Source organism: Ostrinia nubilalis, chromosome 1 (genome assembly GCF_963855985.1).
Source record: "Ostrinia nubilalis chromosome 1, ilOstNubi1.1, whole genome shotgun sequence".
Lineage (NCBI taxonomy): Eukaryota > Metazoa > Arthropoda > Insecta > Lepidoptera > Crambidae > Ostrinia > Ostrinia nubilalis.
The window spans coordinates 12,722,233-12,866,411 of record NC_087088.1 but is presented as its reverse complement, the minus strand read 5'-3'; the positions used below and the strand labels follow the sequence as shown (position 1 = coordinate 12,866,411).

Genomic DNA, 144,179 nt, shown 5'->3' with positions numbered 1-144,179 from the left:
ATGCATCTAATAGCAGTAGTTAGGTTCATCAACCGGCTGAAACTTTTTAGTTGGTAGTTGTTAGAAAGCTCTAACAAACTGTCACTTTAGTAAGTATTGTAGTAACTCGGTTGACTCTTGGCGTAAAAAGATGCGAAATTAGCCAATAAATAGTAAATAATAAAATATTAGCTTGAAAAGTTAGAGAATTTTTACTGCTTTAAAAGTCCATTCTCATCAAACATGCTACGTTTCGACACAAATGCTAAGTTTCAGTGACCTTCTTCATGAGACTTAATAGTTTCAGAGTCAGATCAGCTAATGGAACTTAAGGGACTTACTATTTCGGTGGAAGTTCGAGCTTCGATATCTTCAAAGTGGCTTTGACCTTTGTCGACAGTTTGTTTGCAAAATTTTTAAAAGGTGGCAGTAGTTTCCTTTGGGACACCTTCCTTTAAGTTTCTTTGAGTGACATGATGATGAATGACAAATTGATAGCAGTTCAGTATACACTTTTACGTGTGCTTTTGTAGATCTTAATGTGTTTGAAAGTTTCTTACCACCTTTCGCAGTTAGTTCAGTATACACACTTTCAGTAATTCTTTTGTAGATATTTTCATGTTTTTCATTGTTCCTAAAACCTTTATTTAATTACTCTAAACGCTTTACCTATTTGTAAGACCTATTCAGAACTTCACTTGTTCACGTGTCAAACGCTTTCAACAACAAGAAGCTCTATTATTAAGACACTAGACTATCTTAATATACCCACTTAATATGTACTAGCGTTCTAATTTGTAGTCGTTTTTTCATACTATTTTCTCAGTAAGTAATATTGTGTTCTCTCTTTTGAAACAGTCACAAGTAAGTCAATCGACAGCAAATTCAGGTAAAAATGCCATCTTTTATAAAATTTGTAACAAAATCTACTTTAAATTTACCATAGTACTATCAAAGTAAAAAAACTGAGCCAATCTTCGCTATCGCATATTTAGACATGTCCTCGAAGATGCTGTGATTTCCACTTACGAGGTCGGGGTGGCGGAGGCGTACGAGGCCGCATTTCTTCGCGAACGCAGAGCATTTCCAATCCCCTAACTCAAGTCGAGGTATTCGGACTAGTGTAGGCCTGTCAACTATTTCTGAATTGAATCCAGTGGCTCAAAATTGAATAACTGTGGAGCGATTTACCTAATCCAATTATAAAATAAAACTGACTCCAAAAATAAGTGCACTAAAGAGGAGAAAAATAAATAAGTTTGTAATAATCGACAAGGTCTCGAATGTTTAATCTATGTAAGTATGAATGTTACGACGTAATTTCGTTGAAACGACGAGAAATTGACTTCCCTTGATTTCGTCGTTTTCGATCGTCAGTTTGCTAGTTTGAATTGTATGTAGGTAGTTAGTTACAGAATCCTATAATACGACCGTGATTGGTAGGCTTTCAAGCTTTAGACGCCTTTGACGCTTTGGTAATCAAATAATCCATTACGGTATACAGTGTGAGTCACGTTAAAGTGTACATATGAAAATAGATAAAACTAGACCTGTTTTTATCGACAAAAAAGAGGTCAAAAAATTTTTGAGATTTTTTTTTATTTTTTTATAGAATTTTTTTTCTTCCAATTACTTATTGTAAAGAAAACGTAATAACTTTTAAACTAAGCGGTATATCCTAATAAAATAAAAACAGTAATAATGCTAAATAACAGGCGATACTAAAAAAATACATAAAATACACAAAAAAGGCCAAAAAATAATAAAAAATTAGACTTTTTGAAAAAAATCTGCGTAAAAATTCGTGTTTTTTTTGTTATTTGATAAATTTCTCCGAAAAATGCCCTTATAACCGGTGGTTTTTATTACTTTGTATTATTCTCTATCGTATTATCTTTGTAAAACCAAAAATCGCATGTCTCTATCCCTATCACAACATTTGCTATGATCGTTTGAACAAAGGCCTGCCACAACATTATTTTCCGCTACAGGTAGAGACAATTTTAATTTTCACTAAAACGCTTATTTTACTTCGAAATCTTTTGTTTTTATTTGAAATCTAACTTGTCTTTATCGAAATTACAAATCTAGAGCCATTTTCAGTTTTGTTGTTAACGAAGCGTTGAATGGCGCGCTCGGAGAGGCTTAGTTCAAACGATCATTACAAACGTTGTGATAGGGATAGAGACATGCGATTTTTGGTTTTACGAAGGTAATACGATAGAGAATAATATAAAGTAATAAAAACCACCAGTTATAGGGGCATTTTTTGGAGAAATTTATCAAATAACCAAAAAAAGACGAATTTTTAAGCAGATTTTTCTCAAAAATTATCATTTTTTATTATTTGTTGGCCTTTTTTGTGATTTTATGTATTTTTTTAGTATTGCCTGTTATTTAGAATTATTACTGTTTTTATTTTATCAGGATATACCGCTTAGTTTAAAAGTTATTACGTTTTCTTTACAATAAGTAATTGGAAGAAAAAATATTCTATAAAAAATTAAAAAAAAATCTCAAAAAATTTTTGACCTCTTTTTTGTCGATAAAAATAGGTCTAGTTTCATCTATTTTCATATGTACACTTTAACGTGACTCACACTGTATAATAAAATTATCATGTTTCAGATGACGCATTAATGTTCCAATACTTAGTTAGGAAAGATACAAAAATTTCCATGAAATAATAAGGAAAATAACAACTTGTCTTTTCTACCTGAATTATCACGGATGGTAAACAAAAACACTCATTTATGTACATTGTACATTAGCAGTCCGAAGGAATGTCAGCGAAATGTAAAGCTTTCTTGCACAAAGCTTGCGGCTTGCAATTGTTTCAAGCTCTAGAGATGGGCACTGGGTTATCGATTAGGCCTGTTGAAACTTTAGTCTAATGTTAAGCCCCTTTGGGACTTAATTTGCAATTAGTACTTTGATTAGTATAAAATGAGTCGCTACATACATACCTACTTATAAATTCACGGCTATTATTAAACTTACAAATAGAGTTGGGCCACCCACAAATATTTTGCTACCTACTACAGAATTTACACATGATTTCGTTACTTCAGGAGATAATCAATTGCCAAGACAAACCGTATGGCTTGCAATTTAAATAAATTTATCAGATCACATGTAGACCTAAGCTTCTACCTCTTCACACCCTAACTCTACACCTTAGTTGCATGGGCTTACGGTGAAAAATGTAATTACTGTTTATTAATTTTAGAATAGAATAGAATAGAAAGTATTTATTTGTCTCAAAACAGGTTTCATTTACATTTTTTTACAGATACAAAAATCATAAGAGACAAAAAGTTATACAATAGTTTTTGTTATCACGAAACGGCCAAGACAAATATTTTGACTAAGGTATAAAGTAAGAGTACCAAGAATATGAAAACTCGATATTCCAAATATCAAAACTCACACATCACTACTCCATGTCTGAAGGCCGTTGTACATGGCAATGGCGCAGGCCAAGCTCCACTTGTTCTAGTCTAGGCCTATGTATGTAACTAAAAACGAACATCAAGCCACCTTTAGCAATGCACATGGTTGTTATGTAAGGCGTAAGAAGTAACGTGTAGGTAGATCTCTTAACCAAGACTTATACGTATTGGTTTGTATGTAATGTTATAAGTTTAAAACGTCGTAAAGTTTTCTTATGTTTAAAATATTTAGTCGTAGAATTTCGTAATTTTTGTATCTATTTTGTTGCCAATTTTGAAACATTTACAGAATTTGACCTATACCTATCTTACCAGTCAGCATCACAGACAATAAAGCATCATAATAGGTATTGTAAACTATCTTACCATGACATTGTGTCTCCACCTACACAAGAATACTCAATAATTTATAGTAGTAAGTACCTACTAAAGCTTGCATTATTCCAGTAACTATAAATAAAATGATTAATTTATTCAACGAAAAACTAATCCTAAAATAAATAAAAGCTAACTCTCTCCAAAATTAAAAGCATATCCGTGAAGCAAAGAGGCGAGGATGCTCACTGCATTTCCTTGCTGAATATTGCCTTTGCGCAAGAAAAGAGCCAGCATTTTTATTAAAAAGATAAAATAATTTTGACGAAATGGTCCGAAAGAGTAATTTTACGTACATTCTCGAAGGTCCAAGTCTCGCCACCAAAAGGCACAAATCTGTTATCATTAGCAAGCGACTCTTATTTGCGCCGTTTCGCAATTTCAGCCAAAAACATTTAATTTGAGTTTCACTGTTGTCCGTAGTAAAGCAGTAATAATTCATCCCTCAAATTACGAAACAAAATTTATATTAATTAAGTATAATGAAATACTACATATCTTACCATAATACACATCTTCCTACCTACCTCTTGATTGTAAAAGCCAACAACGTTGATTTGCTTTCAGCTATTTTCAGCCAAGTAGATCCAGTCCCCGATTGCAAATAAATCCCCCAGATTTTCCATAAGAGCTGAATTAGGGCTAAAAGTTTTTTAGAATTACACTTTTGAATAAACGGCTTCAGTAGTTGGAGCCTAAATTGAAATAAGTTCGGCTGTAAAACGTTGATTCATCTTTATTGAATCCGTGCACATTTGCACTGCGTGACGCAAAGGAGTGGTAATGTGTTTATTTATTTACTTATGAAAACTTTCTGGTGTTAAGAGTTGGTAAGAGTATTTTTAAATAACTTGAAAATATCTATTTTCTTATTTATTCCAATAAACGTCTAATATCAAACAGGGAGTGTTGTAAATTAGCTAAATCTGGACAATGGGCGTAGAGCGGGCCGGTGGAGCGGTAATTGTAACATTTATAACTAGAGACGGGTCATGCATTACAAAACAAAGCTATTTGGAACTCGAGTAATTTGTAACATTTGCTTATTTGGGCGTATTCGTTGGAGAGAAATGCCAATTTAAGGATATCTGGTAATAGTAAATCTATACTAATATTATAAAGCTGAAGAGTTTGTTTGTTTGTTTGTTTGTTTGTTTGGTTGAACGCGCTAATCTCAGGAACTACTGGACCGATTTGAAAAATTCTTTTTGTGTTGGATAGCCCGTTAGTTCCTGAAGGCTTTAGGCTATTTATCATCACGCTAAGACCAATAGGAGCGGAGCACCAATCAAGAATATTTCAAATCAGTGAATTTTTTCCTTTTGAGAGCTGACGCTGCGTAAACGGTTAAAGTTTCGCAAAAATCATGTATGACAGGATTGTTCCCCTTTAAAAGTTCTTTAAAAAAGTCCGCGGTAGCATATGTCTATCTTTTAAGGTTGGCTCATAGTAACCATTTTTATGCAAAAAAATCTGTTTTAAAATAATGCATTATTTGCGAAGGTGTTTTTATAAACATGATATTAATCCTTATCCAAATAAATAAATTATTCACCACAAGTATTTAATTTTAAACATTCTTGCCCTTTACACCATTCGATTTCAATAAATATCTTAGGAGATATCGCAGTTTTAAAATCACATCGCAGCAAAATAATGATCAAGTACTACGCGCGCTACTGATGGATCAATGCACAGCCTAAACCGCTGATCGTAAAGACCTGAAACTTGGACGGTGTGTTCTTTGTATGACGTAAGCATCTGATAAGAAAGGATTTTCCAAAATTCTACCCCTAAGGAGGTAAAAAGGAGGGGCAAAGTTTGTATGAAATAACGAGATTCCTTCGTCCAATCTACTTAAAGTTTTGCATAAGCATTCTATAACAGAATTAATGGAAGACGTGTTTCGTATTTTAGTGAAATGCACCCCCTAACTATGTTAAAAAGGGGTAGAAAGTTATTTTAGTGGTGATTTGCTTCAAAGTTGATATTAATTACTCATTAGTGCATTTTTTTACAATCATGACGTCATGTTAACGACTACCATACTCTAGGGGCCTCTACTTAACCTCGGAGTGGGTGCCCGCTGCGTGCGCTCGCCCAACAATGCATAGTAATGCATGAAAGTCATGCCGCGGGCACCTGCTTGCGCTGTATACATAAACTCATTTTCGCGCGAGAGTTTTGGCGGAGGCCCTTGAGGTAGTGGGAGTAGTCTTGAGGAAAAGCTCCTTCTCCCACGGCCAGTGGCATGCTGGAAGCTTGGTGATTCTAGCACCCGTAGGCAAATATAAAAAAAAGTTTACCAATATACTGCGGTAGGTGTAGTTTTCGATTTCGTTGTAAAAAAATAATACCACCGAGTAACTTTCACCGGATCAAAGGCCGAGCTGCATATTCATAAAATATAAGAAAAAAATATTTTCATGTTTATTTAACCTGATTTTTATATTTTAAAAGTATTCAAACATTTAGATAATAACGTTAAAACATTTAAAAATAATCGTATGAGAACGTTTTCGACTTCTCCACGGACGAAGTCGCGGGCAAAAGCTATTTGTAAAATAATTAGACTAAATTATTAAAAGTGCCTACCCAAAGTCATTATTCCACGCGGACGAAGTCGCGGGCACAGCTAGTACAATGATAAATACGTAACCAATTATTACGAGAATTCACGCCTGATATCTTGAATAAAATGGCACTTGAACTGAGAAACATGACTTCATGTTGACACAATTATTAAAATGCTGAGTAAAGTAAGCCTACATGGTGGAAAAAATAAAAATTTCCGGTAGATCAAAACCGTAAAAAGACCTTCGGCCTCTCTACATGCTTCGCTGAAATACCTTACCTATCTAGCGTGTACCTGGTATACTGGAGTTTACCTCGTGAAATCATAGAGGACTGAAACTCCAATGAAGTACAAAATACTATTCTTGAAACAGTTGAAAATCAAAACATTTGGGTGCTTAGTAGCGCGGGTCAAGGCCGCTGAAGTTTTGACACCCTCGTGTCGAGTGATTCTAATTGGGTCGACGGGCTTCAGCCGAATGATTTTATGACATTACAACAGTTTGTAAGCAATTACGAGAATTTCTGTACAACGCCCAACTTATTAATTTATTAACAAATCAACAGAAACGGTCGTAAGACTTCGCGAATTCATTGCAATTATGATTGTACCTACTTACGTTTCAATGGACTGTTCAATTTTATTTCTTATTATACGACTTGAAATACTTACAATTTTTTTCCTCATTAAGGAAATTGAAATTATTCACCAAATAGACTGCTAGTCTCAATTATTAATTTATTTTCTTTATGGAGGAGCAAATTATAAAGATTTGTTTACGTAGAATATAGGTTGGAAATAATTTTGAGTAGCTAAAGAATATAATGTTTACTGCAAGTGCTACAAATAAGTTACGGTTTCGATCAAGATTTCTTGGAGAGTTTTCAAATCAAATAGCGGACATGTATAATACCTACACTTGACCCTGGGTATTGAGCTCCATGACACACGTGAAAAAGTATTGTTGAGCATTTTCACTGTTAAAATATGTATATTATCTATTTATCTACTACCATAATTATTTTGCTAGATCATTGTAATAACATAACCCTCATGTGAAAATTTCGGGTAAGGTTTGCTGCCTTTGCATACTTTATTCATCCATATTCTGCGAAGTCATGTTACATATTCATATCAAAACGTATCTTTTATATTCAATTCGACCCCTAAAGACCGACCATCCAATTTAATTTCGCGGAGCCAAACAAGGGTTGACATGATTTTAAATTGGTGCTACCATGACCCTCAGGAAACTGAAAAAATGTAACTCTCATTTATAAATCTAAAACTTTACTATTTAATATTAAACGACTGATACATCAGCGGGATTAGACGGCGTTCATTATTCATAGTTTGCCGTTTGAAATACGTCTAGTAGATCCTCAACTCGTTTCATTTAGTGATTGCGTTTTGAGAGGTACTTATCTTGTGCCTACCATCAAGGATGCGATGTGTACGCTGTAGTTTAGACGCTGTGTGACGTGACTAAGATAACGATAAGAGAAAAAGTCCCAGAAAATACCTGAGAAAGGGAAATGTAGGGCAAGTGATATCCCGTACTAACAACGTATCCCCTATTCCCTACATACCTGTGAAAGCATTTTTACATCTGATAAATTAATAAACGACTACAGGCCGTGTGTCGGATATGGCTCGCATTAATTGTTAGGTTAGGTTAGGCTAGATGACAAAATTTCAATTTTTTTCCGTCAGACAAATAATTAGAAAATATTACTCATATTTTTTATTTTCTTTCATAATTAAATAACAACAGTGCTACATCGAGTTGAAATGGCGCGACACGTCACGTTTGAGTAGAATTTTTACTCAAAAGTGACGTCACGCGACATTTCAACTCAATATAATACTGTAATTATTTGATTATGGAAAAAAATAAAAAATATGAGTCAAATATTTTCTGATCATCTGTCTGACGGACTAAATAGAATTTCGATTTCATTACCCAGTCATCATCCCTACAAGATTAATGTTATTTGATTCTAGAATTTGAAAATCTGTATCAATCTGTCAGGCGCGGACCATATTTTGTCCACTTTGAGAACAGAAAAGTTTATAAAAACTATACAACCTAGATAATTATTCAAATTAGCATCCCATATTTATAATTGAATGTGTATAATGGAACTTACACACAAATGTGACGTGTAAGCCTTTTTTTCGCTTTTTAAGTATAGTTAAACGACCGTAACTCATCTCGACTACTTTATATGGGCCGTGCGGTTGACATCCACAGCGCTGCGATTAACGGATTGTGGCAAGTTGTGGCAATTCAGGAAACGTTTCATAAGTTATTATACTTACCTACTTGTACTGTAACATTTTCAGTGAACCACAATATTTATGACGAATAGGTAGAGCTTGCCTCTAGCCAATGCAGCATTTGTTATGGATTTCGTTTCCTTATAATACAATATCAACTGTTTTGCAAGGTAGAGTCATCAAACACTTCGAACATTACAAATGTCCATAAGTAACTTGGGAGTCACTCGTAGCAAATAGAAATCGATTTAACTACAAAATTCCACAGCACTCATAATGACGACATTTAGATCTTCATATACGAGTACCTATGTATCTTCACCTTAACAGTATATTATTATGACAAACTTTGAATAAATTAAACATATTTTCACAATCTTCCGAACTTTATTTACTTTTGTACAGTCGATAAATTAATTTATAATTTAGCTTTAAAATTATGAACATTAATAATAATATTTACAATTTCTTTTTCATATTTGGCAACAACCTTGAGCATAATCTAATTACTTGACTAGTAACAACTAACACCGAGCTCTGCTAGATTGTCAATAAGGATAATTTGCGTAAACGTTATCATATTCAGTATACATTCTTTTGGGAAATTAATGAATGAAACATGTACATATACAAATGCTTTAAGTATTTTTCTGTGTTCGTAAACGGATTCGACTCATTGTGTTTATGAGTCTTAATTAGTAAATGTAATTATTATTATATTAACTATTATACAAGTAATTGCGCAAAACATTAAGAATGCAATGATGATAAACAGGTGGTAGAAATTTCAAAGCGAAGCATTAGAAATTTATACCGCCGATAAATATTATTATTAGAACCTATTTTCGGCTATTATAATATCATTAAAACATTGTCATTAAGTCCAGAAACTAAATTAGGTATGTCTGCGGAATGAAATTACAGATTGAGTTAACAAAACAATAATAATACGAATGAAATACACGAAAATGTACCTACTTAAAAATAACAATTAAAAAATACAGAAATATTTAATAATTGACCCTTAATATTGGCATTTGGCACGATTCTATCAAAACGATTGTTAACAATCATATCAAAATCAAACGTAACAAGCTTTTGGCTTTGCTTAAATCTAATTAACTTATTTTACATTTATTAAAACTTTCCCAAATCACCATGGCGACTGCGTATTTACCACTGAACAGAATATAAGTGGGAACGGTTTCCTGGATTTATATTACAAAAGTTACAATGAAAATAACTAATTTAATGCCCATTCCACCGAGATAACTCAAAATTGAGGAACACTTTAGACGTTTTTACGTACCTATACCTCATAAGATTTTTTTAATTCTTAATGAAACGAAAACGAGCAAGACATAAATTAACTTGTAGTTATTAAAGCTTCAAAATAGATAAAGATTTACTAAGATTCAGATGTGATGGGTCTACAATATTTGGCCATCAAAGTAGTACAGTTGTTCCTACTTTTACTTACGTTCATTTTTTTTTCATTTACACATTCAATTTTCTTGGTATTAAATTGCCAACTCGTGCTTACCACCCTGTCTACTCAAAACCCCTTCAATATTTTTGGCACAATATTAATACGTACTTAATTCGTTGGCTGGATATTGTCCCTCGTGGAAGAAAGTTAGACTCTAAGTAGGAGGCTTTAGAGGCGTGTTTCCGACGTGTAGGTTGTTCAGTTGCGGCAATAGTATGGCAGCGGTTGAGATGGTAGTCACAAGGACGAAAACTGCAAGCAAGGCGCGGTCAGCTACGACTGCCACCTGAAATATTTTACTCATTAAAAAACTAACAATAACAAATACAAGACTTACTAAACGACTAACTTACTTACTAAACATAACACATAAAAAAAGACCTTCAGAACTTTTCCTGAGCGACAGCTCTTATAAACGCTTATGACCAACCTTTTTTGTATAATATCGGACATAAAAGATAAATGAAAAAGATAGTTGTAATTTTCAGCTTAACATATTGTCTGCTTCATAAACAACGTTGTATTGCTACGTGACCCGTTCAAGAGCTTAAGGAATTATCATTTGACTTGGATACCAACAGGCAATCTAAAAAAAGAGATCCAAGCAATTTCCAGCAAATCCATTTACGGCAACCGGGATTCTAGACTTAAAAACATGAGGTCTATTACAAAATGGATAAAAGAGAACACAGGCCACGGAATGTCAACCGATTCCACCCATTTGCATTTTCTCATTAATATCTATCGAGCACAAGGATTGGGTCAGTGATAAAATCGAGCCGCAAAAACTTGGCACTGCCTACTTTGCACGAGTTTTGCTTTTTTGAGAGGAAAAATTAATTAGATTGGCACAACGGCTTTTATCAAGAGGAAAAGCCGAAAGTTTAAAAGTAGAGGGGACCAATTTATAGCTTTGAGATTTTTTAATAAATAGTTTTTCATCTCTCTGCCGGCTCTCATTATTTTTTATTAAAACGCCTCATTTAATTAAGACCTTGATTTGCCCTCTGACTTTTGATAGAGACGTAATACTAAAATTAGGAACTTCCCAAGTAACATTCGGGGTTCTATATAGTATGTCTAGTCGTTCACATGTACTCCACAAGCTGTGTATGTCAGCTGTATACGAGCTGTATAGCTTGCTATAATGCTTTTATAGAACCAGTTTGGGCACAAATTAGACAGCCTTAAGTTCACTATGGCTGTACATTAGCAGTATAATAGCATTATAATAGCAGTTTAAGTAGTAACATCGGACTTAAGGCTGACTTACGGCACTATATGGGACGCAGTGTGAACCATACAACGTACGTGAGTGTAATAAAGAGTAACAAGTGGCTAAACGCACAGCTTTCAAAGTTATAAAGTCCGACAAAAGTATTCCAATGCTACCTAAAGTTCACGTGTGTCCTAAATTATTTCCACATTTTAATATTAGTTTGGTATTTGTACGTGAGTGCCAAGAGGGAAACAACTCGGGCGAATAATCATTTATGCAAATAATAACACGGGTTTTAAATACTTAATAATGTTAATGCCATTGGGAATGCAACTTTATCGTGAAATGTATACATATTTACAGCTAAAATATTTACGCGCCTCTGTAAAAACGCGATATTCATTTTAAAATATTTAAAACTGACTGAGAGGAAATCTACAATTTTCAGTTTTTGATATTGTATTGGCATTATAATTATATTACTGTAATTAATTATAACATGAAACCAAAACTCAATCGCTCTATCTGTTAATTTTGTGATAAATCTGCATTAATTTTGGAGATTTATTTGGTAAATATTTTAGGTTATGTAGAACAAAATGGTGGAAATGAAATACGGCTATGTGAACTGTTATAACTCCAATTTAATGCGGTGAGCGTATATTAGGTTCGCATGTGTTCTGTTAGAATGCTGTTATCTATATGAAGTTCCACATTTGTACCACTACAGCGCTAATGTCTATAAATCTATTCTGATGTGAACTTATGTACAGCTTTAAGATGTACCTAGTTCAGGTCAATTGTGTATCTTTAATTCTTTCAAATACTGAAATTTTAGAGATCCGCAATAAAAATTATTAATGTCCGTTAAATCGCCTAGCCCAGGTACTAATAGTCAAGTATGAATACCTAAAGCATCAGACGGTAGTGTTCCCGGTTTAAATTCGTTTATTATGCCTGACAATTTATTCAAAGCGGAATGAGGAATACGATTTTCAATAGCCCATGTTCTTATTTTTTTGCGAAAGGTTAAATAATTGTCCAAATCAAAATGGTATTCACTATCACTAGAAATGCAATCATCACACTCTGATATCTGTATATTTTGAAGGGAAATTTCAGGTTCAGGCATAATATTTTCCTCTGCATCATGTACAGAACCACCATAAACAACTAAAAACAGGCTTGGGGAAATGTGTAATAGAATATCACATTCACATTCATGTTCAGCTTAAAGCAAATAAAGCGGAATGAGGAATACGATTTTCAATAGCCCATGTTCTTATTTTTTTGCGAAAGGTTAAATAATTGTCCAAATCAAAATGGTATTCACTATCACTAGAAATGCAATCATCACACTCTGATATCTGTATATTTTGAAGGGAAATTTCAGGTTCAGGCATAATATTTTCCTCTGCATCATGTACAGAACCACCATAAACAACTAAAAACAGGCTTGGGGAAATGTGTAATAGAATATCACATTCACATTCATGTTCAGCTTAAAGCAAATAAGAGTAGTACTTGTGGACAAATAAACTGCTATTGATGTTAATGGACAACACATAAATAGTCCTTTTAACAGCCTACAGTGCACATGCGAACCATTGAAACACTTTTGTACAGATAGTAAAAAAAGGTTATTTTAATTATCACAAACAAGTCCTACTACAGCTACTAGCTGTATAACAGTCTAAAACAAGTAAACATAACAGCATTTGGCTTTATAAATGACCACGTGTGTTCTATTAAAATGCTAGCTCTATAACATCGTACAAGTAGGCCGTTAAACAGCGGTTGCCGTATCTCTACCCTCCTATAATGCTCTTAGTCAGACGGCTGACTAAAGGATAGTTGTTAGAGTGTGACTGAGTTTGTTCCGGCGTTTCTTCTCAGCACTTGCCATTTATGTTTGTCTCGAAGCGCTGGTAGGGCCCAAAAGATAAGGAGACATGTAAAGTGCCCCATAAGGGCTACCTTTTCTTTTTTTATTATTTTCTATTGACGTTCATAAGTGCCACTTGTGGTCTAAACTGAATAAATATTTTTTGATTTTGATTTGATTTTTTTTGATTTTGATAACACCAACAATCGTATAAAAGTATAACTCTACACTAGTCTACACTCCTATAAGTCCCTTAGACAGGTATAGGTGTAATTAATTGCAATAATACAGCTTATACATCACGAGTGAACTGTACTAATGCTTTAAGTACACATTGGAACTAAATGTGAACTCTTAAATGGAGTAAAATGCTACTTGGGTTGGAAAAGAAACTTTCTGAAACCGTAAAAAGTTGTATTGAATGAATGATGGTGAAAGTCTATCAATGATCCAAACTTTTGTTATGCTTGAAACTCTATCTTCGTACAAAAGTTTACTAATGAGATGAGAAGTACGCACATCATAATTTTCTTATGTAAGTACAATATTGTTAATTACAAAGTTCTTTTCTTATATTAATATTAACTATTTTGCCCCTGGTAGGAAGCCAAGGACGCTTCAGACCTATCAGTTTCTTTCATTTCTCGATTCGAGAGACCTGAAGGGCTACAGCTTCAGCTGTATTTTATTAAGACAGTATAACGCGCTTTGAAAGAATAACCACGTAGCGTTGATAGTCAACCTGTTAAATTGTTATTACACAAATTACTAATAGGCGGAGACCGAACCCGTGTTCCTCGTATCACGAGTCGGCCAGTCCGACCCCTTCACCGTTCGGCTATCGTGGCTTCAAATTGACCGACTACCTGAATAAAATAGTGCCTGGATACGAGATTGAGAACTTACTGGAACTAGAACAATCATGATGTGATAGAGTATATGTCCGTAACCCACCTGTTTCCACTCAAGGTTAGCTCTCTCCAGGCGCTCGTTGGCGGCTACGCGCTGTTCGTGGCGCGCGGCCGCGTCGCGCAGCGTGCAACCGCAGCACGCGCATCGCACGCATGCGCCCGCGCAGCACGCCGCTGGCTCGCCGGCCGGCGCTGCCGCGGCCACTGGACCGCCTCCAGCACCCCCTAGTTACCGAAATATAGGGTAACGATATGGTATATGTTTAACAAAAGACCATTCAGGCAATCGTTAAGGTAAGGTACAGAGCAGCGTGAGTTTCTAGGCAATCGTGAAGCTAAAATAAGGCGTGAAACTGGTTTCCACTGTAGCTGCTTATTAAATAACAACATAAGATGAAATTATTGTCCTTAACACATTGGTACGTACTTAGGTTAAAATTCTAAAATGTGTTTTTGTTTTAACTACGAGCGTACGCTACACGTCGTTACGTAAGATTAGAAATACGCTAGAACAGCAACAAAAATGGTCTGGTTTTCATATAGCTTTCAGCTTTAGTATTTTTTATAATATGTAAAAGCTAGGTGAATTGGTTCCAAGATCAAAATAATTTTACAATTTTATAAAATGCTAGAAACAATGAATAGCGTTATTTTCTTGAACACACCGATACATTTACTACAATGGTATTACCTATTAAGTATACCTTGTATTCAATTACACCGCAAACGTAGAGCTTCTTCGAGTAAAAGTGCTCTAGGTAAAAGCAACATACTCGTAATACAATTCTTTTCTACTTTCATAAGCACTAAAACAATAAGTAATATCACTAGGGAGTATATAACTCAAGTTTTTCTGCGGAAAAATCTGAAGATCCCATTATGAAGTCCATTAAACATTAATTGAAATGTATCGCAAACATAATTATTGCGCCAAGTAAAATATTAATAACAGAGCTGTTTGGCACCAACTTTGAGTTATTTTGGCGCTCGCATAATGAGGGTTTTCGCGAATGAAAGATCCGCTAGATGGCGGGACGTGGATGTGGGGTCTGACTGCTGCGTGATTGGTGGATTTTGACATATCTGTCAATTTCATGTCAAAAATAACATAATCATGCAGTATTTGGACCTCGGGTCTACGTATTGCCATCTGGCGGATTTTTCATTCGCGAAAACCCTCATTAATACGTAATTAATGTCGTAAAATAAAAAAATCATAATTAGATGACTTTGATGGAAACGCTTATGGATGTGATAAGGCAGATTAACTCGGACGTGCGGTGTCGGCTGCGGTTTGATAGCGCTCTGATTTACTCGGACGGGCGGTAAGGTCAGCTTGGATTACTAATTAATCACACTGAAAACTTGAGAAACACCTCGGCTCAACATGTAATATATCAGCAAGATACTATTACATCATTTATTACGAGTATAAGGCAATTTCGTAGATTTAAAAGTTCTTGGGTCCTACACCTGTAGTGCTAGAAGAGTTCGTAGTAAACCGCACCTGGATCAATAAATTAACCTACCTACTAGTACTGTTACTTTTTACCGTTAAATGTAAAAATAAAGAAGAGTTAGATCGTATTGCAAGTACTGAATTATGTAAAATAATAAAATGGCTTGAATGTAATAATTTGAATCTTAATGTTAATAAAACCAAATATATTAAATTTGAAGCAAAATTCAACAATGACATAAAACTACTTGACATATATTGTGACAATCGTAAAATAGAACATATAAATTCGACAAAGTTTTTAGGATTAAAAATAGATCAATTTTGTAATTGGAAAGACCATATTGACTATATAGTTAGCAAAATTGACAGATTTGTTTACGCCCTCCGCAGAGTTAGACAAGTAGCATCTAAAGATGCAGCAGTCATGGCTTATCATGGATATGTGGGATCTGTGCTACGATATGGTCTCATATTATGGGGAAACTCTGTGGATATGCCAAGAGCTTTTAAAGTGCAAAAGAAATGTATTCGATCAATCTGTGGGGTACATTATTTGGATAGTTGTAAACCTCTATTCAAGGCTCTAAACATTTTGCCACTTCCCTGCCTATATACAGGGTGTTAGGTAAATGGGTATATGAGCCGACACTAGCCCATGTTAACATAGGCATATAAATGGTATGGTGAAGTCAGAAATTTGATATCATGATTTTAATTTTTTTAATTTTCATACAAAATAAATTTTACAAAATCCGATTTGTATGAAAATTAAAATAGTTAAAATGAAGATATCAATTTTCTGACTTCACTATACCATTTATATGACCATGTTAACATGGGCTAGTGTCGGCTCATATACCCATTTACCTAACACCCTGTATATTGGAAATTTCGATTTTTGTTAAAAGATACATTCATCTCTTCGATAAAAACAAAGACTTTGATAGGTACAGAGGCAGGAAAACTGAAAATTTGAGAATTCCTCCACAAAGATTGACCCTCTACTCAAGGAATGTGTATTGTATGGCAATAAAAATATTTAATAAATTACCCGAAGATATTAAAACATTGACATTTACTAAATTTAGAAATAATTTATTAGAATTCTTAAAACAAAAGATGTATTACACAGTCAATGAATTCCTGACAGAAAAATCTTTTTGACATTTTGTACTTGACATCTAAAAATTTCTTAAAATATGACATTGTGTATCATTGACATTGTATGAATCTAATGTAATAATATGTTTGTGCTATTTCAATAATTCATAATCATTTTCTGACATTTGCATGACATTCAATTAATAATGATACTACTTTTTAATATTAAAAACATAACCGTATTTTTTGTAATATTTGCACATCGTATGTACGATAGAATATGTTGGAAACTTCTCTTTTTAAAACCATTTGTAACCGTATTCTGGCAAATAAATGATTTATTATTATTATTATTAATAATTTGAAGGATCAGATACTTAGCGATGAATGAGTTTTCCGTTCCTTCTTTTCAGCTGTTTGTTACGAAGCCAGCGCAAAATGATTAAGAGATGTGAAGGCTCCTTAGGCTAGCATATTTTTAATTAGTCCTCTTTTGACTATTTGTCATTATGCACCTGCCTACAATTCAATAGTTAAACAAACATATACCTACATTAACTTTTTGCCACAAGGTAGGTAATAATAATATATCGTTTAACAGCTCAATTTGATACGACAATCCCAAAGTCAGCGGCGCCGTTCTGAAATAATACGGGCATCTATATCATTGAAACAAAGAAGACAGGCGAGAAATACTGTACGAAATCTCTACGCCAGTAACACAAATAAAATTTGGAGCAAACGGCGACATGCATTAGGGGAGGAATTTCATTCAATCTCATAGAGTCACACCCTCCGGTGCCAGGTAAACAAATTACTCGAGATTGTTACTCCCGTTCAGGACTGTCGGGTAACGAAGTTATAGGTCAGTCTACTACTTGGCTGGCTAAGTATCGGTCTGCCCTTAGGGCAGCCACACAATTGTAATGTGGTATTGAGGTATTTGTAGGTATACTTTTTTATTTATAAAGTATTATTAAAAATAATAATAAGTAGGTAATAAAAGCCTTAATGATGTAACAAATGTAATATATAAATGCAATATTTTCAATTCATCCAATAAATAGGCCTTAGTGTAGTAAGTAAGAAGTAACCAAGTTTGCTAGTGACAGCCACCGGGGTCAACCCTAGCAAAACCACTCTATGGTAATCAAATACTAGACAACTTGTTATCCTTGGTTGGTTCCCGCACTAGTACCATGGGAGGTAATGACCAAGTTTCACGTGCCCAGCACTACTGAAATGTTACCAAATAAAAAGAAAGTAGGCCCAACCTTTTCTTATTTAGGTACTTTAATTGGATCTTCTTTAGTTTAGCTACTATCTTCCCTTTTAAATAATTGTTTACAGATGTATAATTAAACCATTCAGATCGTATTACAGAAATAAGATCAGACTTAAATTAAATATTGCTTATCTCAAGAGTACTCAAACAGTATTAAATTATTTTCTTACAACCACATAAAAATATGTTGAAGATGTAAAAATTCATTGATTTATATTTCACATAATATCATGCGATGTAGAAATTCATTCTTTCCATAAAACTACGAATGATATATTAAGTTACTTGATAATTACGGGAACTTAAGATTTCTTGCTTAATAGTTTTATCTCTTCTAGCTTTTCCACCAAATTAAGCCCAGTCGGCGAGTATGGTTATTTACGATGGCGCCCTTAGCCGGGACCTTCTGGGTCCGCGTTTGAGGGTTGATCTTTTCCACATGACTTCCACCAGACCTACAGTAATACACACGCGATTAAATAACAATGCCTTGTAGCATAAAGAGTCGGACGTATCTCTTCAGATCTTTAAAGGAAACGAAGCCTTTTTGTTCCCATAAATAGGGGAATATTTCTTTTTCTTGTAATCCTACTGCTACCTGTGCCAGAGAAACCAGGGGAAAAGTTGGCAAAAAAAAATAAACAGAAAACTGTTTTATCTGTGGTATTATGCAAAAAAAGTATTTAAAATCTAGTTAGAACGTTGTGGTGGACTGCAGTGGACTGTATGCGTTTGTGTGTGTTCGAGAGCGCTGACCGGACGATGATGACTGCCGTTGAGAGCTTGCCCTTACTATGTCAGGCGTAGTAGGTGCTACTTGCAGGAATAAAACCACTATTTCACTTGCTGAGACTTCTCGCGTTTATTATTCGCTTCCTTTTCTCAGTTCTTGCTTCTTCAGATCACTTGTTGCTTACAATTGAACTTTAAATAAACTTGTCTCCCGGAGCGCCTCGCTCCGTATTTATAGGGCCCCGGGCTATATCCATCCCTTTCTCTCCCGATATTCCTGTCTCTGTCTCTCATGTTCTGGACCATAGTTCTGGAATGTTCGAAGCGAGAGGTCCGATGTTGCCGTCCCGTTTCTTTTTCTCTCGAATATTCCAGAAGTGTGTGGAAGAGTAATTGATGTGCAAGCGAGATGACAGATAATGTTAGAAAGAGATGGAATGTTATTTATCTCTAATCGACTCTAATTGATTATTTTACAACATTATCTGACTGTTAACGTTGCTAATCAATTCTAATTAATAAGTTAGCGTATTTCCTTGGTCGACGTCGCTAACAAACGTTGTAAAAAAAGTAATTGAAAAGTAATCAAAAATAGAAAAATGTATTTCAGGGTTACAATGATATCAATCTAAATTAGTTTAGGTTTATGCCAGCCCGTCCCTACATGCTGTACCTCTAGATAGAATAATGCGGAACATTGAAAAGCTTTTTACCCATATTTGCCTCTTTCGGTATAGAATTTGAGTATTCAAAATATAATTTTCAGCATTATTTAAAAATATATCAACATCGTTTAAGAGCCATTTTACATTTTCGTGCGAATTTCTAAGATTTTGGAAGCATGAATTACTATCTTAAGCAACACCCAGAGATTATTTAATAACTGCGAAAGATAGGTCAATCCTTGTTGTTGACCATTAATGAAACGGATTTACTAAAACTCTTTTGCTTAATTCACAGTGCCCCATCTCCCACAACCATTTTACGAAAAAATTGCCGCAGACTCATTTTCAAAGTCCTGTATCTATTATTTATGCTCATATAATAAGCTTAAAAATATATAGTAATCATCGGACATATATTCTTGTAGTCCATTAATGAAATAGATTCTTGAATTTCATTACCATTATTGAGTAAAATCTAAAAATAATTTGGCAAATTTGAAGATTAACGTCACATTTTGATCGTGGTTTTTGGTTTAAAAACACAGCATAAACTGCAATAAAAGTATCCCAAAATAAAGAATATTCATTGTAGAATTAATTTCTACAGTTATTGTTTAAATATTAGTAACCACTTTGTCAAAATATTGATGTGAATATCAGTATAAATTACAATGCGCAAGCCGACATCGATTAGTATGGCGCGAGCGCCCGTCAAGGCAGGACCTGTGTCATTTTTCCCGCCGTGACGTTTACGTGCGTTCGTGTCGTAAAGCGGTGATTTGTACGGCGACCAAATACATTTGATACTATGCCGAGAGGCTGTTTCGAGTCGGCCGGCCGAGCAGAAATTGAAATGATGAATTTTAATTTCTTTGACGGATCTGGGTGTAACTATGTATAATATGTAGGTACCATGTATTTAATTTAATAAATAAATTATAAAAAAGTATATCCATTATGATAGCACCCTTAACACAAGCATATTGGTTGCCTACTTTTGGACTAGATGGCGCTGTGAAATTGTCCAAAGATTTGTTTATTTATTTATCCGCTTTGAGTTTTGTTTCGTGAAGAAGAAAAAGAAGCGTTTTGTTTTGTTGTTAAATCTATACTAATAAAAGAGGAAAGATTTAATTGTTTGTTTGTTTGTTTGGAGGCAATAGGCTCCGAAAAAAATTTCTTTCACGATTTAGAATCCTAATTTTTTTCTATGTAGGCTATAAAATATTTTCAAAAACTTTAGTCCAAAATCTTTGATAAAATTCGACGTTTAATAAATTAGATAACATGTTAATACTTTTTTTTTCAGTACGATTTTAGTAGGTACTTGTTTTTCAGAAATTCTACGATTTAACTAAACTTCTAAAGTGTTTATATTTTATGCATAATTTATTAACTTCTAAAATATACATATTATATCCTATTGATAGATGACGTGCTTCGTATATTTTATTAAAATTATTACCTGACTAGGTTAAAAAGGTGTGGAATGTTATTTTGGAGATAACTTGATTCCATAGAAATATACAGAGATGCTAAGTAATGCGCTGAGTTCGAAACTCAGTGTCGTATTAGAAATTCACACACACAAAGAAATCAAATTATATGCTCATTATCCATTGCGGTATCAGTATTCAACGTTCGAATAATCTTTAGTACTATGCAAGCAATATAAACTGTTTACATAATGACGTCGCTACTGTCATCATTGCTTTCACAAGCAATATGTTCCAATTTGTCCCTTGTCACATTTCCCTTTAGTTTCTGTGATCTGTGCTTGTTTCTAAGTTGATATCAATGAAATATTCCTTAGTACTTTTGATTTAAATTTTTTTTTATTTTGACACTTGTTTGAAAAATCAAGGTCAGATTACAATAAAATAACAAGTGAAAACGTAACATTGCATTGCAACTCGCAATTTCGCAATATTGATGAGGAGATTCCATTGGAAAGTCTGTATTCATTCCTAGGATTCCCCTAACACCATCAAATTCAAGAGAATTCAAGAGAGTGCAGTTTCCCATCTCATGCTTAGGGACCACGGTTTAAAATAGTGTAGTTGCATAGAGCCTGCAACGGGCAACCGCGTGCGCAGCTGCTCATACTAATTATCGATACAAAAGCAAGTGTTGGCGCCCTCACGAGTTTTAGCGGAGTTCCATATGGTAGCGGGAGTAGACTTAATGGAAATCTATGCTTCTCCGACGACCAGTTGTATGTGGAATACTCCAGAGTATGCGCACATAATAGCCTGGTGATTTTAGCACCTGAAGGAAAAACAAAAAAACATTGTTTACAAAACAAATCTGCGGCAGGTGTAGTGTTTTAATTTTGTTTTAGAAAGATCTCATAATTTTGTAAGTATTCAAATATTTAAACATAATGATGTGTAGATTTTATATCAAAAAATATAATCATTTAACAAAATTAATTTTCTTAGAATATTTTAATTCTATTAGAACCATTTTCCACTTCATCGCAGAAGAAGTCGCGGGCAAAAAGCTAGTATGAAATATGTAGTATTGCCCGCGGCTTCACCCGCTTGAAATTTAGTTTGTCACAGATCGTCATAAATTATAGCCTATACATTGTTATTCTGGTCGACGCCAGGGATGGATGAGCGTCGCTGTCGCTGGCGACAGGGTCTTCTGGTTCAGGGTTCATGGCGTAGGTCTCATGCAAAATGAAATCCACTCGTAGAAATTAATAAACTCAGTGTATTAACGAAAATAATTACACACAGCACTAGAGTCGTATCGGAACTGAGTGAACCAAAGGTCTTGCGATAGGAACGTCCGACCCGAGTGATAGTTGAACACAGACTGCCTAGTACTGCTGTACTGTACTGTAAAGTTTCATCAAAATCTGTTCAGTAGTTTTTGCGTGAAAGTGTAACAAACATCCAGACATCCACACAAACTTTCGTATTTATAATATTAGTAAGACTAGGAAAAAGTAAGATAGTAAGATGAATTATTTTAGTTATTTGTTTACTTATAATAATATTTATTTATTTATTTCTTAGCTCTGTCTGATAATGGATCTGGAGGAGATGCAATGGCCACCTCCGTAACAAAACAATAGAACCATATGGAGTTTGGGCTTGTGTGATTCGCCTTGACGAATATTTCGTATCCAGGGTCCGATGATGGAGCTGTAAGGGGGCAGATTTTTTTTTTCACTATGTGACTGTCTTTATTTTGTACTTAATATATTTTACATATTATACCTATTCGTGTTTCATTATTCGTATCCAGGGTCCGATGATGGAGATGTAAGGGGGCAGATTTATTTTTCACTATGTGACTGTCTTTATTTTGTACTTAATATATATTTTACATATTATACCTATTCGTGTTTCATTATGAATCGAAATATAAAAGACTTAATAAACTCTATTAAAAATTTAAATTAATTAATCAAGTTTGAATACCTCATTCTACCTTAAAATTAATAACTTAAATCAAGTCTTAATACGGTCACGGCTCAAGATTTTTTTGTCCATTTCAGCGTTCTTTTTACTCTTTTGACGTTGCGTTGACAGCTTTTACCTAAATTCGCGCGGAATATTTTTGTGAAATGGCTCTTAACTGTTAGGCGCAGATGATAAAAGTGTCAGGAAATTAATCGTTTTTTACCCCAAGAATTTATTTAGACGAAAAATGCTACTGATGTTGCGAAAAAGTGAAAGCAAATATCAAAGGAGCTTTGAGATGATGCAAATTGTATCCTTTTTCTCTCTTTATAACGAAGAGGCTATGTGACAAGCGATCGAGCGTACATGGACCTCATATTGGATCTATCTAAACTGTTGGTTTATTTATACTATGCTCCCAAGTTATTGTTATACCTGGGTGTTCCGAGTTTTACTAAACATTTTATTATTTATCCGCAAAACCGCATTTTTGTTACCGTTTCCAAGAATGTATCATAATATACTAAGCAGCCATAGTGCGCTAGCCTGTTATGCCTTACGTATAGGCACGACATATTAAAGCTTGCACGTGATTGCACGAAGGTAAATTGATAATCGGACTTATTCATTCACAGACTTACATAGCACCAGGCACATTCTTTACAAAGGACATTGAGTAGTAGTTAACAAAGTAGGTTTTATTAAAACATGTGACTCACCCAAATGGTTGTGGTTGTGCCGGGCGAATCGCGGCGAGAGCGGCGGCTCGGCCTTCAGTCGCGAGCCAGTGCGCGGGTTCACCTGCACGCCCACGCTGCCGGCCGCCACACCACCACTCTCACCCTACACAGATAAGTCCAAAAATGCAGTACATACCGAACCTAGCTTCAAATACTTTTAGGAACAAGTTCCCCGAACATCATGCGTAGTGATGCTACAAACTTGTCCAGTTTAGACCATGTATTACGTAATGTACCTATTAGGTAACGTGACACGGAATATCGTGTCTACTTAACTCTACTAAGTAGGTACGAGTAATAGTTTGTAACTTGTACTAAAAAAACCAATTGTCTTCAACTTTAAAACACCAATCGATTCGTTTAATCAGAACTAGGTAAGTACTTAGATTTCACTTGTAAATCTGTTGTGTACTTGTGTAACTAAAAACAAGCTACCATAATATTGCCTGCTCCTACTCTGAATACATACAACTTTAAAAGTAATTTCTGAGCTACTTACTTAAGTTCTAGTAATTTTATTTCGCTTCATTTCCCCACCAGTGTATCCGAAGCTTAAGTGTATATTATTTGTAAGACGAATGGTTGAAGGATAAACTGGGGTAAGTAAGCCCAAAACGAGTCACCAGCCTCGCACGGATAAGTTTTTAAATTGCACGCTACTCCTCGGGATACACTGGGATTTTGAAGGGCTACCCGTTTTGAGCTTATCCCTAATATCTTCGGCTATTTCCACACATAGTTTTCGTTCTACATTTTATAATCTTACACAATGAAAGATTAAGTATACTTTAGAGCACTGCATTGAAGCCTCTAAACTTATAATAGACTTTAGGATTAAAGTTTTCTTTTCGCAAGTTCTATACAACAAAGTTGAAAATAAGTATAATAAATATCACGAACACAACACGCACGTTTCATCCAACCGTACCAAGTCATTAAACACCATAAGCAAATTCAATTATCATACCTACACAAATCCCCAACGTTGTAAATGTTTCAATGAAAACACCTATTTTCGTACATGTAACATGATTACCCTTTAAAGCGCAAACTCTTTGTAAAACACAAAAAATTCTCTGGAGTGCTCAACATAATCAACATTTTATTCACTGAAATGTTTTTTCATGCAAATATTTTAGGCGGCCGCGAATGACTGGCACATGTCGCGGTCACATTCCCCGACTTATTTATGCTAATGGCGTTCCAACGTAAAACGAAGGAAAATACTTAAATCGGAGATATCGAAAGATTCTTCGAGACTTTTCCAATAACCCGCAATTTTCCAACTAATTTCCATTTTCATAATCCTTGGTGCGTGCACAGTTATTTCGTGTTTATCTCGCGCAAATTGGGAAAGTATTGTAATTCAATAAGACAGCGGAGGTGATAATAAAAAAGCTCCTTTAGCTTTTCATTCGCGTGACGCATTTTAATATGCTGTACATTTTATTTCTGCTTACACAAGTTCTGGGCAAGCACATGAATACAAAATCGGATGTAAATGCATTACAAGTGATTCCAACGTATAATGTCACAAGACATGTTACTCGTACAAAAGGATAAGTTCTCACGTAGCTGTAGTACATTCATAACTGTCCAGTCATATTCAAGCAAAATTGTATATTCGCGTAGCCAGTGTACTTTTGTTCCTTATTGTGAAGAGTAAACGGCAGCAAAAAATACCAAACATTTTTCTGTAAATATTTTTTTTTTTTGTTTTAAAAAGAGGTTTTTGTTCGGTTCATAAAATGGTAATTGTCATTTGAGTGACGACCTTCATTCAGTCCGTGAGATTTTCCAGCAATTAATGAAATTGAATGTACCTATTTCAATTAGGTAATAAGTTCTTGTTAGATCTAATTTCCTACTTCTGAGAATTTGTCAAGCTAAGTTATTATTTTTAGGAACTAGGTACTTATTGGAAAGGCTAATTTCTGATTTTTCATAAATAATGAATTATTTAAAATTGAACTAAAACCACGAGATGGTACAGATTATGACAGCACGTCAAGCAGTAACTATCTTGTATCGGAGTGGATTATGAAGTGGATAAATGCGATATTGCAACGAAACTGCATAATCTGATGTGCTATTGACTGTAAATAAGTATTAGGAGTCCCCGCAGACTACAGACTTTTTAACGGCTAATATTTGGTCAGCTTCTAATTACGATGAGGAATCGGCCGCAACAAAACCGGTGCTTTAATGTGCGTACGTTCAGGTCACGTTCATAGTATTTAACAGACCGACCAAAGTATCGGCCGACAGAAAGACTGTAGTCTGCGGGGACTCTAAGTACTTAGGGTAGACTGGGTACGGTTGTAACAGGGTACAGTTGTAACAGGGTACAGTTGTAACAGGGTACGGTTGTAACAGGGTACAGTTGTAACAACTCGAATGTTTTCATCAAACTATGCACGGTAGGTGAGGGATACAAGGGGACAGGCATGCGGGCGACAAGTATACATATACATACAGCCTTAGTTGTTACAACCGTACCCTGTCTCCCCTATGTACACAACAACAGATCCGACTAAGGATTTTGTTGCAATATCGCATCTATCACAACGATACAAGATGCTACTGTTGTTGTACTTTAAGGTTACCTTTATAGCGTCAGTGTCGAAGTTGATGAAGAGCAGGCGCGCCAGCCGCTGCAGCACCAGCTCGCGCAGCATGGCCGGCACCGGCTGCCCTCTCACTCCTCTACGAGCAACACGACTGGTTCACACTACATTACATTAATGGCCGATGATCATGCTGTCATCGTTCGTTTCAGCTAAATGACGTCCACTGCTGGACAAAGGCCTTCCCCCTGGACAAAGATTTCCACAACTACTGGTCCTGTGCTACCCGCATTCCAACTAGTGCTTATAAGCAAGTAATATACCCAGTGTCATGATAATGGCTCGTTTACGTGTTAGGGAAGGATGTCTTGTAAGAAAGAACATTATTTTGCACAGTCGTCGCAGCTATGACGTCTTAAACGTGTGGTTAAACACTTTGATGGAGATTTACTCTTGTTGTTTCATTTAATCTTCTCTGATTGAATTGACAAAAAATTGTCTGTCCCAGGTTTGCAATTTGGGCATGAATGAGCCTTCTGTATCTTGGTAACCGTAACAAATATAAAACTCATACTATGTAACTAATACATATAGCCCTGCCCGCTTCATGAGTATACTTAAATAACAAATTACAGTTTGGAAAGTAATAAAATATAGGCTCTTTTCTTTACATAAAATGAAGATCATTCTTCTTTACCGAAAAATCTATTGGAAGAGACAGTAAACGTGTATCGAATAAATCTTTATAAGAAGCTGAATGTGCCAAAACTTACTTATTTAGTTTATATTTAGACTGTTTTCGTCTCAACAGACAAAACTATTTGTCTCACTAGATTGCGGTCGTGACATATTAGGAAGGCAAGACAAATTGTTTTCGCGCCCCAGTCAACAATTTTTACAGCATTTTATATTCACCATCACTAATTCTTTCCGGGGTATACAAAGTAGGTATATAGGCACGTAACGCTCGAACTGATTGAGCCAACTTTAATTCACTTAATTAGAATATTGCCAGTAATTTATAAATCGCCAAATTGCCCAATCAGAGTAATTGATCGCTGCAAAGCGAACAACAATAATGAAATCATCGAAATAAATTGAAAGTTTAATACAACTCGCCTGTACGATATATTGAGGGTGACCACCGACAGCGATGCGGAAAATGACACTAAGCACGTACTCACTCCATAATACAGACCTGAAAGAGATTTTAATTTGTTAGGTACCCGCGAATTCCCTGAAACCACCTGCAAACAAAGACTTGTCTAGCTTTGTGAAATAATTAATGACTACTGGCAAATATCCAGTATTTTAATATTAAGAAGTCTTCGTCGTACTTCTGGTGACCTAGAATACTGATATTTATGCAAATTATCAGAATGCAGCACAAGAAATAATTTAGTCCGAAAGCCAAAGTTCTGCGGAAAACGTATAACTTCTATTGTTTAGGTAAATTGATTATATTTGCCCAACATGTTCTGCAGCAATTTCATCTGAATTCGAAATAGCCAAAGGAGTACCAATATTTTTGAGTTTGTAAACTTCTTACTAATAAGCGGAGTCTTCTCTGTGGGTGGTAGAGTATCACGGATGGTCATCAGGAAGACAGTCATTGAGAGCAGAGCGCTTATCCCAAGCGTCACCTTCTCTCCGGACTCTGATGGCACGTAGAATACCAAAAGAGCTGTGAACAAACAAATACTATTGGTATGATCTACAAATGTTATAATACGATAACAGTAGCATATTTTACATTTTGCGATTGTCTAGTCGAATCAATATTCGCGTCTCATGCTTATATTTTAATGTACTTATAACAAATCCGTCTAAAAGGATCAGTGTTTTACATTGAACTTGTCTCATATTGGAGAGTTGACGAGAGCAAAATGTTTAACGAACAGCTTGCAAGACTTCATTAATGTAATACTAAAGAGGTTCTCGGCTTACAGCTTTGTCGAAAGCTTGCTTGCGCCACGTTTAATCTCTGAAATCCCGTGTCTTAGACTCAAATATCTTCAGCAACGTAAGACCGTATAACCAGATGCAAATTTTTTCAACGGGTCACATTTTTTTAACTTGTAAGTACAATAGTAGGTTATGTTGTTTAAAAAACCTCGTTTGCCTCTGTCACATAATAAAAATCTTTTATAAAGTATTTTTCTTCACTGATTAAGAAAAGGAACCCGAAACATCTGTTTGCAAATCGCATAAAAAAGTATCGCATTATGACTTGTTTGGCACGCAGAAGAGTTCTTTCGCTTCTGCCGCGTTCGTCAACGCCGTCGGGCGCGGTTAGCCACTTCCGAGAAGCTTTTTGCGCCAGTTTAAAGGACCATTGCTTCGGGAACAAAAACGAATGAGATCTTTTATGTGCAAAAGAGTGGGTTAAACTTTGAATGCTTTTTGCTGGCACCTTTATTATTCATGTAAGACTTGAAACATTTCTTGCAAACTTCTATTATATTACGCGGCATTTGTTTCCAAGTTTTCCAAAAGTTTGAGTTATTTAAATAGCCAGCAAAGCCAAACAATAGAAATAATGGAAATTTTAACTGAAACTTACCGATTCCATTGATGAGTAAACAGGGCAAGATGAGATTGAACACGTAGAACATAGGCCGCCTGCGCAGCTTGATGACGTAGGTGATGTCGGGGTAGGGCTCCACGCAGCAGGAGTAGTACTGATTGTGCCGGATGGCCTCGAAGCTGACGAGGTCGAATTCTCCGTTCGTCTGGTAGTTTGTTGTGTCACCCTCGTCGAACTGCTTCTTGAGGTCCAGCTGCATTAAAAAGTTACCTTTTAATTATTTGTTTAAGTGCGCTCATCATAATAGGTAGTCGAGCAACGGTGGGGTTCGAATCCGTGTTCCTCGAGTGTCGAAAGATACATTATTTTAAAAAGGTAAAAATATATAGGTAAGCGACCTCACCTGACAATTGAAAATTAAGAACTAGACTAATTCGGTGCAAGTTTAAAAAAACATCTCTGTTCTACGTGTTCAGAATAATTTTCTCCAAGACTTCTGAAGCCACTTCGTAACTAACTAGGTATCTCAACTTACTCGTTAGTTTGGTTCGCTACTCCCTGCTACTAACACTATAAATTCCGTAGAAAGCCGAAAGAAGCTGAATAGTGAATGAATGAATTCAGTACTGTTTCAATCTTGGTGAACCCAGCCGATATAGAATAAGACGATTTAAAGGGGCGGACCTCGATTTAAAAGTCTAATAATGTGAAGATCGTCTAGTCTAAAACGTAATTGTGGAAGATTCTTCCACAAGATGCATTATTTGGAAGTAAGTAAGTGTATCTTTTCTTTTCTTAAACTATCATTATTAGTTACTCGTATGTCGTATCTACCTGCAAACCGTATTAGGTAACAGATCTTTAATCGCATACAATAACTTCCAATGTCATATAAAATCAATAAAACAAAGTGGCACTTTTACAAATCAATTCGTTTAATATCAGATGTGAAGAGGCACATTATACTAAACAAATTCACAATATCGGTCGCGTTATCGGAATGTCTGTGTGACACATAGTTGCCAATTTGTGCACATTTTCCTCTTTTTCTGCGAGTGTTCGGAAATTTTCGCGACAAAAATTGATCGGAAATAAAGACCACATTTTCAACACGTGCAAAACTCCCGTATCGAATTTATCGCTGACACCTTTCCGTCTATTATGCCGGGTGCCGTCAGGCTGATATTGGAACGAAAATATGAGAGAGAGAGCCTCTGCTAAAGCTGCTTACTGCTTCGCGTAGTGCGATCGCAGATTTGCTAGAACGGATAGTGTATTCGAAATAAAATGTATTTACCTAGGAATAATCCGGATCGGTGCAGCATTTTAAACGAGAGAAAGAGTTTTGATAAACATTTTGCTATTTATTTAATTTTGCATATTGATGAATAGCTTTCGTACGTTACGTAACGGAAAGCGCAGCGTAGGACGCCCACTAGGCCATTGTGGAAATCATTGGGGGAGGCCTATATTCAGCAGTGGACGTCCTATGGCTGAAATGATGATGATGATGAAATATCTTTTATTGATGCTTATTTCATCAAAATGATACTCAAGCTTTACAACTACCTAAACAACAAAGAGAACGTAAGTCTAGCAAGTTACGTGGTAATATTGAGGCACCTCATCATTGAAATGAAGTATTACTTCTTTCACAAAACGTTTTATTGAAATTTTAATAAAACACCATACAAAGACTAGCCACTTGTTCCATTGATATAAGCTCTTAAGGAAATTCGGAGCGGCCTTACCGCATAATAAAAGCGATTATGCCGTCGTGATCGAGGTGTTTTTAATTTCCCCCACAAATTCACTTACAGCAATTTGCTACGTTATTATGTTTTTCATTTTCGCGTGTTTGGAATTAAAGCTGATATAAATAGGTGTACAAATTACTTTATTTTTATTCAATAGCTTCTCTTTATGACTTGTATGAAATATTTTGTATAATGCCATATACTCGTAGGTACAATGAATACTGAAAATAAGTAAAGTACAAAATCATACCTATACTCGTACTATAATGTTTTTCAATGCAGAACTCCGAACTTTAAAACTACCTTTACTAAAAATAAACAAAATACTACAGGTCATAACTTTATTTTCAGAAAGCTCAAACAACTTGCCTGTAGCTCTAACGAGACCGACGCGAATCGATAATCGTGTTGTTTTTATTTCAATAAAAAATAGATTCCACATTTCTGCAGCAATAGAGCTCGTAACCACAATAGAAGCTTTAATTAGAAAGTGAAAAACAGCACGTTTTTGCTGAAGAACAGTAGCTAATGAAAAATATCACAATAGGTACGGTGAAAGGCAGACAGCCGTAGCTGTTCAAAGACTTGCGTTGTCAATTAAGCAAAGTTACTTGAGTAACAAATTTTGAGTTGATTAAAAATATAATAATTAGGTAATTGTAAATAAAACTTTAGGATTAATAAACTGCCTCTATAGGCATTGAACAATCCTAAAAGGACAAACTATCATCACTCCCAGGAATAATTAGCAAGTGCTTAATACTGATGGCCAATGGCGTAGAAAACTTTCAGAATCTAAACTTGATAAAGATTACAGGATCTTATTGGATACTGATACGAGCATCAGATTTGACAGCCCGATAAACGCCCGTTTAGGAGACGTTTCACTTTAGAGGATATTCAAGCTTAGCTGAAGCTCGCTGAGAGCTGAAGATTTCGCCTTAGTTAAATATCTATGTAGACTCAGGTGGGCGTCAAGTAACGTATTATAGCAAAAGTATACCATATGGCATTGCACTTTAGATCTATTATCAAGTTGTGGCTGAAGTCACGATTCAGCTACAAAGTACAGTTTATTTAAGCGGTACCTAAATAGAACTAACAAGCAAACAACTGTACCTAACATTGTCTGTTTTACCTACATCAGTAATATACTGCATTTATAGGTCTACGGACTCAAAGTATTGACTCCGTAGACATTCTGCTTATTTGATTCTACTATGACATTACGCTTTGACGATGCCTAAACGTGCACATGATCGTGCAACTTCTATCTGACTTGTGCGTCCCTAATTATTATTTATTCACAATTTCTCATACCTAATTAATGCTGCATTTGGAACGAGGGAAAATGCTTTACGTAATTAGTTTTACTTTTGTGAAATGATGAAACATCCATCTACACAAACTACTGACTTACGTAGGTATCGTAATTATCACTAAGTAATTACCGCATGATAATATTGCCGCATGATAAACCTGGGTTTCAACACTCCAAAGATTTCTCGCACACGAATACAAATATCCGTTTTGCAGCAATTAATCAGTTGGAGATACGTTGGTATGTCTTTGAGGTGACTGATATGATTTATTACCAGATACATAATACGAAATGCTGCTGAAATTCATATAGCGGATATATGGGAGCTGTTGCTTAGAAACATCTTCAAGTGTCACATTGCATGGTGTACGATACCTCTTACATAATGTTGTGTAAGCGTTTATTAATTTCTGCTAATCACGGGGACCGTGCTTAACAATATGATCATAATTGTACAGGCTTAGTAAAAGTTAATCTAGCCTTTGTTTCTTTACAACGAAAGAGAAACAATGTTACGAAAATTTTCTTGGCTTTTTCGCCATTTAATCGTGATTATTTTGTGCGCTTCCTCGCTTTGCTGGAAAACAAAAAAGCCTCGCAATCAAATCAAAGACAAAAAAGAAATCGTACAAACTAACGAGATTTCCTTCAACCTCAACATAACACAACGGCGAATTCAATCTTAATGATCAGATAAAGTTCTATAACAGCCTCACTCGGGACGATCGTTGTTAACAGTCAACGCAAATACAATTTGATTTCCCATCCCGAGCTCCAAGCAGCTCAAATCGACTTTTATGCCGTCCACTTAAATGCATCGTTTTGCAGACAAAAGGAAAATATTAAGCGCCTGAATATTTTGAAATTGATTGCGTAAATATGATGAATGAATCCAGCAAGATAAATTGTATTTTGGTCAAATTTTCCGGACGGATTAGCTTTTGCAAAATATTAAATATTTGACTTTTTATTTGTTCATGGTTTGTGACTGTGCGATCATTATAGCAATCTATAAAAATTGTTAAATGTTATTCCAGCAATTCAGTAACTATCGATGAAAAGCCTGGAATACACTAGGATTAAATGACCCCAACTTGAAGCGCAACGCTTAATCTAAATCCTGCAACATTTCTCAGTGTCGCGCTTTTTAATGCATTTAATCAACGTGAGACTCTTACTTGCTTCCCTCCGAGAGCAACGAAATGTGTATCATTTTGTTTCTCGCATACATTTTCGGATGAACATGTTCCAGAACATCTATTAACTCCATTCATCCCCTACTGTACCAGGGCTTTAAGGACATTCAAACTCAACAAAACAAATTGTGTCCGACCGAACGGACGCGGGACGCGGCTTATCCACGGCGAATCATAAAGCCCATGCGAAAATATTGTAAAGTCGAGTTGTCTCATTGAACCGAATGTCCCAGAAAACTGAATGCTTTTTCTGTTTCGCGGTTGACAGCCCGTAATCTTTGAAATACAACTTCCATTTAAGTAATGAGAGGAGTTCAGCCTTTATTTCAGCAACACGAATTGGTTTATTGTTCCAAACAAGCTCCATGTTTTCGTTATTAAGAAGCCAGCTTTTGTTTTGTGGGTTATTAACGTTTTTGTGGATCAATTTCTACGCTAATACAAATCATCAGTTTCGTGTTACAGAATGAATTTTTGTTTAGTAAACTACTAATATGTAAATTAGATTTTAGACCTAAGTAGAGAAACCAAAGAATTTGTAATACTGTTGTAGGTTTTATTCAACTTATTAAATTCCTCTCCACTTTCGTCGTACCCTTTACAAGGGTTCCCCTCGTATCAATAAAATAAAAACTCAATATAACTTGTATGGTTTTGATGAAAGTAACTGAATTCGTGCAAACACAGAAAGAAGACAAAGGGATCAAATGTTTTCAAAACCGGCTTGCTAAGAAGAAGATCTGTATTGTTAATAGTAATAATAGAAATAACATTTTGAAATTTTCCGAAAATCATTTTCCCGATACCTGTACCGAAGTTTGTCATTACTTGTACACAAATGCTAGTATTCTCAATATGTTAAGTGTATTAGAACCAAAGTTAAAACATTTTACACATAACGATTATTGTATTGTGTTCATTGGGGAAAATGATTTTAAAACTACACACGACTATACGAAACTGATAAAAGAAATGAGAGTACACTTATCAAAAGTGCAACATACAAATGTTATCCTTTGTTTGCCAATGTATAAGTTTAAATCTCACGCAAATTTGTATAATATGCGAATTGAAATATTTAATAATATGCTTCATCTCGATAATGAAACGCACCAATATGCGTATCTTTTAGACAGTAATAGACATTTGAAATATTCGTATGAGACATTCAAGTATAATGGTTTGGTGAACAACGCAGGAATGAATATTGTATTTAATGACTTATGTAAACTAATAGATGATATTGATTTTGACATTGAACTCAACTACCCAATAGATGACCCTAATTTAGAAATAAATGACTCACCAAACTTTTTTCGCTAATAATTCTAATTATGATGATAATTACACTAAAACGAAATGCAATAACTTCAACATTCTGCACCAGAATGTGGCCGGTTTTCTGAATAAGCGTGATCTGTTGGCAATATGGCTTGATAACTTTAGTAATGATAATGTATTTTTTGATGTCATTTGTTTAAGCGAAACCTTTATAAAAAGGGGGGAAGAAAAAAACGCTTACCTCAAAGGTTATTGTCTTGCTAGTTATTATTCGAGGCAAAAACAAAGACGAGGAGGAGTTGGCATATTTCTAAAAGTAGGTATACCGTATAAAGAAATAACCTTACCCAACAACCTAACAGCTGAATTTGAGTTTGAATGTTGTGGTATCGAATTACCAAAATTGAACTGCATTATAATTTGCTTATATCGAATACCCAACAGTAACCTACATCTGTTCTTTGACAAACTAAAAATACTCTTACACAAACTGTATAATAAGAAAAACATGGCAGATAAAAAAGTTATTATATTAGGGGATTTTAATATTGATGTCCTACAGAATAGTAATCACGCTACTGAACTGATACGTACACTTGAGGCTTACAATCTTAAATTGCACATTGATAAACCAACAAGAATAAAAAACTGTATAGACAACATTGCAAGTAATATACCAGATGCTAAAGGAGATGTTCACGACCTGGGTATCTCGGACCATACAGCTCAATCTTTAACTTTTACAGTAGAAAAAAAAGTAATCCAAGTCACAACTTATACTAGAACCAAGAGAGATTTTAGTGCGGAAAATCGAACGAAATTTAAAGAATGTTTATCATCTCTATCGTGGCACTCAGTGTATAATGCGGCCAATATAAATACAGCTTATGATGAATTTTTAGAGATAATTTCGTTGTTCTTTGAACTATGTTTTCCTAAAATAGAAATTAAAATAAAATTAAGGAAAAATCGAGCCGTCTGGATTACAAAGGGTTTAAAAATATCTTGCAGAACAAACAGACGCCTTCGCTATAACTATTACCATAAAAAAACTGTTGACTATAAAAATAAATTTATACAATACAATAAAACGTTAAAAAGGTGTATTAATTACTCTATACAATCACAAAATAAAGAACATCTTAAAAAATCTAAAAATAAGTGCAAAGCTGCTTGGAATATAATTAAACATGACGAAAACTACTTAAATTATAATATTGACGAAATAAAAAATATGGATAAACTAATTAATGACCCTGAAGAAATTGCAATTTTATTTAATGACACTTTTATTGACATGAATAATAAATCGAAATCTAATTCCTTTAATTTTTGTGACAGTTGTAAGATCTCAGATTCTATTCATAGCTGCATATTCCTTAATCCTTGTTGTGAAAGTGAAGTATTTAATTTAACAAAATCTTTGAATAATACAGCATCTGTAGATGTTGATGAGATTACGACGGAATTGGTTAAATCGTGTATAACCGAACTTACTCCAATATTAACCCATTTAATAAATATGTCATTCGAAGAAGGAACATTTCCAAACGCCTTAAAATTATCGGTTGTCAAACCTATACACAAAAAAGGAGACAAGGCAGAAGTAGGTAATTACCGTCCTATAACTTTGATCCCGATATTTAGTAAAATATTTGAGAAAGCTATGTATAAAAGACTTTCACTGTTTTTACAAAAGCACCACGTCATAAAAGATAATCAAAATGGTTTTCAAAAAGGTAAATCAACAACCTTAGCTGCATTTAATTTGATCAAAACTATTACGGAAACAATTGATAAAGGAGATCATGTAGCGGTGGTACTGTTTGATATGACCAAAGCCTTTGATTATGTCTGCCATGAGAGACTTCTGCGGAAATGCGAGTCTTATGGCCTGAGAGGTCGTGCTCTGCAATGGCTAAGTAGTTACCTAGATGACCGACGACAGTATGTCGAAATATCCAAAGTCGATCAAAAATCTAAAAAACTAAAATACTTTAGATCATGTCCAAAGATAAATTCATACGGTGTACCTCAAGGAAGCATTTTAGGGCCACTTCTGTTTCTAATTTACATTAATGACCTGCCTAATGTAACTGAATTTCAAACAATATTATTTGCTGATGACATTTCGATTGTTATCACTTGCAATGACATTATTAATTATGAATTTGACATTAACAATACGGTAGACAAAGTTGCAAAATGGCTCAGTTGTAATAACCTCTTTATTAATGTATCCAAGACTAAATTTATGCAATTCCATAACACGAAAAAAGTGCCTCCAAATATAAATCTATTCTGTGGAGGAGAAAGAGTTGAGAGGTCCTCATGCGCTTTGTTTTTAGGACTAACCTTAGATTCTAATTGCTCATGGAAATTGCAGGTAGAACAGTTGTGTACTAAAATAAATCGTTTTGTCTATGTTTTATATAGAATCAGAAAAACGAATAATCTAAAACTTTCCCTTCTTGCCTATCATGGATACGTTGCGTCGGTGCTACGTTATGGTATAGTAGTCTGGGGAAATTCAAGTGAAATCGAATCCTTGTTCATTATCCAAAAAAAATGCATTCGTGCAATGTGCAATTTAGACTCGTTGGACTCGTGTAAGCCCTGGTTCAGAAAGCTGAACCTATTAACTCTGCCATGCCTATACATTTATGAATTGGGATTATTTGTAAAAAAACATTCCTATTTTTTCACGACATATAGTCATAATAACCTATATAGTAGAAGACATCCTAACAGGCTTAAATTTCCGGCTATAAAGTCTACCCTTTACAGTAAAAACTGTTTTATAATGGCCATTAAAGTTTTTAATAAAATTCCAGACTCTATCACTGACTTGCATGTAAACCAATTTAAAAAATGTCTTTATGAATGGTTAGTTGATAAATGTTTTTATACTGTCAAAGAATTTCTGAGTGATTGATTTGTGTACCTATAATGACTTCAATTTTTTAATTAATTTATTATTGTTATTAATATGTAGATTCTAATTTTGTAAAATTTGCATGCCTACCCTGGACAAAACATGTTGGACTTGACATTTTCTATCGACCATTTTGTTACCATGTTTCTGAGCAAATAAATGATTTATTATTATTATTATTAAAGAAAGTAAGTGAAAAATGTATATTTATTTATTTATTTTATATGAAATATTAAATAACATTCTTGAAAAAGCTCTACAAAATAACATTGTTTAAGTAATTGTAGCGACTGTGTGTTACTGTGCATAATGCAATGCAAGCCAGCACAAAATAAGCTGCAGCAAACTGCAGCGCTGATTTCCAGCTGGAGTTCCAGATGGCCCCAATCTCCTTTCATATTTTAATATTGTTAGTTTATTAAACTAGAAGAAATGACCAAGTGTGCGTCGGGTCTTGCGCTTTGTGTACTTAGGTTTAATATTAAGCAATTATTATGAATACTGAAAATAAAATAGACCTAGGAAACATAATTTATTTTTGTGAATACAAGTTTTCCGAAATTAAAGGTATACAGGGTGTCCCAAAAACAATGGATAACCCTGTAACCATCAATAGGCCTCGCCATGATCTCCCTAACGTCCATTTTTGACCCCAGTAAAAATATCACCGTTTTCAAGATTTTTAAGTTTTTGTGCATTTTTAGAAAATTGCCACCTGCGATTACTTTTTCTCATGCCATTTCTACAAATGAGGATACTTTTCAATCTAGTTTTTTTCCTTATCACAAGGGATAGTTGGGCTATCAAAAGAAAAGATCAAAGTTCAACAAACTAGTTTGAAAGTATGAAAATTTTAAGAAATTGCAGAAGAGAAGGAAAAATTAATTCATTGTCTTGCACTTTTGATCAGCCATCGTGTAAAAAAAATGTAGGAAGACCATCGTGCCCATTACCTTAAAAACTTCTTTGGTTAATTGAGATTCTAAAAAGGTATCACAAGCCTATGTATTCTGTATTATTTTTATCTTATGGCTACTTGAATAGCAACTAGTATGAAAACTGCAAAATGAGTTTTTCTCGTAATAGTTAAACTAGGACTGCATAGTGGCATTTAATACAAATGGATAATTTTTAGCGTAGGAATTTAAATAAAGCAACATTTTATCATCATCGTCATCATCATTTCAGCCATAGGACGTCCACTGCTGAACATAGGCCTGTACCCTAATGATTTTTATAATGACCGCTTGGTAGCGGCCTGCATACAGCACCTTCCTGCTTATCTTTATGAGGTCGTCGGTCCACTTTGTAGGTGGACGTCCTACGATGCGCTCTCCGGTACGCAGCCTCCACTTGAACCCTGCTGCCTCAGTTCTGCGAACTACTGTGCCTTGCCCTTTTCCACTTCAGCTTGCTGATCCGTCGGGCTATGTCAGCGACTTTAGTTCGTTTACAGGTCTCCTAATTTCTGATACGGTTTCGTAAAGAAACCCGAGCATAGCCCCTTCCATAGCACGCTGTGCAAAAAATCCACGTTTCCGAGCCGTGTATCATCACGGGTATCTGTCTATAGGCACATTTATAAGGTGTAAAACAAAAATTAAGTAATCACAAAAACGCAGAACGGCCGGCCAATGGGGCAACAGGGTTCAAGTGGAGGCTACGTACCGGAAAGCGCATCGTATGACGTCCACCTACAAAGTGGACCGACGACCTCATAAAGATAAGCAGGTGCTGGATGCAGCCCGCTACCGACAGGCCTATGTTCAGCAGTGGACGTCCTATGGCTGAAATGATGATGATGATGATGATGATAAAATGTTGCCTTAATAAAATTCCTACGCTAAAAATTATCCATTTGTATTTAATGCCACTATGCAGTCCTAGTTTAACGATTACGAGAAAAACTCATTTTTGCAGTTTTCATACTAGTTGCTATTCAAGTAGCCATAAGATAAAAATAATACAGAATACATAAGCTTGTGATACCTTTTCAGAATCTCAATTAACCAAAGAAGTTTTTAAGGTAATGGGCACGATGGTCTTCCTACATTTTTTTTACACGATGGCTGATCAAAAGTGCAAGACAATGAATTAATTTTTCCTTCTCTTCTGCAATTTCTTAAAATTTTCATACTTTCAAACTAGTTTGTTGAACTTTGATCTTTTCTTTTGATAGCCCAACTATCCCTTGTGATAAGGAAAAAAACTAGATTGAAAAGTATCCTCATTTGTAGAAATGGCATGAGAAAAAGTAATCGCAGGTGGCAATTTTCTAAAAATGCACAAAAACTTAAAAATCTTGAAAACGGTGATATTTTTACTGGGGTCAAAAATGGACGTTAGGGAGATCATGGCGAGGCCTATTGATGGTTACAGGGTTATCCATTGTTTTTGGGACACCCTGTATAAAGTTACTAAGTTTATTATACATCCTGCCTGTCGTATCGTATTAAAGTTAACTCCCACGCGCGCTAATAGCATGAACGCTACCTACATGATTTTTGTTCATCGCTAATAAGTTTTACATGATAAAATCCTAGAGCCGGTAAAATATTACTAATTTCTAGATTATTCGCTTCTTACCGTAGGACAGAAGACCATTTAATAATACACACTGCTAAATTGATAACATCATTATTACCTAATTTTTATCCTATTCCTTAGTAACACATCTACGTAAGCGCGTTGTTGCTATCATTACATCAACCGCGCTCAGGCCATTTCCATCTTGACCTCAAAAATATCTCCACAGGCAAGGTTTCGGGTAGGGTAATGTTGAGGGCGAATGGAAACAAAGAATAACACTATGTCTGTGCCAATATAGAAACTGTCAGATGCATTGATAAAGATCGAGTTATAGAGAGATGAGCTGTCTGCTTTACTCATATCAGTAAATACAAAGACAACTCGGTAACAATGTTGTTCGGTTTTAGTTGTTATAAAAATTTCCATTTTCTCTCGACACTGACTATTCAAGCGTGTAGCTGTGTGTGTGTGGCTAAGCCTTCTGACGTGGCGGCTCAGCCCCGTTTATTCGACCCGTGTTTGACGAAGGAAATCTGTCGTTTCTATCTCCCTCTATGTTTTCTTTTATGACAAACAATATTTATCTACTCTCAGCTTACAAGAATATGGTTTAGTGGTAATATTTATTTCGAATTAGCTAGAATATCTTATTGTTAGGATCATAAACTTAGAAATGGATTATGTGATTCTTCTATTATAAGTTTTCTCAGTTTTATTACACAAAAATAACACAAAAATTATGTAAGTTTACCTACAGATCTTCAATGCTGAGCTCAATAAGGGTAACAAAAACAGCTTACCAGGTCACTTTTTGCCTTTGAATGCCTTTAATTAAAATACTTTTGGAAAGGGGTGTAGTGACGTTGCAGGTTAAGGCGACTTTTCGCGAGAAAATATCCTGAATCTTTTGGTTAGTGAGGGCGAGGGACTTTAAGTATTAGATATCCCGTTCCTATTCTTGAAACTCCTGTATAACCAAGATCTACAGTTCGGTCCCTAATAAAACCCATTATGTAAAGGTTAAGTTATCGTGTGGGTCAGTTACTGTCTTTTAGAACCCGCAAAGAATTTAATTAGAAGAATATAGGAGGGTTGAGATAAATATAGTAAAGTAATAGTACCTAATTCCTATAGTTACAAAGCAGGAGACAGATGATTCATTGTGTTAATAATCCACTAAATACTGATATTAGAAAATAACACTAAATTGGCAAGCATGACCCTTCGCTCTGTCGCCAAGAAGTGCCAAGGGATAGATCTGATAGATGTCTATTGTCTACATTAAAGTTACCTGAAACCCATCATATGTCCACGAAGCCCACTTCATGGTGCACAGCTGCACATCAAAAGGGAACTGCTCCACGTTGATATCGCAGACCGACACGTAGATGCCGTGGCTAAGCCACGTCACCTCACCTGTGTGTCGCACAATCACGTTCGTGTTGATCACAGCCGAACGGTAGTTCGGATCGGCACTGTAACAAAGGGAACAATATTAAATGAATAATATAATATCACTTAGGACACGTCCATGCATTTTCTGTCACCAAGCCGCCAGGCTTACATTTCGAGAGCCAAAAAAATGTAAGTGATATGAACACGATCGATTATAACTTCATGGACTCAAGAAACGTTTATAAGGTATATTCATATCTATTCACAATCTATTATCCGTATACTATAACCATCCACTTTTAGATAATCTGCTTAATCTGACTGGAACTAGCAATTCCAATACGTTTTCCGAAAGTACAGACCATCAGCGCCATAACGATTTCAATATCGGCTCTATCGTTTCTCACTCATCATGCTAGTGATGTCCAAGTGTGAGAGATACAAGGTGAGTCAAAATTGATTTTCAAGATAAGACCTTTGATTCTCTACTAGACAGTTTCTTTAGAATTTAGCTAATAATAGCTTGTAAGCAGTGTCTTGAGGGCCGTCAACGCAAACCATTTTCGGGTATCTTTTAGCTCTATAGTGATTTGACTGGGGTTGGTTATCAAACCGAATAATCTTTTTGTACGCCGAGTCTGGCACATCTGAATAGTATTAAAGCTAGACTGAGCCTCAAAGCACTTTTATTAGCGGCTGCACACACAATGTGTATTGAAGTGTTTGCAAGGAGAGCCTGCGAACGTATCTATCAATCAATCGCCTCAGCACCGATGGTCGCGGTCAAACTTGGATGGATGAATGGATAGTGCTACCGGGATCGAACCCCGCATGCACATACTGAATTATTCAAACTCTGAGACAGAATAAACAAGCTCTTCATTTCTCGCCAAACTTCCCGTACGATCTGGACACGTTTCAAATATTTAGTCGTGATAGCATCATAACCACGCTCCATATGACTAAATTCTACTTACTTCACTTTGCATAATTTTAGAGCAGGTTAAATATTTTGAACGGTGTAGCAATTTGCTTATTGGTCGTGTTACTAGCTCAGATAAACTGCAAAGATAATACATAGAGCCAAATGAAGAGTCAATTAAGTTTTAGTATTCTTGCATATTTTCGATAACTTTTCTTTGAGTTAGGTACTTATTTGTATGTAATGTAATTTAGCAATCGTTTTTAGTCTTCATTTACGTAAGACCAGTGTTAAAAATTTCAGGTTATCATTAAATAAAACAAAATATCCCTTACATTTTTTAAGGAATGGATATGGATCCTACAACATTTTTCAAATTGCCCATAATATCAAAAGTAAATTTTTGTCCAAACTACCTTTCCAGTCGTTACTTTCATGTCCACCGCTTTATGGTAGTCTTGGGCGCATCGTTTTAATTTTACTAACTGCGCTGCCCATTTTTGCTGACACCTTATACATAAACTTCGTGATTTTAGAGCAGAAATATCGTAAAAATCTGAAAATTAAAAAGGATATTTGCCAATACAGAATTTTAGAAGCAGTACGTAGTTTAAATTTTATAACAAAAAGTTAGCATGACCAGTAAATTAATAGCTAAGCTAAATAGGGACTGGATTACTTTAAAACTTTTATGTGTTTTTTTTTCTTATAATAATAAGAATTTTCTTTGAAACTCAACTTCACGATTTTAACTGTTACTTGAATTTTTTTCTTACTTAATTAATATCGGTTAACGAAGAATTAATGTTTATTCAGTAAGAGCCGTTTGTGTTGGGCAGATCTGAATTTATGGAAATGTTCAAGGAAAACCCCCAGGGCGGGCGAGGGCTACTAAGCAATTCTGTTTTACTTTTGATGTCCTGATATTATTTTCTTTTGTTCATTTAGCAACGATCAAATCAAATATTCAAAGTATCCACCTGGTGTTTAAAAATAACGAATTTTAAAAAAGATAAGGCCACTCTCAAATTTTCGTCCCTCAAGACTGTCCTTTCAAAGCGATTACTACATAATTGGTTTTTCTATTAGCTACTATTAGAATTTTGGACCTCTTTTAAGATAGGTGATAGTTTATTTATAAATTCGAAAATTTATAGGTACTGTAAAACAATTCAATAAGCACAAACTGATACAAAATAAAAAACCTAGTCATGCATAGTGTTATGTTCTGATCTGATGCTATCTTTATGCCATAAGCCCGACCCTTTCGTTCATTAGTTCATTTATGTCTGCCACGTGCTGCGGACCTAATATTTTATACATTAGCTTGTATGTCGGACGCTGTGGGCAGCATGGACGCTATATCAAATAAAAAGTATGGAGAATTTCGTGGTCTAATGTAGGTACAGTTGACTCAAGCTAAATATTCTGACATCTAATGGAGTTTTACAAGTGCTAGTTTGATCTGTCATCGACTAGTATATTTTAACAAACATTTGATAAAAACTCACTTGTTATAAAGTATGATGTCGGGCTTCCACACGCGCTCGTATGGTATTCTAATGACGTCGATGCCGTCGAACTCACTCGTGTTCCACCGCAGATGGTGGTCGATCCAGACTTGTGTGATCCAGCAGTTGGTGGTCAACAGCTGGTCTTTCTCCTCCTGCACAAACGAGATAGATGATCATGATTAGTGAATTGGGAGTAACACTACTACACGTGTTGTGTGGAAACGTATTTACCAGAACCTTCTCATCTTAAAAGTATGTACGTTAAACTTTGTCCAAAATACAGAGTGTTTGGTGAAAGGTTAGACAAACTTCGTGGATATATACAGTCGTGGTCAACTAATTAGGGACGCTATATGACTAAAACACAAGATCGTCTCTCCAGTCCGAAAAAAAATCTTCACGAGGCTTTGTAGCTTGTGCCTATTAGTAACAAGTAATTTGGCTAGTATTCTAAATATTTAAAGGCCAGAGAAGAAACTAGCTAATTGCGATCAATATTTTTAAAATAAATAAATCATTGCCACCTACACATTTATTGACCTAGGGATGGACAACTAATTAGGGACACGTAACACTTTCACTGTAAATGTAAATAAATTGGTAATTATTTAAGTGTTTATTACATAAAATGTTTTCATTAATAAAAATAGAATACAAAACAAAATCATTAAACGTATTTTTAATAACCAGTATGGTTGCCTTTGTTGGTTATAACCATTTGACATCGGCGCGGCATCGATGCAATGAAATCATTACAGGTTTGTAAAGAAATATTATTCCGAAAACCTTCAAATGCCTCGAAAAGCTGATTTTTAGTGCCAGTACGTTGAGCTGCAACTTTTTTCTTCGCTTTATACCATAAGCTCTATCGGGCTTAAGTCTGGGTTGTTTTCGGGCCAATCTAGTACCGTCACTGACTGTTGCGCTAAGAACGATTAAACAGAGTACGCGGTATGTTTTGGGTCGTTATCGTGTTGAAATATTCATGACACTGGTAAGACTTCTTCAGCATACAATAGCATCGTTTTTGCCAATATTCCTTTGTATTGGAATTGATCAAGTTTACCTTCAGTTCCTTTTATAGGTCCTACTCCATATTCAGAAAAACAGCCCCAGATTTGAAGATTGCCGCCTCCATGTTTCACCTGCTTCTTCGTTTACTTTGGTTTCATTTCGGACTTTATAGGTCATGGCATGTATTGTCTGCCATCGGATGAATTAAGATTTATCTTGGTCTCGTCAGAAAACAGCACATTTCTCTATTGAGCAAAAGCCTAATGTCCATACTTTCTTACAAACGCCAATCTTGTTTCTTTGTGTTCCATCTTCAGTAGTGGAACTTTTCGAGCAACTCTTCCTACAAGCTTTGCCTCCACCAGTCGCCTTCTGACGGTCCTCGCTCATACTCCAGCAGTCAGTTCTGGTCCAAAAACCTCGCTCTTGATCAGAATGGAACCCTTAAAGGGGTCTCTCTTCGCGAGAGTGACCATTCTGCGATCGTCTTGTGGGGTTGTTTTTATTGGCCTCTTCCTTCTAGGCACACTTTCTGTGGTTTCATGATTTTGAAATAAGCCACTGCATTGTAGATCATGTTTTTGCAACATTTCAGATGATCTGCAATTTACCGGTATGGCCATCCACTCTGATAAAGATTGATTATAACTTAGCGCATTGTTGTTTTTCTTTCGACCCATTACCTTTAATTATTTGATGCGTTTTTAACTCGCACGATAATAATGTCGCTTTTAAAATGGTCGCCGAAATTATACATGAACAGAATAAAAGTTGTTACTTTTTATTTTTTTAATTTTGAGGGAAAACCTTAAGCGTCCCTAATTAGGTGGCCAGGCCATCCGTACCATAATTATCAATTCATGTGTTTTGCTTAAGAATTTTTATTAGATTAGTAAGTTTTTTTTTTGTTATTGTATTCTATTAACTAGAGTACTTGATAGTCAATATGTTTACAAAGTAACAGTCAGTAATCTCGAATGAAGATCTCAATAATAGGATATGAACACTTAATATTGCTTAGTATTCAATCTGTCCCTAATTAGTTGACCACGACTGTAGGTAAGATCATTTTAAGAAAACAAGTTCGGCCATTTGACCCTAAGTGAGCTACTTTTATTTTAATTGTAATTTTTGTATTATTACTCCATTTTCTACCATAAACTTTGAATTTTTGACAAATTTCAATATCTAATTACTACGTGTGATATATCATTGGAAAGAAGAGAAGCTAGAGATGTTTTTAAGACCATTGGCAATCCATTATCACCATTCATTTCTTTTTAAATCGAATTCCAAGTTGATTTTATTAACGTGGTTTGTACTTTTGTTAAACTTTAGCGGCTCGTAACTAGCTATCTAATCATTATCTGGATTTGAAATTTATTTTATTTGACTAAAAACATATTCGATATTAAAATCAAATAAAAAAATCGGTTGAAATCACGCGAGAAAAAAAATTGAACAAGATTTTAGGTCAAATTTCGGAAAAAAAAATAAAAACAAAATATCAATTTAAAAAAAGTAGCTCACTTTATTAGAGTAAAATGGGCGAATGACCTTACCTATACACCCACGAAGTTTGTCTAACCTTCCGCCAAACACCCTGTATGTAGAAACTAGGGCGCTCAGCATACATTTAACTTAACATTTAATTCTGTATGAAACAAAGTGTCACGCATGTTTTTCACCGGTTCTACTTATCTATAACGATCTTCCCGTCTTGTAATGTATTGCTCATTGATTTAAAACACTTCAAGCAATCGGCCGCAGTTACATTATCCCTTTTTGACGCAAAAAGGCCAAAAGCATGTAGTAGAAGTTTCAGAAAAATGACTATTTCAGTCAGTTTCATTGCGGACATAAACTATCCGCAAAGAGGATTTAGAAATAATGTTATAATTTTGAAAATGTAACGTAAAATATCGAAGGGCGAGTACCTTTCCCGAGCATTCATCACTTAGATAAGACTGAATGGTGCCATTAATAGGTGTGTCAAGGGTCACAAGAGACCCATTGAGTTGAGAGGAAATCTTTTCGGAGTCTAAAGTATTTGTACTTTTTTATGCATTGACTTTATTACTTACATGTGTATTACCTTTATTTATTAGATTATCTCGAAAAAACCATAATATATTTAATATTATTGCTTACATAACACTGATATAGATGATATAAATAAATAAATCACTAGCAAATCAAACCAGCTTCGCACATATCCAACTTTAAAAACAATGTAAATAAAAACTTAAAAACAATTTTTGATCGATTTACAGAAACCGCGTTGATCGAAATCAACGCATTTTTAGGAATCTATTAAAACAAAAGAAAAGGGTCAATTTCCCAAACACATTTTTTGAGCGGCGTAGCTGAAAATCATATGTTTTTTATGACATAGAACTTTGATTTTTTTTTACACGAAAATATACAGAGGTTCCATTTTGAGGACAACATTATTAATGAGTATTTTCTTTTACAAATTCGACAAAAAATAATTGAACTAAGCGTTTCTAATTTTGGTGCAGTGTCCACATCCTTAATTTCTTACAATATGTATTTTTTTAGCTGAAGATCAAAACAGAACTTAGGGAAAAAGTATATTTTTGGATTATACAATCTATCTATTATCTAAGATTACCAAATTAAGCAAGTTTCCCAAATAACTGTGATTAAGTCACGTCCTTAAGTTTTGTCCGCGAAAAATTTATGATTTTGGTGTCAATAATGAAATAGCTCGTCAGTTTCTTTAAAGATCAAACAGGATTTAAACACTCCCATCATTCGTTAGGTTTAGTACCGCCCCCGCGAGCAGTGACGGCAGACGGGTGCAAGACCTCTGCGTCTTCCCGCCAAAAACGTAAATGTGTTGTTTTTTTTAAACGGACAACAATTCTGCAATTTTGGTGTCTTTTTGTATAAGATTTCTAAGCTATTCTTTTTAGTTGAATTCCTCGTATAATGTAAAGGAACTGTTTTCATACCATGTGTTAAAATGTTATTGTTATATTTAAAACAGATTTCATATAATTTAGCTTTTTCAACGAGAATCTAATTTTGGTGAGTCAATTTTGGTGTTTTTGGTGGTGCACCAAAGCATTTTTAACCGACTTAACTCCGTCAATTGTGAACCGATTTTCAAAATTCTTTTTTTGTTCTATAGGGTACACTTATGTGGTGGTCCCATTGTCACCAAGTCAGGATCTGATGATGGGATCCTAGGGAAATCGAGAGTAAACCTCAAATTTTGTAGGAATACAATACGTTTTCTAAAGTTATTCAAGTAGTCATCATCTAATGTTGATGAGGTGATGATGGAAGGTAAAACTCTTTAACGCTTAGGAGTTGGAGGATAATTCTTTAAATATTTTAGGTAGGTATGTACATACAGTTGTATTATTTCAGGTATTTAAGATGAGCTGATAATGAAAGGTCAAACAACATAAGTAAGGAGTTAGATGATACTCAATACTCATTTGTTGATACATACATTGACACATGATACATTGATACTTTTTAGTTGCCGATATTTAAAGTAGGGAGCCTGTATTTTGCTAGGAAGATTATTTACACTTGGATTGTGAATCACATTAAACATAGGTACTGTCCCTCTTCAGTGACAATAACAAGGACTAATCAACTAAAAAGCATGAAAAAAAATAATTTTAACAAAAAAATTAAAACCGACGCCAACAATCACTTAAAAGTAGAAAATAAGTACGTCGTTATTTATTTATTAGGACAATATACCATGATTAATATTTTTGGAGTCGGTGCTGGTAAATTTAAAACCATTTCTTGAGCTTGGCACTAAGATATGACCGACTGACAGCATATTTTCTAATTTTGGTGCTTTAATATAAATTTTGGTGTTCTCTTAATTTTGGTGTAAGGAAAATCTAAAAAACTACTGGACAAAATTTAATGTCTTAATCATTTTAGAAACAGTATAAGTTTCCAATAAATTTGATCTATAATTAAAGAATAAAAATACACAAATAACAATTTCCACCAAAATTAGGCAAAAATATGCACTTGTTGAAATTCACCCAAAACTGAACTTCTTTTGTTTTTTATTTTGAGTAAATTATAACAAAAAAATAAAGGTGTACCCAAAGAGGTTCTAAATAGGGGTGAAGTTAAATACATTTCTTTTTTTTTCTGAAGGCCTTAAACCAGCCATTACAAACTGTTTCAATTTTATAATGAAAAAGTTTTATTAGATTTAATGCCCAGTGTACGAGTACTTTATTGTTAGTTGTATTTTTTTTCTTGTGTTTTTGTGCTTACTTTTGGAAAACCATAATGGTTTTAAAGAATTCAATTTCCTAACCAAACTAGAACAATTACCTATAATGATTCCAATTGGAAAGTGACCTCTTTCGTTTAGTTTGGTTAGGAAACTTTTAATAAACTTCAGAGAAGAAAGATATGTCTATCCTAGATACATAGGACATAATTTAATGTACATATTATGACACCGGCCGCTAATTGATTCAAGGTACCCCGTTTTATAAATTAAAACAAAGACAACATCCCTTGGCCATAATTTAAAATTTGCTGCCTATTTTGTAGAAGACGTAATGTTTTGTCCCCGCTGAACGTGATTCGCACTCATTGTTTACACAATAAAATGCTTCGACAAAGGATTATTGGAAAACGTGATATAATCATCTTTTTTTCAATAAGGACAAAGAGATTATTGAATCAAAGGCATTTGCGAGCTGTCGTGGTAGTATAACGAACGTCTGCTTCAAACGATTCTAGGACAAGATATTATTTTACATTGTATAATTAAAGGTACAAAGCGCGATGGTGGCCTATTTTATTTATTTGTTCCTCATTTGGTAGGTTTTTGAGATGTAAATCCTCATTCTTAAGAATTAAGAAGATGTGTTTACGTCATGGTTATATTGGACACTTAAAGAGTACCTACCTACTATGTTGCAGTTTTAAACTAATTTAAAAAGAAGAAACTATTGTCGCAAAGATTATTCTGGGAATGACACGAGGGCAACACAAACTATAGGTACTCGTAATCTATACAAGAATGAATATGTTGTAGTCCAACGATTTGGAAACGTCAAGGGGCAGACGTCAACTAACAACCCAGTATTAATAGTAGCGCCCTCCTGACAATGTCATAGCTGGGATGGTTCAGTGTAGGACGTCTATACAGCAGTAGTACTTACGTATGAAATCCGTATTCGATGCTTGCTTAAGTGAAGCAGCAAATCGAATGCACAGCGGTACATAGAGCTCTGTCATTGGTTCGTGTCACTCGTGTGTCACCCTGTGCATCCACGCACACTGTGAGACCTCATAGTAATGTTTGTGTATGTAGAGCCATTATTCTTGAGATCACGTGACTCGCACTAAGTTCCAAACAGGAAGCACAGGAAGCGCGTTCAAAAGTTGTAGGTAGTTTGTACTGAACTAAAGAAGTTTGTATAGGATGGGGTTTTACTACTCAAAGTACCTTTATATTTAACTTTTTTAACTTGGATTAAAACTTAGACTAATAGGTAATCTACGAGTATGCAGAATGTGTATCTACGTTAATAAATTATTCAAGCTTAAAATGTACAACGTATTCCCTTAAATTTTAATTAAAAGTTACAAACAGTCAAAGCGAATTCATACAAACGTTTATCAACAGCTTTAGAAGCAGCCTAGCAGACAATTTGTGAACGCAGACAAAAAATTTCATGACGATTTAAAAATTCTACGTTTGACATAGCTTTATTGAAAGAAAGGCATAAATCTTCCCATTGTCTGGCTTTCACTAAAAATTAATTGGAACAGAACTTATATTCTAGCAAAAAGTTTGAATGGCCTCTGTTTAATCGTGGTCGCGTGAATGCATGCATTGTTGCATATTCACGCCCATTGTGACCATTCAGTGAATAGGCATCGACTCGATCCATAATGAAGACCCTTTCGTCTGATTTAGTACGGTCAAATATATGTGCATACATCTGTGTAGATGCTATCTTAAATGGTTCAGCGATTGGGGCTGAAATATGCATGTCATAAAGTAGTTTTTGTAAAGACGCTCAATTACCTACTACGAGTACAATGGGCAGAGAACTAGCCTTGATCACATTTACTAGGCCTTTCTGGGCGATCGTAGCAGGGACCTAAAGGAATAATACAAAACCATATAGGTACACATTGTACCTACCAAATACCTACATAGTACAAAGTCAATTGTTCAATGTCGATAAAAAGGCCATTGAACGGATGGTTACTAATAAACAGTGAGTTTATTGTTACAGTAATCAAAAGAGGTCAACATTGGCCCTTAATAAACGAGAACCTAAGAAAACACAGATAACTTGTTTGTCTGTAATAAAGTGCCAATTAAACCCAGTCCAAATCAACGTCTAAGTAAGGAAAAGCAATTCAAATTTTAATGTAGCCGTTATACACAGATTCTTTGGACGTAATACCGGTGGTTTTCTTCGTCCTACAAGCAATATTCCCGGCACCAAGTTTTCATCGCAATGGAAATGCGGGGAGAATTAAAACGCCCCCTGATGTGGCAAGCCTGTCGCCGGATACAGAACTAGAACCTCCAGTGACACCAGAGTTTAACAAAGTAATCGTTTGACAAATTGAAACATTACAAAACTTTTGTAATCAACCGAAACATACGAAATGTTCACGAAATACCTCGACGTTCAAGCATCTTTGTTAGCATTGAAAATTACAATATAAGAAGCTCATTAAATTTTCACGTCATAAAATCAGAATGCTCAGCTACTCTGAGAAACAATCTTACGGTGTTTACATCTTCGTAATTATGTTTAACTGACATCGCATTTTGTTTATCTGTTTTGTTTATTAAATATCTATTACCATAAATAATGAGAGTAAAAGCCGCAGTGCGATTATTGTCCCCATATTAATTCAGCGTTCATCAGACAAATTAAATCACAACATTTTCTTAACTTATAGCTTCTATTTTCATCGTCTCTAGTCTATCTATCATATCATCGTCTCCTCTATTTCCTTTAACCTTTAATTTAATATTACTTTAATTAAGATGTCTTAAGTAAAATTCCTTACAATGAAATTCTTACTCCCTCCATTTCCCAGTAGAACTAATATTACCTAGATTCCTGCTACTACCAAGAATATAGTAATTTCGAGAAGAATGTTTGAATTAGATTAACGTAAGCACGAACAGAAGCCTACATCAAACTTGGAACTTTTATACAGACAAAGTTTCACAAGATTCATCCCGCATCAAGATCGTCACGAAATGAAGAAGTTATACTAACAATTCGTGCTGCTATTCAATATTGTGGGGCAAATGGCGGCAGACGTAGGTACACGTTAATTTACATAATGCTGTTTCCTCACCGAGAGCATCCGTATTTAATGAGCATTCGCGCCGAACGTTCGAGGGGTATCGAATTAAAACCGTCTGGAATTTTATAGCCCCGGATCAAATCTCGCTTTTATTTATCAATCCGATTCAATATTTATCCATTGAAATTGAATGAAATGGCAGTCAATAAAATGATATCGATAACTGAAACTTGAAACAGTTTACTTGCAAACGAGCATTTGACGTTCGCTAACGACTAGTCTTTTTCTGCTCTTGGTGAGACGGGCCCTCTATCGCAATAGTCAGTTTATTGCATTCGACGTAGAAATGTGATTCAATTCGGAACATAGGCGCCACGGCGCCCAAATTAAATTTGTCGCAGAATTATTACGACGTAACTGTCGTCCTAGCAGTTGAAGATTAATGTCTGGATATTTTTATAGATGTGGTTTAACCAACGTAGGTACAAACGAAAGTCATAAAGTCCTTAAAAAACATAGCAAACACATTAAATCTTTAGAAAACTAGTTAAGAAATCTGTAGTCAAAAACTTAAGCCACATTTTGAGTAGCGTTAAAGCTTTATAACAATTTAAACCAGTGAAATTATTATTATTTTATACGCAAACTTATACTCCTGACAGTTTCACCTCGACTTTGTTGTTCTTGTTATCTTGTATACACTATTCGACTACAAACTTCTCTTAGCAGTTTTCCACACAAAATTGCAAAGTTAAGCCCTCGTTAGCGTGATTATTTCTATCTTACATGATGGTAATTCTCGTAAAGAAAATTAGGAACTTGTTTACTGTGGAAAATTCAAGAAAAGCGTACCTAGTTTCTTCATGAGTATGAGGAAATAACTTTAAAACTCTATGACTACGTTATCTCTCTAATCTCTTTTTTTATTGTACACAAACTAAAACTCTTGCTGAGCGATAAAATATACGCTACTTATAGTTTAGTTTTCGTCTACTCATTAGTTAAGTAACTTACATTTTACTAATTTTCAAGTGAATAATAAAAGTTATACTTTCAGCCTTGGCGCAGTCTTAAAAGTCAACTAAAAAGTTTATACACATTATTTCCAGTTTACTGTGCAAATTGAAACCAAAAATTGTTTTAGGCCTTTTACATTTTTCATCAAAGATACAAAAAGTAGAACTATGCATTTGTTTACACTACCTAGCGTTCGTCGAATGAGGCGTAATTTGGTGGTGGACCGGTCGCACATTTTCGATCGCCTGCTTATTTCAGTAAATTAATAATTTCCGACGATTAATAAGTAAATTAATAATTTGGCTGCCATTTTTGAAGCGAGCAGTTTAATCACGATAATGACACCTGTATTTATTTACTGCATAAGTATGTAGGTACTTAGTTACCTTTAATGGAAGTATGACCTATGTTTGTCAGAAACGTAACATCTATTCGGGTCTTTGTTGTTAGTATTCCAGTAAAGCTCACAAATCATTAATTGCCTACCTACTTGTAAATATTGATATATAGCATGAAACCACTTTTTTTAAACTACAACAAATACAAAATTAAAACTAAACTGATAATTTAAATTGTTAAAAGACATTTTGAAACAAGCTCTCAACTAAATAAACTTGGAAAATGTAACAGCCGTGATAAACATAAGTATTCGGTTACGAATATTCTGAGATTGGGTATAAAATTACAGACCCCATTAACGGATCAGGAAGATTGATTTACTTTCTTAGGGGAATTAGGCCCTTCGCCCTAAGCAAAATAACGCGAAAATAAAATTAAAACACCTGCTTCTGTTCTTGCCGAGCAAATCTTTTAAAGTAGGCTATCTATCTTAATTGATCTATTTGAAGATATTGTAACGACAGTTGATGCTTTTTTGCCTTACCAAAATCTATATTCTATAATTTAATACTTTACTTGATTAAAAGCTGAAGAGTTTGTTTTAAATATTAAACAAACGTGAAATTTCTCGCGTACGACTGTGCGTACGAAATCGCATGCTAGAATCTGCCAGATGAGTGAACGGATTTCATAATTTAACCAGATATCATAATATCCACTTAGGCCCAGAACAGACGGTGAAACGCAACTGCAACTTTCTGATGATTCTGATGAATGAAACTGAAACTGAAAGTTTCAAACTGGTCGCGTCATGTGTGGTCTCTCAACGGACGCTATGGCAGAAACTTAGATGCAACTCAAAAGTTAGGGCTTTGTCTGCGAAACGTCCTCCGGTTCGCACTCGTCCTAATGTCCCCACCCATCTCACCTTATTTGACCAAACTATTCCTTGGAAAAGTGAGGCCAAGTACTTAGGTGTCACCCTCGACCAGAGATTATCGTTCGCTCCGCACCTCAGACGCGTCTTGAGCCGTGCGAACCACTACATCCACCGACTTTACCACCTAGTTGGAAGGAAAAGTAAATTGTCACTTAGAAATAAGTTGACAATTTACAAAACCTGCATCCGTCCAGTGTTGACTTACGCCAGTCCGGTGTTTGCTCACACTTCCTGCACAGACCTTAAGAAATTCCAGACCCTCCAAAACAAATTCTTACGCCGAGCCGCGGATGCCCCGTGGTTCGTGCGTAACACGAATCTCCATAGAGATTTCGAGATCCCATCGATTGACCACTTTATGAAAGAAGCCTCTCGCCGCTACTTTGATAAAGCGATCAACCACAAGAACCCTCTTATCGTTAGCGCCGCCACGTATACACCCCAGAAAGATGTCGCTGCCCAATACCGACGACCTAGGCATGTCCTAGACGACCCGGACGATCCTATTACCGAATTTCTGAACACAGACATCACTGCCTTAAGCACGCCAACTACTCCACAACACAGTAGCTCGTTACACCGTACTCGCCGGCGAGTACGAGGCCCTGCTTTCCATTTCGGACGGTACAGACATGTACCGGGCCGGTTCTCCCCTATCCGTCCCCCGGACACGGCCTGAGCCGAGGTCCGAGCCTACCGTGGCGCCCTCAGGCCACGTCCGTAGTCCCCTCGATCGGGCCCACTAGAGTGAGCCCGCCGTAGGCTGGACTTTGGTCCAACACCGCGGTGGGCAACCCTCTAGTTGGGTTCGCCACTGATCGGGCGCCTTATGCGCTCGATACGGCCCGATCGCGAACGTCGGTCTGCGACCGACGCGGACGAGCCTGGGCTTCGCTTCGCGAAGCCCACACTCGGCCTAAAACAAAAAAAAAAAAAAAAAAAAAAAAAAAGTAACTAGCAGTTGCAGTTTCGTTGCAGTTGCGTTTCACCGTCTGTTCTGGGCCTTACTCGTTAGTACCTATTTTTAAGCCTAAATGATTTTAAAACCAATACCTATTTGTAGATTCTCGATTAAAATTTGGATGAGATATTTTGATGATGTACTTATTAATTTCATTTAAATAATCTTAGGCTTTATAACATTGACTTAAGAGTTATTATAGTAGTTAATAAGTTTTGTCAATGATATCGCCGTTATTATAAAACAAAAGGGGTTTAATTAAATAATTAGTATTATAAAACAGTTTTCCCTTGTAAAAGACTGAGTAGGTACGTACCTACTTGAATATGGGAGGTTATGCAATACATATTTCATCGAACCTAATTAAACTGATATTCTGTTTTTCACATACAGCGAATAGGTAATAGATATCAATTTTGTTTACAAAATTCAATGATTGGCATCCTTTATAGTTTTGTTTGTTTGAACCGTTTTGTTTGCGTGGATTTTGTACGGTCTACTCGTCAATCAAATAAGCTTTGAAAAATAGGTGACCCGAACTCGTATACTTACTCTCTAAGTACTTACTCAGAGAGTAAATACTTAAATCAAATAATAAATACCTAGTAAAAACATCTTTAGAATCAAACATCTAGTCTAGTCAAAAATGTAGAGCCCTTATAAAAACAAAACTAACAAGCCCAGACACGATATGGTTGCTATAAGGTGGTAACTGATGGATCTAGTAACAGTATCAGGTTTTTTTGAGCAGGACATCAGGGGAAAATATGCGAACATCGAAATCCCCAACCCGTCTGTCTGGCCAGCGCGGAGAGCGTAGATCAATCCGCTAATACCCAAAGGAAAGGGAGGGCTTTGCTCCTGCAGCGGGGACAAAATGACCTGATGATGATTACGCACTCAGTGCTCCTGCAGTGGAGACTAATGATGATGATTCCTGCACTTACCACGTCGATGATGTGGTGCAGAGACACGCCGAAGGTGACGAGCAGAGGATGCGACGAGTTCTCGACGGGGCGCACTGATGCATCGTACTTCTGCATCAAGTGACGCACGAGTCTGTACTCTTCGTCGCAACACACTGCATCTGGAACAAAATAGAGTTTTCATTTATTCTACTCTGATTATACATAATTGATTTCTATAAAATATTGAACATCTAAGCGATACCACTAAAAGTGATTTCACTTTTCCTACTGTAAGGATTGAGGAGTGCGAAAAGTTGGTAACATTTATCTGAGACTCGGGTCGTGGTGACTAATTCCTGCTTCTTGGTTCAAACCACTTAACTTCCATTTTATAAAGACTGGGTGTACCTACACAAGCAGGTTTACATCTAAGTTTTAGAGAAGCTTGACTTTGAACTATCACTATCGTCTGCAACCAAGTATTTACAAAGAACCAATTGTCTCTTATCCTATACAGGGTGGAATTTTGTAATGCCACCTGGAGGGAAAGTACTCATAATATTGTAGATAGAAAAACATTCTCAAAGAAAATATTCCTTTATTTTTGAAAAGAAATACAACTGCTTTCAAAGATTTCCAAAAATTTGCTTGCCACACCCGGGAATCGAACCAACTAAAATCTATTAAAAATTACACCCTGTAGTTTTATTACATCAATCGTTAGGGTTAAGTATAAGGATGAAATCTCTCTAACAAACGTGATAAATAAAATGAAAGGAAAACCATGAAACCTTAAATTATTTTAATTAATGTACAGAAAATTGTATGGTATGGTAGTGAATTTTCAAAAAAAAATCGAAAATTTTTGAATGCAGTTCTCTTTCTTTTCAAAAATAAAGGATTGTTTTCTTTTAGTAAAATTTCCTATCTACAGTATTAAGAGTACTTTCCCTCCAGGTGGCATTACAAAATTCCACCCTGTATGTAAAATTATAAACGCAATCTATTAAGCTAAACGTCGAATAACAAGTGTGCTCTACTAATGTACTCATTTAACTCCTAAGCTTTATTATGTCACAAACTTTGTTGGAACAACTACTTTAATACTCCTCTGAGTTAGGAAGAGTCCTTGGCGTAAGTCTAGGCTCTTTAGTTTGGCGGCACGCGTTGAGTGTGACGAAAGAAGTTTTGATGATAAACGGCCTATATTTACATTTTCATTTAATTATAACATAGCTTTGTGAAATGTAAACTGCAAGTGTTTATTATAATACGAGTCTGTGTCCGCTCCTTCGTAGTCGTGAAAATTGTTTGAACAAATCCCGGTTTTACTACATTTTTCATGGATGTTTCGCTCTTAACCTTCAAGCGGGCGCGCGGTCTTTTGTAACGGCAGCGGTCGCGCGTAAACGAAAAGACCTATAGGGTCTAGTAGAGAAATAAAGCACTTATTTTCCAATAATCATTTATAATTTTGTACGCAGACATGTTATGATTGTATTAAAGTCATAAGTAATTTGAATTAAGTTAAAGAAACAATTATTTAATCAATTAACATAACGCAAAAATTATTTGGATCAAAAACCAATTTTGGAACACAAAATCTTTTAAAATACCTCAGAATAGTTCATATATCTGGTAAAAACGATAAAAATGGCAAAATAGTGATAAAACATAATTTTATAATTTTGGTTCAGTTTAGCTTGGTCTCTGAGCTCCGATTCACTCTCTTTTTCATCTTTTCGTACTATGCCTCTGTTATTTCACTTTGTACTAGCAGTCTACGACTTATTTAATAAGAAAAAACAGTATTGCAAGCTTAATTTAATAATATTGGGTGATAACCGAAGAAATGTTAAATCGCATAGAGAGTCGCGCGTAACCTTTTCGACGACAGGCGCGTGGCGTGCTTTCGACGCCGGCGCCGCGACTAAAACAATAGCAAGCCATGGGGTGAAAAAAGCGCGGAGAGCTGAGGTAAGCTCTTTATTTCACTCACAATGAGCAAGCGACAGGCTACTGAAAATGAGAAATATGTGTAACAAGTACAAAAAAAGTTATGAACGAAAATGTGTTAGGCGCGGTCGATTCGACGCCGCGCGCCCGCTTGAAGGTTATTGGTTGTAACGTGATGTAAAAAGCGTAAGCGCTGTGTATCCAATGATATTAATATGTATCAGTTTACGTATCTACTAAACTATTATTTACTATTACTGACTTCTTAGGTAGGACGGTAGGTACCTACATCACGCTACAACAGAAACCAAATGGACTTCGTAGCTAATGATCTGTGCAGGGTAAGTATGTGGAGAAAACCAGCAGTCCATGAACCATTTATTGTGCGAATGTGAATGTGTTTGGTCACTCACTGCACAAAATAAGTACTTACCTATTCAATTTATTGGTAAAAGCGAATCATGAAAAATCTTAGGCATAGACGTGTCTTATTTCACTAACTGTGTCTAAATGTGACATTCGATTTCTTCGAGATTTCCCGCATTGATGTGCATCCCAACTAATATTATAAATGCGAAAGTAACTCTGTCTGTCTGTCTGTCTGTTACGCTTTCCCGCTTAAACCTCGCAACCGATTTTGATGAAATTTGGCATAGAGATAGTTTGAGTCCCGGGAAAGAACATAGGATAGTTTTTATCCCGGTTTTTGAAACAGGGACGCGCGCGATAAAGTTTTTCTGTGACAGACAAAATTCCACGCGGGCGAAGCCGCGGGCGGAAAGCTAGTTTCAGATAAAGTTAGATTTTCCTCAGCATAGGCCGAATTCCAATTGAAAATTCATCCAATTAATGTTTAAAACTACAACCGCACTTCATGGAATTATGTAATCCATACGTAGGTAAATTAAAACCTGAATTTTAAAACTAAAATTCCCATTGACCGATGGAACTCTGCTTGTTTGTGAGCTTGTTAAAAAGTTGATGAAATAAAAAATATTGTTAAGCAAACATGCCAAACGAAAGCCCTCGAGCCTTTTGGGAATTAACTTTAGTGTTCCGTATCAATTGGGAACCGGCTTTTGAGGTAAAATGAATGGGCGGAATATTTAAGCTTTCATCTATACTTCTCATTAATATTATGGTGAAGATGAAAAAAAATGGTTGTTTGTTTGGTTGAACGCGCTCATCTTAGGATGTAGGTAAGTACTCGTATAAAGATTGATATGAAAAAATAATTTTGTGGTCAATTTATTTATCGTGGAAGGCTTTAGGGCTCCTGCACACGACGCCGCTACCGCGCCGCCGCCGCGCCGTCGCCGCACCTTTGCACTGTTTATACGAGCCGCGTGAACACCGCAGCCGCGCCGCCGCCGCGCCGCGGGCGAAATTATGCTTTGATGACGCGGTGGCGGCGCGGCGGCGGATTTACTCGGTGCGTATGAACAGTGCAAAGGCGCGGCGACGGCGCGGCGGCGGCGCGGTAGCGGCGTCGTGTGCAGGAGCCCTAAAGCCTTCCACGATAAATAAATTGACCACAAAATTATTTTTTCATATCAATCTTTAAATACGAGTACTTACCTACATCCTAAGATGAGCGCGTTCAACCAAACAAACAACCATTTTTTTTCATCTTCACCATAATATTAATGAGAAGTATAGATGAAAGCTTAAATATTCCGCCCATTCATTTTACCTCAAAAGCCGGTTCCCAATTGATACGGAACACTAACGTTAATTCCCAAAAGGCTCGAGGGCTTTCGTTTGGCATGTTTGCTTAACAATATTTTTTATTTCATAACTTTTTAACAAGCTCACAAACAAGCAGAGTTCCATCGGTCAATGGGAATTTTAGTTTTAAAATTCAGGTTTTAATTTACCTACGTATGGATTACATAATTCCATGAAGTGCGGTTGTAGTTTTAAACATTAATTGGATGAATTTTCAATTGGAATTCGGCCTATGCTGAGGAAAATCTAACTTTATCTGAAATGCACATCAATGCGGGAAATCTCGAAGAAATCGAATGTCACATTTAGACACAGTTAGTGAAATAAGACACGTCTATGCCTAAGATTTTTCATGATTCGCTTTTACCAATAAATTGAATAGGTAAGTACTTATTTTGTGCAGTGAGTGACCAAACACATTCACATTCGCACAATAAATGGTTCATGGACTGCTGGTTTTCTCCACATACTTACCCTGCACAGATCATTAGCTACGAAGTCCATTTGGTTTCTGTTGTAGCGTGATGTAGGTACCTACCGTCCTACCTAAGAAGTCAGTAATAGTAAATAATAGTTTAGTAGATACGTAAACTGATACATATTAATATCATTGGATACACTGTGATATTGAATTGAATACTTGAATAATTGAATACAAAAAAAAATCTACTTCCAAACCAAGCAAAGTTATAGGATTGAACCGGTACATGAACCACGGTTAGGATGATGTGCCAAAATATATTACGTGTATCGTATTACTTTTTATTTCGTCTTACTTTTCAACAACAATCGGGTGTCTAATAAAAGTTCGGAACCCCAGCTCATAAAACTTTGCGCCGTATTAAACTCTGTTAGCAACTCATTGAAATTTCACCAGTGTTGGCCAATTTATCAATCACTGTCGCAAACAATTTGACGACACAAATATGAAATGACATCTAAAATTATCTCCGGGAGATCTTCTAAACTTATGTGTCATCTCCTTGAGGTCCCTACATACTAAGCCCGCCGACAGCCCGGCGGCTTGGTGTCGGCGGCTGTATTTCAAAAGAATCATGACGAGGACTTGATCTTTCTATGACTTTTGACAACATGTCAGAAGTTGACGACTCATGTCGGCAAGTTTAGTATGTATACTGCCGTAATACCTATTACAATTATCTGAAAAGATAAGTCTTTTAGCCCAAAATCGTGTTTGGAAAGGCAAAGCGTAAGTACTTACCTACCTATTCTTCAAATCATTCAATTTTTCCTTAAAACGTTTCTAAATGAAAGATCTCCGTTTTCGATACGAATCCGTAATATCGATTGAATCAATGGCTTCCGGCTACAAAGTACCAGAAATGTTTAAATTAAAATGGAATTCGAGCCTTCAAGAATTGGTAACAAAAGTCCAAAAACACTTTTTGCTGTATTAATTAAGTATAGCTTAGGACTTGAAGACAAGAGACTTATGAAGCTTAAGTGCCCTTTTATTGAAAATTGAAACCTTCTTGAGGTACCTAAGTAGTTTCAAAATATCCAGTAATTTAAATTTCCGAATTAGGTAGGTATTTATACTTCGACTCGTGTACATTAATTATTATACTTACAAAGATGCTTGAGGTATCTTTCTTTCTAAGTTTGGATATTTATAACGACGCGAATGCCGTATTTGAGCAACATACCTACTCGTAACTACACCACTATTACTGTCGCATATAATTACTACTACATCTACTAAATCATCATTATTATATGAGAATAATAATCAATTATCCCGTCTTACCCGGTACTATACGATTAATTAAATCCCCTCATTCAATACGTACCTATCACATTATTTCGATGATTGGTTATCCGTTTACGAATGTATTAAGTAGGTGCCTTGTTTGTTTATCATGATTGATTCTGAAATACCAGTTGTTGAATTAGTTTGTTGACCGAGCTTAGTTTTGTTTAAGTATTTCTATGTGATAATAAACATTATACGATCGTTACATCGTGTCTATCTGCTACACTAATCTTTCTTATAAAGATTAGATTTTTAGTTTGTTTGTTTTGAAACTCGCTCATTTTAACTCTGAAAGGTCATATACATACTTAAATTCTTCAGGGGCATTAAAGGTATTCTATACTAATATTATAAAGAGAAAAGATTTGTATTTTTGTACGAGTATGTTTGTAATCAAAAGGAAAATATGAGAAACATTCAGAATATACTCGGAAACTTCAAGCACTTTACCGATTCCCATTCATTCAGAAACGAGCTAAACCGTAATGAACGAACTCCAGAAGTTTTATACACTTACTCGTGTTTCCTTCATTATGATTAATGTTTCGATGTTACTTTATCTTATTGTGAGATAGAAGTTTAATAATAGTTTATGCTATAATTATTGTTCAACTTATAAGAAACTAAACCTTACACCACATTTTACAAAAATCCACATAGTATAAAGTAGGTATAGCCTGACCAGGAACATAAAAACCCTGGCATAGAGGCGCGTCAATTGCATTTGATAGTGCAACACTGGGTACAGTCGTACCTGTATTAAATTAATAGGCTAACTTTATGTATCAGGATTCTGGATTATGGGCTAATTTAATATTTTCATAAATTAACAAAAAAATATTATATTATAGGTCAACTGGTTTCAATAAATTAAATGAAACCATCAATCGAGCAAGTAGGATTTTATTATTATTCATCAATAATCAAATTCTGAACTTGAATATTCAACTACAATGTCTGCTCATGAACGCTTCAAACTCGGTAGTTCTTTCCCAATTCCATAAAATTCAACACTTACAAAGTGACAAAAAACTTTAAAATAGGTAGTTGAAACAAACCACAGCTAATTTTCATAGTTGACTGTACTATACGATAAACATGTCAGTCAATTTGACAACCTTTGTCGGAAACATTATTCAATGAAAATATTGTCCGAACCCTTAGTATTTCTCTTCGACAAATACTTTAACACATTGTGAACCACTTTTCTTTCACGACTATAAAAAGATTTTAGCAATTTAATTCACAAAATCAATTGCGCACATTTAAAATAAAGTTTGTTTACACTTTGACAACAATAGACTGACATGCAAGGTGACATGTCAATGAAGTTTTCAGTTACTGTTGCCATTAAAAGAAATTAGTACCATTAATTTTCCGCAACATGGCGAGGGTTTTTATGTTCCTGGTCAGGCTATAACACTTATAACTTTGAATATAAGAAAACTTAAGAGTAGGTACCTAATTATCTAAGTAAACCTTCAATTTTGAAGGACAATTTTATTGTGAGTGATTTTAAAGAGAAGTCAGTCTAATTAATTAAATCAATTTACACTTTGTAGAGCGGCCTACAACTGTAAATTGGTTTAAGCATAAACCAAGCATATGTTACTTCTTATAAGAAAACAATCACACTTCACCACACAACACCTTTCTTGAAGGTAGACACATGCGCTCTAGAATGCGGACAAGGACCGCTTGATGAAGGTTGCGCTGCCCTATTCTAAAAACGCTGGGGGCATGAAAAGCTCTAGTTGTCACAGCAACCCCGAATATTGCAGCGAGATATTTTTGTCGCTTACATAAGAACGCAACACTATAGTCGAGAAAATAAATTCTTATGCTCAAAAATTATTGTTTTGAATACAAATTGCATCTGCTAATAAGAAAATGGCGAATCTTCCTTCTCTTACATCTTGGATATTGTTAAAACAACGTCGGAAAAAATAATACTACGAATATACCTTGATCATTTCATTTTTATTTCACGGAATCTACTAAAAAGGTCGGTAGGTACATATTTAAGGTTTCATTTCTTTCTTTCCTCATAAAATAACATAAATCGCATTCCACCTTAGATTCTATTTTCAATAAACAGTTTAGGGACACTGGGAGAACTCAATTTACATTTGATAAAAAATGAGCAAATGACATTTTATCAGATCCCGCAGGACTTCCATTTGAGTTGCTTCAACAAAATACGCTTCAAATAACGTCCACAAAACCCAAAATACCGGGAAACAAATGGAAATATGGGAAATATTTAAGAGTCGTATAAATTATGCAAGTTATTTCCCGTTTATTTAGACCCACTGCATTATGTGTGGGCGTGCATGTGGTTGGAAACGGTTACTGGTATTGCAGAAAGCAAGCCAATATTTCTGTTGCAGTCAAATCCTTCTAGCGAAATAATTTCCGGTGTTCTTTCAGACTGTTTTATAGCTGTATTTTCAACGCTGTGAATGTCATCTCCCAATCGACCAGTCAACAAAGACCTCTTGTTTTTATAGGATTTCGTGCAGAAGAGAGACCAAACTTTTCACGATAATATAAAAAATGCCAGGATTTAGTTAATTTTCTATGAAACTGGCAGGAAAATTAATGAGTTAGGTAGTATTTTTTTCACAAATTAGCTACCTCAGCATATCGGCGTACCTATTAAAACTCGATCATATTAAAATAACCCTCATTTTGCTTTGCCGTAGTCGGGTAAAAATAAACTTAATCGAAATCGATTTATGAAAACCGGAATCTAAGCTTCTCCATTAAACGAAATAAACGGAACCGAATGTTCAAATACGGTTCTTAATCTAGGTAATCTGTTGAATGTTTATCTATCCCATGAAAAACTTAGGTACTTAAAGCACAAACAAGTTTAATTAAGATTCTTACTACTAGAAAGCTAATACTCATAAACAGAACGTTTTATTATACAGAAATTCGATTGAGATTAGATTCGGTCTGTTTATTTGGAAACTAAAACCATACTATTTTCTTTGCTCTTAAACACATAAAGTGCAATCCAAAATGTCTATTCATAATTCAAAACAGTTCATTATTCTCCAGAGCAAACGCTTCACTAACTTAGCAGCAATATGGGCACATTTGTTAGTGGTTATTTATTGGTCTACCCACCTGTTTCTCATCATTAGCGGTAACCGATAGCACACCATACACCTCCCTTAAGGACACCCCACATCATTCTTCTTAGAGACAGTTTGAAGGTATCGTAGTAAGGTACAATTATTAATGGGTTCCAGTGGCCACATAGACACGTATCTAGTATGACAAATCGGTCGCCACTTCTCGGGATATCTCTGTCTGCACGACTTCATGCAGTTTTTCCGATTCAAGAGTTCTCTCGTGATCATAAAAACTAAATCTGAACCGCATAGTTTTATATCTTTTCATCACAATAAAATCAAGGTGAATAAAACAGAAAAATCATTAATATTATTTATAGCACTGTCATTTCAGTTACTCCTAATGTAGTAGGTACAGTTAGCGTCAAATTTATGATGACACCTAAAGTGACCAAAAAGTTGATAACACAACCTTATTCCAATCGTAACAAAGACGTGTTGCGAACTTTTTGGCTACTTTGGGTGTCAATTTCAAAACTATTTGACGCTGACTGTACATAATTATAAATGTTTAAATTATATTTAAGGGTTTAAAGATCACTTTAAATTGATCTTGGCTGACCATCCGCAAGATAAAAAATGTCCACCACAATTTTTATTATACAATCTGTCGGCGTTTTGTTAAATTGTTTTCCTAAAATTGTTCAGGTTAGATGATAAAATTCAAAGTTCTTTTAATCGCTTATTCAAAGTTCAAGCTCTGCATTTATGTTAAACTCGATAATATCCGTTAATTATTTTAGTATAGCCACAAGAATGCATCGTAGTGCGAGGGGAAGAAATTGATTTGATAATCAATTAGGCGTGTAAGCTCGCCTATTAATTACCACCTATCCTCGGTCGGTTGGGTAATTGTTTTCTCCTTCAATGACGTTCTTCGATAAATTCAACTCCGCGGCTCCTTGAAAGCTAATTGAAAACGACCTTTAAAACTTGTCATAGATACCTAATGCTGTATACTCACTGACTATGTATATTTAGTTTTCAATTTAAGACCGCTTTCACATTGGAGCGTCCAGAAGCATGACAGCAGCGCGGCACCAGCTGATACCTTCACACTATAAAAACGCTGCTGCTGCGCTATCGTAGCTGTTCGTTCGTTTCAGCCGAAAGACGTCCACTGCTGGACAAAAGCATCCCCAATGATTTCCACAAATACTTACAATACTTGTACAGTATGAAATTATCAGCAGCGTAACAGTCGCGCTGCTAAAGTCGTGAAAGCTAAAGCGCTCTAAGACGTTCTTGTTGATTGATCAAAAGGCAGGTATTTGATCGAAATCACACCTGATGCTAAGTGAGGTGCAGCCGTCTAGTAATAAGTACGTACCTTTCCAGTAAATGCCTATTGACTCGCTATAAAGAAGCCCGAAGGCTGTATGAAGTAATAACCGAATTATATTATCTGTGACAGAATACTACTCGTTTTTCTCTCCAATATTTTTACAATATCAAAAAATTTATAACCAGATTTTATTATGTTAAAACTAATAACAATATCGATGTGATTGATAGATGATGCTATAAATTTTTATTTAATAACATTGTCGATACTATCAAAGTATCGATTGTATCACTTTGCTAGTATGCCTGTGACGACCTGTGATTGATTCGCTACTGAGGATGTAGAACATATACTATACATACACAATAGTAGAGTATGTTAGCTATGCGATACTATCCTATTGCTGATATTGAATCAATAAATTAACTATAAAGGGTTCATTAACAACAAACTGAATAAAATTCAATAAAGTACCTATTGTCTTCTAAGGGTCCCAAAAAAGTCACTCAGGTGTCTGTCAGTCTATCCGTCTGTCACACGCAGCCAATTTACTTACAAGTACCTACTTAAATGAGATTTATTTTGGTGACCCAAAGATGGCGGAGGAATGAAGAACTGTTGGTATTAGAAACCTGTGAGGCATCAAATGAAAGCGCCTATCTATAGACATGAAAAATTATAATTATTGTTCAGTTTGTTATAAGAAGAAAGACCATCCCATTCCCATACATCTAGCCACATAAAGCCTTACGTTTTTTCTTTTGTATATAAAAATCAAAATTGAATTTTGTAAATATAGGATTCCTGTAAAATATTACGAAATCCACTGTATGTATAACATGCACACACACGGTTTGATTTTAATATTGTAGCGAGAACTACAAACTTTTGAATAGTTCGCACTACTTTGAATTCATTTGTAAAAGATTTTATTTTATTTTCTGTTAGCTGTTCGAGAGCTCCTACTTAGGAAACACCTTAAGCGTCTCAATCCCGTGCTTTTATTAATCGTTCAAATGAATATTAATATTCATGAACTTTCACGGTGTTTGAATAATGGAAATTAATTACGACACGACGAGATGTCGAGGGTATACTGTGTCGGCTTGTAATCGTTACCGCCAGTTAACTTTGCAATAATTGACAAATTTGTCCTGGAAGAGAGGGATATAGACGAAGCTTCACAGGCGAGCTTAAACAAAGTACCACAAAGCCTTTTAGGTCTGAACCAAACAACTTTTTGTCCCCATTAAGCCCCGTTTAACTCGTGTATGAGCATTATAATTACCCGATCCATGGACGAACTGAATATGTCTACCTGTTTTATTATTTAAGTACCTAAAATAATATTAAGCAGGTAATCGTCAGACAAAACGTTAATTCCAGAACCATTCGAAGTCAAAACTCATGAAAATGTTAATGAGCTTACCTTTGAAGAAAAATGTCGTTGTCATCCAAATTAAATGTAGAGCAAGCGTCGAAGGAATCATGGTGAACATAGGCTGGGGTTCTTCAATGCTGAAACATGATACGCCTCCGCCTCATTATAGGCGATACTTATTTACGAACAAAACCGAAACCCGAAACCTCAAACTTTATCTAACTGTCGAACATAGTTTACACAAGGTGTTTGCGAGGTCATACTTTTTGGCCTATAATAACAAATCCGTGCGCAACAGAAAGTCGAATTAAGTAATAAATTTTTTACAACGTTCGTAAAATGTGATTAACGACTCGAGTGAAAGTCGCGTACGAGTCGCGGGCGTCGCGGCCACGGGCGGGCGTAGCGGCGAGTGGCGGTCGTAGCACTGACTACGAGCTGCGACTACGGGCCGCTACGGCTCGTAGCTGGCTACGGAGGGGACGCTGAAGATTCCTCCGACCCAACACTGATTTTTATTGACGCCGAAGTAAAATTATGAAGCCAGTAAATCTGCGTTTTAGGATTTGCTTTTATACATCGATAAATATCCCCATCTTTACCATAAAATCTTTTGGCTCTTTCAGGTAATATACTACCGCTACTAAAATAACAGACATTTCGGTATTGCTGTTTTATAACGTTAATTAATTTTATGTCTTCATTTACTTCATACAATTTCCTTTAAGCACTGAATATTGTGCTGCTTAAATAAACGGGCTTGTGACAGGAATAATAATTTCATTTGTCCATCCTTCACAATAGAAGACGTGGAGTGAGTTTGAGCCTGTGACAATGCCTTACTTAATAGTTACGAATTAATGCGTTGCCGCACTACTTCCGAAGTTAAGTAAGGTAAAACTTCCTTTGGCAAATGGAAACTTTGGTGTAACTAAAGAAATGTATACATATAAAGACGTGACAACTCTCTATAGGTATTACATTTAGAAGAAGAAGAATACAATACGACCGCGTCGACCGCACTAAAATAAACACTGCTGCCATTTTAGGGGTTATTGTGTAATCTGTGCCGTCAACTGTACAATGATTTGGAGACATTGTTCATGTACTGCATCAATGGAGTTTGTACGAGCTGTGAAGATTACAAATTGTAAATTACTTTCTGTTTGTTCTTTCCAACGATTCTATTGTCGTTCCCGACGTTCGGGAAAATAACAGTCTTCTGAATTGATTCGAAACATTTATCACGAAAATTGGAATATTCATTACTGTCTGTCAAAGGGAAACTGAATTATTCTTACCCTTTGACAGAATCGTTATTAAATATTTGGTAGTGGTTGCCAACATTTGCGTACTAAAATTGTAGATCTCTTGAGCCACTAGCTAGGTATTGCAATAATGTGTTTTCTAAAGACCTTTCCTTACCTGATCAAATTGCTATGCCTTCCATAGCAATTTTATCAGCTTTGAGCTTGACCTCTGACCTACCCCTATTTACGAAGCGGAATTTAACGAATGTGATTAAAACAATAGAGTACAATATACACAATACAGATAGCGATGGATCCATTGAAACCTACAGTTCACCTTTTCACACTTTAAATGGTATTTAAACTTTTTATTTATAACTTTCTGTTAGATTGAACTCTGATTCCTACTTAAACTAGTTTTCATAGGATTGTTGAGTTTAATTACTCGCCACTTCAGGCTATTTACAGCGCAATCAAGTTGTTATAATTATAGTGAACAACTTTCAAAGTATTAACTAAAGTAATTATAAGGCTAAGCCCCTAAGTAATTAAATGTAGATACGTAGTTCATTCGGGGCTATCTCCATGGTTATTATTATGTATGCTCGTTCAAATTTAAATATAGGAAATGATATCCTTATTGCTAAAACAGGCTGCGCCTAGTTGGGTATCCAACAATAAATATAATTGGGGGAGAGTCAGAGAGGACTTAGGTCACATTATAAGTATAGCGCTTATGCTAAACTTATTCTGACCTGACAGACATAAAGTTATACTTAGTAATACTTTATTTATGAGAAAAATCAACATTATGTGTTTAAAAAAAATACGCGTACTTAAAGGTATGGTTTTTGAAATAGCCCTTATCATTTTTAAATAGGCTTACGTTTTGGGTCTTAAAACAAAAGTAACATTCGTGATAATTTAAGTTTCGTCATCGCTTCGCTACGTCTTAGCGATAACTGACTAATCTGCTTGAATCAATATTGTCACTTCAGTGAAATTTCAGTAAAAGTAGATAACTTTTTGGTCCCAGGAACGATCAAATAAATGAACGAACACATTTATTTCAATTGCCACCATTTTCAGCAGCCTTCTCCGGCAAAACGTGTGTAACGAGCAATAAGAGTTAATGAATATGTCTATCTTTTGCTAGGAAAATTGTAAAATATCGATTAAATTAAAGAAGCTTCAGGGAATTTGTTCCCATGGTTTTTAGGCGAAATTGTACCTACAATATAAAATACAGCAGGTCTGCTGTTCACTAGCTCTTATTACTATGTTGGAATCCTAAATTATTTCTGAATTTCCTTACATTTTTACCTACACGACACATTCCTAGTCTGCCTAATATTAATGCATTTAAATCGCACTTTCTTCAACTACACAAGAGGCCACTGTGTTAAGTTTGCTCAACAACTGCATCTGCTGAAAAAAAATCGATGTCTCTAAGGTACCTACCTTATCCTCAGCTTCGTACGTTCCTCAATAGGCCCGTGTAAATCAGCCCCAAAACTTGTGGTAGTCGACCGTATTACACTAGTCAAAAGCACACCGCGACTCACCCGCACATGTATAACTCGGAAATTGACTGCTGCAATTAGAGGGCGCCACCGGAGCGGCAAACCAGCCCACTTAGCGAGCGGCACACGGGCGACACGGCTCAAACATAATAATATCAATTACTACTGAACTAGAGGAAGTTATGAGAAATGGTATTTATAGGAGTTATTGCTTTTGCTCGCGGATTCACCCGCGTGAAATTCAGCCTGTCACAAAAAAAGTCGTGCGTGTAAAAAGTACCTATTTCTTCTTGCGTTCAAGAAAACTTCACATATTTGTTATTTCCAAAAGACTGAGTTTTCATATTGCCAAGGAAATGATTGATTGACAACATGACAACTAAGTAGAACTATATAGAATAGAATAGAATTCAACCCCTGCAAGTTCTATACTTTAGCGATATACCTTGACACATTTTGTTATAGAGAACCTCCAGAGCCATCTCCAAAATTTATCAGATTGGTTAATTGATTTAGATGTTTAAAGGTAATGGACAGACAACCCTTTAATTATATTTCGATTTTCACTCAAAATTCAGCTTGAGAAAATTCTAAAAAACTAAAGTGATTTTTCGGTCCGTTCACATGGTTTAGCAATTAATTTTGTTAATACCACTTCACAAATAAGATTTTCTTTTTTAAATTATTTCAAACTTAAAACAACAGTGTTCTGAGAATCCCTTAATTTTATAATTTTATTGACGATCGACCATTCTTGTTACACGATATTTAAAATGAAAAGATTTTACAAATGGCCGGCTCACACCAGTGTCATAACACTTTTTAAAGGGGATTTTAGTTAGGTACTACTTTACTGTTCGTTCGTTCGTTCGTTTCAGGCAAATGACGTCCACTGCTGGACAAAGGCCTCCCCCTACTTTACTGTATCCAATTAATATTTTTCACATAAGATGAGTAGTAACAAGTTCATAATAGAATATGATTTCACTTGAAGACAGTGACTGCCTCAGGCGAAACCTAAACACAGACAAAGGTTAATCAAAGAATTGAAAGAAAAATTATTAAAGTACAATAGAGGTCTTATTTAAAAAAAAAATAAGAAGAAAAGAAGTAGAAGGTGGACTTGCAATCCAAACGTTAGTGGTTTTGTAGAGTTCAGTAAGCAGCACAGCGTCTACCGACACGAGTAATTAAGCTTTTCGATTTAGTGGTTGCTTAAAATATAAATAACATTTTAGATAATTTATTAGGTGCACTTGTACAACTATATTCAATTATTTTCTTTCATTTTTGTTAGGTACAGTTGTAATAAATGCAATACTAGTGATATTAAAATAGAAAAGTAATGGAACGCGAAAGTTAAAAACGAAAAGCATCTTCACGCCGATGCCGCGATGACTTTACGGGTCCTCTCTGCAAACAAATAATCTTATTCCATTTCAGATAATCAAGTTTGAGGGCTGGATTCGCGCCTATCTAGAGGTGGGTGAAAATACACCGTTATAACGTAACAAAACTGTTTACACAGCTCTCAAGTGCATCAGACATAATTGATTGGATTTCACCGAAATTTTTAATGGATTAAAGTGCGTCTTTACAATAAGTCTAGTCTGCACGTCCAGCAAAAAGGATAAAAGACAAATCTGGTACACATTTGCGCAATTGTCTGTGAACATTTGAAGAGGCACGTTCCCTGAGATACAAACACGCTCACTTAACGTTGCTTGTTGGTAGGAAGATGTAGATACGTTTAACCAACGCATAGGTAGGTATACCTACTTACGACAAAAGCGAAAAAATGTCGGGAACAAAGAACGAATATTGAACTCGGCTCGAAGGTCTCGATGCAAAACGGTTTCGATCCCATCCGCATCCCAGTGTGAATGAGAGATAAATGAACCAAATATAATGAGTTTTTTTCCGAATTTCGCCTCTGTTGTCCGAAAAAACATTAGAGATTAAAATTGTATTTACGACGGGTAATCTGTCCAATTATTGAGTAGAAACATGTAATCCTATAAATAAATAATTCAATCGAGCCAAATAGCGTGTTACTTATTTTCTTAGTGCAAATAAACAAATTCTCAGCGTAAAATAATTTTCCCAGCAGCAAATTAACCCTATCGCATTTCGTCAAATACGAACGGCGGCGCAGGGAATACGGGTAGTTGAGGATTCACGCCACATTTCACTCCAATCCGTCGTTTACTAAATGGAATGAGTAAGTGATTATCGACTACCATGATACCGATGTGTGCTCACAATTTCACAAATGTATATCGAACAAGATTGACGAGTGGAGGAAACGCCCGTACGTGAAAACGTGAAGCGAAAATTTCGCGTTATTTGTTGTTGGTACACGATAGTCAATTATATTCATATGGAGTTCACACAGTGGATCATAATATGGCCTAGGCTTAATGATTCGTACCTACTTCTATCTGTAAAGTCAGAAATCGTTCGTTGTTAATCGTTGCTATTTGTAACCTAAGGAAACATACTTTACGTTACTACCGTTGATTTATGGACGTGTTTTCTACATACTTACATAATCTCTTTACATAATATGTTAAGTTTAGTAAATTTCTTAATTGCCACAATATTCTGTAACAATAGCACTCTAGACGATAAATTATGTCTGTAGCGTTTACTTAGTACTCGTAGTACACATCCATTTACTAACCAAGTGTACAAAGGCTCTTAAAAGGTTTTATAAATCATATTACTTGATTATGAATGAAAATTAAATTGTAATATGCGGGAGCTCCCCTAACAAGCATCAGCTATTCATGTTTCGAAGTCTTCAGAAAAGGGAAAATCTTTCTTGCGTATCAGCCCAGAGCGACAAGCATGAGAATGTACCTACTTATTGCATTTTCTTGGTCACTTTATTTTTCCTCTAAAATATTCCCATAAAAAGAACGGTATCGCTGTTATGTTTCTTAAATAAAATGAGTAGCGGTACGAGTATTTCGTAGAAAGAATTAACTTTTAAATGACATGTCTATTTAACCGAAAAATTAATTAATTCCAGTCAATAAATGTCAAAATGTCAAACTTTTTAGCTAAAGTGGCCGTAAATGAAGACGTAATTAGCTAAAAATGAAAACTTTTTTCGCCACTTCGAACTTCATAATTGTCATTGTCACAAGTAGGTAATCAGTAGACTCTACGACAAAAACCCTATTAATTGAGTTTGAATTAGCGATAAAAAATAAACCAGAGCTGCATTAGGTATTGTGTGCCGTGTAGCGTGCAATGCATCCAGGCGGAAGGCCATCGATTACTGCAGGCCCACTAGGTCCAATTCACAAGTCCGGAATTATAGCTCTAGAAAATCGACGAAATCTTTATTAATACCACAATACTTCGATAATACCCTTATTAAAAAAATGTCGCAAACACGACCAATCGCGATGTAGCATTAAAAATTCATTTCATGAAATATCAAAAATTCACGACGGAAAGTTCATAGCCGATTAATTATATCCAGCGTCTTTGAAAAGTGCACCGCCTGGGTTCTGTGAACTGGAAATTATTTTATTAATCTCTTCAGCGTTTATTCAAAGTAGCGTTGTAAATAAAAGCTCACTGTTTAACAATACGGCTCAAAATTAATCAGATAATAGCTTATTTTGTTCAAACATTCTCAACGTTTGAAAAACAAAAAGACTAACAATTAAATTGTGACTGCGAATATAGAACTCAAAGAACATCAAAGTCGGCCGAAAGTAATTTAAAATAGGGGTCAAATGTTTACAGTTGAAAAGGTTTTCATCAAAAATACTGAAGATACAGTAATCTTCAATTAGAGCGATGGCACTCTCGCAAATCCGATCGAATTAAAAATACATTTGGTTGGGTCGGAATACCAGTTGGAATCCGCCTACGGTCGTGCGTCGTGTATATTAAGCCCTCGTGTTCATTAGGAAAAGTTTCAGGACTACGCGCGGTGGGTGTCACTTGATAGCATAGGCTCACTGTGTTTTGAGACTAAATTTGAATGTAACGACTACGTGGTACCGCGCCAATTTTCTGTTTTTAATTTCTGACCTGACGCCAAAATACGCTGCTGCAAAGAGAGACGTTGGAAAACAACAAAAATTAAACAAGTCCCGATATCGCGAAATGCGGCTGAAAAAGATAGAGTACAAACTTTCGCATTTATAACATTAGTAAGATTACTCAACACCTACACACGTGTATTTTTATGAGATATAATGTTGACAACCGTTGACGACATTATTTCTTCCTTGATTGACAGAGAAAGACAGTAGGTAAAGTTTCGAATTAGCACTCATTACAAGAGGTTTGTCAAAGATTATCGGGGAGACATCGAACGATCTATTCTATCTAGAGAACCATTATTCTGGATGTCAGCGGTGAACGGAACTTAAGTTACAAGTGAAAATTCTGACGTCTGCAATTTGGATAGATATATTTGAGAACTTCTTGAATGATATATTTGTAATAGGTATTAAAACATCATATTGGATTTCTATAAAGTTTATCATCATAATTACCTAGGTATACTTAGCTAAGTTTAAGATATAATATCGTTTAAAACTTTCAACTCCACTAAGACTTTGATGAGAAGGTTGAAGAATCTCGCTAAACAAACTTAGAACAACGCAGACAAACGCAAAATTGTTTAATATTAACTGTGTTAGTAATAAAATAAGGGTAATATAATATTACGAAAGTTGAAGGGTCATCCAGTGGCAGTCCTCGAATAGTTTTATTTGTCGGCCTACACATGGGACAACAGACATAATGACAGTAGGCCTATAGCGATAAGCGGTTATCACGCCATTTTATCGATTTTGCCCATACATTTTCACGTCGATAAAAGTTATCACGGCGCGCATCTTAGGCCTACTGGTTTCCACCACTGTGAAGAGGAGAGTAGACAAGAGATGTCTTTGAAATAACCATTCAGATTTCCGAACCGAAGGAACGGAGACGAGATGTGATGAAATGAAAGGCGTGGTTTTGAAACAATTAAAATAGGTGCTGTTTTTTTCACTGTATAAAATTGGTCTGACTGTATTAGTTTGTTTCAGCCGAATGACGTCCACGTCTGGACAAAGGCCTCCCCCAAGGATTTCCACAAAGACAGGCCCTATGCTGCCCGTATCCAGGCACCTCCCGCGACCTTCAGTGGGAGGCTTGCCCAGTGCCCACACTACGTCTTCCAGCTCGTGGTCGCCATTCGAGAACTTTTCTGGCTGTATTGCATACTTATAAAGCACAATGAGTTTCTAGCTTTCGTGGAAGAAGAGTCAATGCCCAATACTTGTCAGCAAGGGTTTTTTTTTTATAAAATCTCCAAACGTTCGTAGTGAGGTCACTGTCTATACTATGAGTTAGTTCAACCGCGGTCATGCGGCGGAGTGTATCAGATAAACCGATTAGCAATAAAAGAACTCGCGAGTGGAGGCGTCACTAGCATGGCGTGGTGTTCTGAACATAGTAGACTTGCTTCTTTTACAACCTTATTTCAGCTCAATAACATTAAATATGGCAGCGACAATTCGGCTACCAGCTAAGGCAGTTGGAAATCCACTCTTGTATACTTTGGAGGGGCAGACTCAAGCTGAAAAAGGATCGGCTTCGGCTGCTATAAAAGCTGTAACTAGTGAAAAATATTAAAGGATATATAACGAGTAGGAATTTTATAACCTCATTTTTTTCGTAATACCTAGGTGTGATATCAATCTTTCAACTAATGTAGAGTCTTGGCGCTGGATTTATTAAGATAATAGTGTCAGAATATTTAATAGTAGAAGCTCTCTTAGCTTAGATAATTCATTATTACAATATAAATAAAGTAGCGCGTCTACATAGACTTTCAAGTTGTGCAGTATTTTTTCGTTTAGATACCATGTCATATTCATTAGCGAGTTATTAGTAAAGTAGGGTACAGTTATAAAACATGTTATTATTTTTTACACTATGTAACATCTGATTCTAGTTTTCAACGTAATTAGGTAACCTGTCGGTAGTGTGGAGCCCTAAAAATACTTACATTTTATAATATCAATAATAAGAATTACAGTTCTTTTGTTTTTAATTTTAACGACTACTGTGTTTCAATCTTAAGTAATGGTTGAACAATATTTAATTATATTAAATACTAACCTAAATGCAAGCGATTTAAATTAAATTTGCCAAAACTATCTCTACAAGATTGTGTTCACCTACATCGTCCTTTATTACCACCGACATACATCTAGCGACTCTAAAATATTCTTAGTGACGTCGTGGGATACCCAAAGGGCTCTAAACAAGGGTCAGCTAAACTTTGACGTTTATTTGACAGGTCTATAAGTTATTAATAACATTACAAATGGTTTTGGTTAACTTTCATATAAAAATAAATTATCAACAAAGTTTAATAAAATAAGTAATACGAGTAAAATCTATGTTATCTTTCGAAATTCGGAGTCAATATGTACCTTACAAACTTTTTTCATATCTTATTCAATTGACAAAAGCATCTTACTTTAGTTTTCCTTAATCCAACTGCGGTACTTGCGACCATTTCTATTGTCGTAAAATGCATCTGCGGTGTGCGTTCTGCACTGTTTCAGTTTCAGTATCCAGCCTTTAAGAAAGATAGACCTTACGAGTATTCACATTAAAGTTAATAATTGAGCCATTTTGGGAGATTTACTCGACTGATGCCAGGGAGAAGTGAAAAATATATTTGCCATAGCACGTTAAAAGTCGCAGGTTTGAGCTTTAACCGTTAGTTAATACCTACTTATTTATGTAATTTTTGCATTAATATAATATTTTTACCATTAGACGTTAATCAGAGTAATTATTGAAATCATACTTTAAATTTTAAAGCAAGCAAAAACACTTCTTTTGACGGCTTAGATAACGCAGATTAATATCTTAAAGCTTTTTTCAAGTCGGCATTATATTTTAGCAACCACCCGCCATTCATCAATCATCGTGTTGGAACTAAGATTTATCTTTCGGGGTCTCAAAAAAAATGAAATGTTTCGCCGTCGCATAAATTAATCAAATAAGGTAAATCTTGATATTCGAAATATGGTAATATGGTAATTCGATTTTTCCCCGATGTTCATTCGTTTCGTTACCTGCAAGGATAATAAAAAGCCTTACAAATTGTATTTCTGGAATATGTAAATTAAAATATCAAATTACCAACAACTGTATCGTATGGTGTGGTATGTTCTGCATAAAAACAATGCAATCGCTGTATATCTCCTTTTGTATTAGACTAAGAGCTAGTGAACGCCAAACCTACGTCATTTTATAAAAGCTGAAAGTTTGACAGCGTATGCTCCCAATATAGGATATAATGTTGGTGAATTATGAAGTTTGGGTCATCGTGGCTTTGGGAGCTACCCTAAAAAAGCTGTCTGGCAAGGAGTTGGAACTGTCAAAACTGTCTGGCTGTTGGGGAAAATACTTCTAATTATTGCCCAAATATTATACATAAAAAATTAGATTTTATGGTATAACGTTAGTCTAACTTTTACGGTAACCATTTCTGTATTTTCAATAGACTGTAATAAAATTCTACTAACGTATTGAAACATGTTTGTATAACGGCTTGAAGCATGTTTGTAAAAAATATACCTAGGTCTCTGAAATTTAACTTCGCCACTGTTAGAGGTTAGAGTGGTTCATAATGTCCGACTGAGGCTGACACCAAGGAATGTGTTAGCAATATTAATTTGCACAGTTAAGGAAAATACGAGCCCCGTAGTAAGTATGCTTTATTACTCTACCATCACGTGACCCATAGTATAAGTACGAGTAACGAGTATACCAATTTACTATTTAGCAGAAATGTAATTTAGTCTTTAGACGTGTTATTTAACAGTACAGTTGGCAATAAGCAGTAAACTAGCACCATTAGCATTCAAGATGGGAGGCCAGTGTAACAGAAGCCTGGAACGGTCGACTTGCGTCTTGGGGTCCAATTTCCCGTCTGATCCGGTACACAAACTTCGTAGTGGAACAATCCCAACTTAACCATAATCCGGCGTAAATCACCCACCTTTCATGATTGCGTGGCGGCGACGGCGGAGTGGCGCTACAGTGCCTATTCATTGAGCCACAAGGTCAAACTTTGAAGCCGTCTTGTATACCAATTAAATCATATTCAAATTGTCTTTTATATACAACTATTAAGACGATGACGGCAATTAATTACCCGAATTCAAAATAATCTCGCAGTAAGAAATGAGAATTAATATTGTCAGAACAAAGGACGTAAATGAATTCAACCCGTACAAAGTTATGTTGAATTTGTGCTTAAAAAACAAAATTTTAAACCATTGGGGCATCCTCAAAATTTTAATAGCGATTAAGCAACGATCAAGTTTACAGTACCTACATTTAACCGCTTTAATTTTAAACTTTAAACCTCAGGGTAAATCTAAACTCCCCGAATTTACAGATATTTATTAGGTAAGTATTCTTAAAATACACTGTAGAAATTATCGGACTTTGGTCTGAGTTTCTTTAAAAATCGTTAATAGATTTGGATGGATTTTTACGCGAAAACGATTTTTAAAGATTAGTTACTGAAGACGACCCTTCACCAAACTTAAAAGGTTATCCTTCTAATATTATAAATGCTAAAGTTTGGATGTCTGGATGTCTGGCTGGATGTTTGTTACTCTTTCACGCAAAAACTACTGAACGGATTTTGATGAGACTTTACAGTACATATTATTGTTTATAACCCAGAATAACACATAGGCTATAATTTATGACGATATGTGTGTGACAAACTAAATTTCACGCGGATGAAGCCGTGGGCAAAAGCTAGTACCTTATAGTATTAGATAGCTCATACCTACTGTGTTATAAAAAGATGTAGATAAAATCTATCAAAATATAATTGATAAAAATTGTAATGGTATTGACACAGTCATAATTCTATTCTCGGAATCTATCAACCTCAATAAAAGCACAGAATAGGGAGGGAGATAATAATAACTAATAATAAGTACTTATAAGGCCAAGAAAGAAAGGGTTAAGTGATGTTTTAGTAGTCTGACTTTATTATTCTTCGTGTTTTAATAGTTTTTATGACATTATTTTTTTCTTTAAAATGCCTTACCTATTTTTATATTGACTTGAACACACTTGTACTTATACTTTATGTTAGCGCGGTGGCTCAATGTATCTAAGCACCCTAATATTTGATATAAAACGCCCTAAAAATAATTTTCAATGTACCAAACAGAAAAGGTCATGACGAGCACGAGATCTGTGAATTTTTTAGCACCAAGTCTGTGGGTTAAACCGCGGAGAGTCGGAAAGACAGACGCATTTGGGGAAACAAAAAGGTTCCATTATTTCGAAACTTGCGTAGCAACGGAAGTCTAAAACATCCGACTGTGCTCCTACTAAGTCATCTTGTTTCTTTTGTTTTGTTTATTTTCTTTCTTTTCCCACTGTGCAGTAGCTTTTTTCCACACACTGGTCGAAGGTAACGAAAGTGCGTGACCAAATCGTGGCCGGCAGATAAACGCAGTTACGAGCGGCTGAGCCACTTCACACTTTTACGATGATCCCCGCAATCTCAAAAACTGCTCTTTCGTCACGTTGGCAAGTCAACTATAACGTTTATATGGGCCACAATAAAGTACATCACTTCATCAGAAATATGGACTGAAACTGCTTGCGTCGATATGTTTACCTATCAGCAGCATCAGCAGTTTTCCTTTTATGAAATCTAAATCATAGCTGATCCGCTTAGTCTAATATTATTACTTGTATGTCGTAGCATAGAAGTCAACATCAAAACGCAAAGAAATAACGAAGGATCAAAGTGAAACACACATATTCACGAATACCCCGTTCTCTGAGTCCAGTACAATCGGTTAGCGCGTTGGCTCTCATTATTTTGATTTAGCATCAACTGGTAAACACGCTCATCAATCATCTCTTGATCGCTTAATCTTTGTCAGCATCTATCCATTCATAGTCAAACCTAGCACAATTACAAGAAACACCGCGCTCAATCCCGTTACACGCGTATTAGAACCATTGAGATCATCTATGATTCCCTTATATGTACACATTTTAGTCCCCAACCCAATTACAAGGGATGAATTTAACCCTTCAAGTGTGGGTTGGAAATTACACCACGTGTTTCGCTGAATAATTTAATAGCGTGCAAACGCAGGCACACTGTACGCTCCAGCTACATTATGCTGGAGTTATTTTAAATCTAGACGGTCTAAATTACACCCTACAAAAACAAAGTAAGTGCTTTTATGAGTAGCAATTCCACAATTCTATGTTTAGGTATATATTATATACTTACAAGATTCTGCGTTTCAAAATACGACACTATGATAGAGACCCACTCTGGGAGTTACCTATATCGCTGCAATGTCGTCGTCAAAATATTTCTATTGATCAAGCAGTAGCAAAATAAATGCAACAAGTTTAAAAGAGACTCCAGAATATCTGAAATAAGTATTTTTCCACGAATATTTCAAAGAAAAAATTATGTAAATTTTGCAACCGAATCCCATGCTAAATTCAAATTATTTTTGATAACCACTAAATATTTGCCATGATCCTAGGAAATAGTATAAAAGGTATTCATAAAGGCAGGTTCATAAGCTGCGCTGCCTAGCCTAGCCTATAAGTGAATCTAAGACAAGTTTCGGACCATATATTTTTTTAAATCAAGTTTATAACATAAAATATTTGCAAAATTATTTTACATTCAAATACGTTTGCTGAAACACCTTTGAAAGTCTGCGGCGCGGCTGTTTGACATCGCTGAAATAAAAAATGCAAACACAGTCGTTATTTTTAAAGTACACTGCAGTTTTAAAACGCGGAACGTTTCGTTTGGTGTTTCTACGCTCAATTAGGTGTGGGGAGGTCGCTTGGGAGCCGCACGCCGTTTATAGGGCTCAAATTAAATTTCAAGTTACATTTACGGGGCTGTTAAAGCCCCAGCGATACGGGGCGAACCCGTTACTTTGACGTGCTGTTCCGGGTTTCATTGTTTCGTGGACGGAACTACGAATACAGTATTAGCGATGCAATACAATGGCACTGACGACTGTATTTATTTCGTTCCGATGTGATTCTGCCTGAAGACGATTTTACTACAAAAAACTTTTTTAAATCATAGAATCACCTAAAAAGAGAACAATATGGATTGTCTATCAAACTGTTTTATCCTGGCCATTGCACTAAGTGACACGGAACAAAAACAAACAATGATGGTCCTGTCATAATTTTACAAAATTACCAGATTGATTTATAAACATTTTTGTCATGATTAAGTAAATTAACCCCAACAAATAACATTTTGCACAAAATAATTGCAATGTGTTAGTAATTTTAGATCAAATCAGCAGTATGAATGACTTTTCAAGTTTAGAAAAAACTATAGTGCGTGAGTTGTCGTGTCGTTTGTGTCTCTGTACAGACGTGGTGAAGCTCAAGCCGCTCAGCACCGAGGTGAAACGCAGAATCAAAAGGCTCTTTGATATCATAGTAAGTTGATATTACACTATTACTGTAGTTACGGATATCCCTGCGACAAAAAGTCGGCCGCTGACTCTTCAGTGACATTTTAGACGTCTCTTTGCAAAGTAGATCTTACATGAACTCTGAAATCGGAGCCATGTAGGCCATGCAGCCTTAGCCATGGAAGAGCAAGTTCACTGGTTGAACAACTTGCATTGTTTAAATTCAGTTCAAATTAAACAGAACGCATTGTAACCGACGAAGTAATAATAGTTAAGGTAAACGGCTACTAGTTCGTGATAGTACGTAAGTTCGTAAGTTTTTTTTCTAGCTCAAATAATAAGCAAATGGAATATTATTTATAAAAATTCTTCATTACTACAAAAACTCTATTATTTAAGCTATCTAAAAAACCAAGTACCAACATTGTGGCGCCAAAAATGAGAGCAATACGAAGCTTCAAACTCTCAGAGAGCCAAAAACAGCCGTGCGGCTTGCAAAGGTTGCTCTCACCGTAAGGTTAGCGCTCCAACTTCTTAAGCTTATAAAAAGGCGAAGGAACGTCCATTTAAATAAAACTTGTAATAGTGGTTTCATGTGTTTCTTGACAATTGATTTAGCTTAGAAAAAAGTTATATGAAAACGTAGAATTCCTTTAAAATTGCGATTAATTGACTCACGAAATAGCGTACATATTATTTTTCGGGTGTCCCCTATTTCGTGACACTACCGATTCAAGGATATTATGGATAACATTTTGATGCTTGGTTTTTAAATAATTATTTATGATAATTTAAATGTAAGTTATGAAACAAATAATGCATTTATTTAAGTTTCTAATGACCTAAATTCGGTATATGTTTCGTTCACTAGAATTTATATGACACGAGTTTGAAGTTCACATAAATGACCAATTTTAAGATAAATTAGCATAAGTAGTACCAGCATAATTTTGGTTTTATTTCGATTTGTTTTATTTATCTTTGTTTATTTGTATTGTATATGGGATAGATAATAATTAATTGACACATTTTGACAATAATCCATGAATTTTACTTGGGGAATTTGGAAAAATCAGTATCACGAAACAAGGAACCGTATTATTGTTACTTTTTTCCAAGTTCGTGATATATAAATGTATGGTGTTAGGTACTTTTATGACACATACCATCAAAGAAATCGACATATTTTTTAGTTTTTAATAGTTACCTACCTAAGAAATTAATTAATTACTTACTTTTTATTATGAGTCATTGGCGTATCTGGGGTTATTTTCAGGGGGGGGGGGGGGTTACCCTCACTTGAAACAGCTCCAGGGGTGGGATTATGGGGAGAAGGGGGGGGGTGTACAAATAACAAATCAAAATTTTATGGGTACGAAGGGGGGGGGGGGTAAGTAACCCCCACATTTATATAAATATTTTCATATCATCATCATCATTATGATTTCAGCCATAGGACGTCCACTGCTGAACATAGGCCTCCCCATAACCCCCAAACATAGTTTCCCCCCCCTACATTTCTAATGGTTATATAAATATTTTCACATATTGTTAGAATTAACAAATCAAAATATTATACTAGACTCACATTATTTCTTATGAATATTTCAGGTAAGCAATATCGTCAATTTCACATAATTATTTTTTTCTAAATTTTTATTATCGTTTTTAAATTTATTAAACCCTTAATCATTATTAAAATATCCTAACTGGATGCATAAAACCTTATCCCGAAATAGGGGACATGAGTTCACGAACTTAGAATCAGAGCAAAATTTTGTCACGAAACAGGATCCAAACAAGAGGTCCGCAGAACAATTAATATAAAAAAAAGTTCAAACTATATAACTATAAATTATGTATTAACTTACTGTCAAAAGACCAAAGTTTAGCATACAAAAGCTTTCATACTGATATCATGCTTGGTTATTTTTAAATAAAATGTTAAAGTCGTAAGAGCCTTAATATACCGAAGTAGGGGGCACTTACCTTAGATCACCACAAAAAAATGAATACCTAAATACATGCAGACTCGCAGCTTTAATGTAAGGCCCAGATGATTAAAACTCAAGTATAGGTTCAAGCCTATTGGTTGAATTTCAATATTTCAACCGACCAGTCTTGTATGTATCTAAACTTGAGTATGTTATACTTCGTCGTTTTGGAATAATGTAATCTACTGTATCGCATTTAATTTTCATAATCAGCCGTCTCTGATCCCATACAAATCATATCAGTCAATGTGAATCGCGATCATTAAGGAAAATGAAACAAAAACATCGCCTTGGCGGAACGGAGTGTCTTTGTATCCTCACGCCCCAAATTTAATCAGACACATAGTAGCTTGTCGCACGTTTTCCTTCCCTGCTTACACGCGACAAAACTGGGAATGGTTTACCTTGCTTACATTACTTTTTATCAGAGTTACAAGGTTTATTAATGCCAACAAACATCAAACGTAACGTTATAAAGTATCTGTTTTGGGCTAATTGGAAACATATCTGTGTTTATTCATTAAATTAATTCGAACATTCCAGGTGCGCACAGACGACAATCTTCCAAAAGCAATATGCCACGACTGCCTGCAACAAGTGGCCGCTATGCACCTGTACGCTGTCAAAGTAGAGAAAACTCAAAAGTTTCTTGACTTCCACAAACTAAAATCTCTGGAAGAAAGAAGAGAACAGCAGTCGATGGACAAAGTGCACCCTGTGGCAGCCTCGCAATCCTCTCAAAACGTTACAGAATCAAATAAGAAACAGCCAAATGCGCCCAAACCTAAAACGCCTCCCTCCGAACACCAGCAAGGTGACGTGAAACCGGCCAAAAAGCAAATCCCCAAGAAAAAATCGCCATCAGACATGAAGTTTATGGAAGCAATGCCATTGGAAGAGTTCGCAAAAGCGGAGAAAGTAGATAAATCGTTACTCAATAGCACGTCATTGGTTAACAAACCTCCGACACAAGCGGATAAGAAAGAAGCGAACAAAAAAGAAAGCAGAACAGAATCCGCCGAGTTGTCTGAAGCCTTAGATCCGATTGTCCTGATAGACGGCAGGCCTGCGCGGCAAGGTGCCGCCTTAGACAGACAAATAACGCTGTTTTACAAAATGGAATGTTGTATTTGCCACGAAAAAGGTTTTCATTTCAGGTCTTTGATGAAACATTATAAAGACAGGCACGGTGTGCCCGGGTATGTGACGTGTTGCGAGAAAAAGTTTCACTATTTCTACCCAAAGAAGATTATAGAACATATGGCATTTCATTTGCAACCGAATATATTTATGTAAGTAGTAGAAAACTTTGGACCTTCTAGCCTAGGTTTCTCACTGTATTTTTTTTTTCTCAGTCACCCACTGCACTCATATTCCAATTCAAAGCGCTTAAGCTTCACTAAAGGTACATAGGTAACATCATTGTACTATAATCTGTGCAGGTGTTCAAGCTGCCACCAGAACTTCCAAACATCTCAAGAACTGGTCGAGCACCAGAGCAACGGCGGGCGCTCCGAGGGCAAGATCGTGTGCCCGCGGTGCACGGAGCGCTACCCTACCTACCGCGAGCTCGGCTGGCACGTGGTCTCGCACCGCTCCGACAAACTACAGTGCGATTATTGCGGTAAAATGTGAGTGTCCACCCTCTTGTGTACTGAGGGGTACAATGTATCTGTGGAACATCAAAGCAACGCGCTCCGATGACAAGATCGTGTGCCCGCGGTGCACGGAGCGCTACCCTACCTACCGCGAGCTCAGTTGGCACGTGGTCTCCGCACCGCTCCGACAAACTACAGTGCGATTATTGCGGCAAAATGTGAGTGTCAAGTCAACCCTCTTATGTGTACTGAGGGGTACAATATTGTATCTTTGGGACATTAGAGCAACGCGCTCCAAGGGCAAGATCGTGTGCCCGCGGTGCACGGAGCGCTACCCTACTTACCGCGAGCTCGGCTGGCACGTGGTCTCGCACCGCTCCGACAAACTACAGTGCGATTATTGCGGTAAAATGTGAGTGTCAACCCTCTTGTGTACTGAGGGGTACAATGTATCTGTGGAACATCAAAGCAACGCGCTCCGATGACAAGATCGTGTGCCCGCGGTGCACGGAGCGCTACCCTACCTACCGCGAGCTCAGTTGGCACGTGGTCTCCGCACCGCTCCGACAAACTACAGTGCGATTATTGCGGCAAAATGTGAGTGTCAAGTCAACCCTCTTATGTGTACTGAGGGGTACAATATTGTATCTTTGGGACATTAGAGCAACGCGCTCCAAGGGCAAGATCGTGTGCCCGCGGTGCACGGAGCGCTACCCTAACCTACCGCGAGCTCGGCTGGCACGTGGTCTCGCACCGCTCCGACAAACTACAGCGCGATTATTGCGGTAAAATGTGAGTGTCAACCCTCTTATGTGTACACAGAACCGGTGCTCCATACACTCTACATAAGTACAAAATAGTTTTCTTTCATACATCAATACCATTTTTCCTATTTTCAGGTTAAAGCATCATCACAGAAAGAAGACAATAAATCACATGGAAGACGTCATACTTTGTTCACAGTGTGTTCGTACCCTAAGAAATATTGAAAAACAAGAAAAGGATATTGTAAGCAAATCTAAATCATTCCAATAGTCAATCAATATACAATTTCGTGTTTGTGTCACGTGACCGCTTTTTTATTTCAGAAGGAAAAAGTAAAAGCTAAGAGTAATGACGCGATAACATTGCAAAAGTATCAGAAATTTAGACAGGCCATGGGACTTTCGGGCGACGAAGAAGCATCGACAGACTAAATAACTTATCGCACAGCAAATAAATGTCCTTGTTAAAAAAATAGTTAATAAGAAAACTTTTCGAAAATATTTTTGGTGAAACTTAAGTGTACAATGGATCTTTGGAATAAAACAGATTTATTTTTGATAAGTCGTGGTTATATTTTCAAACTTACCCCTACTTTAACAATGACATAATTATTCTATTCTAAGCGGCGTTTCTTGACTAGAGACCCTAGGAGATCTGAAATGGCAGGCAAATTGTTGGTTTGATCATTCGCGCCAGTGTTCAGGTTGGATAGAGGGATGTTTAGCTGGTTGGACGAGCTCTTCTGAGTTCCCTTCATGTTGCGGTGTTGCGGGAAGCTTGGCATCAGCTTAGGGTCGCATGCTGTAACAAGAAATTGATATAAAATAACTTACAATCAACTGTCTTCATAGAAATTGCCCAAATCCATTTCAACACCCTTATGACTACGGGAAAAAATATTCCCCACGACACTACTGGTAGTGTGGTTTGGTAGTGCGGTGGGTCAGAAGGGATTTCAACAGTGCCAAGCATTGCCATGGAATGATCTTAGGGCATTCAACATTAAAGATTGTGATACGTATTAAAATAAGTGTCACAAATATGTATGCCTTTTCTAAAGATAATAGTGCATAACTAATAAATTCCTGTTGCAATAAAGCAGCACGAGAGGTTGTTTTTTTACGTCAAACTCCAGCAAATGACAGTCCGTTCTATTACATCACATGTCACTCTTGCACCCGACCACCCCAGACCTACTCGGTTATGAGCTATGTCTAAATAATATACAAAGTAACTAATAGTACTTAATACTCAATGCAAAAAAAGATGGAACCCCAGCTGTTTTTTTACATCACCAAAAACGAAACTTACAGGCAGCCAGGGGAACCACTGCTTGAGGTTGTTATACGGCTGCTGCTTCAGGGTAAAGTTACGATATCACCAGACATGTAACTTACGCAGCGGCTGTTCCTTGAAGTAAGAGCTCTGCAGACACTCTTCAGCTGTGGCCCGCTTGTTGGGGTCATACATGAAGAGGAAGTTGAGTAGTCGTAGTCCTGCAGCTGACAGCCAGGAGAACACTGCTTGAGGTTGTTATACGGCTGCTGCTTCAGTAAAGTTACGATATCACCAGAAATGTAACTTACGCAGCGGCTGTTCCTTGAAGTAAGAGCTCTGCAGACACTCTTCGGCCGTGGCCCGCTTGTTGGGGTCATACATGAAGAGAAAGTTGAGGAGCCGCAGTCCTGCAGCCGACAGCCAGGGGAAACGCTGCTTGAGGTTGTTATACGGCTGCTGCTTCAATAAAGTTACGATATCACCAGAAATGTAACTTACGAAGCGGCTGTTCCTTGAAGTAAGAGCTCTGCAGACACTCTTCAGCTGTGGCCCGCTTGTTGGGGTCATACATGAAGAGGAAGTTGAGTAGTCGTAGTCCTGCAGCTGACAGCCAGGGGAACACTGCTTGAGGTTGTTATACGGCTGCTGCTTCAATAAAGTTACGATATCACCAGAAATGTAACTTACGCAGCGGCTGTTCCTTGAAGTAGAAACTCTGGATACACTCCTCAGCCGTGGCCCGCTTGTTGGGGTCATACATGAAGAGGAAGTTAAGGAGCCGTAGTCCTGCAGCCGACAGCCAGGGGAAACGCTGCTTCAGGTTGTTATACGGCTGCTGCTTCAGTAAAGTTACAATATCACCAGAAATGTAACTTACGCAGCGGCTGTTCCTTGAAGTAAGAGCTCTGCAGACACTCTTCAGCTGTGGCCCGCTTGTTGGGGTCATACATGAAGAGGAAGTTGAGTAGTCGTAGTCCTGCAGCCGACAGCCAGGGGAAACGCTGCTTCAAGTTGTTATATGGTTGCTGCTTCAGAGTAAAATTCTGCAGCGCCGGCAGAGAACTGAACTCTGGCCAAATGGCATCAGACGGTGTGCCTGTTGAAAAATGAAATGTCTCAATTTATAATACAGACTACATCTATTGGTTTGAATAACTGATGTAATGCAGCAATGGAAGGAATGGTCTACAAGTCCCAGTGTGCTGGGACAGCAAAATTGAGTTATGAGTGCTCTGCAATGTAATAATAATTATGGCTAACATGACAAATTAGCAGGGGCGTGGCTTTCGCCGTATCGATCAACCCCTACAGCTTAGGGGCCCCAAACATGTTTAAATAAATAAACGTAATTTTGGACCCACAATAAATTTTGACACAAGGCCCATAACTACGCCTACGAGTGAAAACCTCTTGTGTGTAAAAAAGTATTTTTTAGAACTGTTAGACCGAAAAGCACAAAATACATAAATATGAGAAAAAATGCATTCCCGTGGTTTTCACTAAAGCGATTATATAAGGCACGATACACCACTGCAAATTAGTTTAAAAAGTACTAAAACAGATAACTTACCGAGTAAATCAACAATAAGCTCCAACTGTTCGATCTCAGTTCTCCCAGGCAGCAACGGCTTGTTGGCCAGCAACTCTCCCAGAATACAGCCCGCCGCCCACATATCGAGGGCTGGCGTTTGTCGCGGCGCTTGCAGCAGCAACTCGGGTGCTCGGTACCACAGTGTTACCACGCGCGGTGTAGCGCAGCGCGCGGGCGCTCCCAGCCACCGCGCCAAGCCAAAATCAGCTGTAAACGTGTGCCGATAAGGTTGATACCAGTTACAAATTATTTAAAGGGAACATAGGACATAACAAACAAATGAAAGTTGAAAAAACAATGCTAAGCAATATAACTAACTCCGACTAAGCCTAGGCGCAGACTACCAACTTTTAGTTGGCCGATAGTTGCGCCCGATTCTAATTTGTATGAAGAATCAGCTGATACCAAATCGGTGTAATGTGTGCATAACAGACCGACCCAACTATCTATCGGCCAACTAAAAATCGGTGGTCTGCACCTAGGCTAAAAGATTCAAATTCAAATTTTTATTGTATTATGTACATTAGGGTGGAGCGTCATTGTATGGTTAAAAAAAAAAGTTACGTAAACGAACTTGAATACCTGCTAAAAGTTGCATGAGAGCAAGATAATAACAAGGATATTTTTATTTTATTTTTAAAATGTATTTTTTAGCCCTCTACCGTCGTTTTAATTTAATATTTTTTTATTGTATGGCAATTTTCTAAAATCTGCCTATTATTAAACAGAACAATGAAAATAGAATTAATTTAAATGTGTTTTGTAAATAAAAAATAAATTTTGTGAATTAAAAAGTTTTATTCGAAAAAACACTATTAGAAATAATTAAAAAATATATGGAAAAATCACAAAATTTAGATTTTTTTTAATTTTTATTTAGAACATTACAATTCAATTGGTATTGAAAGATGCCATTATATTGCTCGTTCAGTTGTTTCCAAATCCATCTTTTGCTTTAGAAACATTCACTATTTTAAAATTAATTCATATCAATGAAAGGTTAACTTCCGATTTTTGAATGCTCTAATACTCCTGGTACTTTGTTGTCTTTTCTTGCTGCCATTATTTGTCTCAAGCTCTCTGATATACATAATTGTTTTTCATAGTACATCAAAGCTAACAAAAGATGCTTAGGGTGTGCAAAAAATGTGACTCTTTGAATAACTCGTTTAATTAATTAAAGTAATTTTCTTAACATTTGATTACAAAGACTTTAATAATGTAATAAATTTCAGTCTTGCTTTGCTTGATCTGATTTAAACTTCCTGTTGCTATTTTTCTAAATTTTTCTGATCTAGTGAAAATGCTCTTTCTAATAATGTTATTTCTCATCTTTTGGACAATTACAAGTGCTCAAATTACTAGATTTATAATGAAAACTATCTAATAGTTCTTATATGCATTTTTTACATTGCTGTAGTTTAGCGTTGAAGTTATCTGATTGTTTTGGTTATGGAAAGCGAATGAAATGTGAATACTTATTAGAACAACACTTTAACAATTGTTTTATTCGTTGTATCGTAACATAACAACAGGCTAAGAAGTTTTTCTATTAGTTTCGACTAAAGTTTGAGAAATACAACGGGCTGTTTACCTTTTTTTTTTATTTCCGATTAGCGACCCGCCCCTGCTTCGCATAGGTAGGTACAACGTAATGTATTATATGTACTTAAAAATCATCCTCTTGAATCACTCTATCTAATTTTAAAAAAAACAGGTGTCAGTGGTAACACTGATTAAGGTACAAAACAAATAAGGAGATCCTAAAATAGGTCCCTACGAGTGATTAATTTCGATTTTATTTTGACTTTGGAAGAATAAAATTAGACAACGCAATTACGAACTATCTACTTGATTCATATCAGTCAACTAAAGATAAAGACATAAGACAAAGATAGAAAGAAGAAAATAGGTAACTGGACTAATTCTGATGTCAACAGTTCAAGTTGCAAAGTTACGCGCTGACTGTGAGTTTTGCTTATAATCGGCGCTTTTAATAATGTATTGTTTTAAGTTTATGACAAGCTTATATAATGATTTACAATTATTTTTTACGATGTATATTATATTTAAAGTTACAAAAATATATTATTTATCAAATAAAACCTATTCTAAGGTAATTTATGATTTTTGCAATAAAGTCCTATTTTTTCATTTTTATGAAATATTCATTCAAAAGCCAGTAGAGGGCTAAAAAATGGTCGCAGTATTTTTTTATTTATTTTTCTCGTAACCCTTGCAACAAGATGCAACTTTTAAGAGGTATTCATAAACGCAAATGTAAAAAAAAAATTTTCGCTCCACCCTAATGTACATACAAGTCTAATTTACATAAATTTACGTACTTACCGATTTTAACACATCCTTTGTCAGTTAAGAGTAAGTTAGAGACTTTTAAATCTCTGTGTACGATGAAGTTGGAGTGTAAGTATTTTAACCCTTTCAAGACCTGTAGCATCAGGCACTTGACTTGAGACTCCGTAAACGGTGAAGACATGTTATCTAGAAGTGACGCCAAGTCTTGTTCACAATACTCCATAGAAAGGAAAATACTGGAAAAATACGTATACGCATTAAAATAACAGATACAAATACAAGTATTATTAAAATTGTTTAATAATGCAAGGCTTATTTATGTCATTAATTAAATTCTATTTAATTTTGATCTTCTTTTACAAGTTTTGTTTCACATCCACTACATGATCCAAAATTGTGTCTAGCTGAGAGCTTTGTTTACTTTTTTTAGTACATAATAACACATAAAAAATATGTTAGACTAAAATAATTAATTTCTAAGTAGTGTCCATAAAACTTACCTTTCTAAGGAGCGCCCAACAAGTACTTCTTTTAACTGCACAATGTTCTCATGCCTGCAAGCCATGAGAACTTGTATCTCTCGGAGGCCACTTAGAGGCAAACCATCTTTCTCCACGTCCATTCTGACTTTCTTCAAAGCAACTATGCTGCCATTCAACTTATCTTTGGCTCTATCTGTTAAATTATGAAAACAAAACCTTTATGTGTTGACACATTTTCAAGTATTTAAAAAGAGAAATAATATTTGTAGCAATTTATCAGATGAACAATAATTACTTACATACAATACCATAAGTGCCTTCACCAATGCGATTTAATTTTTCAAATTCACCAACAAATCTGCATCTACCGAGCTAGAAATAATAACAATTAAAAAATAAAGTATAGGTTGAGATTAGAAGAAACAACCACAATCCAAATAATAAAGGTTAGGATACCGTACTATGTCTTTTTCAGGAATTTCCATGGTTTTCCCAGTCCTAAAAGAAATGAGTACACCTTTACGGGCCGTAGGGCCTGTAGGATCAGCAACATCTTGGTTTGAAGACGGTTTTTCAGAATCTGTAAGAGCAACACCATACAATTAAATTGTTTTTTTTTTTAAGTTTCAATGACATGAAAGGAATTAGAGCATACTTACTCTGAGACATAATTTCGGAGATACGTTGAAGTAATCCCCAATTAATGCAAAATAATGGTTCCTTCTAACTTCTAATAAAATCGATGCCGCTCGATGAAAAATCGACCCAAGTAGTCCCAAACAAAACACAAGTCACCAACCATAGAGAAAAGTAATAACAATCAATTTTTTTTTTTTTTATTCACTCCACCCACCACAGATTCACTCACTTCGATTCTTTTCCTTTGTGGAAAAAGCAAAGGCATTAGGTACACTAAGTTTTTAACAAATCAATTAAATATTCTATCTATAGCCTGACCAGGAACATAAAAACCCTCGCCATGTTGCGGAAAATTAATGGTACTAATTTCTTTTAATGGCAACAGTAACTGAAAACTTCATTGATAAGTCACCTTGCATGTCAGTCTATTGCTGTCAAAGTGTAAACAAACTTTATTTTAAATGTGTGCAATTGATTTTCTGAATTAAATTGCTAAAAACTTTTTATAGTCGTGAAAGAAAAGTGGTTCACAATGTGTTAAAGTATTTGTCGAAGAGAAATACTAAGGGTTCGGACAATATTTTCATTAAGGCTTGGTATTTCTTCTAAAGTAGGTATTTCGCGCTGTCAAAATCTGCGCGCGCAATTCTTCGCCGAAAACAGCGCGTCAAAGAGCTCCCGCCACAATTTCCAGCTACACAGTATAGAAATACGCAGTTGGTTAGGTTAGGTTGACTTCCTTCCCTTCAAGCGTCACACTCACAACACTTTCTAATAGAAATCATATCCAAGTGATACAAATTAAAACACCTTTCAGACTTTTTGGGAATATATTCTAGAATCGAATAAATATAAAATATAACTGCAGAAGTAAACACTGTTCAAAGTGGCCGTGGCGTCGCCCGACCTTCTGGAAGTTCTGCGCCGGCTTAAAGAATTTCAAGATTACGTCACCCGACCTATCGGTAGGCCCTTGGGAGCTTGAGCGATTGGAATTTTTTTTTATGATAAGTTACTCTTAGTAGCGATTATTTAGAGCTTGGATAATAAATTTAATTATAGTTGTTGCAATTCACGAAGCTTTGCATGTGGTTAGTAACATTAATCAGTATCGCATCAATTTTGTTCAGTCTCTTTGTTTATTAATAAATAAAAATATCATACTAAAATTGCAGAAACATATTTGTTTGTATTGGTCTGGGTGTTTTCTTTCTATAATATGTATGACGTATGTACGGGGTTCTGTACCTATCGAAAATTGCTATAAGCATCACACGCGGTTACCTGCGTACCTCTGTGCACTCATGGGAGTTTAAGCAGAGGTCCCTAGAGTTTGACTTTGAGCTTTGTTTATAGTCATTACGAAGCAGACTGATGGGAAACTGCACTGTCTTGAATTCAAAAGGGTAATTTGACGGTGTTTGGGGAATTCTAGGAATAAATACAGAGTCTCCTCATTGAGATTGAGACATTTCAATTTGAGATTTCACTTGACATTGAACACAATCTGAAATGGAGTTTTCAAACACTTGTAAAAATAAAAAGTAATTAAATCAAAGGCACTAAGTAGTATTGATATCAACTTCGAAGAAAATGACTGCCAAAATTACTTTCTATCCGTTCCACAATATGTCTTTCATGAATTAATATTAAGGTATTGTTAAACTAAATTTCAAGTAGATTGAACCAAGGAATCACTTTGTCCCATACAAACTTTGCCCCCTTTTTTCACCCCCTTCATTTCATGACCCCATTTCGGAAAATCTTTTCTTATGAGATGCCTACGTCATAAAAAGAACACACCTTCCAACTTTCAGGTCTCTACGATATCCGTCAGTCATTTAGGACAAAGCATTTTTATTAGTTGTTCAAAACTCTATCGTTCCAGGTATGTCATTGACAGGAGGGCGCTACTATCTTAATGGGTTATTCATTAGTCCACTTGACATTTCAGAATCGTTTGACTTTAGATACCTAAGCGATTTGATATTCGGAGTCTTTTAATGAAATCAAGTTCTGAAATAACTTGAGGTGTTGTACCCGATCAAGCTTTTCATTGCAGGACAGTTAAATAGTTTTATTATTAGTTTCTTCTCTAAGTCTTCATTTGTCAGAGTAGGTAAAGGCTCCATGAGAGCAAAATTTAGCTTTATAATAGTTTTTAATTTTTTTCTTGAAATATTTGACGCCTTGTAATCTCTTGTAATCTCTCGTTAATATAGGTCCACACAAATAAAGAATGTTTGACTTCGACTTTAATAATTATGCTCTTACATAATTATAAATAAACTAGCTTTCCGCCCGCCGCTTCGCCCGCGTGGAATTTTTTGGTTTTTATATAACTTATTACACTCAGATATAATGTGGCTTTCTATTGGTGAAAGATTTTTTAAAATCAGTTCAGTAGATCCCGAGATTACCCCTTACAATTTAACAAATATACAAACACACAAACTTTACCTCTTTATAATATTAGATTATAGATAGGTAATTTGAAACCCTATTTTGTTTTATTCTTTTTTTTATTTTAAATATTTCACGATCCAAAATAATATTTACTGTAAGTAAATGCTAAATAGTAAATATTAGTTTGGATTGTGAAATTTAATATCCTACTAATATTATAAAGGCGAAAGTTTGGATGTCTGGATGTCATGATGTCTGGATGTTTGTTACTCTTTCACGCAAAAACTACTGAACGGATTTTGTTGAAACTTTACAGTATTATTGTTTATAACCCAGATTAACATTATGACGATATGTGGCAAATAAATTTCAATAAATAAATAAAATAAGACGTGTCTAAAAGCGCCATCTATCGTCATTGGTTAAAATCTACAGCACTGGACAAACTACGGTATGACGTTCGTAAATATTCATTCGGGGGAAACCGTGAAACGCCATCTATCAACATGGGTAAAATGAGGTAAAACATCATATCTAACGGGGGTAAAACGAGGTCCACGCGAACGAAGTCGCGGGCGGCCGCTAGTTTATAATAGGTAGCTTTCCCTCCGCAACCTTATTGGTATTCCATGTATGTGTCTTTTAACTGAGTTCTGTTAAACATTTCATGTAAAATTTGTCCAATTATAACTCTATTTACATCTGCATCTGTAAGCAAGGATTCATGTTCTCCAGCCCAGATGCCGAGTAAATAGAATCGTCTTTCAGTGACGTGCAGCTGCCCCTATATTTGACCCACTGACCTAATTTTTTATTATTTATTTGTGTCAGTGTGCTCTTCTAAAGAGTGAAGACGATTGTATGTAGGTACTATTAAAATGTAATTTTAACTCATTGGTTTTGTCTCATATTTGAGGAATGTATCATGAGTAGAGTCTTAGTTTAAAAGGATGCCAACGATTTAAATTTCAATAGGTAGACAAAATTCAGAATTCTTAATTATCAAAAATTTTAGCTTTCTCCAGTAACACTGGTATTATTATACTGTGACTCATCAAAGTCATCATTGTCAAAAATATTGACAAATCGAGAACTGTCACGGCCAAAAAACTGGCACGCGTCCGTCCTCCGTAAGCGCCACCGCGCGACTGATTGAGATTGTCCAAGCCGTCATGGCGATTTTTTCCACATTTTTTAACATAGTAACTAAATAAGACGCAATATAAAAATTTCATCCGTTAAAAGCCCTCAAGTTATTTCTGAACTTTAGTTTAGTAAAAGATTCAGAATCTCAAATCGCTTATTTTAAAAATAAAACCATTATTAGAAAACGAATAGAGGTAACTTTGGGAATTTATTCTATCGAGTCAACTTCATCAAATCGTGTTTCCATCCGTTAATAGCCCTAGAAAATATCCTCAACTATGCCCAAAAAAAATCTTAGCCTTTTATTTTACTGTTTAGTACCTCAAAAATGAAAAATGAAAACCTCATTTTCGCCATTTTCTCTGTTACCCGGCCTTAAATAATGTTTCCGACAAAGGTTGTCAAATTGACTGACATGTTTATCGTATAGTACAGTCAACTATGAAAATTAGCTGTGGTTTGTTTCAACTACCTATTTTAAAGTTTTTTGTCACTTTTTAAGTGTTGAATTTTATGGAATTGGGAAAGAAGTACTGAGTTTGAAGCGTTCATGAGCAGACATTGTAGTTGAATATTCAAGTTCAGAATGTTATTATTGATGAATAATAATAAAATCCTACTTGCTCGATTGATGGTTTCATTTAATTTATTTAAACCAGTTTACCTTTCATGTAATATTTTTATGTTAATTTATGAAAACATTGAATTAGCCTATAATCCTGAATCCTGATACATAAAGTTAGCCTATTAATTTAATACAGGTACGACTGTACCCAGTGTTGCACTATCAAATGCAATTGACGCGCCTCTATGCCAGGGTTTTTATGTTCCTGGTCAGGCTATAACCCTTTACTTGTTGATGAATGAATAATGATAATAATAATAATATCGTGCGACGTGCAGTGAATGCAACTGCCATAAGAACGATAGGATAGGATAACACTAAAATGCTTTATAATTACGCTTATAAAAGCTTACAACGTATTGTGTAATAAAATTTGTCTCTAGAAATTCCGCTGGCCACAATACTGCTGTAACAGTAAGGCAATGCTATAAAAGTAGAAACACGCTTGATAATCTGTTTATTTACTGTTTGGTTGGTTGGTTGGTTGGTTGGTTAGTTGTTGGTATCAATCAGCTGATAAACTTGAAGAACGAACATCCGTGCGATTATCGAGCCGGTACGTACCTTATCTTTTATATCTAACCTATTTTAAATTGTTTTACATCTCTAAATAACGTATTATATATATAAGTAGGCTATAACGTAGTAATACTTTTATAATATTGAATTATTTGTACCTAAAATAATGTAGTTTCTTTGCACATCCCTCATTCATGTTGCTACAATAATGTGGTGCAATACAAGTAAGATGCAAGGTTCCGAGTTCGACTAATACTTAAGTAGGTACAATAAACTCCCACTATAATTAATTAAGTAGGTACTATGTATTTTAAAAATGTAACATAAAGTTACATGCTAATAAAATTCTTGATAGTAAAAATTAAATGTTTTGATTCGTAATAGATATTTCACAATATCTTATTGGTATAAAGGTCCCTACCTACCGAATTTGAGAATGTGATTCACGTAGTACCTACTTCTATTATTATTATAAAAATGAAACCCGTTTTCCGTTGTCACGACATAACATGAAAACGGCTTGACCGATTTCGCTGATTTTTTTTTTGTAGTTTTCTAATACTCTGTACAAGGTCTTTACGGAAAAAAATATAAAGAAAATCTCTACGCAAGGCGGTACGAAGTTCGCCGGGTCAGCTAGTACTTTATAATAATAAATATTCATGCATGCGCGTAAGGGGGCTAATCGCACCCAAAAATGACACAGTTTAATTATTTTTTTTACCGAGCGATCTTAGATTATTCTATAAGCGGGTGATAAAATGTAGCCAATAATAATTATATAGGGTCAATAATACACAGTCTTTTATTGAATAAATACAATCATAATTATTTTCATTTTAGATTTGTATTGAAAAATCATAAGGTGGAGTGGCGATAAAAAACTATGTATTAATAATAAAAAAATAAATACTTACACAATTAAAAATAAAAGTATAAAATTAAATTGTGTTACAGTGCAATATTATTTACTTTTATAATTTAAAATTATTTAACCAATATAATGCTGCTTTTACACTGCGCGGAAATTAGCCAAGTCAAGTCAATGTGAACACACACCGAACAGTGGGGTGGGGATGAATAGAATGATTTTCAGTGTAAAAAGGGTTAACACTTGTTTCGAGCGAGATCGATAAATTATTTATGGCGCAAGTACACTATGTGGTGTTCAAGTCGAAGCGCTAGCCTGCACAGTGCACGGTATGCGACGCACGCACGGGTGGGGAAAACAGAAAGTAACCGAGATTGGAGTTCACGTCTTGGCCAATTTTTTTATAGTATAGCGTTACTTTGCGTAAACCCTTAATTAGTAATATAGCTGTAATAATAAAATTTTAATTCTTTATTTTTTTTATTTAGGCACAAAATGTCTCTTAAAGGACCAAATGAAAACAATCAAGATGACCAGCTAGTTACATCACATGCATTGAAGACTGGAATTTCAGGAAAAAAAAACAAAAGTTCCGATATGGCAACGGGTATGTTAATTAAATATTGTTTGCTAACTTATAGCATCACTTCCAAACTAATCATCCATCCTCAATTTATTAATAATAATTTTCAAGTAATAAGTTAAAATTATTATTTAAAAAATTACCAATCTAACTGACTAATTAAAACCAGTTAATCAATTACAAAAACACACGGGCAAAAACCAAAGCTTTATTAGCTCTCATACTTATATCTCCAGTACGAATTATTACAGATTTATTATAACGCGTTATAAACATTATAAATAACTTGAAAAAATCGAACTGCCTAAGCCCGGAATTGAACCCATGACCTTCCGCTTGCCGGGCGACTGCTCGTTCAAATGAGCTACCTAGACACTGGATGAACCCGTCGAAATTTTCAAGTGTAATACGCTGTTATTTATAATTTTCAAATAAGTTTGTTTAGCGACTCTTAACGCAAAAATTAAATAGGTAACTGCGTTATAAAATATCTTACGTAATAACGTTTGATTACAGACAATTTGGCGTCAGCTGCAGACAACTTGGGTAATCGACAACGCGATCTTAACAACAAAGTTAACGAAGCTGTAGCTCTGCAAGTTAAATTTGACATGGTTATAGATATGCCGGAGAATAATAAGGTTGACAAATTATTTAAAATAGACCTAGCAGCCAAATGTAAAAATCTTGATTACATTATAGATATTCTCAAATCAGGGGACGACCTGTATACAACAAGAGCATTGAAAAAATGCAAATGGTTATTTGCCGATGAGTACTCTGACGTTATAAACTCGCAATACCTTTACGAAAACATTTTCACGGTCACCTCGATGAATATGAGAAATAAAATTTTAAAAGCTATATCCATAAATGTAAAGAATCCAGAGCGTGCAGCCCAGTTCTACAACGCTTGTATGGAGGAAAAATTGTTTTGTACGGCTTTTAACTGCCTGATTAATACATCTGAAACATTTAAACTGAAAACTCTACCGAATTTAGAAAAGAAAGAAAATTTTAAATTTGAAAAAATGTTAAAATACTTCAAATTATTGATCGGGAAATCATTTGACGTTCTAAATGCTGTGATGAACTTAGATTATTATTTTGTGAAATTAATAAGACGTAAATTACTTTTTGACGTGAAAAAATTATACTACTCAGTATCACAAGAAAAATATTTAGATATTGCAGAAAAATATTGCAGAATAAGAAATGAATTTTATTTTTGTAAACAAAATCAGCTATTTGATGCGAAACTATCTAAAAGCATCATGCTAAATAATAAGGACAGAGTTCTTGCCAATCCAGTGTTTTATTTCTATCGTCTTGATAGAAAAACTTTTATAAAATACAGTACGATTGATGATACTAAAGAATACAAATCACATTATTATGGGATTAGAGAATATGATATACAAAATTCAATTTTAAATATTGTTCAAATTAATGATAATATCATTAAGTTCTTAAAAACATTCTTCACTGAGCACTACCCTAACGTAAAGCTTAAAATTAATAGAAGAGTTTACGAAATGAAAACGTACCATTTTACGCCAGGTTATGAGTATCGTTATTTTAAATTTATCCAATTTGAATTAGCTTTCCCAGAAATAAAGAAACTTGTAGACATTACTAATGATACTGACACACGCAATGACATGGTCACTATTTTAATAGAATCAGCTAAGAATAATCGGGATTTGAAGTATCTCTTCGAATATTACAATAATTTTTACTTAAACGAGTTAAGAACTTACAAAGACAGCTTTCTGAAGGCAGTTATATCCCACCATAATGTATTTATGTTTGATGATCTTTGTTGGGCTGCCTTTTATAAAATATTGCTTAGTATGAATATCTACAACGAGAATGATACAAATGTTAAAAATAACATTGATTATGCTAATGAATCCTACAAAACTTTAATTCTACTGTACCATATATTACATGATAAACTGATTCCTGAGGATACGATGAAATATTTCCTTGAAAATTTTAAAGTTTATACATTAGACAATTACACAAGAAATATTGGACATGAAAACTTTAAAAAAATACAGCATTACTTTTCCGATCATTCAAAAAATGAAGATTTGAAAAGAGACGTTAAAAGACACTTCAATAATTTAAACAAATATTATACAAAAATTCCAACAAGATCAGGTGATCACCCAAAAGTTTCAACGATAATGGTACAAAAAAGACTATTAGACAGACAACTTTTACAAGATCTGAAAAAAGACAAGATGCTTGTTCTCAGTAAAGTTGTAGAAGTAAAAAACGAATATGAGAAAGGTCCACTTTCACTCGATATTTTTTTAAAGAAAATTAAAATCTACTTTTCTGATGATATTGCAAAAGTCTATCTAGCTATGTTTGAAAACCTCATCGATGAAAACAAAAATCTGCGAACATTACATGCTGGTATACGTGGTATTTTAAAAATTGGAAACGAAAGAGTCGTACAGGAATTAATGAGCAAACATGCACCAGTAGTTGTTAAAGAATGGCGGAAAATAAAAATAAAGATGAACTAAGTATTCAGAAGGCAATACGCCTATATGCTAGTATTTCACGTCCCTTTGTGCCTCCTGCCATCGTGTTCAAGTATATGAAAGATAGCTCAGCGAAATATTGTCTACATTCCCTTAAAACTTATTTCGCAATCCTGCCCTCGCCGATGTGCTTAGAGTTTGTGCAATTACTTCTAGATGCTCCAATATTGATACAGAAATATACGATTCAAGTGGCTTTTGATTGTTGTACTGCACAAAGTTTGACCAAAGTTATCACAGATATATGGGGCAGCACTAGCAATATGTCTACGAGAAGTATCATTTACGAGACAATGTTAAATAAAATAGTAGACAATGAAAATCAAATCCTCTTCGAAATGCTTCTAAAATTTACTAAAAGTTTAAAAGAAACCGATGAAAATGAACTGTTTGATATATTAGTATCCAAAAAGTTACCAGATTACTTTCTCAAAGACTATATTGAAGCTGTGTGGGAAGCAGTTAGTTCCTTCGAAGATAAAAAACCTAATGTTGAACGTAAAGAGAAAGTGATACGTCACATTCAAGAAATCCTACACGTTGTCAAGAAAAGTTTTGTAAAAAGTGTAATTGATGAACACTTGAATATGATGATAACGAAGAATAACCTTAAGATAACTTATGCCCAGAATGAGTTGTCACAACTTTGTAAAGACAAATGGCAGCTTGTAGCCCGGTTTATTATGTTTAACACTCGTTCTGAAAGTTCACCAGACGAATATTGTGTGTTAATATCTCATGATGTTGTCACAAACAGCATAGATAAATGGGATAAAGTCATTTATGACGACTTTGTGTATCAAAGGCTAATCAATGATTTTTTCAGCTATCTCGAGAATGCCAGTTTTAATCATAATCTCCAGCATTATGAAGATGCGGTTCCGATATTCGAGGATTTTCTGTCATTGGTTGAATCATCGCTACCATCTTATGCTACTTATAAATTGATATGGGATTTAAAACTGGCAATAATTAGTAGACGAGTAATAAAGAACAATAAGAGTACTTTCGAACAAACAAACAAACCGAGTGATTATCATAGTGGGATAATTAATACTTTTATGGACTTTAGTCGAGAATTGGGAAAAGCAATTTCCATGTACATGAATAAGCAATCATACTTTATTTCATTTTCGGAAAATCTAAAGGAAATGATAGAAAATAATGTACAACACGTTATACGTGTCCTTAATCACTATTTGAAGATTTCGTATAATTTGCATTTTTATGGTCAGAATTCAATAAAAATAGAACATTATATTGACGATATCAAAATATCACTTGCGACTGGTTTGACGGAATTGGAATTTCCCGAAACTTTCTTGATGGCAGTACTGTTGTTACCCCCAGAAAGTCCAAAAGACAGCTTCATGTTTGTCATCAATAAACTTCATAAATGTCCCTATCCAGAAGTACTATTTGCGTTACATTCAAGGTTTCAAAAATTTTGCAACATCTTAAGTGACGATAACAAAGCCGATAACACAGATGAACAATGTTATTTGTTAGGTCCTGATTTTTTTAATTAAAGGTCATAAAAACTTAATTACATCGAACATTTTCTGAAACTGTCGATAGATGGCACTGACTGTGATTAGATCGCGATGTACGACCATTTTTACTCTTGTTAAAATGCAATAGTAGGTATTGTTTTGTTGTCGTAAATATTATAGAACTAAATTGCCTTATTCGAACCCCGCTTTCGTACTTACCTCTGGCTCTCGATTTTCGTGGTAGGTACTCGTGCATGCGTGTACTAGGTGCTGAACCTATTCCTGATATAAGATTAATTTTTTAGCTTAGTACGAGGGGCTAACGGGACTTTTAGTAATTTGTGCAACCCATTATTACTAAAATTCTTTAAAGCCTTGTAAATTAGGTGATTAGGTACTGTTGTAAACACAAAACTACGTTTTGTATGTTTTGTTGCTATTTGTTATGCAGTGTGTACTTATGTAATTATATTCATTAAGATTATATTATAACTAACAATATAATTATTATTATGTACCTACATATTTATATGCAATAAATTAATAATTTGTGTTATTTTGGTGTTTTATACAGGTTGTCCCAAAAAGAGCCTTTAATATGGAGATGATAGTCTAATGCAAGGCTTCTCAACCTTACTATATTTTTTATTTTTCGGAACCTCATAATCACTTTATACATATACAGGGTGTTAGGTAAATGCTTATATGAGCCGACACTAGCCCATGTTAACATGGGCATATAAATGGTATGGTGAAGTCAGAAAATTGATATCTTCATTTTAATTATTTTAATTTTCATACAAATCGGATTTTATAAAATTTATTTTGTATGAAAATTAAAAAAAATTAAATGATAATAACAAATTTCTGACTTCACCATACCATTTATATGCCCATGTTAACATGGGTTAGTGTCGGCTCATATACCCATTTACCTTTATAATAAGTAGTTTTAAAACAAGATCTGTCACGACTTAGTCGAAATCAACCACTTTGTTTCATTCCAAACAATGAAAATGAAAAATATTTTTTTCCAGTCAAAGTATCACTTTTAGAGAAAAACTTTTGATGACATTTGTTTTATTCATCAGAATGACGTAACCTATTTATGAGTAACTTTTAATAATAGAAATTGTGAAAAAAATCGCTATATCCTTAAATCGCATTTTCGATCCATAGTGCGCACTGCGACTTGTCAATGGTGTGAACACTAACTCGGTCGGTTACTTTCTCCTCTCTCCTCGAGTGTCGCCGCCCATACTTAGCGGGCTAGCGCTTCGAGTGTACCTTCGTCTCGAAGATTTATAATTTTAATTATTTTGACATTTTTGACGTTTAAACGGTAAAATATAGCTGTCAGTCATGTTTTTTGCATTAATTTTCAGAAAACTTATCTAAAATCTTTAAGTTTGTAAGGATTTCTTTACATATTTCTTTTTAATTACTTATTATAAATTACAGTAATATTATTAAACATTGTAAATGGACTTATCCATCAAAGCTTTTGGTACTATTGGTCGATTTTGGAGGACCCATGTGTAAGATGCAAAAACATTGGCAATAAAAGTTTTCTCAATTTTATTAGAAAGATATAGTATTTTTTTATAGTTTTACCCAACCTGATTCCGCCACCCGATTGAAACTGCTATTTTGTTTGTTTTTTTAGTTTGCCGAGAGCATGGTTAGCTAGTGTTTAACATTGCGTAATTCCTTGATTAATTTGCCACTGAGATGCGTATTCCTAGAGCATTAAATCCACGACTAAAAAAACGAATATGGTAAGGACCCACTTATGTATTTTAACACATTTTTGTTCTTTTTATGTCATGCATTGTACATATAGCTATTTTATAGTACATGCTAAAATACTAATATGATGCTTCATACACATTTATAGGAGAAAGTTTGGAATATATGAAATTGTAGTTCCAGAAGAAACTACACCTAGTAGAACTGTTCCTGATAGTATAGAATTTCCTGACTATATATCAGGAAAACTTTTGATTATACCTAAATCACCTGAAGTTAAAGATGCAGAACAGCTTGAGGGAATGCGCCAAAGTTGCAAAATAGCGTCAAGTATTCTTCACAAAATGCAAACATTTATAAAGGTTTGTAACTAATTTTAACCTTATGCTGTAGTAACAACTTTGTCGACCTGGCGAACTTCATACTACCTATTTTCATCAACATATAATGTAGTATTCTAATGGTGAATATTATAAATATTTCACATTCCCTTTGGTTTTCAGCCATGCATAACTACAGACAAAATTGATGAATTGGTCCATAGATTATCAATAGAGGCTGGCGCCTACCCATCCCCCTTACATTACAAGGGCTTTCCAAAGAGTGTTTGCACGTCTGTAAACAATGTAGCTGTGCACGGCATACCAGATCTAAGGGCTCTACAGGATGGTGATATAGTAAATGTGGATATAACTGTAAGTTATTATAATTTCTCTTATTTACAATTTTTATTACCCTTAAGTCAGTTACAGTCGTAAAAAGTAAAAACACGTCTATCATTGATTTATACTTATACGTTTCAATTACAGGTATATTATAAAGGATATCATGGAGATTGTTCAAAAACATTTCCTGTTGGCAATGTGGATGATAGAGGTTTGCAGCTTATTGGGGTTACTGAAGAATGTTTACAACATGTAATTATTAATTAAACCCTATTAATCAACAGCTCAGCAGTGGACATCCTATGGCTGAAATGATGATGATGATGAATCAACAGCTCAACAAGTTGAACACTGTTGTTGTAGATTCTGATGTGCTAGCAACTGTAAAATGCTGTAGAATGTTATTCTTAGTTGTAAAAATCGTAATAGCTTCTAGTACTGTATAAGGGGCGCCTTTAAATTACGCCACTGCACACAGAACATGTAGCCACTGCAAAAGAAAACTCCCTAAAAAAAGTCCGACGTGATCACGCGACTCATTCTTTAGAAATGTTATATTGAAAAATATTGAAAATATAAAAAAACTTTTGAAAATGTAACACATAAGTTTTCTTATTATATCTAAAAAATGATAGAGGATGCATGTTGCAATGTAGGTACTCAACATCTTTCTTAATTTTGCTATTATGTGTTTTTTCAGGCTATCAAACACTGCGGACCAGATGTGCCTTTTAGAGAAATTGGAGCAAGAATATACAGGCGCGCCAAAAGAAACGGTCTTACAGTATTGCCAGCATTTGTTGGTCATGGTATTGGGAAGTACTTTCATGGGCCACCAGAAATTTATCATTCAAGTAAGTTACTTACTTTGGACACAGGTTTTTGGTGTAGTAATAGAACCTGTGGCATCTCTGTGTTAGCTTATCATAATACTTTTGGAGCAAATATAAAGTATTTTAGCATAATCCCAGTTCCAAGGTTCCAATCCTTGCTTGCCCAGTTAAGTCAATTACATAGGATTGTTTGCTATACCTAATAGAAAACACCGTCATGTCATTCACGAAGGTTTTTTTTACAGAAAATCGTTATCCTGGACTGATGAAACCAGGAATGACGTTTACGATAGAGCCTGCTTTGTCGCATGGCTCCGAAAACACTGTGATACTAGAAGATGGTTGGACCGTCATCACCGAAGACGGATCTCGTGCTGCTCAAGCTGAACACACGATTCTTATCACTGAGCATGGAGCTGAAATCCTTACTTAAAATATTTTGAGGCAGAAACAACAAATGGGCAATCAAAGTCGTAATATTTGTTTTCGCGCTTTGAATTGCGTAACTAGATTATACATAAATGCAATCCCATGAGGCAGTAGAATGTCCATTAATTAGCACACCCATATTTTTGTTTGTGCTGGTTAATGGTAAAAACGCTCGTTGTTTGTTTCGTTTACTTGATTTGTGAGTTTATCTTCCTAATGGATTTGTTGTTGAATTTGGTTGAAATAAAAGTACAAACATTAGCGTGTGGTGTTTTATTTATAGCTTGATAAACCTTAAATAAAAACATGTAACTTGGTACATTAAAAGCACAAGCCCAAATATTTATCACTTATAGTTGTCAGTCAATAGATAATTTTAAAGGCGTAGAGAATCTGTTACACATGTGGGTAATCATAAAAGGACGAAGGCGTAACCAGTGGGACATCGACGACCCCCGGCAATCAATAGGTACACTACACAATCAAATGGGTTCTACCACATCCATTCGCAATAGTTTGGTCCCATAAGTTTCCAGCTACGCCTTGAACAAGGTGCTACAAGGGTGTTAAACAACCTTAAAATATTATGTAAGACTAGATCTTAGATCTGTAACGAATAAAATTACTTATTAAATAGTTTCAACAGCAACAAATATTTAATTATAACAAAGCAATATTATAGGTTGAGACTTGAGAAGTTGAGATCTGTTTTATTAGACTGAACCTAAAATATTTTATTGACTAGTAATTCCATCAGGGACATGTTATAAGTAAGTAGAACACAATCGAGAACACAGACAATAAATGCATGTTCTTGTAAAAAAATATAACATTTACTTAAATGCTCTTAAATGGCTTAGAAAAATGTTACATCATAATATTATTTATTTGTGCTATATTATTAAAAGCTATTATTCCTTATCTATTAGGTAATTGGATTTAGTTAAGTAGGGTATTATCGGTAAGATAGGTAGAATAAAAAGTTTAACTTATTTATTTTTATAAAATACCTAAAAGGTAACTAATTTTAATATAGGCATTATTTTAATAATTTATAATGTAATTATGAGCAATATATTGGCAAATAACTTTTCACAACAACAATTAAAAAGGAGTAGAGCAAGGGAATATTGTTTTAACTCCATAACCAGTTTAGAGCAAATATTTTTGATTTGTTTTAAACTTTATATCATTTACATAAAGTTCAAAATACTACCAGTATACTGCATCACACAACAATGATATAATTATTGGGGCCTTCATAAAACTACACTTCATAGAACCATAAGCGCACTTGCCCAAAATAGTTCTTATTTTAATTTTTTCTTAATAATAATAAACTCTTAAATAGGATATTAAATAATTAAAAGTTATGGACAGGGGTTAAGATAGTACGCTATAATAAAAATTTAAAGGGTTATGCCATTGAATTTTTCAAAATTACTTATTTATAATCTTTTAGATAGGTTAATGTTGTATAACTTGTTAATGGTGCTAGGGAAGGTTAAAAAGAGTGTATAAAAGTTGATACAAAATTATTAAATAGATTTAACAATATACAAAAGCTACTCGCGACCATTATACACTACAATACAATAAAGTTACTTAAATGTTAATATATCACTCAAGGTAACATATAAATAGTGAACAAAAATTTATAAATATACATACAAATTACTACATGTTTATCCACATAACATACATATTACTTTATTTGTAACAAGGATAATAATTCAAATTAGGGATATTCAAAATACTCATGACTTATCATAAAATGTAAAGTGTAAGCACTAGCCTCTCATTTAGACTGTCTAATGATTTGAATTTTCACTATCTAATCATGGCATTAGCTAATTGAAGGGAATAGAAATAACTATTATGATATAAAGTTAGCAATGTCATATAATAAAATCTAAAACGAGAAGAGAAAACATATTATTGAGCACTTCGTTACAAGGATACACACCTTAAAATATGCATTGAAATTAAGTGTGGTCTTCCTTACAAAGAAATAGCTCAATAACTTTGTGAAAGATTGAATTAATTTTTGTGCAAAAATCTTATAATCAAAATGTGTTTATGTGGATAGGATAGAATAATCACTGTGCTCCAAGTATCGTTAAGAACATTTCAGACAACTCCTAGTGATTCACAATTTTGTATGTGAATTCACTGAGAAAACAACTCTTTGCACTTTTACATGACAAGTTTTTAAATAGTACTATTTCAGTAACTTGTTATTAATCAATCTTATTTAGAACAGGAGTTCTGTCCTGTTCCTGTATCACATAAATAAAATTATTATATAAAAAACAAAAGATTATTAAAACATAATCAAACGAAATCATAAACCAAATAGGGTCATGAAAATGATAACATTTCACTATCTAAGATCATCTTTTAACTACTTGTTAATCTTGTAGAACCGTTGAACAAAATCAGTCAAGTTGAAAACTTGTCCTGGACCAGTGCCAATATCCATGTTGATGTATTCATCTAGATTGTGTGTTGAAGCTGCAATGAAATTAATACGAATTTATTTAAGTAAGATTACACTGGTACAAGGAATAAGAGAAATATGTTTTTTACTATTAACAGGAATGTAATTAAATGTACATTTAATGCCATAATAATTTTCAACTTTAACCTTATCAACTTATCAGGGTCACAAATCAATAAAATATATCAATATATTGTGCAGCTTAGAGGGTTAAGATAAACAAAATGTTCTTACTTGTTGTACAAATGGCCGGGTATGGCGGAGGTGGTTTGATCCATGATCCATCTGGTCTTTTCATGTGCCGACGATCAGAAGCAAAATTCTGCAAAAATTGCTTTGCAGGCACTACACGAAAGAATCTACAAAATAAACAAAAAGAAATTATTTAAGTAAGTTAAAAATTAAATTACCTATCTAATTAATTGAATGTTTCTCACCTGTGGAAATCAGATTTTAAAACTTGATCTGTACGAAATGTTTCTGTGACATACTTATGGAAGAAAGTCGGAAAAGGCAACTCTGAATCCAGATCATACACAAGGCAAGTTTTGCAGTCCCATGAGTATAAAAATATTACATGGTAATCCTGAAAAACAAATTAGGTCAATGTAAAAACATCATATTCATTCAAGGACTAACCCTGTCAAAATTGTAATGCTGTATAACGACGTATAGGGCAGTTTATGTAGGTATAGCGTGACACAGTTTCGCTAGGTACACACCCATATAACAAGGCGGTCTTCCTCGCGCCCAGCCCTTTGTTTCCACAGAGGCACAGTACGGCAAGGGTTGGAAATGAAAACCACATAGCACCTATCCAATTCCTCCGGGACCCTCAGAGACGCATCTTGACATAGTTTCCAGACGTTTTCCTCGCTGTAAAGAACAATGCACAAAACAAAGCAATAAAATTTATACTCGCGTTTGGTACCTTGCAATGTCAAATGGGAAGTTATATTTGCAACTTACCAATAACAAGACACATGTGAACATTCTTCCCTTTTAGGAAATAAGGGTTTCATTGATTTGTCGTTCTTTTTATTATTTTCATTAGTGGTACTCAAATGGATTTGTGCATTGACCGACATATTGACAATGACAGTTTGTTTTGTGCTTTGTACCACAGATTACAGTGTGGTTTGTGTTTTTTTTTTTTTTTTTATGGCTCGCGCGGCTTGCTCATTTGCCAATATCAAGTTTTTTTTTTTTTTTTTTTTTCCCCCATAAAACGAGGAAACGTGAAATGAAGAAAACAAGGAACGGAAATCGGAATTTGGAAAAAGGATAGATCAGGAAAGTAAATTAAAAGATTAGATATTAAATTATAGTATAAAAATACAGAGATATTTACATAAACTTAAGTTTAGGACATAAGTATTATACAGTATTTTTATGTACAATGGTTAATTGTACATAAAAACAATCAACCATGGCTTCATGAATCTTAAGGCGCGCGGCGACTTAGCGCCATGAAGCTAAAGATAAAAATGGAGGGCAGAGTTGGAACAAAAACTTGAGTCAAATACCTACTTATATCTATCTCGCTCTCTGCGGCCCTACCTCTCTTTTTAGTGTGAACTGTAGTATTGCTATCTTCTGATTTAAATCTCCTTGTAAATTCTTCGAAATAGCCAATTCACTAACCAAATCAGAAGTTAAACAAATAAATAATTAATATTTGAAACTAAGATTACCTAGTTAAATAAAAAATCACAAAATTGTCGGCCATTTAGGCTTAATGTGTTGGCGAATCAGGGAATTACAATCCCAATTCCTGGGTAATCGGTACCATGTGGCAACATCGGCCCAATCCGGCCCATCATGGCGGTTGTTTACTATTTTGTTTATTAAGCAGTTAATTTCGTTTGAGATTGTTTACAGGAAATAATCATTGTTTTATCACAAGAATTGGTGCAAAATTTTGTAGTGCGTGGTTGCGGTAGTACGTGGTGTCCTGGAAGTGACATAAGATTCCACGCGTAAGTGTTTATTTCGTGATTTCCGACATTGGATCATTGTAAACATTTTTCACATTTTTTACAGTAATTTCTTCCTAAAACGTTTTACCAGTAATTACACTTATCATTTTTAATGATTCCTATGTCAAGAAATAAAGATTTTACATTGGTTTCATTGAATTTGAGCAATTTTATATTTTTTGTTTATTTAGAAAGAGCGAGTCTGCCCACAGAGAGCGAGATAGTGATACTTAGTTTGTGCTTCAAGTAGGTATTCGGAGTGTGGCCTCCATTTTTATCTGTAGCTTCATGCTTAGCGCTAGGACTTGAACTTGACTAGTATATAAACGCTCAGGCGGTGCAGTTTTCATTGGTTAAATTTTTGTTTGTTCTTCTTGGTTATCTATTATTTTTTTGGGTACCATCGAACACTAGTGGCATTTATTAAGCAAGAACAACTTTCTATGAAACAACTAGTACCTAACCAGTGGAACATACCGATTGTATACTCTTTGGCAACTAGTTAATTTATTTATCTGTGATATTTTTGACAGCTGACATCACATCCTCGTTTTTCCGCCATCTTTGGTTGGTTGTATTGGCATCATTTTGTTTGTGGTTGTGTGGCCAGCTGGCTAGTGGCTTTTACTCAGAGCCAGCTATTCTTTTAGTTGTCTTCAAAGTTTCTTTCATATTGATAAAAAGCAGGGCGGTGCGTTGTCCTAGGTTTCGACCGGACTAGCGTATCGTCCGGACTTTTTATTGTAAGAAAGAAGACTCAAGTTTCTTGATTATAGAAGAATTCGTTCCAAGATGACTCGTGAGTAACCTATTAATTCATTGTCCTTACTTAACTTTTATGAGTTTATTAATTATATTTTAGAGAAGATCATTGTTCCCTTCTTATGTTTGCATATAAACGTGTATAATATCCACGTTTTAGAAGGTTCTAGATTGCCTAACAACCGTATGACAACATCACGAATGAATTCGATAGTGACGCTGTAATTTTATTATGAAAATTAGATATTTCCGCTTGTCGAAGTAAATCACTGTATATGCGAATACCGTACAAATTGATTATAAACTTTATTCAAGTTATGGTGATTATTTTTTTCTACCCTCTTCATTGACCTATTATTTCAGGCGGTAACCAGAGAGATTTGGCTCGCGCTAAAAACCAGAAAAAACAGCAGGAAATGCAGAAAAAGAAGAATGCCAGTGAGAAGACTGGTATGTCTCTTCAAGAGCGGAAACATAGGTAAAAATGATTAGCATTTTCAATGTCCTATTTTTGTAATCTTGAAAGATTAAACCAAATCAAACCAGATGATCATTCATTACTATTAACATAAAATACCAGGGCTGATTCTGCATTGATGATGGATGAGCCAAATGCGCTTATAAAAAAGCCTGTTTGGGGCTATTGTCTGTTGTATATTGACATGTAACAACACCAAAAGCATTTAGGCATCATTTAAGCCATTTTAAAAACAAATTTTCATTATGTTATGATTTGTAAATAAATATATTAGTCATACTTACCTACCAATCTAAAATTTACTTTATTGATAACTTGTGAAACATGTAGTTAATTTTTATACCGCTCATTTCAGAGATGCTGAACTAATGAGAGAAAAACAACGAAGAAAGGAGGAGCAAGGTGAAAACCAAAAACAAGCTGTAAATTAAATGGTCATTATAAAAAAAACTTGACTGCTCCATATTATGAACACTTAACTTTTGAGCTTTTTTGCTGAGAGCTGAAATTGTTCATGTGATACATAAGCAATCATTTAATTTACATTTACATGTTTATACAGAATTTGAGTTTGAATTAAAGCCTAATTGAATTATATAATTATCCAATAACAAGTTGTGGTTTTCTTTGTTGATGTTGTAATATAACAATGTATGTATAACACAGCCTTGCCACTTATTTAAAGGGTTGATCTGAATAGTTGCAATTAATATTATAATTAAAATAAATAGGAATTGTCACAATATCTTAGCATTTATGCAAGTCTATGTTAATTTGACTGAATAGGTTTGTATGTATAATACCAATTGCCCATTTTTTGTACAATAAAGTATAAAGTACAAAACTTGGATGTTTTATTTTTGCTAAGGTTTCATAGTGATGTAAACTATACATTTTTTGTCAGTCATCTAGACTCGTTAATTAATTAGCGACTTACCTGAGTATTTCTCAAAAAAAATGTACATTTTGAAAAAAAAAAGTGTGCTTTGAAACAGTTCAAAAGTTTTATATTTATAAATCATCACACAAAAAAAACACACACACAATTTTGAAGGATGAATATTAATCTTTAAGATAACGAAGAATTATAGCTATAATCCTACTTGTTACCAAATATTTAGATATTTTAAAAATAGTCCTTTTTTACCTTTCATACAAAAACCTGTTTGCCACCCTAGCTTTTTCATGTATTTTTGTTTCATAAAATGCGATACGTAACTAAATTATTGTAAATTTCTTTGTATTATCGTTCTACAGTAATCGCAGTTTCTGTATCAAATTGATTTTCTATGGGGTGTCATAATGAATTGGCAATTTAAAGCAAAAAAACAAAATGAGTCGCTCTCATTTACTATTTCGTTATTTACTCTTTAGTTACGATTTATTTCTACTTTCCCATGGTTTCTGAACAATTCCGTATTTATTTTACACGGACAACAATAGCTGCACTCTGAATGGCTGTTGGCCTGACGTCTCCGCCATAACATCTATCGCGAAAATTAGTGAAAACGTGTGTGTTTTGTGGGATTACTTTTTCGTAACAGGCAGTAAAATCAGCGATTTTATATAGAACGGTAAGTCTTCATTTAACCATTTTTTGTAATACGTGTGGTAGGGTAATTGCGCCGGTTTTCCGTCCAGCTCCTGTTTTCGTCCATTTGACCGACTTGCCACAAACAAATACGGAAAATTAGAATACAAACCTAACTTTCCGTGCAAGTTTGGACTTGTTACAATCTATAATATCTAAGTAACAGTTCTGCCTGCATGAAAATGTAATTTGACAAGTAATAACTCCAAAAAAATCTACGGAAGTTGCTGCTGCACACATGTGAATGGAAAACGTCGTCAAGTTAGAAAAAAAACGTGCCGGTAGGGAACTTTCATGATATGTTTAATTACTGTTTTAGCTACTTTACGTAATGTTTTTGGCACGTATGTCTAATTATTAGCATAATAAACACTATTTTAAGGGTTTATTAAAGTTTTTGTATAGAAATCGTAGATAATTAAGTGGACTAATACTAGCATAACAATTTTGCAAGATTTTGGTTTTCGTCCACGTGGACGGAAACCCTGACACCTAGTTAATATTTTTAATAATCATTTTACTTCAATGGACCTACAAAATACAATGTTTTTTCTTCCAATATGATCTTTATTGCTATTACATTAAACATTTTAGTTTACGTCCACTTTTTAACAGTGATAAACCCATAAAAACCGTTAAAAAGATGTGGACGAAAACAAAAAACAGCTTTAAACGTTGTTGTGTTTTCGTCCATGACGTCATGAGCAAGCACTGGGGTGGACGAAAACCAAAATTAGCTATTCCTGTAGATTAGTTTTCGTCCATTTATCCTTCGACCTATTGCAATATTTTCCTAAATTTAGGTAAGAAACTTATTTAAATCTTTTTGATATCATTTGAAAGCTAACAAAATTACCTTTCAAATGATATACCACAATCCATAGTTACTGTATTGTAGAATTGGTTTTAGGTTAATAATTCAACTGCACCCTTTTTTCTACACAGTGGTCGAAAACTAGCGTACACTAGGACGAAAACTGATTTTTTTGGACGAAAACTAGTGAAATCGCCTCTTTTGCATAAACTATTTTTTATAAAAAAACCCGTGGTATTTACTTATTGTCATATAATATTAACGTAAAATAGACTATATAAGGACTAAAATGACATATGATACACATGAGTAAGGGTATTTTAAGATATTCATTTCGCATCACAAAGTTGGCAACTCCGATAATTGGACGAAAACTAACGCACTTACCCTACGAACATTTAGTAAGCTTTTATATTTGCTGTAACAAATTTTATCAAAAAAATACTTGTTTCTGATCTCATTTTGTCTAATATTTCGTTACGTTTTTTGCGAATTTCGTTACGTTACGAAAAAGTACAACATAATGCTGAGTGTATACTGTTATTACTTAATTAATTAATTTCAAAAAATATAGAGCGTTAATAACAAAAGGATTGGATACTATCTGCTTTACAGAAGTGCCACCAGCAAAAAATTATCAAATCATTTAGATTACGTTTTTATGTGATTACTTCTTTTGTTTTTTTTAGGAATGCCGCCAAAAACCAATGCCGAAAGGCAAAAAGCTTACAGAGAACGACTCAAAATGGATAAACATGATGGAACAAAAATAATTTTATTAAAATAGTATGAATGATTACTCCCTTATTTTATTTCTAACCCCTTAATATTACCCCGTATTTGCGTGCATACTTACAAATATTTCGAATTGAATAAATAAAGAGCCTTCACAATATTTCGCCAATGTATAACAAGCCTTATGGCCTTACTATTTCGTTACTACCGTTTCGTTACGTACATTTTTTTTGAGAAATACTCACCTAGCGTTTCTCCTACCTTCAACAGTACAATGTGCACACAGTGCAACATAAAGGGATCATCTACTTGAACAGCACAAAAACATATCATGTAACTAACAATTTTTCTCCTTACATCTTCACATACTTGGTGCACCTACCCGGTAGAAGGTAGGTTGATAACTTTCTCGCCTAACACACAAAACGACGTGTTTTTTTTATAACATTAATACCCATGCCATGGCCAGTGTGTTTAGGGACGAGGGGACGATTTATGGAATCTGTATAAAAAAATCTCGATTAATATCGTCAATCATACATGCTCAGTAATCGTCTTTCGAATACCAGCCATATAACTAAGTAGGTAAATACTATATTGCCGGTAGTTGGTCAGGTCAGTCGTCAGGAGTTACTTACCTACTCCAAACTGGACTAGTACTGATTGTAGGCCAAGAAATCCAAGAATTATATTCCGGACGTGAATATGTTGCTATCAAAAGGCCCGAGATAGTAATGATTTTGAATTTGACTCGTAATAACTATTCCCCAAAATAATTTTACAGACAGAACGACCGCCGCCTACTGTTTCACAGCCAGGCATGATATAGCAGCGAGAAATTGCCGTCATCATAACGTGCGGGGCCAGGTAGGTGCTCCCAAAAGTTTTATCCGAAGTTTTGAAAGCAACATTATGTAAGTATCCCATTCCTGAAGGGTAGGTATGATTCCTATCACCCAAAGCGAGATTCCAGCATGAGCGACTGTGACAGATTTATTGCCTTAAGTCAAAGGCAGCGTAAGTGGGCGTTAAACGCCATGAGCAATGCGTAGTAACATCTGAAATACTTCATCCTCAATTCCACGATTGTTTCGCTTCACCGATCAAGTCAACACCCACGTTCGAAAGGAGCCCGGCACTAAGTAGGTACAAATTGTTTTTATCGGTCAATAGTTTAGTCGGCTTCTCAGCTCATTTGTATCAGGAATTGACCTTATCAAATCGATGTAATGTGCGCACTTACATACATGTTCATACTAACTGCCCGACTAAACTATCGGCCAAAGAATTAAAATCGTGCTATGAAAAGTAATGTATAAACTAATCTAATTTTCTAAAATGTTATAGTGTCATGCTTCTCAATCTGGACTGTTACTTAGCTTTATTATTAGTTTTTTTTTTCTCTAAGAGATAACTTGGTATTGTCATTCTCACTAAAATGTCTCTGGGGTGGTGGCGTAGTGAGGCGGGTCGTTACATTCCCTCTAATATGGTCGAGTGAAGCGATGGCTGGTTCACTCGTCATGTCTGTGAACAGGCGCTGCTTTCGGGGACTGGTCAATCCAAGTTATTCCAATTTATGTATGCGAGTCATTTCTACTAGTATTTAAGTGTGTAATCTGTAAGTCTAGATATTAGCACGTCACTACCTTGTTTAATATACCACGCAATTTTGTATACCCATTCTTATAAGATACACTATACAAGAATGCATGGTAAATTCAGTGAACTGCTCCTGAATCGAATGTACCTACTACTGCTATTTCTATTTATTTATATTAACCGGCAGACAGTGGTGACTGAGTTTGTTGCGGCGCTTCTTCTCAGCACTTGCCAAATGTTGGTCTCGAAGCGCTGGTAGGGTAAAAAGATTATGAGACATGTAGAGGCTCCTTAAGAGCAAAATGACGATTTGTAAGAACTATTTATTAGTCTAAACAAATAAAGAAATTTTGACTTTTTTTTTTTTTTTAATAAAAAGTACGGTAATACTAAATAATTTTCCGTCCTTTCGCGCTGAGCGAAGAGGCCATCCGTCATTCTGACGTCAGAATGGTTGGTTTAATCAAATATTTTATTCATGTCACCTTAATCATACGTAGCTTTATTATTAACGAAAAGTATCAAGCAAATATAAAAAATATGAATAATTTTTTAATATACTTTCAGAGTTATTCGCGGCGAGCGGCAAAAACCAGCGATTTTAACGCTAACGATTTATGGAAGTTTTAAAAATTGAAAGAGAAGCTTTAGAATCACTTTTTTATATAAAAGGTCTAATTTACATTTTGCACGATACAATCAACAAAAATAACATTAAATTATTGCTAAATACAGGAATCTTTGTTGTGTAACAACAGACTTGACATAAAAACAATATTGTACTGACATAAATCATTATATAAAATTTTAAATTATAATGAATCCTTAATATACATACAGGTAACAAGTACATAATACTTAACAACTAGGCTTGCTAGTAAGTACCTATAATGTTTTAAATTAAATATTATAATTCTTATTTATGCACTTTTATAAAATTAATGTTTGTATATTGCAACTTGCAAGACATTAAATACGATAATTATACTAATTAAGTCAGAAGCCCCAGAACTATTGAGAAAGATTACAATATTATGTTAAGTTTTATCAGTTCTTACACTGTGAGAATACTTTGTTATAATATGTAAGTGATGTATTAGGCTAGATATTAAAATTATACTTAACATTGGAGCATTATGACAAAGCGTTTGTTAAAACCAATAAAGGGATTTCTTAATAGAGAGGAATATAGTAAAGCATTCTTAACATTCTTTACTTCATTACTTATTTCGAAATAAACTATCAAAAGCTATTTCGAAATAAACTATCAAAAGCTATTTCATAAATAAAATATCTATGCGCTTCCATTCAAAAGAGATTTCTTTTCAAATTCCTCTCTTTGATTGTACAATTCTTGTACCAAACCTACAATAAAGGGATGCTTAAATTTACCTTCTGTAGCAGAGAAGAATTCTTGAAGTCTCCTGGGTGCGTTTTCACGCTTTTCATATTCGAACGCCTGAAGTATCATGTCATAGCGGTCCAAGTCTTTGGCAAACTTCGCTTCAGGAGAGGTTTGGTTTTCATACTCCTGAAAAACAGTGATAATTTATGCTGTTAAGTTCTCTCAATAATTATCCATTAGGAAATTGGTAAGAATACACTTTTTTAAACAGATAACAAAGTTATTGTGGTAATATTCTTAAGTTCACACAGTCTGACACCATATACACTCGACATCAAATAAATCGCACCTCCCGCGACAAGCATTTTCAAACGTATGCATGCCCACTTCCCAACAATATTGGCACCATTTAAAAGCCTAGTTCTAACCTTCATTTCATTAAAGGAAAGGTTTTTAACCCAAAAATGTGTCTTTAAAAGGATCCAGAGTCACTTCTTCAAAAAATAGGTAGTTACGCTAGAGCCAACTTTTATGGCTATAAAACTGTTAAGTTGGGATTAATCGCTATCCATCTGTTAAAGAGGACACGTGAAATCATTATTTGGTTTTATAACCATAAAAATTGGTCTAATTGATCCCATAGGTGGGCCCAAAGTGAGGTATTTTTTCAAGTCACATTTATGGTATATTTTAATCATTTATTAAGAAATTAAATGTGTTTTTATTTATTGGGCTTTCAAATAACACCAATATTGTTGGGGCACCATGATTGTGTCAGAAGAAAATCGTTAAAGTTCGCGTCACGGAAGGTGCGGTTTATTTGATGTTGAGTATAGTTCTGCCTCTATTGTTACAGTACACCATCATGATAAGGAATTAGAATTTATACTATCTAGGTAGGCTTTCTTTCATAATTAAGTGTAGGTTTACGGTACCTCAATGCTGCAATAAATTAAATAAAATAAAACTTTTTCTTATTAGAAAACAATTTTGTGCTTTATTTTATTGTTTTGGCAGTGACATCTTTAAAAAATCCTTTAAATTGTGTTTGATTGTAAATGGACACTATCTGGGGGCACGGCAGTGCCCCCACCAAGTCGAGCAAAAAAGCGGCACGGCCGTACCATCCTTTTCTCGAAGCAATTCAGGCCATTTTCGACCGCCTGTAACTTCGTTGTGGATAAAACTAGAAGGCTGAATTTTCATTAGCTATGCAGGCATTGTAAAGACACGGTATATTTAAAATTTCATTCAATTTGAACCAGTAGTTTAAGAATTATAACGGGTCAAAATTACTTAATTTTGTCACTCACTGACTGACTCACTGACTCACCGATCATCAAAACTCTAAGGCACTTCTAGCAGACCTAGAAGCTTCAAATTTGGAATATAAGTAGTGTTTGGTGTATGAATCAAGGAAAAACTAAAATATTTGGGGGCACGGTAGTGCAACCGCCAAGTCGAGTAAAATTTTTCAATTTCGGTCCAGTTTTCTAGATACATAACTGCTATCTACAAAATACAAAAAGAAATGATATTTGGGGGCACGGTAGTGCAACCGCCAAGTCGAGTAAAATTTTTCAATTTCGGTCCAGTTTTCTAGATACATAACTGCTGTCTACAAAATACAAAAAGAAATGAGATCCCATCAAAAACAATACTTGTCAAAAAAACCAAGTCTCGCAACTCAGTTGTTCTACGGTAAAAAGTTGTGAGATCCATGTAATACCAAGTCCAGGCCAGGAAATCTTTAACGTTTTACATAAATATATTGACTTGGCCATCGCATGAAAACACGTGTAAATTAAATTATTTAGTGCGATGGCCAAGTCAATAATTTATGTAAAACGTTAAAGATTTCCTGGCCTGGACTTGGTATTACATGGATCTCACAACTTTTTACCGTAGAACAACTGAGTTGCGAGACTTGGTTTTTTTGACAAGTATTGTTTTTGATGGGATTAAAAATTTTCAGTTACAAGTTCATCCATAATGCTGCTGTATACCATAAAAAATCTGTTGTAGGAATGCTATGTTGATTTATACCTTATAGAGTTCATACATTCTATCTCCAGCAAATCCCGTTAACTCAGCTATTTTCTGCATAGCCTCATCTTCTTGACGATGTTTTTCCTCCGGAGACACTCCACAATGTGGAGTTATATCACCAACAATACATTCCGCTAGGTCATGAACTAGAGCTGAAATTACAAAATAAGAATAATTTAATAACAATAAGCTCATTCATGTTTAATGCCTTGTTCAATGGTACTTATAGGCTAAGAGCAATACTGTGCAACATTTTAGTCAAGTGTAAGATACATTTTATTGGGCCATTCAATTTTAACACAACTAAACATTGTGTACATACATTACCCATAGGCTACAGATAAGCAATGGATAAGGAATAAGTGTGCCTTTGTGTATTTGAGACTCATGAATAGGTGACTATTTAAGTTATAAAACAGAGGAATAAGGATAAATTTTTATCTATACTAATATTATAAAGCTAAGGAGTTTCTTTGTTTGCTTGAATGCATTAATCTAATAAAATTTGTGTTGGATAGCCCATTTATCGAGGAAGGTTTTAGGCTTTATAACATCACCCTACAGCCAATAGGGGCAGAGCAGCAAAGAAAAACGTTGCACAATTTTCTCGCGTACGAAGTCGCGGGCACAGCTAGTGACGATATAAAATGGAAATTTATTATTCTACCTATTTGAAGACATCTGAAGCGATCCAATTTCGAAGGATCGTTCTGCTCAGTGAGCAGGAATGTCATCATACCCATTCTGTACATGTGGCCAGCAATCGATTCACACTCGTTTATATCACAGATCACCCACCCTGTTCTTCTGACATGCTGAAAAGAACGTAATTCCAATTTAGAAATGCGCACAAAATTAAGTAACCAATGCGGAAATATAAAAGATTATAGAAGTTTACCTTCAATCGTCCTACTAGTTCCAAAAATTCAAGAATTTTCTTATTATCTGCTAGTTGAGCCATCACTTATGAATATTCTTTGGACTTTTATAATAATTTAATGTTCCGAAGATTTCTATACCTTTTCAGGGAACAATTTTCAAAGGGAAAGGGTGATTTGAAACGAAATGACAAAAACAGAAGAATGACAGGCAGCCAGAACAAGATTGACTTTAATGACAGATATCATGACATTACTCACCACAGACTATACATATAGCAAAAAAAAAGTGGGCGCGTTTAGCCGAAAATAGCGCTTGTTACAAATTGCTAGCAAAATGACGATTGCCATGGCTACAGCCAAAACTTTAGCATGTTTTCGGCGAGGACACGTTTGCTAAACTTCAAAAATGACGTTTTCCGATACATTTTATGACAGTGACAGCACTTACCGCTAAAAGGACGCCATTTTTCCTAGTAGCGCTATTTTCTGCCAAACGCGCCCAGTGTGCGTTCCCGCCTGAGGCAGGGAAAATGGAGGGAAACGAAAAATAAAGACAACTTTAATTTTTTTCTCTTCTCAATATCTAAATAATCAGTATAATATTCCTACATAATTATTGCGGAAAGCAGATTAACTTATTGATAGTACATAATTATGTAGGTATAAGCGGAAACGTGCACCGGGTAAAATCCGTACATTTTGCGCGAATTTATTCCATACATAATTACAGAAGTTTGTCAACTAGGTAAGGACTTACAAACACTTGCTGCTGACATCTGCTCTTCCCGCTCAGTGAGTGTGGTGATAACTATATTCCAATCTTTAGTAATTCATATTTCTAGTTCATGAATGGATATCCTTTTTAGTGGTCGGTAGTTCAAGTTTTTGTATTTTAACCTAATTTGCAACAAAAATACAATGGGCGAGTTTAGTGCCTGATTTTCTTTCCTCCAGTCAGCTTATAAGCTAGGCGAGCTAGACAAAAAATATCTACGTAGTGGCAGTTTATTCATCTTTTAGAAAATCTTATAATATGCCTATTTATGAACTAAAGTAACTTGAGTGCTACTTATACCTACATTTTAGGTGGCTTTAAGTAAAATTTCTTAAATGTATGTATAAAAGTTAGGTACCTACTTAAAAATTATGGGAATCACATTGAGTAGGTTTAACAGTTGCGTAAAAGAAAAGTAACACAACGAATGCAAAACACTTGAGTCACTCGAGCTTGGCTGATTTCACAGGATTCGTTAGTATTAACGGGACAGGCTCGCAGCAAGTGTGGTTCGTAATGTTAATGGTACAAAGTTGATTAATATGACCGATGGACGTACCTGGAGGCGCTCTATGAATGGCAATGGGCTTATACCGCTACGTAAATTTGAATTCTATCTTCAAGTTTGCGGGCAGTGAAAATGTGGAAGTCCTGGCCGACGGTCGACCAATTAGATTTAGCTCCAAAATGAGCGTTCTAACCCGTTTGAAGTCGAACAAAGTTTTGGTATGTGTGAAAAGTTGGTGTTGCTCGCAGTGAATCGAATGTTTGTGACTGGGAAGCGGAGCTGGAATGATTTTGTGGTTGTTTGCTATTTGTACAGGTTCGTGAATTAATCAGTAGCGGCAATTTGCGCTTTCGATCTAAAACGCGTTCGACATTTTCCGCCACTACTCGAATCTGCTAATTGGTGTGGTCGTGGAAGTGCCTCTCTACATCCTACCTTAGTGATTATTCATTTATTATGCCTACGTTGAAGATAAGTATTGATTTACCTAAATCTAGACTTGAATTAAATCATCAAGTTCTACCATAAACAGATTGTTTGTTTGAAAGAAGAAATGTAAAATTCGCAAACTGTAGGTAATGCTTTATTTCGTGGTGAATCTAAAAAACCCGGTAAATGTCCTCTTTAGAATTTGTTGCATTATTGATATTAACAAGTAGGTACCTACCTATATAAAAAGTTAAATATGGCAAGTAAAATGATAGTTAAAGTTTCATTCATTATGGTCATGGTCATGGGTTACTGCTTCTTAAAAGGTGGAATCGTAATTTATTTATTGGCCATTGACTAGCTTAGCACTTACATCATAGTTCACCATAGGGGTTACCTACATTATAGGCGCTACTAATGAGTTGTGTACTATGATTATGGGCTATTTATGTGAAAAAATTAGTAAAAGAAATAGAAGAAGCGTTTATTTACACAGGAATTTTATACTATCTTAACTCTCACAATTCTTTCAATAGAAAGAAAAATCATCCTCGACTAAATTAATGGAAGAACATGCACCAATAGATGTCTACTATCATCATAGTAGTACTATACATAGTAGTATGTATTTTACGAAAGCGCAATATACATAAGTAGTAAATCAATTATCACGTGGTTTAATAAATTGCCCAGCCGGGCTAGGATGCGCGCCGTGATAAAATCTTATCGATGATTTTAGACGACAAACGTATGGGATTATCCCTTTAAATCGATAAAATGGCACAATAAAATCTTATCGCGGCGCGCATCCTAGGCCTATAACAGTTCAGACATTACATTAATTGAAGAAAATAACTGTAGGTCTCTAATCTACTTAGTACGTCCAAGTTTGCTAACGGTATTGCGGCCCAACAGAACCACATAATAACACAATGTACCTAGGCACATTGCAGTTCCTGAGACTGGTTATAGACTTTGCGGTCAAATCCAAAGTTTGTTAGATTTTCGGCTCATTTCATAAGGAACCAAGGTTCTTACTGCACTAAAGGACTTTCGATGTCAAATTGTACCGGTTACGAGTAACTTTCACTGGGCTGTGATATGGCTAGTATTTATGAGTACAGAACCTACGCTGCATACTAAATTGCATAGATATGGCAGATAACGCCCGCATCCCCGGTTGTTACCATATTCATGAGTGCAAGGTACCTTTAGATTATCAATTAGCAGCCATACCGTCTGTAGAAAAGAAAAGGAATACTTGAAACCAGTCAGGTAACAAACTTAATCCACAATGTAATTTTTACATTGCTTCCTTGGGCATCCTTCCAATTCCCAATTTGAGCTAGATCAAAGTTTGTTCGTTTTATCTTCTCTACATTTTTACTGTCATTATTTGCTACTCGAAAATCAAGCAAAGTATTCTAAAAATTGTTACACTGATGATGGAACTTTGAATATCATTTAGAAAGAATGGAAAACACCTCACGGCAAATGTAGTGTTGGATGTCCCCTTCTTACTAAACCGAGATGAAAAGATCGTGCTTTGACTGTTAGCAGAGGACTGCTCTCCTTAGCATAAGCTGAACTAGTGATGATGATCCATGATAAAAAGACATGGGTTTTAACGCGACATTTATGAATGAGTTACATTATGCACTCACGGCTTGATGACGTTAACATAGCAGCCGAAACGTCAAGCCGTGAGTACATAATGTAACTCATTCAGAAATGTCGCGTTAAGACCTGTGTCTTTCTAATTTCTATTTTAGTTTAAAATCTTATGATCCATGATGTTCTTTTCAGGAGTGTCGGGGATTCAGTGGGATGCACCCACCCCCTATGACCCCGTGTGGCTGGCAAGCGTGCAGCTTTACCCAGCTATCCCACCCCTCAACGAAACCCGGTTTTGGTGGGGCTGGGTCTATGAACAGGATGTCCAGTTCAGACTTTTTACTAGGTAACTAAAGTTTTTTTTAATCCACAATGAAGAAGCTCTTGCTCCTAAACCACAGACGAACTGGCTTTTTTACCTCCAACTGCCTGAACATAACAATGTTATTAACATTGTTGTTATGGCTATAGACTTTTAAGTAAAATGGTGGTAACTAGCCAGGCGGACTTAGAAAAAATTACATAGAAAAGCAAAAATATACAAACGTAGGAAATTGACTGTAGCAGTCTCTTTAGTTGTAATTTACAAGTACATAAACAAGCAATCTCTACTATGACTGTTGTCAAAATGTTGTAGGTAGATAAGTTTCTTCCTATAAAGACAACTTGCAAAGCATACCTATCTACCTCAGCTGAATTGATTTGATTTACCTACATACCATATTGACGCAGGTTTCATCTAGTTGTTTCTGTGATCTCGTCGAATATTGATTACGGACTGCAGCTGGGAAATACACATGTGTTAGTTATGGCAAGAAGTTAGTTCGGCACGGTTTGCAATTTGAAAGATGGGGCAACTAACCGTTCAAGTTTCCCTTCTTGCCCCTTATCTTGGCATGTGGGGGAAGTAATATCATGTTATTATAGTATGAGATTAATATAGACACGGGTATCACAAGGACACCAAACTCTAGAGACTGTAATTAAAAATTCCTTGGTGCCGACTTTATCCTAGATGTTCATGAAGCAAAGCTGTTGTCAGCAAAATCTGTATTGAAAACATTGTAACAAACAATCTCCAAAATCTTTTTGAAGCACAAAATAATCGAAATACTTTAACAATTAAAAGGTTAATCCTTAGATGAAAGTTTCGACAAATTTTTTCAATGCCTTTTCTCAGAAAAGAAGTGCTTTCTTTTGTTTTTTTACTAGAATTAAAAGGTTGCTTTTAGGGACTGTAATTATTTTGTGTTATTTGGGACAAGGTAGATTTACGTAATATCGAATGGTTTAAGTTTAAAAATATACTCGAATCGTAGTATTCAATTTCATTCATAACTTTTTGAACATTTTTTCATCACTGAACAAGTATGAGCAATATTTTCTGCGACTCACACTGAAACCATCCCGACTATACATTTTTTTTTACTATTTCAGGAGCAATCCGTTTGAATATCAAATTATTAAAATCAATGACACGAAGTCTCTTTACGACTCGCACTTCGACTTCAACAAGAAGGTGAAGGTGCTCACCCATGGGTGGCTCAACCATGGAGACAGTCCCATGCCTGAATCCATCAAAGAAGGTACATCATTGTCCATTTTTTAAATGAAATTATTATAATGAAGCTCAAGTGGGTGTGAAAACTTACACGAATCAGAATCAAGTGTTTAAAAATCATCGTCTTGATGTGATGCTTGAGTTTAAATCTAATTTTGAGCTTCTTGCTAAATGGGTGTAACCTCTAAGATGAAACATGCTTACACAGTTAACCACACTCGTAAATAACTATGAAGCGATCACGTTAGTCGTTAAGTAGTATTAGCATCAGTCATTGGCTCTAATTATTATATACTTGCAACATCTAACTTTAACGATAACTAGTATACCTTGTATGGAGTTCAAGTTAAAATAAGATGGTGCAACCCAGCCTTAGAGTTCTGTGGTTAGCGTGTATGGTAACGTAACGAGCAGTAATTTTACTCAATTATCCTTTACTTAAGCTACAGGGCAACAAACTTATGACTCTCACCAATTCCAGCGTACCTCAACGTGAGCGACTTAAACATAATAGTGGTAGACTGGGGCAACGCAGCCAACGTCAACTACATACTGGCCAGCTACAACGTTGCCATGGTGGGTCGTCTGCTGACCCAGTTCCTGAACTTCCTCATAGATGAGGGGTTCTCTATGAACGATATGCACCTCATAGGGCACAGCCTGGGAGCACACGTCGTGGGCATAGCAGGCGCGTATGTGAGGGAAGGACCAATCGATACTATAACAGGTAATCAATCGACTTTTGGCATGTAGAGTTTTAGCCTAGGCGCAGACCACCGACTCTTAGTTGGTTGGCCGATAGTTGGGCCCGATTTTTTGTATGAAGAATCGGCCGATACCAAATCGGTGTAATGTGCGCACTTTCATACATCTCTATACTGATTAACAGCCCGACTCAACTATCGGCCAACTAAAAGTCGGTGGTCTGCGCCTAGGCTTAGCTAGAATTTCTTGGGTTTTCTGTAAAAGTTCGTTCCGTAGCGACAAGGCCATCTAAATACACGTGGGTAGCAAAATGACGAGAAAAATAGGCTAAACGAAGATCATCTCCTTTTTGGAACGGACTTTTTATAGCTGGAATTCTAGTAAAATAATATCACCATCAAAAAGGGAATAATATTTTAGGATTATACTTTCGCATAATACATACGAAGTTGTTTTATTTTGGAAAGTCAATAAGTAGGAGATACAGTTTCCATACTTTTAGAGATGGAATTTTTGGGCAGCTTATCGGTCAATTCTTTCAGGTTTAGACCCAGCCTTGCCACTGTTCACACTCGGCAACAAAGACGCGCGTCTCGACAAGCATGACGCTCGCCATGTCGAGGTGATACACACGTGTGGTGGCTATCTCGGCTTCGCCTCTCCTCTGGGTCACATAGACTTCTACCCCAATGGAGGCACACGTCAGCCAGGCTGCACATTTGATTATAGAGGTAAATTAGAAAAAGTATGCATATTATTACCTATGTAGAGACATTATACATGGCTTATTACTCGGAGCTGGAACAGAAAATAAATACTTTGTTTCAATAACATATTAATTTAAAGACACTTAGGTATAGGTGTTTCAATACTCATGTCTACTCGTTATTCCTTTGAAATCAAAGGAATAACGAGTAGACACAATATTGATTTTTAATCCACTCCATTCCACTATGAAAACATTGTTAAAGACGTAAATGACAATGCTAAGTTTAAAAAATCAAAAACCTACTATGGCTTGCAAGAAAACCTGCATTATGTAAAACCAAGTCCCTTTTTTCTGCTCATTACTTAATAATCGATGCAGTTCTAGGTTGTACTTTTTTCCTTAAACTTTCCAGGTCTTTGCGCCCACAATCGCGCGCACATGTTCTTCTCAGAGTCCATAATATCCAGCGTGCCCTTCACGGCCGTCCGATGCAAAGACTATGATGAGTTGTACTACACGGGCTCCTGCAAAGGAACGGGGGAAACCCTGATTATGGGCGGCTTTGATATACATTACGGGTAAGTTCCTTATAATATAAAGAGTCTAGATTTGTTTCATTTCCATTTGGTTGGTCACACACTTGACTATAACTTCTGTGTGTCCACATAAGGTGGCTGCAGGCCGCTTCCAACTGACCAATCTGGAAATCAATGGGGAATGTGGGCGTCTTAAACGAGTGCAGTGTAGGCTAGTGTAGGATGCCCACCCACAAGGTGGACCGACGACCTCATAAAGGTAGCAGGAAGACACTGAATGCAGGCCTCTACCAAGTGGTCAGTATGGAAATCATTGGGGGAATCCTATGTTCAGCAATGGACGTCCTATGGCTGATTAATGATGATGATGACGAGTGAGTTTAATACAGAGATTGATAGTAAATTGGCACAATATGCAGAGCAATTGATAGTATCAGTTTGATGTCCAACAATCTTAATCTAATCATAGGGGTAATTGATAGGTACAGTATTATTCTAGTGAAATAGTCGCTTATGGCCATTTAGTTAGCTTATAATTACCATCGATAATGATCGACTTTGTCTCTACACGTTTTAGCGGTTACTGACTGAATGATTAGTATTAAGTATTTTCAAAGTTTATGATCATATTGAAAGTATTGTGAAAAAAGTATTTCGCCAGATATTTGGAAAATAGTGAATGGATACTTAAAAGAAGGGTTTAGCCATAACATACACCTCAAGCTATCAAATCAGGGTTGGCTAATCGAACATAAACTAAGTGTATGTTCCTCAACTCGGCGATCGTAAATGTACATCACCCAGATATACCACATTGCGGGAAAATAACGTACTACAATACGGATAAGTACAATACGTACTCGAGTGTTTTCTACGTGACCGGAATTAGTTGCGCCCGCCCCTAATATTTTATCCTGTACACACGGATGGTGAACTCAGGAATTTAAGTTATGCTCACACCATGAATCTACAAGAAGTTCGAGTTTAAATAAAGCTATATGTATACAAGAGCATGCTTATTTTGTCGGTAGTTTCTAAAATATGTACGATATGCTAATTTCGTCGTATCATATGCATCGCGGCAGCTATGAGATGTTTTTAGTTTTAGCCTCAGATCATAGAAAGAGAATAGATATGAAGTCGCGCGTAACTACAACGAGAACCAGTGTCCCCACATTTCCCCCACCACAGCTCCCACACACACATTCAACTGTGTAAAAACAAAGCGACTGAGAGTCTACGACAACATGTGCAACCGGCTTAAAAGTGCTGTGATTGGCCAGAAGGCGTGCCTTATGGCCATTCAATGGCCGCGTGACGTGACGCACACTTTGAAAAAAGCAATTAGAGAGAAGAAAGATAAAATGGAGTCGATAAGATATCGATACTTTAAATCCTGGGGGCAAGGCTCGAAATTGGTTTAAAAAATGCTTGTATGAAAACCTTTTTATTATTATACGTTATTATTATGTTCTTTAACGATTTTTGCATAAAGGAGTCAGTTCCATTTTGTATGGACGAAAAACTCAGAATCAATTATTGGGACTAAATGAAGTTACCTTATATTAATTTACCCCAACCAAAGCTCAATGTCGTTATCGATGGAGTATAGAAGTTATAGACTGACAAAGTTTGTATGAAAAGTCATGGGTTAAGTAGGTACTTGCGATTTTTACCAGTATTTACAATATTGGTAATATATTATTATTTACTTTAATAATAATAACAGGATCACTGTAATTATTATTAACGGGTAGTATTTAAACGAGTGACTGTAAATTTATTTTGTAAGTGTCAAAAATAATTAATGTGGGCTAAAGAATTACTAAGTGAGCGACTGAGTGCGAGTGACGAAAAATCAAAAGAACAGCAACTTACAAAAAAAAATTGAGTTCCTTAAAATACAAAATGAGAAGCTTCATAATATTTGAGCGACCTAATATTTGATTGAGTGTCAACGTTAGGTCCTGCATTTTTTTCAATATTTGGCAAATGCTTTTTTTATACTGAGCGGTATTTTTAACTTTAATGAAGTGTTTCGAATGCAAAAACTACTTTGAAAATACTATTATGAGCAGCGTATTATGAGCCCAGATTTAAATAAAAAATGATCTTATGAAATAAATATTTGACGGAACACTATTCTAGTAGCGACAAAAATAAATCATTAAAATTTAAGGGTAGGTAATAAAATAAAACAATGTATTACGAAAAAATGAAATAAATTTGTATTTTCTTAAATCGAATCAACAAAAAAAAAACAAAATAAAATAAGTCGCTTCTGTCAACCAAAAAAAAAAGTAATCTTATTAATAAGGTTCATTGATTGGTACCTATGAGGATTGAGGAGCTCTACCTACTCATCGTCACTGTATGATAAGTGCTGGCTTGGACTTAGCGGGCCGGCCTCGTTTTCTTTTTTGTCCAATAGGTATCAGTTTTGCTTCCAGTGGCGGTGTTGTTAGTTTGAGCCGAATTGCTAGACCCAAAACGTGTTTGCATACATATTTTGTTAAAAATTCGGGACAGTCGCACGATCCTTTTTGCCAGTCCAAATTTGGCAGTGTGGTTCTCTGGAAAACAACTGACAGTTTTTTATACTCGTCGAAAGATTGCCAGCGATCATTGTAGTTAAAATCTGTCACATTTTCGTTGCAAATCAAATATACTTTTTTGGTAGGATCAGATGCTATAATTTTTATATTTATGCCTTTCTTCGCCCAGATGTAAGCTTCCGTCCATTGTCGAAGCTCGATAGTAGGTGCCTCTGGTAACACAGAGTTTTCTAATGACCATTGGGCTACCATATCAGTAGCAACGGACAGAAATCGTGACAGAGAAAATCTTTCTCGCAATGTGTTATGGTCTTTTATGTTTCTATTAAATGACTCGAGGGCATTATTAGTCGATGGCGACATAGGTGCTGCACCTAAGAACCAATTGCGATTCTTTCTGAACCATTCCTCTTCCATGTACTTTACAAAGGTGGTTTGTGTTTTCCATTTCTCAAGGAACGCTTGCGAAGCGGCATCAAACAATTCGAGTGAAGCTGCGTTATGCAAAACATCTACATCGCTCAGAATACTTCTTTGATCCTTTTTTGGCACAATTGATTCTACTTTCTTTTTAATATTAATTTTAGCATGTGCCCAGCACATACGAATAGTCGGTTGTTCACCAAAAACTTCTAAAAATGCGTTTTTTATGCTTTGGGCTGCGTCGCAGATCAGAACTCTGGGTTTCATTGTATAATGGTATAATTGCATAACTTTCTCCTTTATTCCTTGGAACATTGTCTGAAAATCTTCTTGGCGCTCATAAGTTGACACGCCTAAGCAAATGGGATGAAATTTGCGATTTTTGTCGGTAGTGCCAACAATCAGCACGGGGAATCCCTGCCATATAAGTTTATAGGTTGCATCAGTGTGTATAATTTCCGTGCACAAAATATTTTTCAATAATGATTTGGTGGATATATTAAATCGAAAACTTGGTTTATCCCCTTCCATAATGTGGTAACTAATTACGAACACCTCATTTTCATCTTCAGGAATACTGGTACGGTTGTATATCCACTGCTCTAATTCACCCAAAAAAATACTCGATTTTCCAAATTTTCGTGCTCTGCGATCCGATAAATAATTGTTGAGTTGCCTTTTCGTTGGTAAGTGTATTCCTTTTATTTTAGCTAGTTCTGATAAAATTGCTTTGGGTTTTAAGCGCAAATCAAACAATTTGTTGATTTCCTCTTTTGTGTTCTGGCGAATTCCGTAATTATCTCGGGAGCCAATAGCATCATGGTTATGTTCTGAGTCAGTTTGATACATATTTACCATATCGTCATCATTAACAAATAACAAATAAAGCTCCGCGTCGCATTGCGGCCCTCTCCTTTTAACTTTATTGCAGCGGTAGAACCTTTTCTGCCCATCTTCAGTGGCACGTGTGTAGTTCCGCGACCAAGTACATTCAGAATTTATGAAGTTAAGAGCCTCTTCTTCATTAGAAATTTGTTTCAAAAATGCCCAATTTTTGTTCTTCTTTTGCTTTTTAGTCACTGTAATTTCTGTTTCACTTTCAGAATCACTTTGGTACACTGGAACTTCATTCATATTATCACTACTTGTCCCTGGAAAGCTAGAATTGTTCATGATTGAAACTATAAAGCAGATGCAGATCTTAAAACCAATTAATTACGTGGCACGTCCAAATATTACGTCACATCAAAACATAAACAAACGCACAATGCTGCGTGCGAGCAAAGGGTGCGCGCGCATGGCAATCGTAAACACGCAACGCTATTGGTCCGCAGCCCAACTCACCTGACTGTTTTGATTCTTCGCCCCGCCCCCATTCGAATTCGCGCGCTGTAACAATCTGTAGTTTTCATTAATAAAGCGTATCAAAATAAAAAACATGAGACCTCAAATATAATATCAGTAACCAATAATCATTAATAAAGCAGCTCACAAAACTTTGCTTAGAATTAACTTTTTTGTAGTTCGTTCAGTAACACCTCAATTAGAAAAATCTAATGTATCTTCATATTAAAGTTGCCCTCTCTGTATTTCTAGTCGCTCACTTAGTAATTTAGTCGCCCGGATAGTATTTTTATGTCTGAAATGTAATAATCAAAACCCACATTTTGTAAGCTCGTTCTGGATTTTATTATTGATCAATATTCGTCGTTAGTTTGGTTAATTTTTCGCTTACTCAAATTCATACCGCTCAATGTATTAAAACAGTATGCCATCATCAGTCGCACAGTTTTTTTTTAGTCGCTCGTTTTATAATTCCCCATTATTAACTACTATCGCGCATTAACTTTTTAATTATGGCGAAATTCGTACCGCCTATGTTTATCAAAAGCTTTCAACTAGCTCTTATAGTAATTACATAGTTGACAGTTACTAATCCCTTCTACTATTGTTATTGTTTTTGTAAAAACTTAAAAATCGCAAGCAACTCATGATTTTTTCATTCAAAATTAGAAAATAGAAAATAATAATTTACTTCTATTTATCGATAATAGGAAACCGTATTAGAACACGAGCCCTGCACTATGTTACGACCGGCACATGCGGCCGTACTGTGTATTTTCACGCGTCAGTGGATATCGGAAGAAATAAAATACATTGCGCAGTAGTTACGCATGACATAAAGTGGTTGCTAACTAAATCGTCAATGTACAACGTGTTTGAATTTTTATCACCACTAATTTCGATATCGCAGTAAATGTCACGGCACTGAATTCGTTCGTAAAAATGTTTAGTTTTTTTATTTATAAGCAAAATACCAATGGATTTGCAATACTTACATGTGGTAAATGACTTCATTGTTCCTGTAGTTCTTCGTTTCACTTATGTTATTGCACGTTACGACGCATTATCCAACAATATCGGAGAACATTTCCTCAGTACGACTAAATCGCGACTAACCTGGCGTCGCGGGCGATGTTCGTTTCTGGGCATATCGCGGAGACACGCGCCACGCCCCCGTTTCACATCTATTCCCTTCTATGATCTGAGGTTTTAGCCAAAAAAGGAATGAAACTTACTCAACTGTTTCTATGTCTCACGGCAAGATAAGAATTAAATTGCCTTTTGGATATTCGAGTAGAAACTCAAGCGCCAAATGGGCATTTTGTAAAGCCTACTCCTCTTTTACTGCTGGAGAGAAATAGTTGAAAAAAATATATGTTATACAACAGTTCAAGGACTACATTTGTGACGTTTGAATTTTCGCTACGTCTCTTTGTTTTGGATTAAAAAAATAAATACGGGACATCGATTTTTTACTTAAATTCCCTACTCCTCCAAAACGGCTATGTTAATTTAAAAGATTTTTGCACGAATAGATTAGGAATTCTTTAATCTTTAAATGACACGTTGCGTTTTTCAATCGAACATTACTTTCATTCATAAATTTTACTTTTGATAAATTCCGAACGTTTTGCTGTTGAGGGGGCCTTCGCGGGGTGCGGGCGGCAGTCGGCCGCTGGCCTTCAGACGGGTAGGTTGTGTCACTCGCTGCAAACTGACATTAGCGATCAAAATGAATTTTTTCTTTGGCTGAGTTGCACCACCTGACGTGACCTAACTTTGACCGTAGCTTTGGCGATAACCGGTGTTTTTTGTATGGAGTTAGACAGACTTTTGACGCTTGTCAAAGTTGAAGTAAGATGGTGCAACCCAGCTTTTGTTCGACAATAGATTTTATGTCAGAATTGTTCATAGAGTACGTGCAGTCAGACGATACAATTGAATTATGACACGCTCAGACGCTATTTTCTACCTGAATAGAATCAATCGATTCTATTCAGGTAGAAAATATAGGTACTAATAAGTATAAAAAATATAATTGACTCCAAAACAACTGCACTAGATAAATACAAGTAGAAAAATTATTACGTTATTTATTTACTAGGCCTTTGCAATCAGTATCCAAATTAGGAGCTAGTCAGAATCTGTAACTTAGTCGATTTACGTGAAGAAAACAATTTATATTTTTCATACTTATTAGAATTAGATTTTCAATATTATGTTTCTTCGGGAAAATACCACAATTAAAAATAACACCTGTAACGCCCCTGGGTCTGCGGGTGTCTATGGGCGACGGTAATCATTTACCAACAGGTGATCCGATTGCTCGTTTGCCTCCTGTCACATTAAAAAAAAATAAGATAAAGTGGTATTGAATTGTTCTATAGAGCTTATTAAAAAATTTGGATACCTACTGATTACAAAATTAGCCATTTTCGGAGTCGGTGGCAGCCTACCTTTTGGTGAGTCGTTTTGGAGTTGGTTTTAATTTTTAGTGAAATTAATCTATTTCATGCCTTTAGTAGACTATAGGTACTCAGTAGACCTTGTTGTTGCCACTGAAGGTGCATAGGTACACAGTACATTGATACCATATTTTTCATGTTAAGTGCAAATAAACTTCCCTAAATTACCAAACCATGAAACGTACCTATATTATTAAAAAATGTCGCAGATAAAAACTGAAATCCTCTTATAAGGTGATGAATTTTAGGAACATGTCATGAAACCAAAATTATTAGCATACAAGAGCTTGTTTTAAAAAAAAACTTTTTATTTATGATGGGGAATTTACTGCGGCGTAGTAGCAGAGATTTTCCATTTGTAGATCGTAATAATTTCGAAGAATAGGGATGTTTCGTGGATAAAGCAAGAAAGTAGCAAGAGTTTGAATTAGTCCGCCGACTTACCAAAAAAAAAACTCTAAATGTATTTTTCACTTTTTAAACTTATGAAAATTTAAAGAGATGAAGCGCACCAAAGTTCAGAAGATGAGGCACATGACGTCAAGGCATGCTTAAAAATGTGGCGATTTGTGTCGTCACGCGGAATTTCATCGCATCATATCTTCGTAGGTAATTACTTGTTTAATTGACAAATAAAAATATCCTGTGTCCAATATTTTTTGATAATGTAAAATTGACGGACCAAAAGTCTTTTTTTTAAAAACTAGCCTATTCTTATGGCCACATTCCAGCTCCATCATCAGACCCTGCAGTTTACCTTAGAGAATTGAAGACTCATGATTTTCAAAGTAGCGTACTTACATAACATTAGGTACTTGCTTATACATTTTCAGTTTATTCTTCATAAGTGACACAGAGAGAATGACAATAGACAAAAGCAGAAACATTTGCTTTTTTAGGCCATAGACAATACTAGGTACCTACTAATGCGTTCCAATAGGGATGATGACTGGGTAATGAAATCGAAATTCTATTTAGTCCGTCAGACAGATAATTAGAAAATATTAGGCTCATATTTTTTTTATTTTTTCCATAATCGAATAATTACAGTATTATATTGAGTTGAAATCTCGCGTGACGTCACATTTGAGTAAAATTTCTACTCAAGCGTGGCGTACTATCGCGCCATTTCAACTCGATGTAGCACTGTTATTATTTAATTATGAAAGAAAATAAAAAATATGAGTCTAATATTTTCTAATTATCTGTCTGACGGACAAATAATTGAAATTTTGTCATCTAGCCTAGTTGTCGTCAGGAAGTTGGTCTAACTAATTCAGCTTGCAAGATTCCACCTGAACAAACATTTATGTAATTACCTACATACATCATACTTAAATTGCAAGCTAAATAAAAGCTTGTAATAAAGTCGGGTTTGTTCAAATTTCGAGAACGACTGAACCAACAAAAGCATTAGAAAATTTACGAAAAATAAAATAAAATTTTATCCCGTACAAAATGTTCATGGATTTTGTTATTTTTATTAAATACCTTTACGCCTGAGTTAAATGACACCGACATCAAGGTTCATCAATTTAAGTTTAAAATAATAGGCAGTAATGTATGAAGAAAGAGCTTCTATTCTGTATCTACCTATGCCCGTGTATTTTTGATCGGTGTCAAATCGGAGTTTTTGGTGCGGGGTACGCGGGTGTTGCTCGCGGCGTGAAGGTCAAACGCCCAAGGTCATTGAGGACTCTAATCGCCTTAAGAACTGGAGTGCTTAGTTTAAAGTAGCAATCACGTAGGCTAGGCATGAGCTTTATTTTTCTTTCAATGAAAAATTCACAACATACCTACTAGACCTTATTATTGCGTGGGTTATAACAACTGAGGTCCCACAATTCTGTGTCTATTTAGATAATTTTACTGTGTGTTTCGCAGCAGAAAAATATTTATTCCAGATATCCGCATTCCCCACTGATATCCCACTGTCAAAATGTCACCAGTGTCAACTGGGGGCACAAATACAGAAAATGATTGTTCCAATTTCTGTCTTCCTACTTCTAACAAATCTGTCCACCCTGGCATGCTAGCGTTTTGACTTTAGTAAACATCCAACAAGCGATCCAAGACTATCTTAGAGCTCGCGTTCCTCATTTATAGGCAGCATTAGCATGTGTAATTACTGGGGTCTAGTCCGACGTGTTCCCTTGGCTCCAGGCTTTATTCCAGGAACGAATGCGCTGTAGCTTAATGCTTCTAGCGTTCTTAATCTGTTTTACTTGCAATAGTCATAGTCATAGTCATAGTCATTTATTCCATAAACAATAACATTATCGTATTGGAAATATTACAAAAAACATGAAAAATTAAAAAACATCAACCGATATAAAATCACAAATTATACAACACAGCATAAAACTTTAAGGAAGCATTTAACAAAATGAGATCTTTATTTTTTATCATTTAAATAATCCTCAATACAATAATAACATTTCTTCAATAACAAAGACTTAAGCTTATTTCTAAATTTATTAAAATTATAAATATGCAAACCAATGCTGGTAATTAGTTTGCAATGTTTAATATAGCGCATAATACATAGTACTTAACTCTAAATCATACCTAAGTAAGAAGGATAGAAGGCATATAGTAATTAAGAGCCTACGCACACGAAGTTTCTTGGAGCGCGCTGTCGACGTGCGTTTGTAGCGATACCAGGCCTGTTCATCTCCGCGAGTTTACATCGAAAACAAAACACGCACGATGGCCCACCTACAGGATACTATTCGACAAGGCCTCACATACGAGCGAACATTGACTCACGCACGCGTATTCTTGTGTATGATGGAAGAAAATAAAGAAAATGGTGTACTAAATACTGTGCAGTATTTAACTGCCTAAATAATAAAAAAAACACAGAATGTACTTTTTTAAGTTGCCTCAAGACACTGAGAGGTAAATAAGTAGTTAATATTATTCATGATAATTCATGCTAAATCATGTATTTCCTCCGCCATTTTCCGCAGTTTGGCACCTCACGTCACATCATTTTACCGAAGTCAGCCCTATAGCTTCGGCGCAGTGCCGATCACTGACGTTTGTCAACAAAATGGTGCTTGACTCTTGAGACAGGCTAAATTACACCATATTGTTAATGACATTGAGCATACATTTTTTTAAATACCTTCGCGAAGTAAAACTTCTGCACGTAGTATTTATTATTATTCTGTGGCGATACACATAAAAGTCGGTTCCAATTTATAGAATGTTTGTAGGAAAAAAACGCGCGTCGTCGTTTAAAAAAAGCGCCGTGTGCATAGGCCATTTGACATTACTAGAGGAGGTAATCAGGTAAACTCTACATTCGTGCGAAGAATAAAAAATATCAGCATTCAATAAATATAATGCAAAGGACAATGTTCGTTCTCCATACATTGTTCGCCGTTAGATCAACAGTGCCGAAAAAATACTTTCTAGGTTCTAAATGACACAAATCTTTATGTAAGAACAATTATTCCTGGCGGACCAATTCTATAAACTTATTGATAGCAATATTGTTATCATAACCTCTTACTTACTAGTATTGTATTATAATATTGTATGCACATCGATTTGGGAGATGTTCTGTATTGTAGTTGTCGCAGCCAAATTGTATTATAATATTGGACGGGTTTTGGAAATAGCTCGGCGTTCCACTTTTATCATTTACTTACTTACATTTTGCACGTAAATAAATAACATGAATCCTATGTTTACTTTCCACTCTTGACATTTAACACGTGACTTACCAAACTAACTATCTCCATGGTTACCGTCTTAGTCTATGCATGACTAGGGATTGAACAACTTTTAATTGAATATTATTAACAATTCTCGATAATTTTTATCGATTGAAAAATATTCGGTATTTGAATCGAAAGGTATATTCAATTTTATCAATATCAAAATATTCAATTTTAATAATAAAATAAATATTATTTACTACCACCTATGAAATGTTCTGAAAATTGCCTGGAGCGCTCCCCCAATCCTGGGTTTTCCCTTTCCAAACTGAGAGGACATCATTTTGGTTCTATCGATACATTATAAAGGTAGGTACTTAATATTTGAAATGTATTACCAATTATTGTTATAAGCATTTTGAGTGAATAAAACTTTCAATTCTATTAGAACTTTAGACATTTCTCTCACTTTAAGCGGCATTGGATTTTTCATCGGATTTTGAAACTGTTACAGATATATTAAAGATGATCCCATATTTATGTCATTGTCAATATCAGTATTATGATCACAATTCTTTTTATTTTATTCATGACCTTTTAGACCAGTTGGACACATTAGATAGCTTCTTGTAGTATCGTGCAATATATTTTTAACTTTTAATTAAAATCTAGTCATACTGTAGCAATTTGGACGATTTATTTTATTTACAAGATCGGTATCTTATTGTCTATGATGACCGCAATCAACATCACTATTACGTGGATTCCTAACAATGAAGTACGGCATTGCCTTGTGCCGATTTTACATAGATTTTATCGACACAAATTATGGAACTTCATAGGATATGGAGCAGGCCACGCCCTAAAATGTCCGGATGTCGTCATAGTATTATGGAATACATATAAAAGACTTTTATTATTTCATTTTCTAATCCTCAAGTGTCCATTACAATCTAATTAATATTTATGTATTCAAAAAGTAAGAGATCAATTTTGATACTTTACTGCTGTGCCCAGGAATCTGAGGCCGTTTCTGACAATGTCCTTTTATTATAACGTACCTAGTTGCAAACTTGCAAAGCTACTTATTTGCCAACTTTATTAATATTTAATAGCAAAGCAGCTCAGCATGACTTTACTAGCTTGTTTGAAAACTGAAAAAACTCAATAGTGAAAATGGAAGATACAACCATTTATTTTCTCCACTAAGAGACATTTCTAAGCTTCTTAACGTAGTCATTTAAATGGAGAGCTCGGAATCTCATTACCATAAGATTTTCAATATTTTAAAATAAATAGACGGTGCCTGCAGTTCAAATAGAAAGAACTTTTGGATACAAAGAAATCTCAATGTAGCACAAGGTAAAGTTGAAATATCAAAAGCGAATCGGATTAAATATATTTGATTCAAACGTGATTATCCTAATTCTATTAGTATTTTGTGAGGTAAAGTGGTTAGATATAGGTAAAGGAATATCATCGGTGTAATTGTTCATTATACATTACCTATATGTTGCGAACAATCCCTAACATAATACTCGTATGTTATTCAAGGAATTGAGGCATGTTGGTTAGTATTATAGTGCGAGTCAATAGTGAATAGGGCCGATTAACATTAACACCAAATTGGCTATAAGTCTAGTGATATGCATAATGACGAGATGATTCAGGCACTGTGTTCTTTTTTTTTAGAAATATTGCTAAGTTCTATTGTCGCAGACTACCTATCGTAATGAGCCATGTAGTCAGAGGCCAACAAGTAGGTACCGATGTAACGTGTTACCTACACACGCGATCAAGATGAATCAAAATGTAGGTATTAATAACACGAGATACCATCTGCAAATATATGCATTCCGTTTCAATTAATTAGCGAATTTGCCTCAACAAATAGTTACCTACATACGAGTGTGACTATGTATCTTATTGAATAAAATACAATGGAAGTAAGTATTTTCGATTGGCCTAGGAAATTCTGCATCAAAAATCCCGTATGCAATACATTCAAGCAGAATCCGACCGTATATAAGTACTCGTACGTATGTACTCCGCGGCGCGGAAAATTCATAATTTTCTTTTCGTCGAAGAAAGATTTCCCTGAAACGTTATAACCTGGGAGAAAAATGACTCGCATTAGGTGGGCCTGCGGCGTACCTATGTATACCGAATAAATGTAGGCACATACATATTGTGTAAAGTATAGCTCCTGGATTTCATTTGTAAACAAAGTATGCTACTTGGAACAGTATTTTTACATTGAATTTTAACTAAGTAAAATATGTTTTAGTCAAAATTAAATTAATAAAAATTTTAAGAGAAATTGACAAAGCATTTAATGGTTATAGCATTATTTAAATTATTTCAAAATAAAAGTGTAAGCTTAAATACCTATTTTTCATGTTTTCTTATATCAGAGTGTCATGTTACAGCCTATGTAATAGTGATTCAGGAATTTGACTTGCTATTCAGATTTTACTAGCTGAATAACTATTTTTGTTGTTTTCGACATTTTCAGGTGTATTATACACAAAATAAATCTTTATTTTTACAGGAAAAATCGCCATTGCTTTTTTACCTCCATTATTCAGTGTTAAAGTTTTTATCAAAGTATAATTAAATTCTTCAGAATTAATTTATCTTAATAATTGTAACAGAACAAAGAGATGTTGAAGATTTTGTCGATGCCCTGTTAACCGATTGTTTTATGGAAATATCTTGAATGCTTGTAACAACAAAAGAAGTAATTTTAAGTATTCATGAACATGGCCAACTTTCGCTGTTAGGATTAATTAAACAAAGAACACCCGTTTCTAAAGCAGTAACAATATTAACTTTAGATTTCTATGTATATTTATATACCAAGACTGGCGAAATTTAATTATACATTAACGTTGAGGTAATGATAAAGTTTCAATTAAGCGGTTTCATTGATCGTAACTTAATTCTTTAAACTAAGTTAATTTTTAAAACATGATTAATTTTTTAAACGAAATGCTCTAGCGCGCTGATTGATAAGATAGGTAACTTTTATTGCTTCTACCGCTAATTAAGCTCATTTACCGGTTTTATTTAATAGTTAAGACCAATTTCAAAAGTTACTTTTTGTCCAACTACCTATGTAAAAAGTAAATAAAGTACAATTTTTTTTTTGTGTTTGTAAGATGAAATAACTTTGAATAAATCAAGTTTTGTTGTATAGCTATAACTAAAAGTTTAGTTTCTAAGTACTAAACAACTTTCACTGTTTTGGTATGACGCGACACAATTTAAATAATTCAAGATTTTATACAGCAATACCAACACGGAGCGGCATGTTTAAGCTAACCATAACATCGACTCTATGTTTCAATAAGTCGTATGTAAAAATTTTAGTGCTCTTAATTCTACTTTAAGACTATTAACTGTTTCTAGGTATTACACCTTCTAAAGCTTATTTTATTTCTTGGAAACTTTTGACGGTACAATGTTTTAGAAACAGCGTACTTTTTGAACAAAATAACGTTCCAAGTGTCTCCTTAAAACATGGTACTTTATAACATACTGCTTTTTGATATGATAGCGACGACATGTCCGGTTATGCCTCGACAACCCTAGCTAGGTCTACGGGCAACATGTAAATAAGCATAGGCCAGCTGTAATTTATGTAAATTATTTATACAACACCGTTATTGCCCCCCAAATCTCACAACCATTGTTTCGTTGCAGGAAAGATGGAATTTATTACCTCAAGACGAACGCAGAGAAACCCTACGCCCTTGGGGACCCGGCCTGAATTACAATAAAATATTAATTTCTCGCTTTGCCAACTTCGCCTATAAATTAAAAATTACAAAGAAATTACGTTACGACGCACTTATTAATCTTTCTTTGAAAAATTTGAACTTATGAAACTAAACTGCCACTGTATTTTTAAATAACGATTTTGTAAGAAAATTGTGGAAATAAATGCTTGTAATGTTTTGAAAAGATAAATGCTAAGAAATATTAACATTGTAGACATTTTTACATGTAAGGATAAAAATAATGTAATTTATTTATGAATATTTATTACAATCTGACCATGTTTTGTTTATTTATTTTGTTTTTCCAACCTTTATAGTTTATGGCGGAAAAATATAATTTTATTTATTCATGAAATTATGTAGTGAATTTGATAACGTATTGTAATGTTTTCGATATAATGTCACAAGTAGTTTATGTAAGTCTAGCTGGTTGGAAGGCTCCACGATATAATTGAGGATTTGGGATGAGTGGTTTAGGATTTAATTACATTATAAAAAGATTTCGTTCTCAAATCTTAACTTTTAAATTAGTATTTAACAAAGGCTTCCAAATATGTTCCAGCCATAGCTTAAACATACTTTCCGAAAGTTAATTCAGTTCCCCATTAAACAGTTTTTGACAAGCCATGGGAACAGTTCCAACAGTAATATCAGTGAGGCAAATCGCATTTCTCATATTAGGTAGGTATGTTGCAAAAGGGACGTTGAAATATTTATGTCGCCGAGTTTCTTAGCATATTTCTTTTAACCATTATTTATATTCCAATGTGCCTCATAAATATTTTGTCAAGCGGGACCGAAATACTTTTGAAAATATGCGAATGCGATGCCTTGTTCTCTTATTTCTTCCATTGTCATATTCGGTAAGTTGTTCATGCTAAATGATTCTTTTTGGGGAATAATTTGTGGAAATTGTTTCAATACATTTGGGCGTTCGTGTGTTGTGTCAATGATTAATCATTGCTACAATCACCATAATGCATCAGCATGCGTAGTTACGAGACCGAAGACTTGTAATGAATAACTAGACAAGCTGTTCAGAATTTAAAAAAAAATACAAAGAGTGATGTGCGCCAGTTAACTGCCTAAAATGGCTTCAAATAACTTAAATGCGCTCATAAATAATGAAAACTTTTTGTCGATTAAGTTAGTTTGCCCACTACAACCTTCGCGAGCTTCGGAGCACATCATGACATCTCGTTTATTCGAAATCGACTAAATTATACGAGTATAGTAGGTTATTGATGGGTAATGTGTAGTGAGAAATATCTCAATCTGCACAGCCTATCTAGTAGTACATAGAAGTGTATGCTAGAGACAATATTATTGAATTAATTGGCTAATGTTATGTGAACAATAATTAGCGGTCCACGCATCCCAACTGGCTGATGCAAATAGCTTATGCATTTCAGACGTTTGCCAACCGTTTGGTAGTTAGTCTTGAAATGTGTAGAATTTGTATTCCCCGTGGAAATGTTCGCCAGACACCGTCTGAATATTAACGTGGGACAAGAGAAATAATGTAGAATAAACCACCATTGCAGGACGTGCATGAAGGCGCACTATTCTGCTGCCAGCGACGCCTATGCAATTTGCCAGCGTTGCTTCTTTCAGTTATTCTTTCGGTCGGGCTGTGGTTAGGTGCTCCTTTGAGCCTTTATGCCCGAGTAACATAATAGTCTTGTATCGTTTGTGTATCCGCAGAGATATTCAATACGATCATTACTTTTGAAATTCTTTCAGAGGGAGCACTTGTTATTTTGGTTCGGAAATGATAGTTTGTGGCCTTAAAATACAGTGGAAACGTCTACTGATTACTAGCTGCGTCCGTGACTTCGGTCGCCTGGGACTTGTTTTTGACTAACAATGCAAAGAGTGTTGTTTGATTGAACAATGGAAATATGAACCAATACGACTAAAAGCGCGATCAAAACAACACTACAATTCTATTAATTAGTATTGTTTCACTTGAAAATTATAAAGTATAATAACTAAACACTAGCGTTACGGCTACATTTTCATTCACTGCGAGCATGACGATTACGATTATGTAGGTAATTAATATGGCAAATCACCGACGCTGTTAACTTTACAAACGTATGCGTGAACGTATTAGGTATTCGCTTACCTATTTTAAATTGGTTTTCCTGGCAACAACCCTGAGAAGGCAAAATAAATTTTCACCTAACTACCAGTTACTCTGAGAAGTCAGAAAGTAGCTAGAGGCAAAAATAAACTTAACACTAACGACACGGTCATGAAATATGAGCTCACGTAGAAGAGCAGTACTAACG

The 144,179-nt window shown here is 35.2% G+C and overlaps 8 protein-coding genes and 1 long non-coding RNA gene across 16 annotated transcripts; 5 read left to right on the top strand and 4 right to left on the bottom strand.

Annotated features, from left to right (window-relative positions):
- Positions 1 to 10,042: 10,042 nt before the first annotated feature.
- On the bottom strand, positions 10,043 to 67,611 carry LOC135072794 (neuronal acetylcholine receptor subunit alpha-10-like). Its single transcript, XM_063966834.1, has 11 exons — positions 67,316 to 67,611; positions 56,040 to 56,179; positions 43,508 to 43,662; positions 40,971 to 41,154; positions 28,697 to 28,913; positions 27,683 to 27,817; positions 27,253 to 27,331; positions 26,173 to 26,272; positions 23,546 to 23,669; positions 14,209 to 14,390; positions 10,043 to 10,436 (listed from the first exon to the last, which is right to left on the bottom strand). Exons 1-11 carry the CDS (start codon positions 67,383 to 67,385, stop codon positions 10,305 to 10,307), a joined length of 1,518 nt encoding a protein of 505 aa, XP_063822904.1. The 5' UTR covers positions 67,386 to 67,611; the 3' UTR covers positions 10,043 to 10,304.
- A 13,649-nt stretch (positions 67,612 to 81,260) lies between these two features.
- LOC135086830 (zinc finger protein weckle-like) lies at positions 81,261 to 85,164 on the top strand. Its single transcript, XM_063981962.1, has 3 exons — positions 81,261 to 81,560; positions 84,073 to 84,821; positions 84,972 to 85,164. Exons 1-3 carry the CDS (start codon positions 81,423 to 81,425, stop codon positions 85,162 to 85,164), a joined length of 1,080 nt encoding a protein of 359 aa, XP_063838032.1. The 5' UTR covers positions 81,261 to 81,422.
- Positions 85,165 to 85,431: 267 nt separating this feature from the next.
- On the top strand, positions 85,432 to 86,453 carry LOC135072758 (uncharacterized). 2 transcript variants are annotated; one of them, XR_010257488.1, is made up of 3 exons: positions 85,432 to 85,539; positions 86,027 to 86,135; positions 86,216 to 86,453. It is a non-coding gene; the product is annotated as an uncharacterized LOC135072758 (long non-coding RNA). The 2 variants fall into 2 exon arrangements; XR_010257489.1 differs by lacking the exon at positions 85,432 to 85,539 and adding an exon at positions 85,846 to 85,919.
- Positions 86,440 to 92,378, bottom strand: LOC135072750 (cyclin-dependent kinase 10). Its single transcript, XM_063966790.1, has 8 exons — positions 92,219 to 92,378; positions 92,021 to 92,139; positions 91,859 to 91,931; positions 91,578 to 91,752; positions 91,111 to 91,313; positions 88,741 to 88,968; positions 88,048 to 88,266; positions 86,440 to 86,693 (listed from the first exon to the last, which is right to left on the bottom strand). Exons 1-8 carry the CDS (start codon positions 92,226 to 92,228, stop codon positions 86,506 to 86,508), a joined length of 1,215 nt encoding a protein of 404 aa, XP_063822860.1. The 5' UTR covers positions 92,229 to 92,378; the 3' UTR covers positions 86,440 to 86,505.
- Positions 92,379 to 96,822: 4,444 nt separating this feature from the next.
- On the top strand, positions 96,823 to 106,336 carry LOC135072702 (methionine aminopeptidase 1D, mitochondrial). 7 transcript variants are annotated; one of them, XM_063966748.1, is made up of 8 exons: positions 96,823 to 96,931; positions 98,865 to 98,989; positions 104,066 to 104,177; positions 104,297 to 104,510; positions 104,652 to 104,843; positions 104,958 to 105,065; positions 105,514 to 105,667; positions 105,892 to 106,336. In XM_063966748.1, exons 3-8 carry the CDS (start codon positions 104,131 to 104,133, stop codon positions 106,077 to 106,079), a joined length of 903 nt encoding a protein of 300 aa, XP_063822818.1. In that variant the 5' UTR covers positions 96,823 to 96,931; positions 98,865 to 98,989; positions 104,066 to 104,130; the 3' UTR covers positions 106,080 to 106,336. The 7 variants fall into 7 exon arrangements, with proteins under 7 accessions (XP_063822818.1, XP_063822825.1, XP_063822833.1 ...); XM_063966755.1 differs by lacking the exon at positions 98,865 to 98,989; XM_063966763.1 differs by lacking the exons at positions 96,823 to 96,931; positions 98,865 to 98,989 and adding an exon at positions 100,892 to 103,741.
- On the bottom strand, positions 106,334 to 109,682 carry LOC135072743 (protein N-terminal glutamine amidohydrolase). The gene is made up of 5 exons (XM_063966782.1): positions 109,545 to 109,682; positions 109,298 to 109,451; positions 109,013 to 109,161; positions 108,810 to 108,934; positions 106,334 to 108,589 (listed from the first exon to the last, which is right to left on the bottom strand). Exons 1-5 carry the CDS (start codon positions 109,661 to 109,663, stop codon positions 108,480 to 108,482), a joined length of 657 nt encoding a protein of 218 aa, XP_063822852.1. The 5' UTR covers positions 109,664 to 109,682; the 3' UTR covers positions 106,334 to 108,479.
- Positions 109,683 to 111,116: 1,434 nt separating this feature from the next.
- Positions 111,117 to 112,408, top strand: LOC135072871 (putative SERF-like protein). The gene is made up of 3 exons (XM_063966909.1): positions 111,117 to 111,353; positions 111,680 to 111,794; positions 112,150 to 112,408. Exons 1-3 carry the CDS (start codon positions 111,347 to 111,349, stop codon positions 112,223 to 112,225), a joined length of 198 nt encoding a protein of 65 aa, XP_063822979.1. The 5' UTR covers positions 111,117 to 111,346; the 3' UTR covers positions 112,226 to 112,408.
- Positions 112,409 to 117,182: 4,774 nt separating this feature from the next.
- LOC135072852 (5'-deoxynucleotidase HDDC2) lies at positions 117,183 to 121,038 on the bottom strand. The gene is made up of 4 exons (XM_063966894.1): positions 120,829 to 121,038; positions 120,598 to 120,745; positions 119,928 to 120,082; positions 117,183 to 118,067 (listed from the first exon to the last, which is right to left on the bottom strand). Exons 1-4 carry the CDS (start codon positions 120,889 to 120,891, stop codon positions 117,831 to 117,833), a joined length of 603 nt encoding a protein of 200 aa, XP_063822964.1. The 5' UTR covers positions 120,892 to 121,038; the 3' UTR covers positions 117,183 to 117,830.
- A 1,244-nt stretch (positions 121,039 to 122,282) lies between these two features.
- Positions 122,283 to 142,175, top strand: LOC135075987 (pancreatic triacylglycerol lipase-like). Its single transcript, XM_063970435.1, has 7 exons — positions 122,283 to 122,409; positions 124,330 to 124,483; positions 125,575 to 125,723; positions 126,180 to 126,425; positions 126,946 to 127,134; positions 127,525 to 127,690; positions 141,809 to 142,175. Exons 1-7 carry the CDS (start codon positions 122,379 to 122,381, stop codon positions 141,873 to 141,875), a joined length of 1,002 nt encoding a protein of 333 aa, XP_063826505.1. The 5' UTR covers positions 122,283 to 122,378; the 3' UTR covers positions 141,876 to 142,175.
- The last annotated feature ends 2,004 nt before the right edge of the window (positions 142,176 to 144,179 follow it).

Coding starts and splice junctions, on each gene's coding strand:
- LOC135072794 (XM_063966834.1), bottom strand. CDS start 67,385: ATGTTCACCATGATTCCTTCGACGCTTGCTCTACATTTAATTTGGATG. Junction 43,663..56,039: donor TGCACCACATCATCGACGTG/GTAAGTGCAGGA, acceptor TCGTTTGTGCAG/GAGGAGAAAGACCAGCTGTT. Junction 27,818..28,696: donor TTTACTCATCAATGGAATCG/GTAAGTTTCAGT, acceptor GTTTGTTCACAG/CTCTTTTGGTATTCTACGTG.
- LOC135086830 (XM_063981962.1), top strand. CDS start 81,423: ATGAATGACTTTTCAAGTTTAGAAAAAACTATAGTGCGTGAGTTGTCG. Junction 81,561..84,072: donor AAAGGCTCTTTGATATCATA/GTAAGTTGATAT, acceptor CGAACATTCCAG/GTGCGCACAGACGACAATCT. Junction 84,822..84,971: donor TTGCAACCGAATATATTTAT/GTAAGTAGTAGA, acceptor TAATCTGTGCAG/GTGTTCAAGCTGCCACCAGA.
- LOC135072750 (XM_063966790.1), bottom strand. Junction 91,932..92,020: donor AAATTCCTGAAAAAGACATA/GTACGGTATCCT, acceptor TATTATTTCTAG/CTCGGTAGATGCAGATTTGT. Junction 91,314..91,577: donor GTTGGGCGCTCCTTAGAAAG/GTAAGTTTTATG, acceptor GTATTTTTCCAG/TATTTTCCTTTCTATGGAGT.
- LOC135072702 (XM_063966726.1), top strand. CDS start 103,882: ATGGACTTATCCATCAAAGCTTTTGGTACTATTGGTCGATTTTGGAGG. Junction 103,938..104,296: donor CGATTTTGGAGGACCCATGT/GTAAGATGCAAA, acceptor ACACATTTATAG/GAGAAAGTTTGGAATATATG. Junction 104,844..104,957: donor TAGTAAATGTGGATATAACT/GTAAGTTATTAT, acceptor TTTCAATTACAG/GTATATTATAAAGGATATCA.
- LOC135072743 (XM_063966782.1), bottom strand. CDS start 109,663: ATGTCGGTCAATGCACAAATCCATTTGAGTACCACTAATGAAAATAAT. Junction 109,162..109,297: donor AAGACCGCCTTGTTATATGG/GTGTGTACCTAG, acceptor TTTGTTTTTCAG/GATTACCATGTAATATTTTT. Junction 108,590..108,809: donor CCCGGCCATTTGTACAACAA/GTAAGAACATTT, acceptor ATTTCATTGCAG/CTTCAACACACAATCTAGAT.
- LOC135072871 (XM_063966909.1), top strand. Junction 111,795..112,149: donor CTTCAAGAGCGGAAACATAG/GTAAAAATGATT, acceptor CGCTCATTTCAG/AGATGCTGAACTAATGAGAG.
- LOC135072852 (XM_063966894.1), bottom strand. CDS start 120,891: ATGGCTCAACTAGCAGATAATAAGAAAATTCTTGAATTTTTGGAACTA. Junction 120,746..120,828: donor AACTAGTAGGACGATTGAAG/GTAAACTTCTAT, acceptor CGTTCTTTTCAG/CATGTCAGAAGAACAGGGTG. Junction 118,068..119,927: donor GAATGTATGAACTCTATAAG/GTATAAATCAAC, acceptor ACTGTTTTTCAG/GAGTATGAAAACCAAACCTC.
- LOC135075987 (XM_063970435.1), top strand. CDS start 122,379: ATGATTTTGTGGTTGTTTGCTATTTGTACAG. Junction 125,724..126,179: donor GCCTGAATCCATCAAAGAAG/GTACATCATTGT, acceptor CACCAATTCCAG/CGTACCTCAACGTGAGCGAC. Junction 127,691..141,808: donor GGCTTTGATATACATTACGG/GTAAGTTCCTTA, acceptor GTTTCGTTGCAG/GAAAGATGGAATTTATTACC.